We start from the raw sequence: 136,051 nt of genomic DNA, 5'->3' as shown, positions 1-136,051 counted from the left end.
CTTTTAGAGATTCCCTATAAAGAAAACCATGCCACCCACCGACACAGGCAACAATAAAATAAAACGTAGCAAAACTTCAATCTACAAGACGGCAGAAAAAAATAAGAACAATAACAAATTTAAAAATGGGTGTAAAGGGGAAACAGATGGTAAGATGTTAAATTTTAACCTCACTACCTCTGCAGTAGGAGTGCTGATAGCATAGAAGACCACGTGCTGGGATGCCGACCACCAGCTCACACCCACCAAGCTGTTCCACAGGAAAAAGATGAGGCCACCCATTCCCACCACGATTCTCAGCCCCAGACACCCCCGGGGTCAGCTCAGCTCAACGCTGCCCTCCAGGGTCAGAACTGACTCTCGTGGCTGGCAGTGGGTTTGAGTTTGCTATCTGCAGTAGCCACTGTTCAATGCCCTCTGTCTGAGGGCAAAGCCATTCACACATCCCTGGTCCACGGTCCCAGGGAATTCAATGGACGCTCAGTCCCTGGGGAGGCTCAGGGAATTCAATGGACGCTCAGTCCCTGGGGAGGCTCTGCAGATGGATTTTGGGCTTTCACTATTATCCACAGCCTTCTGCAAACCAGGTGCTCAGAATTAAAGCTCTAGCACAACTCCCTTCTCTTGTCTTAGATTTTATTATTTACGATCCTTCAATTCCACAAGCTGGTGTGTCTTAAGATGAGACTTTAAGATCCCTTATGCTGTTTTTCTGATAGTTGGCACCATGTGATTTCTTCACAACCATTGCTATATAGTAGCCATGGCTTCAGCAATCATTCATGGGAGTAAATATTGAGCAGAACCACATCATAAGACATAGTTGTTCTTAGATCGGGGCGGACGATTAAATTCTGCCTGGGTTTGGTAACAGGATTATACTAGCTTCATAGAATGATTTTGGGTGTGTGCCGTCTTTTCCTATCCTCCCGATGGAATACTTTGAGCAGAATTGGTGTCAGCTCTTCTCTGAAAGCTTGGTGGAATTCCTCGGTGAACCTTTGTACTTTCAATTTGCATAGAAAGCTCCTTGTGTTTTCATAAGCCGCTTTCTTTCCTAACCCTTTACTTCCCCGAAACCTTTCAAGCATTCTTCTGTCTCAGCTAGTTTTCTCCCCTAAGGTGAGGCATTTAAATGAGTGTCTCAAGGAGCACCGCTTGAAGCAGAACACAGCAAGATTTTAGATGGAGATTAAATCAGAAGTACTGCACCCTGGCAGCTCTTGGAAACAGAGCCCAGAATACCTGACGGCTGAGTCCTCCTTGCTGTGGGTGACTCAGTACAAAGCCTGCGTTTGGGATCTTAGGGGGCGTGTAGGAGACAAAGTGTGTGTGTATGTGCAGGTACTCTCCCCCTCTTGAACTTGACTTTCCTGTAAGGACACACCTGCAACCAGACACTCTGGTTCTCATTCTGATGTTCTCTTAAATGGGTCTCCTTTTTTGCTGGCTGCCCAAATGTTTCCATCACCCCAGTTAGTCACACCCGGAGCCCAGAGACCCACCCTTCCCCGCTGGCTGTTGGACTCCGTTCTGGTAACCCTCAGCCGGCACACCCTGCCCTGCTCTCCTCCCACAGTGACTGCTGCACACACTGCGCTCACCTGGCTCCTCCCCAGCATCGGCCGGGATTCACACCCGGCCTTGGCTCTTTCACAGCCATGGGCCTGTCGGGGAGAGACGGGAGGGATTCCTTGCTCTATCTCCTGTGAGTTCTTCCTATTTTGGAGGGAGAAACTCCCGCTTTCTTGGCCTCAAGCAATTGCCAGCAATCCCTCTCACTTCTTTGGTTTCCCAATGGCCTGCTCTCTTCAGCAACATCCCTGTGTCTGTCCCCACAAATTTCTTCCTGGTGGTGACAACCACCACTTCATTTCCTGTGTGCTGGCATAAGGGACTTTACTCATCCACTCTGCCATTGGCTCCGCCCTCCCCTTGCTCCCACCCCCAAGTTCTACCTCCCAAGTGCAGAGGCAGCGCTGGGTCTGACTCAGAGACCCCAATAGAAACCTTGATGACCCTGCGCCATCCTCCTCACAGCTGTTAAGGGCGGGCAAACCCTCCTGGCAGTCCCTGTTGCCACCAAGTGTGGCTTTTCTGTTTGGGGACTTTTTCCTTCCCTGTGACTTTGAAGAACTCCTCCATGCGGAATCTTCCAGATCTTATTGCCAGGCACCATGTGTTGGCTCCAACTCATGGGCACTTCAAGCCCAACAGGACAAAACACAGCCAAGTCCTGTGCCATCTTCATAATCAGCTCATGTGTCTGAGCTTGCGGTGATGGTGGCAGGCCAGCTAACGGTGGATTCTCCCGGTGTTTTGCTGGCCCTCTTGGTATCAAGGACTAAATCCTCTTGCTTCCATGGTTTCTCAATGTCCTCAGTGCTTTAAACCCCTCTAAGCCCAGATGAAGGAGCCCTGGGGCGTAATGGTTATGGTTTGGTCTGCTAACCCCAGGTCAGCAGCTTTTAACCCCCAGCTGCCCAACCAGAAATAAACAGACTTTCTAGTCCCATAAAGAGTGACCGTCTTGGAAACCCACAGGGGCAGTTTTACCCTGTTCTATAGGGTCCCTATGAGAGGCACTTGACCTGATGGCAGTGAATTTGATTGATGTCTATTCCCTGCTTGAACTGCCCTCCCCCCACACACACTTCAGTATATTCTGTTTCAACCCTAATTTACGTCAAACGCGTGCTCATTTCCACCTTCTGATTTCTGCTTTGATCCATGGGTATTTCAGAACTGTACACTGAGTTTTCAACCATTTGGAACATTTCCGGTGATTCACTTCTCATGTCACCCCACCGTGGAGAGAGCACCTAGTGGAGAGTCCTTTCAAGGGAGCCCAGATGATGTGGAGCTCAAGCATTCAGCTGCGAACCCAAGGGTGGGTGGTCCGAACCCACCAGCTGCTCCACAGGCGAGAGACGTGGCTGTCTGCTTCCATCAAGAGTTTATTTTTGGGGTAGGGGACTCTTTTAAAATGTGTTAAGTCTCCTTTAGTAACTCGGAACAAGGTCTATCTTGGTGCATGCACAGTCTACTATTGCTGCACGCGATGCTTCACTGACTTCAATGAGGTAAATCGGCTCCTAGAGCAGTACAATAGTTTCATTTGTTTCCAAGTTAATTATGAAAAGTGGTTCCTCCCACTGTGATTGTGGCTATACAGCATCCTCTAGACCGTTCTACAGGGTTTTGGTTTTCCACATTTGGAAGCTCTGTTGTTAGGTGCCTATGTGTTATGATGTCTGCTTGATAAATGGAATTGACCCAGCAACAAGTTGTTGTTGTGTGGGTTTCGTTATAAATTGGTCCTGTTTATACTTAGTAACATTCTGTGCTCTGAGAAGTCCTTTGTTGATGTCCAGCTGCTATCTCACTAATACCAGGACTGGCCACACATGTCTCTTCAGTCCCGGGTCTGTGATGCAATCTCTAGAGAGTGAAAGGAAATCCACTCTCCGGATTCTGAGCACAGCAGCATGCTGCCAGGACAGCCTCTGTTGCCATCTGTCCCCCCCCCCCCCCCCCCCCCGCATCAGCTTCTAATGGACATCTCTTTTTCTCTAACTTCAGAGGCCATGAACTCTTCTTCGAGGATTGGACAGTTCTGACTTAAGTGCATTTGGAGGTTCACAAAGTAAATTACCCTAGAGCTTTAGTAAGCCGGGTTTGCACACAAAAATGTTTTTGCAGCTTTGAGCACAGGGCAGAAAAAAAACCACACAACAGTTTTACTGGCATGTAGATAGTTCACATAACACACAATTCAATAGTCCAGTCACACCAAGAAGAGTTGTACAATCATCACCACAATCAAGCTCAGAACATTTCTGTGATTTCTTGTACTCATCATTGATAGCTCCCCACCCGCCACCCTTCCACCTTCCCCTGCCACACTCCCAAGGGCAATGAATCCTGCCTAGAGAGACTGGTCTATACTGGATTTCACAGCCAGAGAAGCATTAGAAAAATCAACTTAGCAACAACAGTAAAGGAAAACAGCTAAAAGCCTTAATCCAAAAGAAAGCAGAAAACAGGGCCCCTTTAAAATGGGTCACAAGGGAGATCAAGTGATAAGGTGCCAAATGTTAATCTAACTGCATCTGCAGCCATCCACTTTCCAGTGCATTCAGCGCAGGGATGGTTTTAATGAAAGCTAATACATTCCTGCCCAAATAGGCACACTCGTTTTAAAAGGTCATTTTGGTGTCCTCCCCACCCCAAGAGTGCCACCCTGGGCACTTTGCACCCCACAGCCCCTAGCGATGCGACTGTCGTAGGGCCAGCAGGGACTCCCCCTGCCCCGGGGTCCCCAAATCCCCCTCCCTGGGACCCCAGGAGGCCAGAGGCTCTGTGGCTGGGACAATGCAGCCCAGCTCTGCGCACACCCCTCTCCAGCTCCCAGGGGGTGCTCCTGAGCCATCTTCCGGTTTCAGAGGCCCAGCCCCTGACCGTGAGTACCGCAGCCCACAGATTTGTGTAGAGACTGGAGTGGCCTCCCGGGGCCCCCAAGAGCCATGTGTTTGCAGTGGGCTCAGCCCTGAAACATCGACACAGCTGAGCGAGAAGACGAGGGTTGGGGGCCTCCCCAGGAGCTGGGAGGGAGAACTTGAGTCCCAGCACCCGGATTGGCCCGCCTCCCCTCGACCCCCAGCCAGCTGGGAGGAGTCCTTCCCACTGGCCACCTCCGAGAGGGACTGTGCACTTGCGAGGAGACCAGGGGAGCCGGCTGCAACCATGTCCAGGTCCCTCCTCCCCCTTCTCCTGAGCACTTTACTGGGTGCGTGTTGCCTCTCTCCTGGGGAAGCTCAACCTGACTGCTGGCTCCGGGGGCGCCCCTCCACTGCCCAGTGTGAGCCATGGTCGCCGGCCCCTAGGCCACGCGCCCTGGCTCTCCCAAAACTGCCCCAGGACGGACTCTGTCCTCTCTAAGTGACTCCCGCCCCCCCTTGCCCTCAGGCGTTGGCGCGCAGATGATCCGCCAGTGGCCAGCGGTCCAGGTGCGGCCAGTGGGCAGCCCCCTGTCTCTGCAGTGCTTTGTGACCGGCACGTCGAACCCCAACTTGTACTGGTATTGGCAGCCCGCGGGCGGCGCCCCCCAGTTGCTTTTCTTCTCCATCGGCGTGAATGACTTGCAGCCCCATGGCCCAGGACACCTCTCAGCTTCCCGGCCCCAGGACGGCGAGTTCTACCTGAGCGCCGACGCGCTCCAGTTGGGGGATGCCGGCGTTTACCTCTGCGCCTGGGGGCGCACACTGCGCGGGCCGCGTTCCCGGCTGTGCAAAAACCCCTTCCCGCAGGGGCCTCGCTGCCACACGGCGGGGTCGCTGGTCACCATCCTGCCTGGCAGCCTGGCGAGAACAGGGCCTCAGAGCCCCGCCGAGCGTCTGAGTGCCCAGCCAGGGCTGCGGGTGGGCGTCCTGTCCGCTAAGTCCGCGACCCCATGAGCGCGCCCCCAGTTCCGCGGGGCGGGATCTCCGCGTGCCCAGCGATCTGTGACTCCGCGCTGGCGAGCACGCGTCCCGGGCAGCCCGAGCAGAACGCCCACGACCTTGGGTCCCCGGGGCGCCGTGGAGCTTTGCGAGCATCGGAGCCCCACACTCTGGGACATCCCCCTAGCCCGCCCGCCCGATGTTGAAGGGGTTTCAGGCCGTGCTCTTTCCTGCTCTGGTACCCTGATCCCTCTCTCCGTGACAGGGACTAGAGGGACCCGGATAGCTGAGACTGGGGATGGGAGAGTGTCCGGTGGGGAAGGCGCGGCGGCTGGCGAAGGCGGCTGGGGAGGGCCCTGGTTGCCTTGGCAACTGAGCGCCCTGCTCCCTTGCAAACTCTCCACCCCCCAGCACACACACACCCAGCCCCCGTTCTTTTCTAAGGTCCCTTCTTCCCCAGCAGGGAGCACGCGCGGGTTTTCAATACAGGCTTTCTTAACCTGGCGCGGTGGGGTCGCGCGTCCCTGCTGGTTTCACCTGCAGGGGGAGTGCACCGGGAGGTAGAGGGAGCGGGGAAAGCCCAGGGGCACCTGCAGCTCCTGGGGACCTAGCTGCTCTGGTGCGGGCTAGGTGAGGAGGGTGGTCTCAGGAGGTGCTGCTGTGTCCCTGGCTGGCCTGGTCACCGCAGGGGGCTCGAGTCTGCTTGGATAGTAGCTCTGACCTCAGCGAGAAGCCCCTGTGGGTGGTTGCCTTGACGACGGAGCCTGCTGGCCCTGGGCTTCCTTTTCCTCACGTGTAAGACTAGTGGACTCAGCCCTTCGCTTCCATTCCCACTGCGGTCGAGTGGACGGGAAGAAGGGCCTCAGCGGACTCCCCACGCGGCCGCCTTTATGGGAGGGACTGCCACGTCCTCTCCAGCTGAGCAGCTAGCTGGTGGGTTCCCACAGCCCACCTTCTCAGTCAGCAGCCAGGAGCTTAAACCACGGGCCTCCAGGGATCCTTCTCCCTGGACTTCCCCCCCACCCACCCAAACAAACTCACTGCGACTCTATAGGACAGGGCAGAGCCGCCTCTGTGGGTTTCCCGACTGTAACTATTTACAGGAATAGAGAGCCCTGTCTTTCTTCTGAAGGACTGGCTGGTAGTTTTGAACTGCTGACCATGCAGTAAGCAGCCCAGGGCATGACCAGCGCCTACATTTCAACAGTGGTTCTGTTCTTCCCTTTCAGCTTTCAAGACAAATTTTGGTGACTGCTTACCCAGATGTGACAATTGCTTTTTTAAAAATTTAAGATGAGAAAGAGTGTAGTGCATATTAATATGCTTGGATGGAAAATGCATAAACCCACGCCCTCCACGTGTCCCTTGCAGACATTGATCACCCATTGGTCTTTTGCAGTCTCCTCAGGGCCCTCCTCCACATGACAATATCCCAAGCAGCCCTGCTCCTCCAATGGATAGGGCAGGAGCGTGGGGCCGTCTTCGCTCCCGTAGGACACCTGGAAGAGTTCTGAGAAATGTCACAAAGCAGATAGAATGCTGTCTCTCTGCTGCTGCTCACGTTAGGTGCTGCCTGGGCAGTGCTGACTCACTGCAGCCTGATGGACAACAGAAGGGGGCACTGTCTGGTCAGTACCTGCTTCACAATCATTCCTACGTCCAAGCCGGGTGGCAGCCCCATGTCAGTCCATCTTGTGGAGGGAGGAACATCTTTTCTGCTGACCTGCTGCTTAACCAAATGTGATGATCTTTTCAGGGACTGGTCCCTCCTCATAAGATGTCCAAAGTAGGTGCGATGGAGCCTCTCCGTCCCAGAATGCTGTCTAGGCTTTTAGGAGGCTGGTCTCTGTATCATGCACTTGACTGCTAACCAAGTGTGGAGGGTTGAGTCCACCCAGAGGCACTGTTGAAGAAAGCCTAAGCACATCTGCTTAAAAACAAACAAACAAGCAAACAAACAAAACCAAGCTCCTCAGCTTTGAAAGCTTCTTGGAGCACCACCGTTCTACTCAGATGCATGGGGATGCCAGGAAAATTCCTGCTTGTTGGTTGGTTTCTCACACATCTGAAGTGAGCTTATAGTCCCCTGTAGACCCCAAGACCACTCAGTTTTACTGTTCCTTTGAGTTTTAGCCACTCAGACCGAAATTTCCTCCGAGGGGTGAGGAATCGTGATGGTTTTTGTTTTGCTGTTTCCATGCTGTGAGCTCTCTTCTCTCTCTCTCTCTCTCTCTCTCTCTCTCTCTCTCTCTCTCTCTCTCTCTCTCTCTCTCTCTCTCCCATTATTGTGCTTTGTTTTAAAAGAAGCTCATGCCATATAGTTACACAACCCAGTTCACCAAATGGAATCAGCAATGACATCCCTTAAACACCCCCTGACCCCATCAGTGGGGTTCTCTCTCTCTCTCTCCCTCCTCCCTCCCCCTGTAATTTCCCACCCCTCCCCTCTTTCTGTTCCTGTCTGCTGGGCCTCCTCACCCATAGTCCTCAAAGTCTTACCTCTCGTGTGAAAACCACCTTTCTTGATTGTTGTTTTCCTCATGCTGGTCATGCTGTCTAAGGTGCATCTGTGTAAGACGGGCGGAGTTGGCTAAACGTAATGTTCTCTAGTTTGGACCGTGTCTTGCGGTATCTAAGAGAGTTGTCGCTTTAATTTGATTTTATTAATATTATCCTATCATTCCTTCATTCAATTGCATCCAGCAGAATGTATAATTGCTATCCCAATCAGCTCCCATGCAGTTTTTTTTCCTACGCGGACTCCTTGACATTGTCTCCCCTTCACTGCCCTCCTCCACCTCCGAACAACCCCCCCCCTGCCCGCCCCCATTCTACTTGCTGCCTCTGTAGGTTCCCACTGTGTGTGGTTGGTGCCCTAGGACTCACTGAATGAATGCCCCAGGATTTGTTCATTCATTCCTTTATCAGCGGATGGGTTGGTTGTTTGCTTGTTTTTTGCTATTGTGGAAATCGCTGTAATTAAACCAGGTGTGCACATGGGTTGGCTTTGTTGTTAAAGTTGGATCAGTCCCAGAGCTGCCTATGGCAGGGGTGGTGGTGGTGGTGGCAAGGTCAGCTTGTGTGAGTGAGTGGGGGGAGGGCTGTGAGGCCTGGGGCTGGAGTGGCTGTGCTCATCCTCAGTGGTCAGTGCCCCCTGTTTCCCCAGAGTCTAGGACCCCAACACCCTGGCCACCCCTGATCCCAGGATGAAGGGTAGCAGCTTGGGGGGCGGGTGGGGGTGGGATAGGTCCTACTGAGTTGTGCCACCTCTAGCAGGAAGTGGGTGTCTGGTTATGAGTGGAAGGAAATGGGACATGTGTGTAGGGGTACAGGAGAGAGTTAGGGGCTGTGCCTTCGGGGAGGGACCTGAGGCCACCTGGACCCAATCGGTTGGTTGGGCAGCTGCTTTTCACCCATCTGCCCCAAGGTGCCCCTTGGAGCCCGGGTAACACCTCCAGCATCGCTCATATGGGAGGGCTGCTGCTACCTCCTCACCCCACCCCACCCCGTGCCGTGCCCTGGCACACCTCTGTGTGGTGGGTTGAGGATTGCAGGTGGGGCTGAGGCAGCTAACCTGGGACCCTCTCCTGGAGGTGCCCCTTTGAGGTGGGTAGCACTTCCAGCAGGGGTCACGTGGGGATGGGAGCTGCAGGTGGGGCCCCTAACCCTAGGGGCCCTCTCCCCACCCACTGAAGCTTTGTCTTCACCTTGGGGTGCTTCCTGGGCTTGGGGAGAAAGAGCATGGGGTGCAGGGGGCAGGAAGTGGCAGGTGGGTGGGGGAAGAAGGCCTCTCAAATGTCAGACCGCATCCTGTTGTGACTGGAAAGGAGGCAGGTGGCCGCAGTGCAGTTGGTGGGAGCTGATGGTGGCAGCAGATAGAGGCCCCCAGAGGGGGTGGGGTAGGGTGGGGGTGCAGACAGCTCCCCACTGCCCTGCTTACCTCCTGACTTCTAAGCAGCCTCTTTCCCTCCCTCTGAGTGAGGAAACCCTTCCTTCCTGGGGGCCAGCGCTGGTCCGCTGTGCCCTGGGAGTCCACATCGGGGTGTGCCTGGTGGGGGGTGGACAGGGCTGGGGTCCTCCACGCTCTGAGTCCATGGCTCAGAGCAGAGCAGAGCAGAGCAGAGCAGAATGGCTCCTAGGGCCCCTTTGATCCTGTCCTCTTACCCCCAAGAGGTCATGCGTGTCAGAGAGGTAAAGGGGGTTGCCCAGGGCCACACAGCAGGGACAGAGGAGGCCTCATGCCCTCTTCCCACCAGCTGTCCACCTTCCAGCAGCTTCCTACCTTCCAGTAAGAGCCCAGGGCTCTCCCCCAGCTGTAGGCCCCAAGCTACTGAGCACTGTATGACTCAGGTTTAAGTAGAAATTCTGACTCAGCAGCGCTGCAGGACAGAGTCAAAGTCCAATTCCCCTAGAGTTTCCAGGCTGTGAGCCTTTGCAGGAGCTGAGTAGCCTCAGCTTTCTCCAGTAAACACCGATTTTTCTGTCTCCAGCCCAGCACTTTAACCACTGCACCACCAGGGCCCCTTTTCAGTGATAAAGGAAGCTCAGGAGGCCCCTCTGAGGTGGCCTGGGACTGGGATCCTCAGATGGAACCCTGAGAGGAGCAGAGGACAGGCAAGGAACACAAGCTGCCCCTGGCACTCTGAGCCCAGGAGGAGGCTGGTGGGAGAGGGGTGTCCCAGGGACCCTGGAGTCCCAGACTTCAGAACCAGGAGCTGAATGGCCACCGGGCCCCATGCAGCTGAAGGGAGAGCAGAGAGGACACAGTTCTGATGTGGGTGAGGTCAAAGGGGGTCGCTGGGCAGGAGCCTGGACCAGGAGCCTGGACCCCTGGAGGAAATAGCGGAGGAGGCAGGCTTGTGAACCACCAGTAGCAACCACAACAGAAACGCAAGCCCCTCCAACTCATAATTATGATGATGGAGTCAATATTTACTGGCAATACGATGCTGATAAGGAACCCTGGTGGCCCAGCTGGTTAAGCACTGGACTGAAAATGAACAGAGCAGAGGTTCAACCCCCCAGCTTCCCTTCAGGAGGAAAATGAGGCAGTCTGCTTCTGTCAAGATTTACAGGGGGGAAGAATAACAGAAATGTGGGTGAAGGGAGACAATGGACATGTAAGATATGAAATAACAATAACGTATAATTGATCAAGGATGCATGAGGGTGGAAGGATGGGGGAGGGAGGGGGAAAGGGGGAGCTGATTCCAAGGGCTCAAGTAGAAAGAAAATGTTTTGGAAATGTTGATGATAACATATGTACAAGTGTACTTAATATAATTGAATGATGGATTGTTTTAAGATTTGTAAGAGTGCCCCTTCCCACAATAAAATTATTTTAAGTTGTTGTTTTGTTTTCTTTTGCTGTTTTGTTTTTCTCTGTCTTATTTTTTGTGCATATTATTATATCTGCAGGTCTGTCCAGATAAAATAGATGGGACAAACAATCTGGAGGAGAAAACAACGGGACCGATGGTTCCAGGGGGACATGGGAGGTGGGGAAAAGAAGTGGGTGTTAACAAGCCCAGGGACAAGGGAACAATAAGTGATCCAAAATCAATGGTGAGGAGGGTGTAGGAGGCCTGGTAGGGCTTGATCAAGGGCAATGTAGCTGAGAGGAAGTACTGAAACCCAAATGAAGGCTGAGCATGATAGTGGAACAAGAGGAAAGTAAAAGGAAATAGAGGCAACAGGCATTTATAGAGGTCTAAATACAGGCATGTCCATATGTAAATATATTTATATATGACGATGGGGAAATCGATGTGCATATATTTATAGGTTTAGTATTAAGGTAGTAGATGGACATTGGGCCTCTACTCAAGTACTGCCTCAATGCAAGAACACTTTGTTCTATTAAACTGGCATTCCATGATGCTCACCTTCCAGAAAGGATCGCTGAAGACAAAGCGGGTGCACAAGCAAATGTGAAGAAAGATGATGGTGGCAGGCTATCAAAAGATATAGAGTCTGGGGTCTAAAAGGCTTGAAGATAAACAAGTGGCCATATAGCTGAGGCACAACAAAGCCCAGATGGGAGAAGCACACCAGTCTGTGTGATCATGAGGTGTCAATGGGATCAGGTATCAGGCATCAAAGAACAAAAAATCCTATCACTAAGAATGAGGGGAAGTGCAGAGTGGGGACCCAAAGTCCATCTGTAGACAACTGGACATCCCCTTACAGAAGGGTCACGGGGAGGAGACGAGCCAGTCAGAGTGCAGTGTAGCACCGATGAAACATGCAGCTTTCCTCTAATTTTTTAATGCTTCCTTCCCCCCAATATCATGATCTCAATTCTACCTTACAAATCTGGCTAGACCAGAGGATGTACACTGGTACAGATAAGAACTGGAAACACGGGGAATCCAGGGCAGATAAATCCCTCAGGACCAATAATGACTGTAGCAATACCAGGAGGGTGGACGGAAGGTGGGGGAGAAAAGGCGAACAGATCACAAGGATCTACCTATAGCTTCCTCCCTGGGGAACAGACAACGAAAAAGCATGTGAAAAGACACATCAGACAGTGTAAGACATGGAAAAATAATAATAAATTATCAAGGGTTTGTATGAGGGAGGGAGGAGAAAAATGAGGAGCTGATACTAAGGGCTCAAGTAGAAAATGTTTTGAGAATGATGATGGCAACAAATGTGCAAATGTGCTTGACACAATGGATGGATGTATGGATTGTGATGAGTGGTACTAGCCCCAAAAAATGATTAAAAAAAGAAAGATATAGATTTAAGAAAGAAAATGTCAAATAGGGGAGATGAATTGTACCACCATTATGGAAATAAGTATGACTCTTAAACAAATACAAACACAATTATCTTGTGTTTCTTCCATCTGTCTACCGGGTACATTCCCTAAAGAAATACAGAACAACACCATCAGACAGATGCACACCTGTGTTTATTGAAGCACTGTTCATAATGGCAAAAGATGAAAATAATAATAAAACTTCAATGATAATAAAAATGATTTTAAAAGAAAAAGAGGTACACCTTGGGAGCCTCCTAGGGTACCTCTCCTCACTCCTAGAGGGTCGTCAAGAGCGAGACTGGACGGACGCCGTGGCATGGGTTTGGTTTGGTTGACCTGCTGTGAGTGTCCTGTACTGTGTGGGTTCAATCCCAGGAGGCTCCTTCTGACATCAGCAGAGGGCTGAGCCCATTCTACAGAAAGGAGGGCAGAGTCCACGGGGTGACCTCATGGTTGTGTCCAAGGTCAGCACGGCAGGTGGCTGCAGATCCAAGACCCAGGGTGACCCCTTCTGCTGCCCACTGCATTGCAAATTCTTCTTCCAAGTGTTTTATTGATCTATGGTTCACCTATCATTCAATTCAGTAGTTCGATCATAGTAAGAAGAGTTGTCAATCACCACCACAATCGATTTTAGAACATTTTCCTCTTGCTTGTACTCAGTGCTGATGGCACCCAATCCCCCCACCCCCGCCCCCCTCCACTGCTACACCCTAGGAAACTGTTGACCCAGTTACTGTCTCTACAGGTTTACATGTCCTAGGTTTCATACTCAGGAAAACATATAAAACCAAATAAAACAAACAAAAGTCTGCAAAACACCCCACAACAATGGCAAAATAAAATCAAGAAAAAATTCAGTGGAAAAGAAGGCAGAGCACAGTAAAAACTGGAATGAATTTAAAATGGGTCCAAAGGGAGCTCAACTGATGACGCGTTACATTGTAACAGCTACATCTGCCCTGAGGCGCTTACAACGGTCCCTGTCTGATCTCTAGGCGGCCCGGTCCCTAGACCATGGCCTGGGGGCATGGATTCACAGAAGCTAAATCCATGGGAGACCCTGAGAGGTATTTTATCTTTCTTTATCACCCACAGCCTTCCACAAGTGGGGTGTTCAGAATTTAAGATCTCATGCTGTTTCCTTCTCTGTGTTTGGACTTTATGACTTTCATTCCTTGGATCCCTAGGCTGCTGTGCTTCCTTTGTATGGATTTACCTAGTGCCTCATGTTGACGGCTGCTTATTTAAAGACGAGCCTTTAAGACCCCACACGCCATGCTTTCTGATGGTCGGCCACCATCTACTTTCACCACACGGTGTTAGAGCAGCCACATCATCAGCGATCTCTTCCGAGAGCAAGCTTCAAGCACGGCCACATCCTAAGAAACTAATTGTTTTTGATTAGGGCTACGGATAAGCACAAGCTCAGCATCCAGCCCTCTATCTATGCTTTATATATGTGACTGGGTCACTTTAGAGGCACGTGATCATTCCATGATAGAGAACATTATAAAAAATCCATGTGGGGCATACGGAAATGCTCATTCCCGCATCCTTAGTTTGGCCAAGGGTATGAAATGGAAAACTCATGGATGGTTGACCAGTATGGATCAAAACCTCAGTAACTGGACTTTATGGACACAAACAACGAGCGCTAGAGATAGGGTGAAACTTCGGTAACACTCATTCACAAAGGGCCAGCCCTGCTTGCTTGACAAACACATGTCATGTTCAAGCAAACAGATCCTGAAACTAGTCAGTATACAGTCATCCAAAGCCGCCCTTCATGGGGCACCTTCAAAGCCAGGGGTCTGACCCACAGTCCAAGGACCTTCGAATTGCAAACCCCGGGATAGCAGTTACCTGGTTTTCACACCAGGGCGTTGGTCCAAGGGAGTATTTCAGTTACTCAAGTCTGAGTTGAAGGTACAATGCAGTTGGCTTAGTGGGGTTTCTAAGTGGGATCTGCCTGCAATCAGGTGACAAGTGTCCAGTTAGGACCACAATGTTGGGCATATTCTCACTTTGGGGTCTACCTAAGTAAAGTTGATCATTTTCCCCCATCCCTCCAGTGGCATGCTGCCCCACTCAGTTTACCCACCAACAGAGGTGCAATCGCCTTCTCTGAGACAGACAGCCATGCCTCCCTGCCCCCACCTCTTGACTTGAATGTCTAGTAAGGTTCACTCTTCACTCCTTTAGGCGTGCCTGCTTGTGGGGGGCACCATAGAACAATGCTCTATGGCAGGAGCTGGTTGGTCTTATCCCTGTCTGCCCTTCATGAGAAAATGACCCCAGCCGAGGTGGGTGGGGGGCTCCCCTCTCAAACTGGTTTTTAAAATCAACAGCCACATCTAGTTGATGGGCACTAGGCAGGTACGCTCCCTCATGGCCTGGGAGACCCGGTTAGATGACATGGCCAGACAACAGCTGTCTGCCTTTGTCTCGCTGTCTCTCTACACAGCAGTGGTCTTACACAATATCGGTCCTTTTGTGATTGACCTGCGTTGCTCAGCAGAACGAGGACTGGGTCGCCGCAGGGGGTGAAGTGTTTTGTGGGTTCGTCACTGTTTTCAGGAATGTACCGTGTTCCATGGTGTGTGTCCCAGAGTTTCCTTACCCAGTCGTCTGCTGACGGCCTGTGGGCTGGGCACAGCTCCTTGCTATTGTGAACGGTGCAGTGTGGGCGTGGGAGAGCACACAGCTGTTGGCGCTCTGCCTCTCACTTCTTTGGGGTATTGCCCAGAGAGATATTTCTGGGTTGTTTGGGATTTCTATCCCCAGTTGTTTTAGATAGTGCCACATAGCTTTCCACATGACACGATGTGTGGTTTGGGCATGCTTATGACAGTATGCACTTTCAACAAGCCCACCAGCAGGGTGTGAAATTGCCAATCTCTCTGGGCCTCTCCTGCATTTGTGGGTTTGGGTTTGTGAATTCTTGGCTGCAGACAGCACTGACTGCCTCAGCAGGCTTCTCCAGGGGTTGACCAGCCCCACCCCCACACACCCCAGGAGGGCTTCTTAGCAAGACCTGCATTCTCACTTGGTGGCTCAGGCAGAAGTGGCCTGCTCAGGGCTGGGGTGGGCGGTCTCTGTCCCTGGAAGGGGTCAGGAAACTTCCATCCCTGCTTCCCTAGCATCCCGGGGGCCTAGCACCTGAGACCCAGGCAGGGGCACTGAGGGTAGGGTTCCATTGAGGGTGTGGACAGCTCACACCAAACCTCCCTGAGGCTGTCAAGGAACCTGTGTGTGTGGTGAGGACCGGGCCCACAGCAGTCCTGGGATGTCGGCTCTCCTCCACGGAGACCAGGCTGCAAGGTCCAGGAGGACAGCTGAGATGCCATGCAGAGGGAGCTGATGTCCCCTCTCAGGGTCCATTGCAGGTGGACTCCTGATGTCCTCATGGGGGACAGTCCTAGGCTGCTTCTGTTGCTGTTCACTCAGTTCTGAGCCATGCCTCCCCCACAGCCCCGAGGAGTCCTGGTGCTCCTGTTTCAAGGATAATGACCAGGAGGAGGAGGAGGAGGAGGAGGAGGAGGAGGAGGAGGAGGAAGGTGAGGAGCTGGGCTGCAGGGGTTGGTGTGCAGAGAACAAGCTGCTCTCTGGAGGGGACAGCCCAGGCCCAGTGGGTCACCCACGTCTCAGGGAGAGGCAGCAAGAAGGGGGTGGGAAGAAGCCCAGGGCCTTCTGAGCAGCAAAGAGCTCAGGAAGTAAGACCCCGGTCAGGAGGAGGAAGGCCAGGCCTCGGATGAGGCCTGGTAGAGTCCACAGTTAGGGGTCCCGGGGTCTGGAGGTCACACTTCTGGAGGCACTGGGGGCCTTCCATGGTGATGGTGATGGGAAGGGATTCAGGTGGTTGGTGGGCTTCATGGCCTTTTAAATCGGAGTCAGGCATCGGGGGGAGGAGCCAAACTCACTCCTGCCCAGTCCACTGTGTTGCGTAGGGACCCGATGGCCCAGAGCAGAACCACCCTTTTTGTGTTTGTGAGGCGATGCATCTTCACACGAGCTGAGAGCTTAGTCTTTCTCCTGGGGAGGGTTTGAACTACTGACCTGCTGTATAACCCACCAGGGCACCTGGGCTCCATAGGCACGGAGGACAGAGAGGTTGCTGTCTCGGGCCTGGCAGGCATGCCCTTAGTGATGAAGATCAAGATAAGGGCAGGGGAGGAGCAGGACCAGATTGCCACAGGCCAGGGTGACACTGAGGGCTCATGTTGAGGACAGAGGTGTGCCTGACCCAAGCTGTGGTCTTTTCAATCACCTCATCTGCATGAGAATGGTGGGCATGGAAGAAGGAAGACCCGAAGAAGGATCAGTGCATTTGAGAGATGGTGCCTGGCAAAGAATATCCGGACCACACAGACTGCCAGAAGGACGGACAGATCTATCTTGGAAGAAGTACAGCCATTGTGTTCCTTAGAGGCAGTGTGGGGAGACTTGGTCTGACGTGTTGTCAGGAGAGACCAGACCCTGGAGAAGGACATCGTGCTTGGTGAAGTGGAGGGGCAACAAAAGAGGAAGGAGCCTTTGGGCCAGGTGGAGGGACATGGAGGTTCTCAGGATGGTTCGTGCAGGGCCAGGCAATGTTCTGACGTGTTGCACGTCAGGGCCTGTGAGTTGGATTGGGCTCCACGGCCCCTAACAACAGGAGTGAAAGAATTGACTTGGGGTTTGGCACACCCCATGACCTCCGCACCCTCAAATAAATGTGCATGTTCGGCTGCACACTGGATCTGTGGCCCAGCCCTCGCCCCTGCAGAAAAGGGGAACTGGGAAAGACCTCTCATGGGCCACCTCTCTGAGCTCCTCTCTGGTTCTGAAGCCCCTGGACCCCCTTCTTCCTCCGACTTGGCCGCTCACACACTTCTCACAGAGAGGAAGCCTAGTGTCCCCAGGTACCAGCAGTCCTTCCACCCTACCACCAGCTAGATAACTCTCAAGTCAGGGGTCTCGGGTGGGGGCTTTCTGGGACAATGTGAAGACTCCTCAAAGCAGGAGACAGTGACCAAGCACAAGCACCCCTTATCCCAGTGCCAGCTGGGCACTACCCCCCCCATGCCACTTGGAATAAGTTTCGGACAGCCAGAGAATGCAGGCCCCCTGCCCCCAACACTTCCCAGCCTGGTCCCTGCGTCCCGTGGGAGGTGGGGTCTGAGGGCTGGTGAGGGTCTAAGGGTCTCTGTGGGGACAAGTTTGCTTCATGTCTGCTCTCTCTGACTCACACCCACCCAAGGATTTCTTCCAGGGGCAAGGCTGGCCCCTCTCTTGGGGATAGAAGAGGCAGATGACCGAGGGTCACAGGTACAGTCCCCATTGGCGCACAGAAGATCCCTTGGAGCCCCCATGGGGAGTGACCATGTTGGCAGGACATCGGGGTAACTCTAGCCCTCCTCTTGGCCATGTCCACCCGTGCTCCCTTACGCACTGTCACCTGTTCCTGTTCACCCGCCTGAGGGAGAGCACTCCTCCCATACCAGTTCCAGTATGGGGAGTGGCATTCTGAGAGAGCTGAAAAGATAAGGGGGGGTGTCTAGCCAAGGTCAGGAAGGTGGGGGCATGGACCCAAGACAATGGTATTTCTTCCATCTCTGTCATGCACCACCATCATTGGCCCCCTCAGACAGGAGCCCCCTCAACCCCCAGGCACTGCTGCAAACACACCAGCATCGGTCAGCAGGTGCCACACCCCCTGTCCAGGAGTCCCCTCCAAGACCTGTGCCCCTTGTCCCCAGCATCTGTTCTTGTCCCCGGGACACCAACTGTCCCTGCATTATCTCCCCCACCCCCAGCTGCCATCATTCACCAGCCACGGAGCCCTGGTGTGGCATCAGCTCCCTGCCCACAGCCTCTGCTCTGCAGGCCTGACTGGGCTCAGCGGTCCCGGGACCACTGGGCTTTTCTAACCGTCACTCAGCAGGTGGGCCCACAGTGTGACCCATGCAGAGATGTGCTACACCACCCGGCCTCCCGTCCATCTGTGTATGTGTGTGTGTGTGTGTCTGAGTGTGTCAGTGTGTGTATCTGTGTGTCTATTTGTGTGTTTGTGGTATGTGTATACTTATATACATGTCTCTGTGTGTTTGTGTGTGTCTGTGTGTGACTATGTGTCTCTGTGTGTGTTGGTGTATATGTGTGTGCACACGCGTGTGCAAGAGAGAGTGAGAGAGAGAAAGTGTGTTGGGGTATGTTGGTGTCGCTGTGTCAGTCAATGTGTGTATGTTTGTGCATGCACCAGCTTGTGTCCAGATATGCACAGTCTGAGGGATGATGGGGATGGGGGGAAGACACACAGGGCTATCTGGAAGCCAGTCTGTCCCTGAGCAGGAGCAGGCAGGATAAAGGGATGGCCAGCTGCACTAGCAATGATCCCAGCCTTCACTGGGGAGGAGTCCAGGGAATTGGGTGCTCACCTGGGCACTCACATGGGCCCACCCTCCCTCTTCTCATTATGAGGCCCCAACCACCTCCCCCCATGCCCTCAGCCCTACCCTGAGAGCTGGGTCTGAGGTGGGCGGAGGAGCTGGGCAGTGCCCACAGAGGCTCTGAGACATGTCCAAGCTGTGTGCCGTTTTTATTGGTTCATCGGGTCTGGATTCCAGGTTTGCATCTTGAGGGGCAGCAGGGAGTGGGCAGGTGTCCATGCACAAAGGGAGGGGTGGAGAGCGGGCTCTTGGGTCCCGGGTGTGACAGGTGGGTGTCTGATGTACCCTGGTCCTGCTTTCTGGGTCAGAACTCTTTCCTCTTCACCTGCCGAGGGGAAGACAGGGTCAGAGCCTGGATGCCAGAGCTGGGGTGCGCCTGGGGTGCTCTGCTAGCAGCCCTGGCTGCCCCATCAGGAGCCACCCTCAAGATGACCAAAGAAAGCTCTGAGGGCCCCTGTGCCCAGTGCACAGCCTCACCCCTCCTCCCGCTGGCCCCTGCCCCCTTCCCGCTTACCATGGCCACCAGGACCAGGGTGCTGACCAGCACGGCGTACAGGGCAGCCTTCCCCAGCAGGACCTCGTAGAGAACAGTGGCCGACAGGATCCCTTGCTTGTAGGACACTGTGAGGGGCAGCCTGTGAGAAGGTGGCCCTGGCCCCACCCTACCCAGTGCTCTGGGCCCCCCCAGACATTGTCCAGATGTGGGAGATGTTGGGTGAGGGGGGCTCACTTACCTGAGGTGAGGCCACAGTCTGAAAGAGAAAGGGAGGGGAAAAGCGGGTGAGGGGAGAGTGGTGGGGGAGGGGTGATGCATGTCCTCAGGAGGACAGCCTGTCAGCCTGTAGATGGACAGACGGCCTGGCCTCCTCCTGGACAGCCCTTCTCAGTGTCCCTGTGTCCCTAGGATTAGGAACTCATGTGACCGCAGGACATGAGGGCCAGTGTGCTGGGTCAGCACCCCTGCCTTCTCTAAATTCAGTCCCTCCCTGTCTCCATGTCACCCCCATTATGCAGCTTGTTCCCCTGCACCCTATCACCCCCACACTAAGCTGGCCCCTTCTCTCAGGCTGACTGGCTTGTCCCCCTGCGCCTTCATCAAATCCCACCCCAAGCTGGCTCCCCTGCCCCTCCCCAGGATGGCCGGGCTGGCCTCACCTGCACGGCCCCAGGCCTCAGCGCTGATGTTCTGGGTCACAGGCTTGGGGCTGTTCGGGCCCCACGGGTCCTCATCTGAGAGCCCGTAGAAGTGCACCTGGCAGTGGAAGTGGTTGCGCGGGTTGTGCCAGAAGGTGGCCGACACCCGCAGGCGGCTGCTCAGGCAGTAAGTGGACGCTGGATTGCTGGGATGCTCCTTCAGGGGCTGGGGGTCCGTGCTGACCCCGCTGCGGGTCTCCTGGCCATTGACCAACCAGCGCAGCTCCACGTGGTCGGGGTAGAAGCCGGTGGCCAGGCACACGAGCGTGGCCTTCTGGGTGCGGGCGACCTCTGCCTTGGAGGGCTCAAACAGGGCCACCTTGGGTGGGGCCACCTTGTCCAGGTTCTCTGGGGAAGGGTTGGGGGAGGGCTGCTCAGAGGCTGTACATGTGTGCACGTGTGTGAGTGTGCAAGTTTGTAGTGTGTTCATGTGTGTGGGAGTGTGTGTACACGTGTGCATGTTGGTAGTGTGTGCCTATGTGTGGGAGTGTGTATTGTGTATGCATGTGTGCAAAGTTGTAGTGTGTGTTTGTGTATATGTGCATGCATGCATGTGAGCGTGTGTGTACTGTGCATGTGCTCACATGGGCGCATGTGTGTCAGAGGGAGCAGTGTGTCCATGCGTGTGTATGTACTGTCTGCATGTGTGTACATGTGTGTGCATGTGTGCAGTGGTCCGCGTGGCCTGGGATGATGTGTACCCTCACCCATCCTGAGTACACGGGCCCCAAAGGGACACACTGTATCCAGCTCCACGTATCCCCAAGACAGCCTCTGTGCAGCTCTGCCCCTGGTTCCAGCCTGTCCTCGCTCAGCTCACTCTGTGGAGGCCTCTTCTAGTGTCAAACACAGGGACACTACCACCCTCTTGGTCCCTATGTCTCCAGACATTCTGTTTTTCCCTCAATGAGCCCCTAGCTGCCCCAATGTCTCACACTGCCTTTGTCCCCACTGCCCTTTTTGGGTTGCCTCAGGGCCCAGGCACCCTCCCTGACGTCCACTCCACACCCTCAGGGGCTCCTCTCTTGGAAGGTTCCCTCCTCGTGGCTAACTCTCTGCCCAGTAATTCCCTGCTCCCAGCATCATTTTCAGCTCGAGAGTCATTCAGCCCGGTCCTCACGGTCACCCAGTCTCCCTTGGACTAAGGGACAATGCTATCTGAAGGGCTACATCCCAGTTCTCTGGGATTGACCTTGTCCAGAGCCAGCCTAGTGGGCCTCTGACCCCTGGAATTCCATGAACCTGACCCTGAGGGTCTTGCTCAGTTCCAAGCCCTGTGGCCACCATCTTGGATTTCTTGGTAATGTTTCAGCAAGGGTCCCCATGCTCACACACTTTACTGGGTCCTCACACATTGGGCTAGAAATTGAAAGGTCAGTAGTTCAAAACCACCATCCTTTCTACTCCTGTAAAGAGTTAGTCTCAGAAGCTCACAGGGGTCATTCCACCCTACCCCATGGGGTCGCCAGGGGTCAGGATCACCACGTGGCAATAAGTTTGTTTATCTCCTCTCCTGCCAGCCCCCTGTCCTCCCTAATTACAACTGTGTCTACAGATCTTTATGGGGTGACCCCAGCTGTCCACCTGCATCTGAAGCCGTTGGCTCCAGCCCTCTTTCTGCTCCGACCCATTCTGCTCCGACCTGGTCATTTATCTCCGGCATCAAGGACTGGAATCTGTGTTTTCCAGTCTCGAAGGGCAGCATCAAATGAGACCCATCCCCTCCCTCCCGGACAACTCAGTCCTGGCTATAAAATGTGAAAGACAAAGACGCCCTTGGTCCCAAGGGCTTCTTCCCTGGTGCTCACTGACTAGTCTGGGGTGGGGGACAAGTGGAGGCACAGTCCCACTGTACCCCACAGTCTCACTGTACCTCACAGCCTCCTTGTACCCCATAGCCTCACTGTATCCCACACCCCCACTGTACCCCACAGACTCATTGTACAGCCCTGCTGTACCCTGAAGCCCCACTGTACCCCACAGCTTCACTGTACCCCACACCCACATACCCACAGTCTCACTGTACCCCACAACCAACTTCTACTCCTCTGTTACCCTTCTGTCCACTTTGGGGCTGAGTGTGGGGAGGCACCTGTGTGCACAGAGGGCCCCTGCTGTGTAGACTCTCTGTGGACTGGATTCCACCGTCACCACAGCATTTTCCCAGTTCTGTTGGGACAAGGCTTTGGCAGAGGAGGGGAACGAGTGGCTACAGCAATGCAATAGAAAAACCTACCAAAAACCTCTGGACTGTGGAGCTGATGCTGACTCCCAGAGAGCCTATAGGACAGGGTGGAGCTGCCCCTGTGAGTTTCCCAGGCGAACTCTTTATGGACACAGAAAGTCCTATCTTTCTCCTGTGGAGCGGCTGGTGGTTCCCACTGCTGACCTTGCGGTTAGCAGCCAAGGGACAGTCCAGTGTACACAGCCATGGTAAGTGGCTGAGCAGGTGGGTACACTTTATAGTTGAACGGACTGGGGTTCACGGACTGGCCCAGGTCACCCCAGGTCACTGAGTGGGAGGAAGTAGGGGTTGGGAGCAGTCTTGGCATCCAGCCCCCTCTGCCCCCTTCAGCCTAGTGACCTTAGAGGGGGCTGGCTGCCCTTGCTGTCCCCAGGGCCTGTCCTAGTGCTGGGCTCTTGGCTGAAGTCCTTCCCTAGCTAGTGACCCCATCATGGGTGATGGGTGCTCATACCTGCACCTCACAAGCTGCTTGACCTCCTTCACCGCCCCTCCCCCACTCAATAACGCCTATCCTTAGCTGCGGGTGGGGCTGGCTGGGCTGACCCTCTCTACAGAACTTTAGATCCCCTGCTGCCTCTTCCTTCAGACCAGCACCTCTCCTACACACCTCCCAGCCGCCAAAGACCTCCGGAAAAAAGACCCAAAGCTGCCCATCCAGACGGGAGCACAGCTCTCCCCCACCCCCACCCCCCCTAGTCCTTCCAGGAGCGGGAAGTGCGAGAGGAAGTGACCACAGCACTTGGGCGAGTCTCCAGCCCGCTTCCCGCTACTGAGGGCTAATCCCAAGGGGACAGAATGGGGACAGGAAGTAAGGGGTGGGGAGCTGGCCAGGGGGTGGACACAAGTCCCAATCTTACCTGTGACCGTGAGCCTAGTGCCGGGGCCGAAGTGCTGCTCATAGGAGCACAGGCACTCAGCCCGCGGTGCAAACCGCACCCCCTCCCTCTGCAGCACCCCCGCCCCACGGCCTTGCCCCATCCTCTCCTGGGACCCCATTCCAGGTACCCCGGGTCAGGGCAGGGAGGGATCTCCGTGTCCAGACAGGGAGGCGCTCCCACCTTGTTGCACCCATCCCGGGCCCCAATGGACTCCCAAGCCCAGCCTCCAGCTTCCCTAGGCCGCCCCCCTAACACCCCGCAGCCCAGCCCGGGGTCCCCGCTCACCCAGCACTGTCAGCTTGGTGCCGGAGCCAAACGTTTGCGTCTCTGCTCACAGCCTGCCCGTCTGGAGCAAAAACCAGCTGGGCTGCGGGGGCCCGGACAGCCGCCGTCCTCCCCGCGCCACTGAGCCCCCGTCCGCCCGGCCCCGGGTCCCACTCACCCAGCACGGTCAGCCGGGTGCCCCCGCCGAAGTACTGAGTGTCTTGGCTCACAGCCGCGGGGCGCGTGACAAAAATGGGGCGCTTACGAGCCGCAGGGATCCAGAGCCTGTGGCTCCCAAAGCCTGGAGCCCCCTCCCTTGCTCCCACCTGGGACCTGAGCCCTGTTCCACCACGCGCAGCCCACCCACCCGCCAAGGGCCCCCATCGCCGCCCGGAGGCCCTCCTTACCCAGCACGGTCAGCCGCGTCCCCTCCCCAAAGTCTAGCGCGGAGGTGCTCGCACAGCCCCAGGGCCCGGGGCGCAAACCCTAATGGGGGCTCTGGAAGCCCGGAAGGACCCGGCTCCAGGCTGGGGTTCAGAGTCCAGGGCTCCTCGGGCTGAGCAACCGCCTCACCTGCACTGCTCCCAACTGCCCACCCCCACCGCCGTCTTACCCAGTACGGTCAGCCGGGTCCCCTGTCCAAAGAACTGCTCGTTGTAGTCGCACAGTGAAAAGGGGTGCCAAGAATTCCCAGCCCCCAATCTCCTGCAGACAAAGCCTGCCTTCCACTCGGCCAGGCGCCCAGCCACCAGCAAGCGCTGAGCGCAGTGACCACAGTCCTGAGTGGTCATTCTTATGTGGGGGGAGGGGACTCTGTTTTGCCTGGGACAAGGTGTTGGACCTGACCAGAGGAGCCATGTGGGTGCTGAGGACATGGGTGGGCAGGACCAGGCTCCAGGATGACCCTGCCTCTCACCCGTGACCTGACCTGAAACCCCTCCTGCCTTGGTTTCCTTGCCTGGAAAACTGGGCATCATCTTTACCTCCCTTGCTTTGGCTGTGGCATCAGGAGGGACCTGACCCTGGAAAAGGACTTCATCCTGCGTGGTGATGCCGAAGGTCAAGGTCATGCATTGACCCCATGACTGACTGCAGGAGTGGGGCCATGATCCTGAGGAAGGTGCAGGGCAGGGCGGTGTTTGCTTTGTGAACATGGGGTCCCCATGGCTCTCAGAGCAACAGCAGCCTCTTCCTCCCAGGGGTTATGAGTTTGTGTCCACACAGCCTATTGGAGTTCTTGTCTGGGGAGGGGGGTTCCTGTGCCTCAGCAGGGAAAGCTCCATGCCCCCCAAGTCTGTAACTGCTCCCTCAGCGCTGGTAGGATCTTCTTCCTGTTGTGCCCCCTGCCCCCAGTCAGGGCTTTGATTTCTTTATTATTTAAGCCAATCGTCCCAATCACACCTGTTATGATTGACTTTCGCCAGTTCAGGAGTCAATGGTGGTCTTGGTCAATGAGGGGACGGCGGGCCCCTCATCCCTGGAGCACAGCTCAGGCCTGTGCTAGGCAGCCTTTTTGTAAAGCTTTCTCCTTGATCTGAATCACCGTGCCCCCCCCCAGTCCCACAATGTTACACCCAGGGACAAAAATCCCCCTTATCCCACCTCTTCCTGCCACCTCGGGGGCAGGAAGCACAGGTGGTCGGGGCTGGTGTGAGTGCGGGCCCAGAGGCGACATGGGTGAATTTCAGGGGCAGAGAGGCCCCTCCTACAGACACCCCCAGAGGAGACCACCCATCAGGGAGTCTTCCTGCTGGGGAGGGGCCCCTAGCCTGGGCCCCCCTGTGCAGTGTGGCATTTATAGAGAGATAAGTAGGAGGGTCGAGGGGGCAGGGCTGCTTGGCAGCAAACCCACAGAGCAGGTGGCAGGGGCCTCTGGCCAAGGATAAGCTCCCCAAAGGTCTGTGAGCCCTCGCCTTGTGCTGAGCAAACTCTGGGCTCTCAGTTATGCCTGCCCCTCCCCCCCCCAGCGAATTTGATGGGGTCCTACTGTTTACCCAGCCCTAGGCCAGCTCTGGGGACCATTAGCCTTTCTTTGGGCTGTCCACTGCCTCTTCAGTCTCACTCGGGGGTTCATCCTGGTCTTGCATGGGCCACTGGGACAAGGCTTCCTGGGACAGATTGCTTGTCGCCTCTTGTGGACACCCTCTGGAGTTGGGGACTAACCCCCTCCTCCACCCCCCACCCCCATGTGTTTGTTGCTTAGTCTGCTTTTCGGGGCTGTTCCGGGTTTACAAAAAACCTGCAGAGAGAGCACAGGCCCATGGATACCCTGGTGTCCCCTGGGGGCCTTCTCCTGTGACAGTCATAGCTTCTCTTCCAGGGGCTCCTGTGTTCTATGGGCCCGGTGGCTACATCACTATGAACTGGCATCTTGGGCTCACAGGAGGGGCTGCTCTTTGTGTTTAGACTTACAGCCTTAGAAACTGTACTCAGGGTCGCTATGAGTCGTAATGGACTCACTGGTTGTGGGTTTGGATTCTGACAAATGTACCATGCCTGTATCTTCCATTACTGTGGAATGTTGCCCCCCGGTTATCCCACTGTCCAGTCGGTACTGACCCATCCAACCCCATGATCAACAGAACCAAACACTGCTGGGTCCTGGGCTGCCCTGTCTTGTTGCAGCCACTGTGGCAATCCATCTTGGCCAGGGCCTAGCTCTGCCCCTCTACTTTACCAAGGATGGCATCCTTTTCCAGGGACTGGTCAGTCTCCCCGGACAGCATGTCCGATCTATGAGATACGGTCTCCCCGTCCATGCTTCTAAGGAGCATGCTGACTGTACTTCCCCCAAACAGATCGCTTTGGGCTGTTGGAGTCCCTGTGGCCCTTTGGATGTTCTCCCCCAGCACCACGATTCAAATGGTGTATGTCCCTACAACTGTCTCTTTCTATTTTTATGAATCATTTCGTTGAGGGGCTCTTACAAATCTTATGACAGTCCATCACTCAATTGCATTAAGCACTGTTGTGCATGGGTTTCCATCAACATTTCCAAAACATCTCTTTCTACTTGAGCCCTTGGTATCAGCTCCTCTTCCCGCCCCCACCCCCTTCCACTCCTCCACCCTTGTGCTTCCTTGGTCAATGGTATATTATTGTTATTTCATGTATGGCACTATCTGTTTGCTCCCTTCACCCACCTCTCTGTTATTTTCCCCCTGGGGGAGAGCTATATATCCAACCTTATGATGGGTACCCCCCTTCCTCCCCCTTACCCTTACTCCTCCCCACATTCCCCTAACCACACGGTATCACTGCTCCCACTACTATTCATGAGGGTTTATCTGTCCTGAATTCCATGGTTGGGGAGCTCTTGTCTGTGCCAATGTGCATACTCTGGCCTAGCCGGCTTTGTCAGGTAGAACTGGATCATGGCAGTATATGTCGCATTGCATGCATGCTCGGCAGTTCTTCGAGCGCTCTGGGGTCCTGGGAATAGAAGGGCAGGGGATCCTGATGGGGCTGCTTTTGTACAATCAATCACTCTTCCATCCATCCTAAGATGATTAACTGAGTCTGTGTGCTGGTCCAGCTGCTGCACCATAGTGTCAGGCAGGTAGAGTTCATGCCCCTCAGGGTGAGAAAGGTCATGAAGGTGGTGTAAGGGGCAGACAGAGCAGGGCATAGTCCTTGGGGGGAGGGCACCTGAACTGGACCTGGAGGAGAGGCAGGCACTCCTCAGGAAGATGGGGTGGCGTCACCCCAGGAGAAGCTGTCATTAAGGAGTCAGTGGTGGGTTGCACTCTCTCAGGGGTTCTGCATGTGTCCAGAGGCCTGGTGTGCATGCCCGTGACAATGACCAGGCGGTGAAGGGGTGCAGAAACAGGGCTGGTTGTCTGCAAGAGGGGGATTCACTTTCTACATCCCCAAGAATGGCTGGGGCCTCTAACACCCAGCCGAGTCTCTAGGGAGAGATACATCAGCCAGTCTGTCATTAAATGGGTCACATAGCTGCCCTGGAGAACAACCATCCCAGGGGCTCCTACAGTTCTTATAGCAATCCCCACATCCATTGTGTCCAGCACATTTGTACGTAGGCTGCCATCACCATTTCCAAAACATTTCCTTTCTACTTGAGCCCTTGGTATCAGCTCCTCATATTTTCCCCTCCCTTCCCCATCCTCCCTCCCTCATGAGCGTGGATCTGCTTTCTGCTCCGGGCAGAAAAACCTGCTTGGGGCACCATGAGGACAAGGGTCCTTGGGGGATGCTAGCTTTGCTCACCTGGGGGGACATGCTGGCCTGGCAGGGACACACCTGTGTCAGGTGTGTTTGTTCACTTGGGCGGGGGCAGGGGGGCACAGCAGTGCCAGCTCTCCTTCAGAGCACCTTCAGGCCCAGGAAACAACAACTCCTATCTGGCACTCTGCTCTCTACCTGGCTCCAGAGCAGCCCCCCCCCTCCCCCAGCACCCTGTCTGTCTCACAGTTCACCAGTCCCAGGGGCAGGAGGAGGGCCATCAGATGTGAGGGGCTTCCTGGACCACTAGCTCCTGCCGCTCCCCCAGTGGGGTGAGAGAGGGCAGCAGGACATCAGACTCTCGGAGTCAGCCAAACAGGACATGTTTATTGTGTGGGTCCCAGGGTTCAGGCCCTGGTGGGGGGTCATGGGGACGGAGTGTGCAGGTTGCTTGCACGTGGCGTGGTGGGTCTGGGGGAGCTGGGCGCGCTGGCAGGAGCCTGCTGGTCAGAAGAAGGCTGGCTGCTGTGTGGGCCTTCCCCTTCCCTTCCCCTTCCGCCCTTAGGGAAGCTTTAGGGGTTCTTCTTCTTGACCTGAGGAAGCAGAAGTTTGGGGTGGCAGGAGCCAGCTGAAGTGAGGGGGAGAGGATGTAGGGAGTGCTGACAGCATCCATTTGGTGTCTGGAGCCTAACAGCACCCCCCATGATAACCACTGAGAGTGACCTCTGGGCTTTGCAAGCACCTAGATGTTGACCCCCCCCCCCTACTGCCCGCCTCTGACCCGCTTACCATGGCCACCAGGACCAGGGTGCTGACCAGCACGGCGTACAGGGCAGCCTTTCCCAGTAGGACCTCGTAAAGGACAGTGGCCGACAGGATCCCTTGCTTGTAGGACACTGCGAGGGGCAGCCTGTGAGCAGGTGGTCCTGGTCCCACCCTACCCAGTGCTCTGGGCCCCCCAGACATTGTCCAGATGTGGGAGATATGGGGTGAAGGGGGCTCACTTACCTGAGGTGAGGCCGCAGTCTGAAAGAGAAGAGAGGGACACGTGGGTGAGGGCAGAGAGGTGAGGAGGCGATTGGCAGATTGGGCCCGGCCTCCTCCTTGAGAGCTGTTCCCAGTGTCCCTGAGCCTCTAGGGCACAAGGGCCAGTGGGCTGGGTCAGCACCCCTCCCTTTTCTGAATTATGTCTCCCTGTCACCATTCCCCCCCCATCCCTCAGCCTGTCCCCCTGGTTCCTCACTCTCACCCCCAGGATGACTGGCTTGTCCCCCTGTGCCTTCATCAAATCCCACCTCAAGCTGGCTCCCCCGCCCCTCCCCAGGATGGCCGGGCTGGCCTCACCTGCGCGGCCCCAGGCCTCAGCGCTGATGTTCTGGGTCACAGGCTTGGGGCTGTTCGGGCCCCACGGGTCCTCATCCGAGAGCCCGTAGAAGTGCACCTGGCAGTGGAAGTGGTTGCGCGGGTTGTGCCAGAAGGTGGCCGACACCCGCAGGCGGCTGCTCAGGCAGTAAGTGGACGCTGGATCGCTGGGATGCTCCTTCAGGGGCTGGGGGTCCGTGCTGACCCCGCTGCGGGTCTCCTGGCCATTGACCAACCAGCGCAGCTCCACGTGGTCGGGGTAGAAGCCGGTGGCCAGGCACACGAGCGTGGCCTTCTGGGTGCGGGCGACCTCTGCCTTGGAGGGCTCAAACAGGGCCACCTTGGGTGGGGCCACCTTGTCCAGGTTCTCTGGGGAAGGGTTGGGGGAGGGCTGCTCAGAGGCTGTACATGTGTGTACGTGCACGTGTATGAGTGTGCAAGTTTGTAGTGTGTTCATGTGTGTGGGAGTGTGTACATGAGTGCAAGTTTGTGGTGTGTGCATGTATGCATGTGAGAGTGTGTGTGCTATATATGTGTGCACGCATGAGAGGGAACAGTGTGCACGTGTGTGTGCGCATGCATGTGTCTGAGTGTTTGCACTGTGTGTGTGCACATGCGTGATAGAGACAGCAGCGGCCCAGCTCTGTGCAGTGATGCAGCTGCTGCCCTCTCTGTCTGGATTCACTGACCCACTTCTCCTGGCCCCAGGACACACTGCCCACCTTCCCCCTACCCACCATCTCCGCGGGGGCCTGGGAAGTCCTGCTTCCTCTCTGGGCCTGCAGGCTTCTCTACAGAGGGGGCCTGTCCCCTCCTTCTACTCACCATGTGACCCCCCAGGCACTGTAGGAACACTGAGCAGCAGAGGACCCCCTGGACCTCTGTCCCAGGTGTGCCATCTGTCCAGTTTAGACTGAGCCCGGCTGCCTGAGTGACACTTTCTCCAATGCCCCTGCCCACGACCTCTACACAGTTTACCATGTGGGCCAGCCCCCAGAGCTTCCCCACCACTGCCCATCGTATGTGCCCGTTTGCTACTGCTCTGGAGTATGTGGGGAATGTAGGTGCCCACCCAAGATGGCAGTGGAAGGGGTGGGGGACTGGTGCTGGCCTTGGGAAGGAGTGGAAGGCCAGGCGATTCCCAGCCCCCACGGCCATCAAGCCCACCAATTCAATGGACTTTGGGATTCCTGGGAATGCTTGCTCTCGGGAGGAGGGCACAGGCCTGCGGGCCGCAAAGACCTGCACCCTCATTCCCACATGCTGCCCTTTCCCTCTGCCCGTGACTCAGCTCTGAGTGGCCACAGGGATGCGCTTGGGGAGCAGTAATGTGGTGACACCAGCTTATTCAGGTTCAGGGAAATGTCCTGCTGGGAGAGCAGAGGCCCCCGGTCAGTAATGGACAGAGGCTGGGAGGTGGCCCATCCCCAGAGGTGGCCCGTGGGGGCACACTGAGCCAAGCACTCCAGCTGAAAGGTTAGCCATTCAAGCCCCCCAGGAACATCTCTGCATGGGGGTCCCATTCATCCTGACTCAAGAACCCTTCACAGCCACCCCATCTCAGCCAGGCTCCTGGGAACCCCTTACCACCCATCAATACCCCAAAGTGAGGCCCCCGCTGCCTGAGGACAGGAGTCCTCAGAGCCCAGGCACCTGGATCCAGGATGCTTGTCACGTCTGAGCCCCCACCTGCCCAAAAGGAACAAAGCCTGGGTCAGACCCTTCCATAGCCCCTCAGCATCTCCCACCTTGCCCACATCTACAGCCTCCAGCCTGCCCACTTCCTCTCAGCCCCTGGGAGCCCTTTGCCATCTCCCCACCACCGCAGCCTCCCTGCCAACTGTCTGAGCCCGGCCCCTGAGGTCTGGGAAACATGTAGCCTGTTTGCTGCTCAGTGGGGTTCGGCATCTGATTGTAAGGGGGTCTTCGATGGCTCCTTCCACATCCAGAGAGGCCCGAGTGCCCCAGACCCACCTGCACCACAGGCAACAGTCTTCTACCCTCAGAGAACCACACACTTCTCCTTGTCACCAAGCGGCTCCCCCTACCACCTCCTGGTCCCACCGCTCACCCCAGGAAGACAAGAATGGGTGACAAAGGAGGAATCACTGAGCAGGAGGGTCTCAGAGGCGAGTTCAGGGGGACAAAAGGGGCAACCATCCGAAAGAAGCGAGGGTGCCAGGCGGCATAAGAGGAAAGAATGGAGAAAAAATCAGCCTCAAAGCAGGACGAGGGAAGGGGACCCTGACCTCCCCCCTTAGACCTGGCACCTCTCCGGGACGGATCATAGTGCCCCACAGCACCCCGGGCAGGAGGGAGCCCATACCTGTCACAGTGAGCGTGGTGCCCTGCCCAAAGTGCAGCGGTGAGTTATTAGCACAGCCCAGCGTGGCCGTGGTGAAACCCCAGGGATGCCTTGAGAGCTGGACTCAGGGTCTAGACCAGGAGGAAGGGCTGAGCACTCCGGGGCCCTCCAAACAGAGGGGTGGAGGGACAGAGGGTGGACGGGACGGAAGGTGGGAGAGACGGAGGGATGGAGGGTGGGAGAAACAGAGGGATGGAGGGGCAGAATGAGAAGCCCCAGAGGAAAGTCTCAGCCTGGCAGAGGACAGGCCAGGGATGCTGAGGTCTCCTACAGTAAAGGTTTGGGAGAAGCCACACTTCTGCCACCAGGGGACCCCAGGACAAGTGGAGGTCTGCTCCGCACTCTTCCCCCAGAGGCCAAGACCCAGCTCCACAGACCCTGCCACCCTCTCGAGTCCAGTCTCACCCAGGACAGAGAGCTAAGTCCCCTCTCCAAAGAACTGCTGTGCCTGGTTCCCACACAGCATGGTGCCCAGGGGCAAACCCAGCCCAGTGGGAGGCTTCCGTCCACAGTCCTGGACTCACCGCAAGACCTCCTCACACCCAGTGCCCACCCAGTCTGCTGTCCCTTGGCCCCCAGGTCTCCCCATTTTGGACTCCCACCGGACCGCGCGGACTCCTGAAAGTAGCAGTCACTTACCCAGGACAGAGAGCTTGGTTCCAAGGCCAAAATACAGCTTTTCGTTAGTTGCACAATATCAAAGCTGAGCAAGCAAACGCCCCCTGCTGCCTTCCCCCCTGCCTGCCCCCGGCTGCCGGCTCCCCACTCAGCCAGCTAGCCTCGCCCTTGGTTTTAGCAGGCATTTGAGTCTGGGGTGCTAAGAGGACATCTGAGGGACCTTCAGCGGGTGGGCAGAGGCCAGATTTGGCCTGGAACTTGTCCCCCTGCATCCCGCTCTGCTCTGCCGGGCTGGTCCTCATCTACCTTGTCCGATACCCTTGGGGGGCAGAGAAGGACCAGGTGCCCAGCCTGGTCAAGCCACCTGCTGCCAGTGGGGGCCCCAGTCAGCTTGGCCATCTGCAGGCTTACTGGGATCGAGCCCCTGGGCCATCTGCACAAAGACCGGATTTCAGGCCTGCACCAAGGTGGCCCATTGCCCCTGCTACCCCGTCGCCCCCAGCATCCCCCTTACTTACCAATGACACTGAGCCGGGTGCCCTCCCCGAAATAGACCGTGTTTCCAGAGCACAGCACCCCAGGTCCACCTCAAAACCCTCTGTCTCCGGAGCCCGTGGGGGGTGGCTGGACTGAGGCAGGTGGGGGTCTTCATGCCCCCCCCTCCAGGAAGCCATCACTACCCTCAAACCCTGCCCAGCATCTCAAACTCCCGACAAGAGGACCAGCCGGCCTTCTCGGTGCAGACCAGGAAGGTGGTTAGTAAAAAGCCTCCTTTTACTGTCCCCTGTCCCCTGTCCCCTGGTCCCTGTTGTGCCATCTTCAACCCCCTCCTTGCCCGGCCTCAGGGGCTCAGCTGGGGCCCACGCAGTCCCACAGGATGGGCTCTGCCCCCAGACTCCACAAGCGCCCAGGCCTTACCGACAACGGTTAGCTTGGTCCCTGCTCCGAAGGTGAGATCATAGTTAGCACACCAGAAACGGGCCTCTCTGAATTGGCCCCGAGGGGCCCCATCCCTGGGGAACTCACCTAGGACCGTGAGCCGGGTGCCTGCTCCAAAGAACTGCTCGGTGTTCGCACAGAGCGCTGGCCAAGGAGGAAAGCCCACCGGGGGGCCAGCGGGGCGGACGGCAAGGCTCAAAGCCCAGGACCCTCTGTGCGGTGTGCACGCATGCTCCCAAGAAAGAGCCTTTTCTTGAAGGTGCTTAGCCTGCTCCTCACATTGTCCCTGGGCTTGGAGAGAGGCTAGAGTCTGTCTGTCCAAGGCCCAGGGCCCACTCTAGACTGGGCAGTACCCAGGCCTCTGTCCTGAGACAGTCCTCGTGCGATGTGGTGGCTGGATCCGTGACGACCTCTGTTGGGATTCAATAGCCCTCTGGCTTCTCCTCCCGGCCCCACGCTCCCGCTCCTGTGCAACCATCCCGCCCCTCTGTACCAGCGGGATGGGGTGGAGGGGTCCCTGCGCCCAGCTCCTGTGATGTCCAGGCACCCCTCCTCAGGCTGCAGCCTGCTCTCCCTGGGGGTCTGACTCACACTCGGGGCTGTGCAGTGCACGGCCAGCTGGCGGCCACCACACCAGCAGCCCAGGGCCGAAGGGGCAGGCTCAGGGTTTTTGTAAAGGCCCCTGGTAGGGTTGAATCACCGTGGCCCCCTGTCCCCACAATGTTACAACTTTGTACAAAAAGGGCTCCTCCCCTGGGTCTGCCCCCAGAATCGGAGGGACTGCCCCACAGCTGCTCCTTTGAGGGGCCAGATGGATTAGAGAGGCAGAGGTGGGGTGTGGGTGCAGACTGCAGGGGGACCTCTGCCCCTTAGACCTGGTGTCTGCAGCCTGACTGCCAAGGGGCTGGCTTTTCTCATGAGGCCCCACCCCCTGCACTGGGGTCTCCTGCTCTCTGTCAACCCCTGCAGTCTGCTGGGGAACCACCTCAGCCCTGCTTCAGGCTGAGGGGTCCTGTCCACACTTCAGGGCCACACTCCTGGAACCCAGATTCCATCTGCCTGTCTTAACCTAACCCTCCAGGGTCACGGGAGCTGAGTGCTCACCAGCCCAGCCAACCAGGACCAGGCAGCGTGGGTGTGAACTGGGTCTGGTCAGGGTGGGTGTGAGCTGGTCTGGTCTGGTGGGTGTATCAGGGTGAATGTGAGCTGAGCTGGTCAGGGCAGGTGTGCTTCAGATACAAGTGTGTGTTGGAGCAGCGTGTCCCCAGTGCCCTTGCTCACTGCCCCCACAGTCTTTGCTGGACACTGTCCTCCCTCATTGAGCTGAAGGTAACTGGACAGTCATGTCACCTTCCCTTCTCCCTCCCTCAAGGACAGAAAATCTACAAGTTAAAGGTGGAGGGTTTTCTTTCCTTGCACAAGGTGACCTTGGGATGGAGACCTTGGTGAACATCCTTGAGACCATCCCACCAGGGACACCTATCCCACCAGAGGGCATTCACTCCACCAGAGGCGCCCATCCACCACGGGCATTCACTACAGTAGGGGCTGTCCATCCCACCAGGGGGCATCCACTCCACCAAGGGACTCCCCTGCCACCAGGGGGCATCCACTACAGCAGGGGCTGCCCATCAAATTAGGTGGTGTCCATCCCACCAGGGGACATCCACTCCACCAGGGGGCACCCATCTCATCAGGGTGCCCTTGCTTGTGAACTTGCTTCCAGGCCCGTGAAGTCCCAGCGCCCCTGCACGTGTGCTGTGTGCACCTCCTGGGGGGTTTCCACTGAGCTTGTCCCCTGACAGGGGCTGTACGGGTGAAGTTGCGCCTGGGGGAGGTGCAGGGAAGGTGTTGGGTGGTGTCGGGGCCCTGGGAGGGAGGACATATAGGAGCAGAATCTCTACCCACAGTGTTAGGGCCCCTGGAGCCCCAGCACCCTAAGGCGCCCCCCTCTGTCCTTGCTCTGTAGCATCTGAAGCCCAGGGAGTGGGCAGCCTGATGCGGAAGCTGGGGCGCCAGTGTAGCCGGTTCCTTTGTGGATGCAGGGCCCTGTTCCAGGAACAGCAAAGCAGAACTAAACCAGCTGCCTGGAGTCCGCTCAGCTCAGGGTGCACTCAGCAAGCCTGGCCTCCCAGCGGCTGATATTTTGAAAACCCATAGCTGGGACTTTCTTCAGAGGTCCTCTACGTAGCCGAGGGAAAACTGGCCCCTTCTTTCTGAGCCCTTACCCCGGAGAGGCTGGATCTCAGGGGAGGCTTCATCTCTGTGCCCTGCACCAAGAGGCGGAAGCCAGGCTGCTCAGAACTGTCCCCTGCAAGGCTGACCCCGGGACACTGTGCACAGAAAGACAGCCCATTGAGGCAGACCTGCCTGAGGTCCAGCATGTTTGGATGCATTTATTTGATGATGATTTTAAAAACAACTTCTTATGAATCTGGTGGAGGTAGGAAGAGCAGATCGGTTTTCCATTCAATGATTCATACCCATTTTGTTTCATGTCCTCGATTGCAGTCTGCACACGAACACACCCTCCAGTCCACCTCCTCTGGTGCTTCTGGTTTCTAGTCATCTTTCTTCTCTAAGCCTTCTGAATGTGCCATTGGGTCTATGCTGCTGTCTTGCTCCCACAGGGCTGACGATTCTAAGGGGCGTGTGCCTCCTCACCGCCCACTATAGACCTGTCTAGCATTATGCTGAACATCGCACATGTAAATGACACATGTGTCCACAGAATTATTTCTCTTCTTTCTGTGTTGCATATCCTACAAGTCAAAGGTACAAAAGACAAACAACAACAAAAGCACATCCTGGAACATCGCATAAAGAAGGAGGTGAGGGGGTCTTCCCTACAGCTTGTGAAAGTATTTTCCAAAACATCAATGACTCAAATAATTCAGCGCTGGGTGTTGAGTAACCAAACAATGGAGGAGCTCAGAAAGCCCCCAAGAGACCCGTGACACACAGAAAGCTGTGAGTGTGCTGCAGGACTGGGCGGAGGCTCCTCTGTTGTGCGTAGGGTCACAGTGAGTTGAGCAGACTCAATGACACCTGATAACAACAACGGAGGGGTTGGCAATGGGATGAGGATGGATGTTTAAACAAACAAACAAACAAACAAACAAACACACAAAACCCTGAAACCCAGGTGGGCCTGGAAGAAGGCAGAGTTGGATAAGAGTCTAGCATCCACAGGCCTGTAGCTCTCTAATAGGTGAAGCATTTGCATGCTGAGAAACGCAATCATAAATGTACTAGAAGAAAATATAGAAAGTTCCTTTATCACCACAGGGTGCTGAAGGCTTTTTAAGCTATGACTTTATTTATTTTTAATTATTGGGGGCTCGTACAACTCTTATCACAATCCATCCATCCATCCATTGTGTCAAGCACAGTCGTACATTTGTTGCCCTAATCATCCTCAAAACATTTGCTTTCTACTTGAGTCCTTCGTATCAGCTCCTCATTTCTCCCCTCCCTTTCCTACCCTCCTCCCTCATGAACCCTTGATAATTTATGAATTATTATTTTGTCATGTCTTAGACTGACCAAGGTCTCCCTTCACACACTTTTCTGTTATCCATCCCCCAGGGAGGGGGTTATATGTAGCTAATTGCTATCGGTTCCTCATTTCTCCCCCCACCTTCCCTTTACCTCCTGGTATCACTACTCTCATTATTGGTCCTGAGGGTTTTGTCTGTCCTGCATTCCCCATGTTTCCAGCTCTTATCTGTACCAGTGTACATCTTCTGGTCTAGCCAGATTAGTAAGAATTGGGATCATAAGAGTGGTAGGGAGGAAGCATTAAAGAGCTAGAGGAATGTTGGATGTTTCATCTGTGCTATACTGCACACTGACTGGCTCATCTCCTCCCTGCGACCAACCCTTCTGTAAGGGGATGAAACTATGACTTTAAATCCATAAGAAAAAGAAGATAATCCAGAATAAATGAAGATGACATAGCTGCACTAACAAAATAGACGCCAAATGAACAGAGAAATGACAGACAATCTGGGGAAGACATTTGCAATTCTCATCTCAAGGGCCACTCTCCTTAACACATTGCACTCCTAGAGTCCAAGAGGACAGTAATCCAAGAGCTCAATGGAAATGGACAAAGGGTAGACGCTCTGAGAACGAAGAGACCCTGGTGGTGCTTAATCACAGAAGAGGAAACACATCTCACACGGTAAGTGCAAAAGCAGCTTTCCATCAACTTGACTCTCGAGATTTCAACATAAGGACCGTCTATCCTAATGGCAAGGGTGAGTGAAGCAAGCACCCTTACACCTTGGTTGGCGTGTGCAAGCCTAAAACCCACTGCCACCGAATTGATTCTGTCTCATGGGACTAGGAAAAGGTTCGCAGAGAGATGCCAACACCCACGTGATGTCTTTGGTGTGAGGGCAGGGACGAAAAGGAGAATGAAAGATATTCTGCTTGTGCAGCCTATTGGCAGGGACAGAGAAGGGGCTCTGGTGCCGTGAACTACAACAAGCATGGCTTTTGACACCAGGGGAGCTGCCTTCCCTTCTGCATCAGACACAACACCATCCGCTTCAAACATCGTCTGTTCTTTTTCGTCATGCTCTCCTGTTTCACTCGTCCCCCTGTTTATGACATTTGCTAGGTGCCCTGGCCTCCCTTCCGAGCTTGGTGACCACATGGACGGTGGAAGGGGACGCGCCAGGCCCTGCACCACCTGAAGAATGGTTACCAGGTCTGAGCCCGTTGTTGCAGTCAAGATGTCGACCCTTTCACATCCCCATAATGTACCTTCGAAGTAAAAGTTTCAGATCAACGTCAGTATATGTTACATCTCAATGTGAAGAAAACAAAATCTCAGTCTTCACAACTGGACCAACAGACAACGTCACCATAGAGGGAGAAGAGATTGATCTCGCCAAGGATTTTACTTTGGTTGGATCCACAGTCCTTGTTCAAGGAAGCAGCAGTCTAGAAACGAAGTGACTTCCGTCCACCTACAGACAGCAAAGGGCCCCAAAACACTCAGTCGGGGAAGAGACAGTCTCTCACAAATGGTGCTGGCAGTGGTGGACATGTAGGTTGGGTTATGTGCCAACGTGCCCTATCTGGGAAGGTAGAGGTGGAGTCCAACCTGTCAGTCATGTCTCCATGCAGGGTGGCCCATCTGTGGAGGATTTCTCTCTCTCACTCCCTCTTCAACTTCCTTCCTGCTCTATGCAAAGCAGAATGCCGGGTCCTCAAAAACTTGCTGTGTCAGTCCAGGTTGGCTAGGGAAACAAATCCAGGGGTCTGCATATATGTATAAGAAAATGCTTTACATGGAAGAGTAATTGTATATTGAGACTACATCCCAGCCCAACCCCGATCAAGTCCATAAGTCCGATATTAGCCCTTATGCCAGATAGTAGTCCATAACCTTCTCTTCAGACTCATGTTGCCACTCACAGTGACGCAGAATGCAGGAAGATCACAGGCCGGTGGGTCAAAACTCTTGTGGATCCAGTGGCAGGGGAAGCATCACAGGGCTGTCTCTCCAGTCTTTACTCATGGCTCATTCAGTTCTCAGTGGAACTCCACATGGCAGATGAAAGGAGAGAGCGAGAGAGAGAGAGAGAGAGAGACTTGCAGAATCAAGAGATAGAACATTCCCAGAAGCCTCATGAGAAGCTCATGCCCACAAGGAGGTATCATTAGGCTGTGACCTCATTGACACGCTAGACTCCACCCCTTCACTCTTAATATCCTCAAGTTGATATGCAATTATGTAATTACCACACTTGGGACTCGAAATGCCATATGACCTGGCAATCACCCCAATTGGTTGTGTCACAGATCAATAAGAGCAGTGACCCGAACAGATACATGCACACCCATGTTTATCACAATGGTGTTCGCAATAGATGAAGAAGCTGGAAGCAACCTCGATGTCCCTAGGTGGAAGACTTGGTGAATAAGCTCTGGTATGTACGTGCAGGTGAATACTCTGTAATGTTAAAGAATAAGAATGGATCTGCAAAGCACCTCCTAACACCGATGAACCAGGAGGACCTGATGCTGAGTGAAATCAGTGAATCACAAAAGGACAAAAATTGTATGAGACCACTGCTGTGAAAAATCAACCAAAGGTTTCCACACAGACAGCAGCAGTCTTGGATGGCTGCCTGGGCTGGGAGAAGGAGTCCTGGAAGCGCAGTGGGTTCCACACTGGTTCACTAACTGCAAGGCCAGCGGTACAAAACTCACGATTCACTCGGAGGGAGGAAGATGGCACTTTCTGCTCCTGTCAAGATTTACAGCCTCAGAAACCCACAGGGGCAGTTCTACCCTACCCTATAGAGTCACTGTGTGCTGGAATCAATGTCATTGGAAATGAACCTGAATAGTTTTCTTTTCTTTAGGGTTTTTTTTTGTAGGGTGGGTAGGGGATGGGAGAGGGTGGAAGTCACGGGCTAGCAGGTAGACACATGTTCATTTGGGGGAAGGAAAAGGCAAGGTTCAACAAGAGGGAGGCCAGCAAAAAATGATGGAGACAGCCAAGACCCTGGGAAGTGTGCAAGGGTTCAAGGCAGCAGAAGTACGTGTGGTGGTATCGACAGCCCTGCCATGATGGTGGCTTACAAGTAGGTGCGTGCATAGACATGCAGGCTGAACAGGCATGAGACAGAGTGGACGAGCGCCCACCACAGTCTCACTCTCTATAAATATGTTGGGCAGAGGAGATAAACGGAAAAAGAAATCAAATGATGTGTTCGGCCAGTCTGCTGTACAAGAGCTCTTTACAGCGTGGAAAAGCAGAGACATCACTTTGAAGACGAAGGCGCCTGATCCAGCCATGGCGACAGGCACCTAAAATCAGACAGAGCCCGCTAGATGGCATAATTGCCTAAGACAATACTTCTTGGCAGCATTTGCTCCAGGAGTTCTGGAAAAAGTGTAAGAGGTTGGGGTTGAGAAAGGAGCGTGCTGGTGCTGTGGGTTATATAGACATCGGGCCCCTAGCCAGTCCCCACCCCTGAGGTAGGCTGTTTAATCCGTGAGCCGATCCTCAGGAGAAAGAGGGGGCTTTCTGGTCCAGTCAAGATTTATAGCCTCGGAAACGCAAAAAGGGCAGTTCTGCTCTGTTCTATTGGGTCAGTGCGAGTAGAGACGGGAGGGCAGTGGATTGAGTTGAGCTGAGTTTGGGGCTGAGGACTAGTTTCCACCACATTGGTTGACTTGCGTGTCCCTGGATCTGGACGCCTCGCCCTTCAGCTGACTTATCGTGGATACACTGGAGAGGAGATGTCTGCCATCTTGTCCCCCCAACAGCCGTGTTAAAGCTAAGAGAAAACAAAATTCCCGTGAACATGCTCAGACTCAGAACTGTGCACCCTAAAGGCACTCAGCTTGCTTTATCCATTCAGCTCCAGAGAGCACCTTCTTGTCTGAGAACCTCCACTGAGTCTCCCTGCCCACGCAACCCCCTAAGCGTGCTGCTTGGGCGCCATCTTTGCAACTCAAGCCCCCACGTGCTCCTTTGCGTGGCCAACCAAGCAGACATTTCCGTCAGTCGACTTCCCTCTTGACCCAACCCGGTTTCACGCCAGGCTCGCAATTTCTCACTTGTTCCACGGCAGAAATTCTTTCACTGGCCTTTTAACATCACTGGTGGCATTTTCTTTCTTATTCTTTATTTTAGTTTTATCTCTATATGATGACAATTATTTTCCCTTCTGTTTCAGTTTTTGATCATTTCTGTTGGGTTTCCCAGTTTGTAAATCACAGAAGGAGTGGGTGTGAAGAGACAGTAACGGATGCCATGGTTTATTGAGGGTGCACGGTGGGGAGGTGTGAGGGAGCTGGGGAGCAAATCATGTATGCGGAAGGTGGGGGAGCACTAGGACTGAGTGTCATGATGTAGCTACAACTCTCCTTAAAAGCGACTTAATGATGGATGTGTATGACATGTGATATTATATCAATAAGGCTATTGAAAAATGTCGTTCACTTTCAACCATGTTGTAAACCTGGAAGCCAAGTAAGACCAGAGAGACTATGGTAATGCCATGATATGTTCAATCTCCTCACATGCCTGTGGGTGAGGAAGACCGTGGAGGAAGGATATATCTGAATGGGCTGCTGATGAAGAATACTGTGGTAGTTACATCATCTGGTGTCAATTTGAGATTTCAGAGTGAAGGGGTGAAGTCTAGCCTGTCAATCAGGTAGTAGCTTGATGACCACATTTGGAGGTACTAAGAGGATAAATAGCTCACTGAGGCAGGACCAGGCGCACTCCCTGTGGGTCATCCCTGTGGAGAAGCCGCATGGAGAGAGGCTGATGGAGCCAGACCTCAGGAGCCGGAGAAGCCACACGGAGACCCCTGTCAGTACTAAGATGCTGACAATGCCACTGGATCCACAAGACTTCCCAACAACTGGCCTGTGATCTTCCTGCAGTCAATGTCATTGCTTGTGTTTCATGAGTCTGAAGAGGACTTTATAGATTGGTATCAGACATCTGGCCTAATATCGGACTTATGGACTTGATCTGGACTGGGCTGGGGGATGTTTTCTCAACACTCAACTGGTCTTGTATATAAAGCTCTTTCTTACACACATATTTGAGTGCCTCTGGATGTGTTTCTGTAGTCAGCCTAGACTAACACAAATATGAAAGTACCATGGACTGCCCGAAGAACTATTCAATGCGTCATGAAGGAACTGTAGCTGGAATTCTCCTTAGAAAGATGACAAGACTCCATCTCACGTACTTTGGACATATTGTCAGGAGGGACCACTCCCCTCAGAAGGGCATCATGCTTGGTCAAGTAAAGGGGCAGCAAAAGAGAGGAAGGCCCTCATCGAGATGGACTGACACTGCAGCTGTCACTACAGGCTCAAACGGGCAGTGGTGGTCAGATGGGCGCAGGGCCAGGCCATGTTTTGTTCTGCTGTACACGGGTGGCTGTGAATTGGAGCTGACCTGAAGGTGCTACCCATGAAAGCAAACGTTTCCTTTCAGGGATCAACAAGAGGCCTGTCTGACTCACACAGAAGGCTAGCCTTCACATAGAAGTCACAATTGACCCCACTACATTGGTTTCTGTACCTGGTTCTCTTTGTGCAACCAGGTCAGTGTTCCTGTGTTGAGCCACACTCAACGTGACCAGCAGGAGGCAGCCCTTGCTCACATTGTACGCAGCTGGAAGGTGAGAGGGGCAGGTGCCTGGACTTTGGGGAGGAAGGAGGGGAGCTTGTTCCTGACTCAGGTGTGAGTAGGCATGAGTAAGTGTGGCTTAGGGGTGAGTAGCTGTGACTTATATGTGAGCAGGCATGAGTAGGTATGGCTCAGGGATTAGCAGGCTTGAGTAGGCATGGCTCAGGTGTGAGTAGGCATGACTCAGGTGTGAGTAGGTATGGCTCAGGTGTGAATAGGCATGAGTAGGCTTGACTAGGAGTGAGTAGGTGTAAGTAGGGTGATTGAAGTGTGAGTAAGTATGGCTCAGGTGTGAGTAGGGTGACTAAGGTGTGAGTAGGTATGGCTTAACTGTGAGTAGGTGTGACTCAGATGTGAGTAGGTGTGGTGGCTCAGGTGTGAGTAGGCATGGCTCAGGTGTGAGTGGGTGTGGCTCAGGTGTGAACAGGCATGAGCAGGTGTGAGTAGGCTTGAGTGGGTGTGACTCAAGTGTGAGTAGGCATGTGTAGGTGTGAGTAGGCATGACTCAGGTGCGAGCAAGAGAGCAAACACAAACAGCAAAGCACTGTGGAATATGCTCCCATTTCTGCCTGAAATCTCACAATTCTCCCCAAGAAGAAGCCCAAAGCCATGCATGTAGTCTGGCCAAAGCCATATATGATGAAGGAATAAGCTGGGCCGGGGGCCCAGATGTCCAGTGGAATTGCATTCTGGGCCCTAGGTAGACCCACCCAGTGTCAAAACCCACCCCATTCAGAGTGATGCGTGGGTCCCAAACCCATCCCAAGCCAGGAACTCCAGGAAGCCCACTCTGCTTACCATTAACATGGGATGGTACTAACACCTCCCTACGGGCTGTTGAGGGAGAAAGACTGAGCTTTCTACGTCTCTAAGCAGTTACAGCTTCAGAAATCCATAGGGGGTGCTATGAGTCAGCATTGACTCAATGGCAGAGTGTTTGGTTTTTATGGGGTTGTTCAGGAGCCTGGGGGGGGGGGCATAGTGGTTACACAGCAGGCTGCTTTCTCTGAGGGAGAAAGACGGGGATTTCTACTCCCATAAAGAGTTACAGTCTCAGAAACACCCAGGACAGTTCTTCCCTGTCCTATGGGTCACCATCAATCGGCATGGACTTGATGGCAGTGAGTTTGTTTCATGGGGCTTTTGCCACTGGCCGTCTGTCAGTGTGTTGTACTATAGTGGCTTGTGTGTCACAGGAAGCTCTGTCATTGGTATTTCAAACACCAGCTGGTCATGCAAAGGGAATGGATTGAGCAGAGCTTCTGGGTGATTAAGAGAATGGGAAGGAGAAGTAGGTTGTCCACTGCCCAGGGTTCATCACTGAAAAATGTGTGACCGCCAGTAGCACAATTTCACATGCAGTGCTGGAAGATGAAGGTTGGAGGACACTCAAAATACCCCTCTGGGAGAGCTGCCCCCCTCACCCCCCTAATAGAGCTGACTGTAATGAGTTGGATGGTATAAAACTTCTGGGACTTTTATTTCCTGATGAGTTTCACTCAAAGCGAGAATATGTAACCAGGAAAATGGGAAGTCTTCCACAATGAAATTGAAGGCATGGATATTGATATCCTAGGCACAAGTGAGTTGAAGTTGACTGATACCGACCATTTTGAACCTGGATACAATATGGCTCACTCACTATGTCAGGATTGATGAATTCAAAAGGGATGGCATCACCTTCATCATCTTAAAAAAAATCCAAGGTCTATCTTGAAGCACAATGCTGTCTGTAGTAGGATCATATCTATGCCCTTACAAGGATGTCCAGGTAAGAGAACTATTATTCAAATTTCTGAACCCTCTAAAGCACAGGATGAAGGAATTGAAGAATCCTACCAAATTCTTCAGTCTGAAATTAACCCAAAATGTAATCAGGATGCATTTATAATTACGGGTAAGTGGAATTTGAAAGGTGGAAACAAAGAGGAAGGATCAGTAGTTGGAAAACGAGGCCTTCGTGATAGAAGGGGTGCGGAAGATTACATGATAAAATGTTGCAAGACCAATGACTTCTTCATTGCAAGTACCATTCTTTGATAACATAAATGGCAATTATACACGTGGACCTTGGTAGATGGGATGACCAGGAATCAAACTGAACACACCTGTGGGAAGAGAAGTTTGATATCAGCAGCCAAAAGTAGTACAAGGGCTGACTGTGACACAGACCACAGTCATGCAAGTTGCTCATTCACAAGTTCAGGTTAAAGATGAAGAAAACGAAAGAAGAAGAAGAAGAAGAAGAAGAAAACGAAACCAAGGTCATGAAAGTCAAATCTGACCTTGAGCATATCCTCCTTGAATTTAGGAAGCATCTCAAGAACAGATTTGAAACATTGAAATCTAATGACAAGTTGTGGGATAACATCAAGAACTCCATACATGAAGAAAGCGCAAGGTTATTTTCCAAAGCAAACAAACAAACAAACAAGAAGGAAAGAAAAGACCAACGTGAATGTCAAAGAAACCCTGAAACTTGTTGTTAAATCGAGTTTCTAATGTGAACGAGAGAATTGATGGCAGACAAGTGGAAGAGAAAGTTTTCCAGGGCAGCTGGAGCAGGCAAAGTAACGTTTTATTACGAAATGTGCGAAGACCTGGAGCTGGAAAGCCACAAAGAAGGACATGCTCAGCACATCTCAAGCTGAGAAATATGAAGAAACATACCTAAGCCTCAAGCTGAAATACTGAAGGACTGTACAGGCAAAACAACGAACACTGAAGGAAGCATCAAAAGAAGGTGGAAGGAATGCCCAGAGCTCCTGTAACAAAGAATTCGTTAGTACTCAACCAGTTAAGAAAGGTAGCATCTAATCAAGACCTAATGACAGGGAAGGAAGAAGTCCGAATGGCACTAAAGGCATTAATGAAAAATAAGCTGCCAGGAACCAGTGTTTCAACAAGCTGATGCCCTTACTCACCTATGCCGAGAAATGTGGCCTACCGACTGCGTTCTTGTTGTTAGGTACCGTCGCGTGGTCTCTAACTCATAGGGATCCCATGGACAATAGAAGGAAACAGTGATCAATCATGAATCGCAATTGTTGTTATGTTGGAGCCCGTTGTGGCAGGCACAGTGCCAATTCATCTCCTTGAGAGTCTCTCTCTTTTGTGCTGACTGACTGTAAGAGGTCCATATTTATGCCCACTTTAAAGAAAGGTGACCCAACAGAAAAGAGAAATGATTGAGCTCAACCATAGATATCACACCCAAGTAAAATTTTGTTCAAGATAGTTAAATAATGGTCAAAGTTGCACATCAACAGGGAGCTGCCAGAAATTCAGGCCGGATTCAGACGAGGACATGGCGTGAGGACTACCGTTGCTGGGCTCAGACGGGTTTGGGCTGAAAGGAGAGGCTATCAGAAAGATGCTTACTTGTATTTTATTGACTATGAAAAGGCACCCAATGGTGTGGATCATAATAGACTCTGGATAATATCCAAACGAATAGGAAATCCAGAAGGATAATCTATGCTCCTGGAGGACTTGTACATGGAAGGAGAGACAGTTATTTCAATAAAAATAGGGACCACCGCATGGTTCAAAATCAAGAAAGGTGCACATCAGATCTGTATCCTCTCACCATCCTTAGTCGATCTGCCTTGTTGTTGTTGGTAGGTGCCATCGACTCTCTGACCCACAATGACCTCACCCATGTACAACCGAATGAAACACTGTATGGTCAGTCAATCTGGATACTGAACAAATAAGCCAAGGAGCAGGACGAGGTGAAGAGGAACGTGATATTGGGATTGGGAGGAGTCTTACAACCTGTGGTATATAGCTGACACAGCCTTGCTTTTTGATAGCAGAGAAGACTTGAGGCACTTGCGAATGAAAATCAAAGACGGAAGCCTGCAGTATGGATTGCAATTCAATGTAAAGAAGGTAGTAATCCTCCCAACGATGCTAACAGATCACATCACGATAAATGGAGCAATGCTGATGTTGCCCGGGATTTCATTCTTCTTGGATGCACAATCAGCAGTCATTGAAGCAGTGCTCAGGAGATCATACGGACAAAGCAAAAGAGAAAACCCACGAGAATCTATCGGTCAATGCAGAAAAGGCATTTGCAATATTCATCACCAACAGTCAGCAAAGCAGGAAGAGAAGGGGAACTCCCAACACCACAAAGCCCATGGATGAAAGGCCGAATGGCTAACATGTGGCTCAAGGGGAAGAATGGAAAACATTTTCCTAGAGGAACCAGACAAAGGTACCCCTTATCTCCACTCGTTTTCAACATTATGTTGGGAGTCCTAGCCAGAGACAGTAGACAACAGAAAGAAACCAAAGGAATCCAAGTGGGCAAAGAAGAATTGGAACTCTTACGGTTCACAGGTGATTTGATTCTGTACATAGAAAATCCAAAGACCCAACAAAAATCTTGGAAACACTAGAGAGATTTGGCAATGTGTCAGGGTACATGATTAACTTACAAAAATCAATCTTACCAAAAAATCAATCTGATTTTTACAAAAAATCAATCTGATCTAATGAAGAGATCATGGAAAAGAAATAAAGAACACAATGCCATTTACAAGAGCCATACAAAAGATCAAAACAATTAGGAATTAACTTAACCAGAGAAACAAAAGACTTGCACAAGGAAAACTACAGTAAGCTACTACACGAAACCAAAACACAATGGAAGAATCATCTATGTTCATAAATATTGTTGTTGTTATGTGCCTTTGAGTGGACCCATAATGAATGAAACATGGCCTGGTCCTACACTATCCTCACAATTGTTCCTTTGCTTGAGCCCATTGGGGCAACCTGTGTCATTACATCTCATTAAAGTTCAGGGCCCCTCAACTTTACGAAGCATGATGTTCTCCACCAGGGACTGGGCTCTTCAGACAACATGTCCTATGTATGTAAGACAAAGTCTCACCATCCTTGCCTCTAAGGAGTACCCTGGCTGTACTTCGTCCAAGACAGAACTGTGAGTCCTTTCGGAAGTCCACGTGTTCTTTTCCAGCATCACAACTCAGTTGCATCGATTCTTCAGTCTTCCTTATTCAATGTCTAACTTTCACACACATCTGAGGCAATTGAAAAATTGGGTCAGGTACACCTTAGTCCTCAAAGCAACCTCCTTGCTTTTCAATACTCGAAAGAGTTCCTGTGCAGCAGATTTACCTAATGCAATACGTCTTCTGATCTCCTGACTGCTTCTTCCATGAGCATTGATTGTGGATCCAAGAAAGACAAAATCCTTGACAACTTCAATCTTTTTTCTGCTCATAGATAGGAAGACTTAATATAGCGAAAATGTCAAAATTCCTCACTTCCCAACTTCAGAAAATGATTACACAGTCACAGCAGTTAAACCAGCATGGTACTAGAACAATGATCCCTATGTAGACCAATGGAGCCGGGCAGAGAGATCCCAGAAGTAAACTCATGCACAGTCAGACAATTGATCCTTGATGAAGTTTTTTTAAAAAAGGAAAAAAGCTACAGTCTCTTCAACAAATGGTGCCGGCAAAATTGGATCTCTATCTTGAGAAGATTGATAACTCACCCCGTGCACAAAAACGAACTCAAGATGGATCATAGAGCTGAATGTAAACCTCAGAGCTACAAAGATCATCAATGAGAAAACCGGGCTCTATTAAGGACTCTTATCCCACGTGCTCCTGTTTAAGCAGGGTGGCGGGGAGCTGTTTCCAGAGAAATGAAGTGCAGCCTGGCTTCAAGTGCTTCAGACACCTCCATCCATGGGCGCCTGTCACCCTCTTGTCTCCCCACCCGCCTCTGACCATGGGCACCTCTCATCCCCAAGTGCCTCCGCACCAGCAGGACAGCGACTAAGAAGACCAAAGGAAGCTTGGTGCATTTATGCTATGGCACCAGCGGAGCATCTTGAAAGTACCGTGGGCTGCCAGAGAGCAAAGGGATCTCTCTCAGAAGAAAGACCGCTGGAATGCTCCTTAGAAGGAAGATGGCAGGACTCCATCTGACGTACTTTGGACATATTCTTAGGAAAGACCATCCTTGGAAAAGGATATTGTGCCCTTTCCCCACAGTAGAGGGTCAGCAGAGCAGAGGAAGACCTTGAAGTAGAGGCACTGACACGGTGGCTACAGCAACGGGCCGGCCCAGAGCAAGGAACAAGAGGAAGGCGAAGGGCCAGCAGAGCTTCCTTCTGTTGCACGTGGCGTCCCTGTGAGTTATAACTGACCGGCCACTGTGTAGCAATAACTACAAGAAGCTGGCACAGTGGCACTGGGTGTTAAGCACCGGGTGACGCACTGGACTGTCTGCAGTTCAGGCCCGCCAGCCACTCCATAGGAGAAGGATGCAGTAGTGAGCTTCCAGAAAGACCGACTGCCTCCGAAAGCCTATGGAGCAGCTTCTAAGGCAGCGGTTCTCAACCTCCCTCACGCCACGACCCTTTCATACAGTTCCTCATGTTGTGGTGACCCCCAACCATACAATTATTTTCGCTGTAATTTCGCTACTGCTAGGAATCATAATGTAAATATCTGATAGGCAGGATGTATTAGGTGACCCCTGTGGTATGGTTGTTCAACCCCCTCAGGGGCCTCAATCCACCGGTCAAGACCTTCTGTGCTACGGCTTGGGGTTTCAGTGAGAAGGACGAGTCCACAGGGGAAAACAAGTCCTCTTAGCTCCTGGTGGTGTCACAGTTGCTGGCTGTTGTACCCTGACCAGGGGCGGCCCATGTCACGTGGGAGTCTGGGGCTCTCACTGGCTGATTTTCCACGTAGCCAAGCCTTTCTTGGTGGTCTCTTTTCATCTTATTCTGGTCCCGGTCAGGCGGGTCCACCTGGAGGAACCCTGCTGGTGTTTGAAACCCTGGGAGCATAGCTTCTGGCCACCACAGTCCTACAGACTGACCGGATGGGGTGGGGGCGGGGGTGGGGGGCTGCTTTTAGGTCGGTTCTTATAGTTCCTGGTGAGTAGGGTTGGGGAACAGATGTGCTAACACAAGTCGGGGCCTTGGAACTGTGCCCCTGTTTATGTCACAAGTGCATGCACACCCGAGTCTCTCAGCAGGCAGGATGGCTGCCAGGAGGGGGCATGGGTTTGGCAGAGCAGGTGTGGATGGGGGTCAGCAAGGGGCCAAGGTGTCTGGGCTCACCTTTCCTCAGGTGTGTTTTCTGGAGAATGAGAGGTTCCCCCAGGGTTGGAGGTGCATGGGGAAACCTGGGGCATGAGAGGTGCCCATGGTCAGAGGCAGATGGAGAGATGGGTGTGACAGGTGGCCGTGGTAGGAGGTGTCTGAAGCACTTGAAGCCAGTACACATTTTATTTCTCTGGAGACAGCACTCCCTGACCTCCAAAACTGCTTAAACAGGGACACATGGGGGCCCTGGGGTCCTGGTAACACTTGGGGAGCTGGGAGAGCATCCCATCTGACCTCCACCTGTGTAGGACAACCCCAGAGTGTGGGGTAGGAAACAGCCGCAGACAGGGACTTAAAGCAGGGTCCGTTTATTGATTGCTACAGGGTCAGGGGCAAGGGCAGGGGCAGGGGCAGGGGCCTCAGTTGGCAGCCATGGTCTCCTGGATCCAATCCACGAAGTTGCAGACTTTGGTGTACACTCCGGGCCTGCCCTTCTGCGCGCAGCCGTAGCCCCAGGACACCACGCCCTGCAGCTCGCCGTTGCAGACCACGGGGCCACCAGAGTCACCCTGGGGGAGAGGCCGAGTGTTCAGGAGGTGGGAGCGGGGGTGGCGGCACCCAGGTTGAGTCTGCGTGGGGTCAGGGTGGGGGCGGGGCTCCCAGTGTGACTGTCCACAGGGCCCACAGTCTGATGGTGCACAAGGGGCAGGGCCCACAGTCTGATGCCCTAGGAGTGGGGCCGGCACGCAGCCCTGATCCCCCGCCACTGCCGGCTGTGCGGCGGGGTGCTCCTGGCTCTCACCTGGCAAGAGTCCTTGCCACCCTCCAGGAAGCCAGCGCAGACCATGCTGTCAGTGATCTCACCGGGGTAGGAAGCCTCACACTCCTCGTGGCTCAGCAGTGGGGCATCCAGGCACTGCAGCAGCTCGGGGTAGTTCACTGTGGGGGCCGCGCAGAGGGGAGACAGGGGCGTCAGGGCTGTGCTTCAGGGCGGACACCTTCCCAGAGCCCACCCAACCCCTGGCCCCGGGGACACCTCCCATCCGCAGGGGGAGCCTATAGCCCCCGGTGCCCAGCGCCGGGCATCCTGCAGGCATGGGACCAGGCACGTGGTGGGGCCCCACTCACCGCCGGAGCTGAGGGTGTTGCCCCAGCCAGAGATGAGGCACACGGTGCCAGCGGGTGCGCAGGCTGAGGGCAGGGACACGGCAGCCACCCGGGCGTTGATGGTGGCTTTGGAGGACAGCTTGATCAGCATGATGTCATTGTCCAGGGTCCAACTGCTGTAGCGAGGGTGGCGGATGACCTTGGCAGAGTCGATGAACTGCTCATCACCTTCCAGGACATCGATGTTGTGCTCACCCAGCCTCACCTGGATGCGGCTGCCATGGAAGGAGACCTGGGTGAGGCAGCTCCCCTGGGCCCCAGCTTGGCCATGGGCCCCTGGCAGCACAGAATGGCCAGGGCTTGTCCAATCCAGGCAGGGGTGATGGGGGGAGGGGGCAGTGGTGGGCAGCAGTGAAGGCCTCTAGGTAGGACATGTTCCTCACCTCTCCCTCCAGCACCTGTCCCACTACCCCTTCCCCCCTGCAGCCCACTCAGCCCTCGGGACCTACTGAGGCAGCAGGCTTCACTCTGGGGGACAGAGGCTCCCCAAGCCCATGGGAAAATGGACCCAAGAGAGAAGGTGCTTTCCCACAAAGGGGCTGATGTCCTCTGGAGGTTGTCTGTCCATTCTGACTCCCATGACCCCATGTGTGTGTGGAGTAGACTCGACCCTCAGCGTTGGGGGACTGTGATCTTTCAGAAGCGGATCTCCAAGGTCTGACTTCCGTGTTATCTCTGGGAAGATTCAAACCTCCAACCTTATGACCAGTTGCCTCTCCAGCAAGTGGCCCTCCCACCGGTCAGGGGCTCCCGCAGCAGGAACTGGGGACATGGAGGGAATGCAGCCCCCGGGACACCCATGGCGTAGGGCTTAGAGATTGGGGGCCGGGGGGAAGCATAATCTGAGTCTTCCTGCATCCCAGGGGATTCTGACATCATGGGAGTCTGAGCCCCACAGCCGGACCAGCCAGGGTGAGCGTGAAGCCACCCACAGCCAGGCTCTGCTGTGCAACATTCTGAAGTGGTTGCTGGCTGAGGGCACAGGCATCGGGTTTTCAGATGCTGCTGAGATGGTTCTGGGTAGCCCCTGGGCAGGTCCTCCCCTGCACTCGCCACACCCAGAGAGAACCCTGCCCTGGGGTGGCGTGGTGGGGACATGCTGGGCTGCTAACCAGAGTAAACAGGTTAAGTATCAACTCAGGGGCAGTGAGTTTTGGTTTAGGACAGCAAAATGGTTCCGTGTTGGGCTACTGTTAACTACAAGGTCAGCAGTTCGAAACCACCAGTCGCTCTGTGGGAGAAAGCTGCAGCTAGCTGTCTATTCTTGTCAAGAGTTTCTGCGGCTGAAACTCACAGGGGCAATTCTACCCTGTCCTACAGTGTTACTATGCATTGCAATTGATTTGAAGATGGTGAGCTTTATGGTTGGTATGGTTAAGGTCGAGCGGCCCTGGTGGTGCAGCAGGCTAAGCACTGGGCTGCTAAAAGCAAGGCCAGCAGTTCAGAGCTACCAGGTGCTCCTCAGGAGATGGGTGAGGTGCTTCTCTCAAGATTCCTCTTGGAAACCCCAGGAAGCTGCTCCACTTTGCTCGAGAGGGTCATTGGGAGGGCAAAGGGCTTTGGGACAGGGCCTGGGTACTGGCTCTGGGCCCATTGACATCCTTGTCCCCTATCCCTCCCATGCTGGGCACTTACGACTTGTAGCAGTGAGCTGCGGACACCACCCACTGGTCATTGATGAGGGAGCCGCCGCAGAAGTGGTAGCCGGCATTGAGGGACACCTGGTAGGGCACGGATTTCTCCCTGCAGGTGTAGCCCCCGACGATCTTGTCATCATCGTCATTGCTTGTGGGGAAAGCAACTTTGGAGGAGAGAGAGGGAGAGGTGTCAGGGGGATGCGGAGCCCAGGCCAGTGGCTGAGCATACCACTGGAGATCCGGAGCAGCACAGAGAAGTGGGGAGGAAACATTGCAAGTCTGCATTCCAATGAGCCCCTGGGTCTCTGTGGTCAGCAGGGGCCCAGACCTTGACTTCCTCAGAAGCACTGGGAGAAGACTCCACCCCTAAAAATCCCCAGGCCTGCTGGCCTTGGCTCCAGCCACATGGTGAGCCCACACCTCTCCTGGCATACTCTCCTGGCTTCAGGACCATCCAGAAAGCCTCCTGGCCTGGTGGTCCCTGCTTGACTAAGGTTGGGGTGTGGGCAGGATGGTCACTGGCCCCCAGGCCCATCTGGCAGCACAAAGGTGGTCATGCAGCCGGTTAGCAAACAGGAATTGCCATCCTGGATTGCCATCCAGGGACCCCCGTGTCCCTGGGAAGTCTCAAGTTCCCTGGAAGATTAAAGACCCCTGCCCAGCTCAACCAAGCAAATCCAGTCAGAGAATCCAGGGCAGGCGCTGGGCATCCATATTTTGCACCCCACTCCCCTCACTAAGCCCCCATAGCCATTTCCACGGCACTGCCAGGACTAAAGGAGTCCTGGTGGTGTCAGGATTATGTGTTGGGCTGCAATCCACACGGTTGGCAGTTCGAAACCACCAGCAGCTCCTATGGAGAAAGATGAGGCTTTCTACTCCTGTCAACAGTTGTAGTCTTAGGAACCCACGATGGGGTCGCTATGAGTCAGCACTGACTCCATGGTAGTGAGAGCCAGGACTAAGGGGGCTCTGGTAGCACAGTGGTTACCCATTAGGGTGCTAACTGCAAAGGCAGCAGCTCAAAGCCACCAGCCGCTCTGCAGGAGAAAGACGAGGTTGTTACAGTCTCAGAAACTCATAGGGATGGTTCTGCCCCTGTGCCCTGTCCTGTCTGGTTGCTGAGTTTGGTTCGGGTTTGGTCAGGACCAAGGACAGCAGCAGTGGGGACGCCTCCGTCTTCCTGCCTTTAGCCTTTCCAACGGGGTCACTCCAAGACCACCGCCTCCTGCCCACCCTCAGGATCCCCCATCTAAGCCTGGATGCTGATGGATGCTGGGGAGGGGGACACAGACTGGGAGAAGGTGGGGACCCCAGGAGCAGGGGCAGAGGTGATGCGCAGCAGGTGTGAGCAGGACCAGCACGCCAGCTCACAGGCTGCTCAGGAGGGCAGCAGGCCAGGTGGGCCAGGGTCTACCCGGAGAGGCTGCAGGGTGAACCTGACTGTGGACACTCACCGGCAGCACCCAGCAGGGCGAGGATGACGAATGGAGTCATGGTGGCAGAGGTGGCAGAGGTGTGAGTGAAGGTGCTGGAGAGCTCGGCTTATATTGGCCAGGTGAGTGGCCATTGCCAGGGGTGGCAGCCAGGTGAGTGGTCAGTGACAGGGGTGGGGCAACCCTCCCCCAGGACAAATACCCACAGCTTGTCCCTTCCCAGGGTGTTGCATCAGCACTGAGGGACATGCAGGTGACCAGGATGCCGGATGCAGGGAGATATGTGCAGGTGACCAGGATGCTGGATGCAGGGAGAGACAGCTGCTCCTGGCAAAGAGTCCTGCTCCCACCACAGGGCCAAGAAGAGGGCTCGGCTGGATGACCAAACCCTTACAGCTTGCTGACCTCCTTAAGTGGACAGCCGGTCCAGCAGCCGGGCTGCTCAGTGTCCATGTCCCATGAGAGGACTTGTGTCTCAGCTAACCTCACACCTGCAGGCGTGGAACCTCCTCCTGGGTCTGCTCCACCGGTTGGAAGGTGGGCCCCAAGGTTTCAGGAACCAGAGTCCCAGCTCTGGGAAGGGGGGACTGGGCACTCAGGCAACTGGAAGGGGGCTAGGGGTGCTGGGAGCAAAGAGGGCAAAGATGATGTAGAAGATACTGACACCCTTCCTCTTCCTCACTGCAGGGCACAGGTTTTGAAAGTGAGGAGGTGGGCACACATATACACACACAGGTGTGCACACTCGTTCACACACCCACACATTACATGCACACATACACGTGCAGGTGAGCACACAGCCACACGCACACTTAATACACGTACTCAGATGTTTTCCTGGGGACTTTAAGAAGCTCCTTGCACACCTAGTCATTTGATTCTGTGCTCGATTTTTCCCAAACCACAAGCAAGCAAGCAAACAAACAAAAACTTAGTCATTGAGTCCAGGACAGGGTAGAACTGCCCCTGTGGTTTTCTGAGACTGCAACCCTTTAGGGGAGTAGAAAGCCTCATCTTCCTCTCTGTGGAGCAGCTAGTGGTTTCGAACTGCTGACCTTGTGGTTAGCTACCCAACACGGCACCCCTGCATCATTAGGGCTCCCATGTGCCGAGCTGTCAGGTAGAAGGATTCTGGGAATCAGGGTCATCACCGGGGACTGGCCTGTGTTCATGGTGAGAGGGGCTTGAGCTGACTTGGGGCAGACAGAGAAGAGGAGCTATGTAGAGTGGGAGCAGCTCATGCACACAGAAGCTCACACACGTACACATGTGTACACACTAACACCCACACAAATGCACACACGTTTGCACACCCACAGCCATATGCACATACATGTACACATGATCTCACACACTACACGTACACACACGTACAGGCACATGTATGGATACACCACAGGCACACATTCATGCACACATCTTTGTCCACACATGCATACATATCCTCACACACTGGCACTCGCACACATCATACATGCACAGACACATGCATGTGCTCACACACAAGTGCACAGACATGTTCCTGCAACACACAGAGGTTCACCATGCACGTGTGTGCGCACACTAACATTCACACACACACACACACACACACACACACACACACACCAGTGATACCCCGAGCTCCAGTGCCTAGCTTGTCACAGAGACTCTCATTGTCATTGTAGAAAGCAGTAGACTGAGATCAGGGAGGCTCACTCTTACTCAGCGTAGTGGCACTGACCCCAGGCCTGGGGACACAGACCCTGTCTCATTGGGAATAGTCGCAGGTGGCATCAGGGAGGGCTGCTGGGGACCAGCCAGTGGCCTCAGGGAAAACAGTACAGTCTTCTCCCTCCTGGCAGAGTTTATATTTCACCTGGCACCTGGCTGGGGCCCTGGGTCCATGGTGTGGTGGTGCCCTTTGGGGCTCCTGTGGCTCTGGACAGGCCGTGGCGCAGGGGCCCCAGGAGCTGTGCGGGCCTGTCCCCTCCCATGGGGTCTTCTCTTCCTAGGAAGCTGTGCTGTCCTGCTACATCCTGTAGACATCAGTGTGCACTGGACAAGGGGCCCATGAGAAGTGACCCTTGAAGAAGAGGGGCCTGTGCCAGTTGTGTGCACTGGTGTGTTTGTGTGTTGTGTGCCGTGGTGGGATTTACAGGTGTGAGCTCCTCTTCCTGCTTCAGCAGAGGGAAGAAGAGGAATTGTCCCACAATGGACAATTGTCCCACAATGTTGCCTCAGACAGATGGGCTCCTGTCGCACCATGGTGACCACCTTTATGTGTGTGTCCAGCCACTTCTTGTCCCATCCCCGGGGTGGCTCTCTTCAAGCTGCTCAAATGACGCATAGAGCCCGCTTGGCAGCGAGAGGAGAGAGTCAGCCCAGAGCCCTGCATGGCCATTGTTCCTGAGCAGCTGTCACTTGTTCCTGGTGCTCTGGGCTCAGGAAGGGACAGCTCATGGATTTTGTACACAGACTGAACCTCACAAGCCAGGTTTGGTGGTCGGTCTAATCAATGGTGTGGGCTCCCCCATGCTTGGCACGGGAGGCAGTCTACAATTGGATGCCAGGCAGCTGGTCAGCCCACTTGGCCAGGAGAGTCTTCAAGGCTGCAGGCTGAGTGTTGAGTTTGCATGGGCCACACGGTTCCAATCAGACAACTGGCCTTCTCAAGGGCACTGACCGTGAGCAAGGTCTGGCCTCTCCTGGACTAGACACCTGCTCTCGTTCCCACCTGGGGGCAGGCAGCAGAGGGCAGTGAGGTTGGCACATGCTGCTGGGCAGCTTCCTTACTCAAACAGCTTGAAGCTTCCCTTCCCTGCCTGGTCGCAGCAATCTGCTTTGGTTCTTTCAGGCTCTGGCCACACACACAAACTCAACACCTCAGGAGTGTTTTCTGCAGGGAAGTCCACCACCGCGGAGTTGAACCTTCTCTTCGAAAATGGCTTTCTTCACTCACATCCCTCCTGGATTCTCATGATGCTCCAGGGGTCGTGCTAGGCTCCCAGGAGACGGCAGTGAGGAAGAAAGACAAGGTCCAACCTTACATAGCATCAATGTGTGTGACTGTGTGGGAAAGCCCGGGGCATAGTGGGCTGATAACCTCAAGGTCGACAGTCAGAATCCACCCACCACCCTGAGGGAGAAAGACGAGACGATCTGTTCCCCAAAGATGACAGGCTCAGAAATCTCAGGGGACAGCTCTACTCTGTCCTGCAGGGTCCCTATGGATCAGAATCGGCTCCATGGCAGTGGCATGCATGCGTGTGCGTGCATGTGTCTTGAAAGAACTTTTGCCAGACTTTCTGAGAAGCGACTCCGTCTCATGTACTGTGGACGTGTTACTAGGCAGGGCCATCCCTGGAAGGGGACACCCACGTGGAGGGTCGGAGAAACATTCCATAAATTGAGTGGATCACATGGCTGCCCTAATGTCCTCAAACATGTGACAATACTTCTAGGGCAGGATGGCGTGGGGATCGATGGGGCTTCCTTCTGTTATCACACAGAACAGAGCGGGTGGCGCCCATCCGCCGCAGCCACTGCCCGTGTGTGTGTGTGTGTGTGTGTGTGTGTCCCCTGACAGAGCTGGAAGACAGACACCTGGGTTGTACTGTCACATGACAGCCTTAACTCGTTGGCAGGAGAGCTGAGCCAACCTTCTGAGACCTTCCTCTGTGGCTGCTGTGTCTTTGTTATCAGGTGCCATCGAGTCGGTCCCGACCCCGTAGCGACTGTGTGCATGGCAGCACAGCACACTGCCCAGTTCTGGCTGTGCTCACATCCTTCCTGTGCCGGGGCCACAGGGGCAGCTGCAGTGTCAGTACGTCATCTGCCTTTGAGCGTCAGCTGCTGTAAGGCAGTTGCCCTGGGGCATCAGGGGCTCCGAGTTGTCTTGCTCAAGTGCAGATTCCCCCCCACCCCCCGGAAGTAGTGAAGCCATTGGGCCCCAGGGACCTCTTCCTGTCTGCGCTGGCACCCACCCCTGTGCTCTTCCAATCCCCCCGGGGTTCTCTCCCCACCCCCACCACACCCTCCCAGGCACACAGGCAGCTCCTCTGGTGGTCTCCTTGGGAGCCCCGCGTTCCTCTGACGGACTGAGTGTGGCTGGACGGGGTGGGGGGGCATGGTTCTTGGCCAGCCCTCAGGGCTGTGCCCGGCACTGTGTGTCAGTGCTGCACAGGTAGAAGCCACTGTCCGCGGGGCTCCCCTGGCGCACAGTGAGGTTGGAGAATGTCAGGATTGGGCGGCTGATGGGGAACTTGTCCTTGCTGAACCCGCTCTCATACGTGGCGTCCGAGCCCTGGTTGGCCGTCGCCATCACTTCCAATCCCCGCCCGGGGAGCTGGCGGTACCAGAAGATGACGGAGACTTGAACATCAACCCGACACTGGATGGTCACTGATGCCCCCTGGGGACAGATGGCCCTGCTTGGCTCTTGAGAGACACGGGGCCCGGATGCAGAGCCTAGATGGGGAGAGAACAGGAGAAGCACGGAGGGAGGGTTAGACTCTCCCCACCCAACACCCTCTATCCCCTGACGGGGACCCTTCCCACCCCTCAGTTCGGCAATGCCTGGATCCCCGCACCCACAGCCAGTGAGGCTCACACCTCCTCCCAGGAGAAGTAACAGGAGACCCAGCATGCTCGGGGACTGGCTCCTGTCTGTGCTGCCCTGAGAGGAGGCACCAGGGAGTCCAGTCCACATGTGTCTTCCACCCACTTCCTGTCCCTTTCCTGCACTGAGTTAGGAAGGAGTCAGTGGCTGTGTGCTGTGGACCTGGTGGTAGTTGGGTTTGCTCCTCGGCTCTACCTGGTGGTGAGCTTCTGCAGAGCAGGCGAGGTGACCGGCCTGAGCCTGGGCTGTGCACAGGCTCCTCACTGAGGCTGCATCTGTGCCTGCCCACCACTTACCCACCACCCTCCTCCTTGTCCTCGGGAGCGCCAGCCGCGTGGGGTCATGCGTGGCAGGAGGATGCAGTGGTGGCTTGGAAAAGCTAAAGGCAGCCTCTGGGAATAGAAACTGGCCTCTGATTTAAGATTCCAGCTTCAGCATCCCACAGCACGCTAGCAATGCAGTCTATGCGGAACAACTCGCTGGTTCTCCCGGGAGACAGACAGACAGACAGACACACACACAAACACACACACACACACACACACACACACACACACACACACACATACACACACACACCAGCAGGCGCTCCTCCCCAATTGCGGACCTTTCCCACATCACGGGCCTGTTTCGTGGTGAAGTCCGACGGGTTGCGGACAACACAGCTGCCTGGTCCGGTTGGGCACCAGTCTCACCATGGTCCTTAAGTCTGAGCCCAGAGCTGCAGCTACTGTGTCCGTCCATCTTGCCGAAGGCCTTCTCTGGGGAGGCTGGTGCAGGACCGGGCTGTGTTTTGTTCTGTGGTGCTTACGGTCGCTGTGGGCCACAGCCGACTTGGTGGCACCTAACAACAACCACCCCACCCAGCACAAAGTCCTTCTCCAGGGACTGATCCCTCACAACAGCAAGTCCAGAGCACGCGAGAGGAAGGCTTGCCGTCCTTGCCTCTAAGGAGCTCTCTGGCCCTCCTTCTTCCAGGACAGTCTTATAGGAGCTTTCAGAAGAATCCATCTGCTTCTGCATCACCACCTTCCCTGTCCCCCTTGCCCACCAGTCAGGTCACTTGTCACCTCCTCCTGACACCAGATGTGTGGCCACCAGTGAGAATCCAGCATCTCCAGAGATGGTGGGAGAGAGCCAGGCACTGCAGGACAGGCCTGAAGGACACTGCTGCCACCACGACAGTCACCTGTCCCCCGGGGACAAAGGCTACACAGCAAAGAGGCAAGAGCAAGTAGGAGCTGTCAGCACTGATACTGCCCCGTGTCCCCTGTATGTCGCCGAGGGGGCCATGGGGGGCACTTGCTGTGACAGACACTGGGGTGCTGTTCCCAGTCTACACAGCCCCTCCTTCCCTGTTTGCTCCAGGTCAGCTCAAGTCCTCTCTCACAGGAACACAGGCCAGCACCCGTTGATGGCCCTGCTTCCCAGAATCCCTCCACCTAAAAGCTCAGCACATGGGAGCCATGGTGGTGTGGTAGGTGCTGTGTTGGGCAGCTAACCACAAGGTCAGCAGTTCAAAGCCACCAGCTGCTCCACAGGAGTAGCAATGAGGCTTTCTACTCCTCTAAAGGGTTGCAGTCTCAGAAACACATGAGGGCAGTTGTACCCAGCCCCCTAGGGTCGCTGTCAGACAGAATCAACTCCACGGTAGTGAGGTTTTTTGTACATTTTGGGGAAAATCGGTGATTTGGGGAAAATCCAAGTGATTAGTGCACAAGGGGCTTCAAAACATTCCTGGGAAGGATAGGTAACTCTGCAGAGAGTACACTTTGGGGCACGGCAGGGAAGGTTGGGAGGTAAGGGGGGATCAGCAATAAAGAGAATGTTCTAGACTCAACGGTGGCGATGATGGTACAGCTCTTCTTAAAGTGGATGAACTACTGAATTGTCTGATATGTGAATGATAGGACAACAAAGCTGCTGGGAAAAACCCAAAAATCCAAACAGTGCCTGGGAAAATGGAGTGACCGGTAAGGGGATTTCCCCATGAACTTGTGAAGCCCCTGCCCATCCTACCCTCTCTCGGCCTTGCCTGAGCCACAGTTTTGCAAGCCCCTGCAGCTTGGGGCATTCATTTCTGTTTATGTTTCTGCAGATTTAAAAAAATCCCAAAATGAAACAGACTGTTAGAATAAACCAGCCTCCAACAATCTCAGGGGGTTCGTAGGTGCACTTGTATGGTAATAATATGTAAAGATCATAGTAAAGCTGTAGAAGATAGGAGGGGTAGGGGGGAAGATAAAATAAAGGAGTCAGACACATTTCATGGTAGCATGCTCACCTCCTGGATGGCCATGATCTCAGCAGCCAGGTCTGCAGAGAGAGTGGGAGGAGGGGAGAGTGAATCTTACTGTCTTGGGATATTTGTAGGTATCCATAGACATGCATGTCCAGTAGTTACATGCATCACAAGGTGGGTGGGAACCACAGTAAAGCTAAGCTCACAGGTGAGGAAACCCAATACCTGCCTTGGGGAAAGGCCTGAGCGGGGATGGGTGCCCCAGCGGGAGGAGATGACAAGAATGTCTGCTTCTATAGGGAGATAGAATCAATCATACGCTCGCTTTAAGGCAGGTTAGCTGTGAGGCGAGAATCTGTGGGAGCGATCTTTAAAGCAGGATCATGTACTTGGACTTGATCTCTAACTTACCAAAGTGGAGGCTTGCCTACTGTGGAATAATAGCTTTCCAGATTCCCTCTTTTATAAGTTGGGGGAAAGTCCTAGTCATATTTCCTTCAGTGTTAGTTTCCCACAACAGATAAACCGTCCCTTCTGATATTTGCTGGGAGGATAGAGCATCTGTCTGAAACAAGGGGAGGCTTCCTCCCATTGGTGACGAACATAACACACAGCCCGCTGCCACCGAGCTGATGCCACTGGGCAGAGATGCTGCACGCATGCAAAGGGCAGCCCCAGCAGGCGCCCATAGCTTTCTCCTGTGGAGCTGCTGACCTGCTGGCTGAGCATTTTAGCCACTGTGCCACCAGGTCCCCTGGTTTAGAGCTAAACCCCAAACCGGACCAAGCCTGCTGAGTCGATTCCTTCCTACAGTGACCCCCAGGACCAAGCAGAACTGCCCCCTGGGGTTCGAGGAACCGTCTTTGGAGAAGCAGACCACTGCCTCATCTTCCTCAGGTCAGGCCACTGACCTGCCGCTTAGTGTCCGAGCCCTTAACCGCTCCTGAGCAGAGCTAGAGCCTCCTGGCTTCTCCTAACTGTCGGCATCATCTCTTACTCCTTCGCTGCCCAGAACTGCCCTCTAAAACACCACTGACCTTCTGCGTCCCCCCAGGTGGAATTTTTGCCAATTCGACCATCAAGGGAATAGAATTCAGTTCTAACAACTGTCCTCTTGAATCAGCACTTGGACCGTAACGTTTATCTCAAGGAAGAGTTGAGAAGTCCTGGTTAGTGCTGCGCTGCTACCCTCAAGGCTGGTGGTTTGAATCCACCAGCTGCTCCTGGGGAGCGAGATGAGGCTGTGGGCTCTCGGGATGAGCCCCACATGGGGTTGCTGTGTGGCAGAATGGGTGGTGGGTGGAGAGTTCAGAAAGTGCTGGCAGAGACCGGTCAATAACACGCCTCCGGAGGAGGGTCCAGCATGACCCAAGCCCACAGCTGCTGGCCTAACGGTTGGCCATTTAAGAGGAAAGATGGAGTGCAAAAGTCCCAGCCAGGGAGACCTGAGGAGCCCACTTCTCCTTCGACCTGAGGGGGCAGCTGTGATTTGGAATCTACTTGAAGGCCCTAAACTTTAGATAGTACGTGTGTGTGTGTGTGTGTGTGTGTGTGTGTGTGTGTGTGTGTGTGGTGTCACTAAAATGCCATCCCCTCCAGCCTGCTGCCTTCTTGGCCTATTTGGGACCATGCTTGGGACGGGGCCGGTTTGCGTGCGCTTAGCTCCTGACTTGGCAGGGTGGTTAGCAGGGCCCTCCCTGCTCGGCTGGGTGCGATGTGGGCCCCAGGATGGATGTCCCTTTCTGTGCAGGGAGGATGTGGCCTTGTGTTGCTGCGGTGTGACTGTTGACTCACAGAGAGATGCCTGGCTTGGCTGGCGGACTCCAGGGTCAGGGGGAAGCTCTCCAGCCTCTTCCTGGAGATCCCGCACCCATCATGAATATTGCCCAGTCCAAGGGAGTAGCAGGCCATGCGCACCACCAGCGCTGGGTCCTGCCGGTATCAGAACATTCTGTTAGGTTGCATAGACTGCACACACTGCAAGGAGAGTTCGCTCCTGGCCTTCTGATCGAACACCTGATCGCTCCTGGCCTTCTGATCAAGGGTCTGAACTCCTAGAGCATCCAAGAGACCTGAGGGAGGGAGGGAGAGGTGAGATGGGAGAGGAAGCACAAGTTCGCCCAGGGACCAGGGCACAGGGCTTTGGGCAAACTCCCAGTATGTACCCCTCCCAGGAAACAGAGGGCCTAGTCCCATGGCAGCGTTGGGTGGGGTGGAGTGATCTCAGTTTCTCAGGTGCTTCCTGAAGCCCCTCTCCTCATGGGAGAGTCACTGTGGTTGTGGGAGTGTGGGGGAGTGTGTGTGTGTGTGTGTGTGTGTGTGTGTGAGAGAGAGAGAGAGAGAGAGAGAGAGAGAGCACCAGAGCCTGCTTTTTGTTGTCCAGACTGAGGGAGAGGAGGGGCATCCACTGCAGGAAGGTGCTGGGCTGGCTGTGGGTTGGGTGGGGAAAGAGGAGTCAGGGCCAGTGAGCATGACCCTCCCTCCCCCTTCCCCTGGGGCAGGCTGGGCGTGTGTGTGTGTGTGTGTGTGTGTGTGTGTGTGTTGAGGGAGGGGGCTGGGCAGGACTATTTGCTCAGCAAGGAGAACAGGAGATGTTAGATCTGTAATAACCTTCCTTGGGCGCTGTCCCCCCAACGCCCCCAGCCAGGAGCAGACCAGGGCTGAGGGGCGGTTCCGGTGGACTCCGCTGGTTGAAGGTCACCTGGCTGCGGGCTGCAGAAGGGCGCAGGCTGCCCCGATGCTGAACTGGACGAGCAGCCCTCCCTGAACTGGACGAGCAGCCCTCCCCGCGCACAGAAGCGACTCCCTTTGCTCCTCTTGTGGAACTAGGGCCATCTGGTTGGAGGCCCGCCCCGCCCCTGAGGGGAGCGTCCAGGGGCGGCGCCCGAGCCAGGCGCCCTTTGTGCGTAGGGAGCGGCTGTCCACGCGACGCTGTGGTCAGGCTGCTGGCACAGAGGTACAGCGCGGTCTGGTTGGGGAGGGCGGACTCCAGGGTCAGCAAGAAGTGCTCCTTCTCCTCCCGGGATGCCTTGTAGCCGTCGGGGGCCTCGCCCTTCTGCATGCTCTCCACTCCGATGGAGTAGTGGAGGAGTCGCAGGCCCTGGCCCGGGTCCTGCCGGTACCAGTACGTGGACTCGTGGTCCAGGTCCTGCGTGCAGACCACCTTCAGCATCTCCCCGCGCCGGACGATGCGCTGTCTCGGGGTCTGGGTCACCCTGGCCTCCTTGGGGCCTGGTGGGGGACAGGGCGGGGAAGTCAAGGCCGGGTGGGGAGATGCCGTAGCCCCCTTGGCACGTAAGCCCGCCCTCACTCACCTGATGGCAGGAGGCAGAGGAGCATGCCGGCCAGCAGCGCCCTGGGCATGGCGGGGTCTCAGCCTTAGGGCTTCTTCAGGTCTGTCTCCACAGCTGCAGGAGGGACCACCGAGCGCCTTGAGGGCGGGGCTACAAGGTGGCACCGCCCCCCACTCAGCCCTCACCCACCTGGACCAAGTCCTAGGTTCTTCTGAGCTCGGGTCTGTGTTCCCCTCCACGTGTGTGTGGTGGATGCCTTCGAAAGCCCCAGAGGTAGATTTTCTTTATTATCCCTGCGGACAGGCAACACTCTGTACCCCCACGCTGATGACCTGGTGTTTCCCTGCGGGACAGACTGTCAGCACCCCCTCCATGAATGGTGTCCCACTAGCCCATAGCCCTGGGCTTGCCTTGCCCGCTAATCTGACGCTGGTGGTACCAGCCCCGCAGCAGCGCGGAGTAAGAAAGGCTTGGCGACTGACTTGAGGAGGAGGGAATATGTGATCCACGGGGGATGGGAAGAGGTGGGGCAGGCCAGCAGGGGGAAGGAGTTGTCACAGGTGTAGAGTGGGCATCTGGTCTGTGAACTCCCACGGTAAAGTCAAAAACAAAAAGCAATACCCTCTCCCCCCAACCCGTGTGGAGCCATTCCACCCGTGTACCTGGGCCTGAATCCGGCGGCCGCTGGTGGGTGAGTTGTTTTGCTTCCTCTTGTTTTTCAACTCTTTCTTGCAGCTGATGTCCGACCTGTGCGCTTATGCACACACATGCTCATCCCACCCCAGTCCATCCCTGTGACTGGGTCACTGCTGTCCGGTCTGTCCTTTGCTGACCCCCCGGTGCCGACTGCCCTGCATTCCACCCCTTGGATCCCGTCCACCAGCAGTGACCACAGCTGCAGTTTGGACAGGCTGCTGTGTCCGACACAGGGACTAGGGGGAGGACAGGGTCCCTGCGTGGAGGAGCCCACCTGCCTTTTCCAGAGTGCAGCCCTGCATGGGCTGGGGGGCACAGCCTGCTCATCTCTCCCCTCTGCTCCCCTGGCTGCCTCACTATTTGCTCTCAGTCCCCTCCTCAGGGGTCTCTCTGAGAAGCTGCCTCTTCTCTTGCCCACGCCGCTTCCGGCAAGTTCTTGACAAAACCCTCCTGCCCCCACCCCCACCCCAGAGGAGCCCCTCATCCCTGCAGAGCTTATGTCCCTTCCCTGCACAGTTCTGCCCTCTGCGTCAGCACAGAGGTGGACAGCAGGCCTCGCCCCAGCACCGAGTCCTGCTTTCTTTATCCCAGGAGCATAGTGGGTCTGCGGGCCGGGCCATGCATTTCCCTCCTTCTTCCACTGGCCTGGGAGGAAGTCAGTACCCCGACCTTTACCCTGAGCTTGCTTCTCATTCAGACGAATTTTCACCCAAACTTCTCTGAAATTTCATGCTTGCATCAAGGGCTATGGGCAGCTCTGGGGGGCGGGGCAGTGGTTAGGCACTGGGGTGCGAGGGGACGGTTTTGTGGTTCAAACGTACAAGCTGCGGCAGGTGAGAAACGTGGCCACTGGCTTCCTGGAAGATGAAGATGACAGCTCTGTTCTTGGCTGCCCTCCCAGGTGCTGATTCTCAACCGATTTTGGTTTTTCACAAAGGAAGAGGGCAGTGCCACCTGGTTGAGTATCGCGGGGTTGCAGAATTTTCTGGTTGCCCCAGAGTGCACGGACTGTCTAATGGGAACCCTTGTGAGCTAGTGGGGTGGTGCAATGGACTCCTAAACTGGAAGGTCAAGAGTTTGAAGCCACCAGCTGCTCCGAGGGGTAAAGATGAGGGTTCCTACGTTTGTAAAGCTTCTGGGATCGACCCCAAGAGTGAGGGAAGGTCCTGTGTATCAGAGTAGAACAGAGCCCTGCAGGGCTTTCAGTGGCTGGTTTCACCAAAGCAGGTCTTGAGCTCATGTTTCCTGAGGAGCCTCTGGGTGATTGGAACCCGCCACCTTTCAGTTAGCAGCCGTTGAGCACATTAGCAGTTTGCACTCGCAAATCGGGATAAAGCCCCCACCTAAAAGATGTCCCAGGAAAAAGTCCCAGTCCTAATCCCTGCATTGGTGACTACACATGGTGAGCCAGCAAAGGAGCATTAAGGTGGCAGGTACGATACTTGCTTCCTGATGGCCTTGAGGTGGAGGGAGTCACTCAGTTATCCAGGTGGGTCCTGGGAGCTCTGGTGGCATAGTGGCTATGCACTGGGCTGTGATCTGTAAGGTTGGCAGTTTGAAAGCACCAGCAGCTCCAAGGGACAAAGATGGGACTTTTTACTTCTGTTACAGCCTCAGACACTCCTGGGCAATTCTACCCTGTCCTACAGGGTTGCTGTGAGTTGACATTGGCTCATTCGCAAGGAGTGCTTGGAGATTGGCACCTGGACTCCCAGAACCTTTGCTGGCTGTGCTCAGAGGGAGCTGTGACTGGGGAAGAAGAGTCAAAGCGACATTTGGTCACTTGTTTGAAGAGAGAGGAGGGGACTCACCTCAGAAATCCCCCAAAGTCATGTGGCCCTTCCAGCACCCCTGTGCCAGAGCCATGAACCGCTGCCTGGGGTTTCTGATTGTGTCCGGCTGTTGTAAGTCACTAAGTGTGTGTGTGTGTGTGTGTGTGTGTGTGTGTGTGAGAGTGTGTGTCTGTGTGAGTGTGTATGTGTGGAAGTGTGAGGGTCTGTGTGTAAGAGTGTGTGCGTGCCTGTGCCTGTGTATGAGTGTGTGTGTAAGCGTGTGTGTGCCGGTGTGTTGTGAGCATGTAGGTATATGTGTGAGTGTGTACATGTGACTGTGTGTGAGTGTGTGACTGTATGTGTGTGTGTATAAGTGTACGTGTGTCTGTGTGTGAGTGTGTGTGTGACTGTGTGGTATGTATAAGTGTACGTGTGAGGGTGTGTGCGTGCATGTGCATAGGTGGAGGGAGTTCTCTCTCTCTTTTTTTACTTGATTGAGCAGAATTCAATTCCTTCACCATTCCCTGTATCTGTATGGAAAAGGTTGTCTTGAAAGATGTCCCTATTGCTTTAATGTCCTCGGGAGTGGGTGGCCCTTGGGGACAAAGACCTAGATGGCAGTAGGTGAGCACGCAGGGTCCAAGCCCCAGGGGGTGGGTCGGGTCCCCCCCGCCCCAGTCCGGCCCTTTTTGTACAGAGAGGCTGTGGCTGCAGGTGGCTGTGGTGTCACTGCTAGCACAGAGGTACACAGACGACTGGTTGGGGCTGGCCACCTCCAGGGTCAGGGGGAAAGCACGCATATCTTTTCGAGAGACACGGTAGCCCTGAGGGATATCCCCCTCTTCAAAGCTGCCCTCCCCAGTCGAGTAATAGATCAGCCGCAGGCCATGCCCTGGGTCCTGCCGATACCAGTACATCACGAAATGATCCGTATCCTGAGAACAGTTCAGAGTCAACGCCTTTCCCCTGCCCAAGATCCTGTGTCCTGGAGACTGAGTGACCGTGGCGTCCTCGAGTCCTGGGAGGGACAAAGGTGACCCATTAGAGGCTGAGCCCAGGACGGAGGCATGGGAAAATGGATGTTACCGGCCTGAAGAGCACCTGGGGGCCTGTGGCAGGGGCCCCTCACCAGCTCCCAGGAGACACAGGATCACACAGCAGAGGGGCCTGGACCCCATGGCAGATCCGATCAGGGCTGCTGTCCACACAGGTTCCCGCAGCTTTCTCTACTTCCTGTCTAGAGAGACGGCACCCTCCTCCCTCGCTGCGTCAGGCTGGAGGGGCGGTCACAGAATGCAGTGGGTTCATGTATCCAGCTCACAGGACCACCTGTGCTGTCCCTTGGAAGGCACAGCATGGGGTTTCCTGCCTCTGGGAATTTTCCAGAGACAGCCGTCACAGATACCTGATAGGAGGGTTCTTCACCTCTGGGGTTTTTAACAGATTGCTGTGGGAAGGGTTGGCAGTGTCCCTATTTTTTATTCATCGACCCCCAACTTCCAATGCCACTCTAAAGTCTTGTCACCTTTTTAGTACATCTAAGGCCAGTCACAGGCATGTGAAGGTGGGACCTCACCTGAGGAAGACCACAAGAGGATTTTGAATCGTGGTGCTGGCAAAGAATATTGAAAATATGGACTGCCAACAGAACAAACAAGTCCGTCTGGGAAGAAGTGCAGCCAGAGCGCATCTTAGAGGCAAGAATGGCCAGGCTTTGTCTCGTGCACTTTGGATATGTTATCAGGAGAGACCAGTCTCCAGGGGGAGGGCAGCTTGCTTGGTAGAGGGGCAGTGAAATGGAGGAAGACCCTTGATAAGATGGATGGACACGGTGGCTGCGGCAGTGGGCACAGTCATAACAATTGTGAGGATGATACAGGACTGCCGGTGCTGTGTTCTGCGATCCATTGGGTCCCTTTGAGTCAGAACTACCTTGACAGCACACAGCAACAGCAACGACAACAACACGTCCAGTCTAATATTTAGAAAAGTGATGGGCATTGTCGTGGATGTCACTCTACTTGGGTGCACCTTCAGTGCTTATGGAAACAGCAGTCAAGACGCCAAAGGTCGGATTGCACTGGGCAAACCTTTGCAAAAGGCTTACTTCCAGTGCTACAGAGCGAAGATGCTCCTGTGAGGGGTGGGGCGTGCCGACTCAAACCATGGTATTTTCCGTCACCTTGCATGCACGTGGAAGCTGGACAGGAGAAGAGGAAGATGCACTTGAATTGTGATGTTGAAGAAGAATATGAAACATACAATGGATCACCAGCAGAACCAACAGATCTGTCTTGGAAGAAGGACACCAGAGTGCTCCTTAAAAGCAAGGCTGGGGAGACTGTGTCTCATGGACTCTTGGACATGCTCTCAGGAGGGACCAGTCTCTGGATGGACCCAGGAGGGGCTGCGAAGAGGGGCTCCAACATAATGACCATTGTGTGGCTGGTGCGGGACCAGGCGGCGCTTGTTCTGCTGCATATGGATCTCAATGAGCGGGACCAACTCAACAGTATCCAACAACAGCAGCAAATAAACACTCAGCCACCAACCCCCCCCACCACCACCAGGCATTAATCTCCGTGAATGGTAGCGAAGCTCTACCTGCTGGACCTGTGAGGTCAGTGTCCTTTTGACACTTGCTGTCCTCTCTGTCTGGACTGCAATTTACTAAGGGAATGGCAAGGTATGCTGGAGAGAGTACACACTCTCACCCACCCCCATGAAAAACTAGTAGGAGTCTAGAGCCGTCGTTCTCAACCTCCCTAATGCCACCACCCTGTAATACAGTTCCTCATGTTGTGGTGACCCCCAACCATAACATTATTGTCGTTGCTACTTCATCACTGTCATTTTGCTACTGTTATGAATCGGGCGACCTCTGTGAAAGTGTCGTCCGACCCCCAAAGGGTCACAGGTTGAGAATCGCTGCTCTAGAGGGATCTGATGCAGTCACTGTGTGCCCAGAGGTGTACAGAAATCTGCATGGTGCTGGGTTTAGCTAGACTCACCTTCCTTTCCAGGGACAGTTGCTGAACCAAATAGCTTAGTTCTTACTGCTACACCAGGCTCAGCATCATGGGATGAGGACTTGGGAGTCATGGGGTGGGGGGTAGGACTGGGATGGGGGGTGGAGGAAACTGTGCCTGGGTGAGAGCAGGGGCCTTTAGGGCCCATGGGTGAAGGGCCCAGCTTATGATGAGGAAGGAGCCCGCAGACAGGCCGCTGAGAAAGCCACTCATGCCTTCCGTGTCTGAGCTAACACAGGCTCCTCTTCAGGGGCCATTGGCCCTGTCCATGTTGTCTGTGCGGGCCTCACTGGAGGTTTGGGAAGAGGCTGAAGCCGTGCAGACTCTGGGGCTGACCACTCCCTGGCTTGTTGTGGGGGGGTGTCATGGCCCCGGGGCCCAGCAGTTTGGGAGGTCTGTGGTTTGCTGATGTGCGAGGGAGGCTCCCTCGGCTGCGCTAGCCCTTCTGGTGTGGCCTGCAGGTGTGTGCGTGGTGCTGTGGAAGAACTGCTGGCGCAGAAGTAGAGAGCACTCTCCTTGGGGCTGGCTGAATCCAGCACCAGAGGGAAACGCTCCTGGGTGCTCCTGGAGACGGTCCAGCGGGAGGCGAGATCCTCTTTCTCCCAGGAGTTGATGCCATAAGAGTAATGGATCAGCTGCAGCTCCTTCCCCGGGTCTTGCCGATACCAGAACATTCTGTCATGGCCCATGTGTTGAGAACATTCCAGGGTGATCTTCTTTCCTGCCCCCGTGATGTAGTGTCTCGGAGTTTGGGAGACGTCAGCACTCACAGGGCCTGGGAGAGAAGGAGGCACAGGTTGGATGCAGAACCTAAGAGGACATTCGATGCGGAAGCAAACCCAGTGTGAGAGACTATATTCCTGAGACCCCTGTATCCAGGCCCACCTGCCACCAGGAGGGGAAGGACCATCCAGCAGATGAAACTGACAGCCATGGAGGAGCAGGGTAGACTGGTATCACCCAGGTCGGGGGGAGGGAGGATGGGCTTGATGACGCTGTTGCGTGGTGACGAGGTTTCTGCCAGCTTCCTGGACCCTGTGGCCATCCTGCAGAAGAAAGGTCTCTTCACGGTTCTCCCCCCAGCAAGGGTTATAATGTTGTTCCCTCTTCGCTCCCCAGAACCGACTGGCTGTCTGCATATGTATTGGCAGTTAAGGGCCAGCTGCTTTAGGATCTGGGAGGTTGGGAAGGAAGTGATGTTGGCGATGGGTTCTGGAGGGCCCGCGGAAACGGCTTCTGCACGTGGAGGGGCCACGTTTCCCAGGGAAGGGTCCCGCACAGAGAGGCGGGTCAGAGGAGGAGGGAGCAGGTGTGTAGGAGCTAGTGAGGACTGCTCATTCAGGAAATCTTCTGGTCTCTGCTGGCGGAGTTCACTGTAAATGACATCCGGTTCTATCTTCCATAGATGACTGCATGATAGACCAGTACTTCAGCTAGGTTTGCCGGTGTAAATGACTCACCACCCACCTGCCAGCTTTTCCTGCTGTGATGCTGGAAGCGATTCGTTGGGCTGTGATCCGCATGGTCGGGAGTTCAAAACCACTGACAGTTCTGAGGGAGAAAGACTGGGCCTTCTACTCCTATAAACAGTTAGAGCCTTGGAAACCCACAGGGGGTCGCTGTGAGTCAGCATTGCCTCGATGGCAGTGCATTGGGTTTCTGGACTCAGGTCAATAGGACAGATTGGGAAGAAGAGCCTGGTGATTGACCCTCAAAGTTAGCCAATGAACACCCATAGGCCACAACAGCACTGTCAACTGGCTTTGGCTCCACCAGGACATTGTGTTTGGGGAGGTCAGGGGCCGGTGAGGGGGAGGGAGGCCCTTCCTGAGACAGCTTAGCACAGTCGCTGCAGTGAAGATCTTGAAGATACTGGAGGTGGTGAGGGTGACTCAGACCCGGGCCGGAGTTCCTTCTTGTGTACGTGAGCTCACCCTGAGTGGGAGTCAACCTGCTGATGTCAGCTCACCTTATCTAATAGCAAGTCAACTCATCCATCTAATAAGTCAGCTCACCTTATCTAATAATAAGTCAACTCGTCTGTCTAACAATAGTGAGTGTTGCTATTTCTTTCAGGTCTCCTAAGTCAACTTCCCAGAGTGGTGACAGTCACCGAGACAGTCCCACTGTGACAAAGCCTTTGGCCCTCTCAATGTGACCTTTCCAACCGCAGTGAGTTTGCCTCCAAAACCTGGAACGTGGCCACAGAAACCAAAGCCAAGCTGCAGAGTCCCTGGGCAATTGCTTGGGTTTTGAACTTGGCTTTGAGATCTACCAGCTGTGGGTCCATAGGCCCATGACTTCAGTAGGATATGCCTTTGCTTCTCCAGTATAACGGGGCAGCACCGTCCTGTACTCCCCAAGGATTCCATGAACATGAAATAAAATGGTTCAACTGACAGCACGTGTGAAGGTTCAGGAGACTGGCTCTTGAACACTCACTTCTCAAGAAAACATGCTGTATCGTGAGTACATTGCAAGATGTGCAAACAACCATCTCAGTCTCAGTTTTCTGACTTGGTACTCAGACTTCACCGGCATGGACCTGGTCATTTAAAGCTCACCCTCTTTTAACTGTGGCTCATGTCCTAACAGGAAGTTCAAGTCTGTGACTTGTCCCAGAGATTTCTTGACACTGCAGAAACGAACACATAAAAGGTGCTACTCTCTTTCCACCCCCGGTTTCTTCCCCAAATAGATCCTTTATTTTGCTTGAGAGTCACAGAAATGAACGCCAGCATCACTCCCACCCGCTTTGTTCCCTTGCCCTCGTTCCCGTGTTTCTACGGTTGGCACTCAATACAATCCTTGCTCCTTGCTGTGCCAAGGACATGGGACATTGGCTTTTGAGGACTGTCTCTTTCTCTTTTTTAAAAAACATTTTATTAGGGGCTCATACAACTTTTATCACAATCCATACATATACATACATCAATACATATACATACATCAATTGCATAAAGCACATCTGTACATACTTTGCCCTAATCATTTTCGAAGCATTTGCTTTCCACTTAAGCCCTTTGCATCAGGTCCTCTTTCCCCCCCCCACCCCCCTCCCTCATGAGCCCTTGATAATTTCTAGATTATTATTTTGTCATATCTTGCCCCATCCGGCGTCTCCCTTCACCCCTTTATCTGTTGTCCGTCCCCCAGGGAGGAGGTCACATGTAGATCCTTGTAATCAGTTCCCCCTTTCCAACCCACTCTCCCTCTACCCTCCCAGTATCGCCCCTCACACCCCTGGTCCTGAAGGGATCATCCACCCTGGATGCCCTGTGCCTCCAGCTCCTATCTGCACCAGCGTACAACCTCTGCTCGATCCAGACTTGCAAGGTAGGATTCGGATCATGGTAGTTGGCGGGCAGGAAACATTTAGGAACTGGAGGAAAGCTGTATTCTTCATCGGTGCTACGTCGCACCCTGGGACTGTCTCTTTCTCCATGGCATCTGCGCCTTCTTGCTAGCTCATGTTTTTGTAGTACTCATAGCTTATCAAATCCAGGGATACTGCTAAAACTTGCCATATTAGGGGGTCCTTTACCACAAAGGCACAACGTTAGTGATAGTTGGTCTTCTCTCTCATCATCGAACCTGCCTTCAACTTAAAACGAGATGTTGGAGAAGAAAAACGTAAACAAAATTACACTGCTGTCTCCTGGGTTGGGGGAGTGGGGTGGAGTGCAAAGGGCTAATAGACCCTCTGGAATTTGAGAAGAGTCTTTTGATGCATTTTCAAGGAATAAGGAGAGGGATTCTCTGTTGTTCTGAGTGTGGGAGGATTTAAGGATGCGTAAGGACTTGATGGAAGTCCCCAGCTGTCACTGGAGGCAAACTCTGTGCCTCACAGAGAAAGTGAGCAAAGGAAGAAGGGGGAGTTCGAGAGGCCGCTCTTGGGTTGGGAGTGATGGGGCAAAGCTCAGGTGCTGCTCACATGAAGGGTACATGAAAGCAGAAGGGGATCCTCCATCCCCGGGGGCCCAGCCCAAGAACCACTCACGCATAACTAGGAACCAGCCACCCTCTTGCCTCCAGTCCAGATAGACTCCCTTCCCAGGGAAACTTAGGTCCGATTATGGGGCTGCAAAGAAGGTGAGTATAAAGCCTGGCCTCTCACTTCACCTGGGCATGATTCTGCAGGACCATTTCAGATTCAGAGCTCCCTGCAGGGTCCGCCAAGGCCTTGTTGAGAATGTCATGCTTCCCAACTTCTAGATCTGCCCAGGACACTTCCCTCCTTTCCTCTTCACGCTTGTTGATGGAAAGTACATTTTCTGATCCATTTCTGGCATGCTAATCTCCACCTCAAAGTGTGCTTTGAAAGGAACCCAGCCTTTGGTGACATGGGAGATAGAAATGTTAGACAGAAAAAGCTTATCGTGAGGGCTAGTGGAAAGAAAGGGACCCAGTTGGTGTTTCCCTGAATTAGGCTGAAGCTCAGTGTGTGGACCTGGAGAGGTGTGTTGATGGGGTGGGAAGGCCATGCTTTCAGTAGTCGATTCTTGAAGATTGAATCGACACATATACATCAAAGCGTTTAGTAGTCCATTGAATTTACCCGTGAGGAATATACGGAAAAAGAAATTGTCACATTTCTGAATGAGACAGTTAAGGAGAAAAATTTCTACTGAGAAAAAGACGTTATCAGAGGGAAACCTACTGGACAATCCCAATAGACAATTATAGGGATGAAGTTAACAGTGCATAAGTTACCCTGTCGATCACTGATGTGTTTGAGCTGGGGTTTCGGCAAAGAATATGGAATACATGTGATTTACTGAAAGGAGAGCAAAGTGGGCAACTGGTCTTAGAAGAAATGCAACCAGAGCCTTCCTTGGCAGGGGGAGGTAAGATGCGGACTCATTTACGATGGAGATGATCATGTTTTTGTTTGTCAGGAGGTTCATTGGCATAGAATTCACACATCACACAATTCAACAGTTTAATCACATCAAGCAGAGCAGTGCAACCCACAGCAAGGTTTTGAACCCTTTCTTCATTCTTGTATGCGTCGTCATTAGCTCCTCACTTCCCCCACCTTTCCCTGCCCTACCCCCAAGGAACCATTGATCCAGTTACTGTCTCTGTAGATCGACCTCTCCTGGTTTTCATAAACGGAAAAGCAGTAAACAAAACACCTAAAAAGCATAACAAAATAAAACAGAAAAAACCTCAATGGAAAAAGAAAGCAGAAAATATTAGTGAGTAGAACAAATTTAAATGAATTATAAGGAGATCAAATGATAGGGTGCTAAATTGTCACCTAGCTGTATCTGCAACAATCCACTTTTCAATGCAGTCTGCATGTGAGCAAGACTGTTGACATCCCTGGTCCAGGATCATAGGGGATTCTTCAGTGCTTAATACACATATATTTCCCACTCACTTAAAACAAAACTGAAAAATGGGAACAGCTTTAAAATGGGAGATCAAATTATAAGATAATGCTTTTTGAGGTCAGTACTGCCTACCATAATCAACTTGATAATGCTCTGTGATAACAAGACTATCCACATCCCTCAACTATGATTGGAGGGTATTCATCTGAGGCTTAGTCCGTGTGTGGATCCCTCAATGGATTTTGGGCTTCCACTGTCATCTATAGCCTTCTGCAAACCAGGTGCTCACAGCTAAGCTCTGACACTATTTCTTCCTTTAGATTTAGTTTGTATTATTTACAATGCTTGGATCACACATGCTGGTGTGTTTCTTCCATGTGGATTTAATTGACACCCCACTTGGATGGTTGCTTGTTTGAAAACAAGACTTTAAGTCCCAGATCCCAGACACTATTCTTTCTGATGGCCAGGTACCATCTAGTTTCTTTACCATACTTTGCTATAGCACCCCTATCTTCAGTGACCTCTTCATGAGGGGGAGCGCCAAGCGGGTCATGAAAAGGACATCATGTTTCCGAGAGTAGAGGATCGGTGTAAGTGAGGGAAACCCTCCATGAGGTCACCAACACAATGGTAGCAACAACAGGCGGAAGCATACACGTCTGTGAAGATGGCGAAGGACCAGCGAACATCACACTCTGCGGCACATGGGGTCATCACTAGTCAGAGCCAGTGAACATCACACTCTGCTGTCCATGGGGTCAGCACTAGTCAGAGCCAGCTCGACGGCAACTACCAACAGCAATGGCTGGAGATGAGTCTGCTGAGGAAGTGCACATAGCAACCAGGAAACACAGCTTTAGAGAAGGCTCTTCTTTACAGGGTAGCAGATGAGACTGAGCTCATGAAGGAGACAAGAACAGCTGCATTCTTTTCACCTGTGGACACGTAAGAAAAGAAACAGGCTGAGTCCTTTATCTGGACACTCTCCAAGTCCCATGGCTTCTTTGGTTGAAAACAGGAGACGTGTGGGGTAAGAAGACAAAACACGTGAGAAAGGCCTTCATGTTAGTGTTAGGTGAGCTTTTAAACCATGCTGTGGCAGCCCAGGAGAGGCCAGTCCCTAAAAGGACATCGTGCTTGGTAGAGGGACAACAACACAGACGAAGGTCCTTCCCAAGATGCATTGACCGTGGCTGCAACAATGGGCTCAAGGCTAAGGATGATGGCACTGTATTCGTTGCCTTACAGAAACAAATCCACAGAAACCCATATGTATAAGACAGAGTTTAATATAAAGGGTAAGTGTACATCCAGAAAACATCCCAACCCAGTGCTGCCCAAGCCCACAAGTACAACATTAACCTATAAGTCCTACGCCTATCCACAAAGCCCTCCTCCATCTCACAAAACACACACAACGATGCTGACTGCAGAAGGAAAGCTGAATCAGTGAACGTGTAAGCATCTCAGCACTGGCAGAGGTCTCTATACAGCTGCTCCAGCACCCAGGGCTGCATCGGGGCAGGACCATGCGGCTTCTCCTTGGGGATGTCTTGTAGGAAGTGAGCCTTGCCAGCTGAAGTAGGGAACTGGCCAAGGCAGCTGCACCCTAGTCTGACTATCACAAAGCAAGAGACCTGAAAACTAGAGAGGTGAGGCTCACCAAGCCATTTATCTCCCTGCCCTTCAATTTAACCCCACATGTGTTTATCAGCCAGGTTGGCACAGTAAACTGATTCAGGGAGTATAGTGAAGAAGTGGGTTGTCTGTCATTTGTTGTCTATCATGCTGCTGTGAGTCGGAACCAAGGTCAGTGACACACAACAGCAACAATGCAGCCTTGATGGGGTTTGTTTGTATCTGAACCTCATTGGCTCTTAGGAACATCTTCACTTCAGGTGGAACAAGCAGGAACAACATAAGGATTTCGTCCAATGCCTGGAGAGCAGGGGCATCACCAACCTTCTCGCTTTGGGGAGAGAGACACCATTTCTGAAATTCAATGAAATTCAATCCAGGCAATGAAACAAGTTCATCTCACAAGTACTTCCAAAATGCTTCTTGGACTTGAGAATGGCTAGTGGCCTAGTGGTTATGCATTCGACTGCTAATCATGAAAACAGCAGTTCAAAACCCACCAGCTGCTTGGTGGGAGAAAGATGAGGCATTCTACTCCCATAAAGAATTACTGTCTTAGAAACCTAAAGTGCTGCTATATGAGTCAGTTAAATTCTTCTCCCCCCCCCCACCCCCAGTGTTTCCCTTATGTACTTTGAATATGTTATCAGGAGGGACTGGTCCCTGGAGAAGGGCACCATGCTTGGTGAAGTAGAGGGTCAGAGAAAAAAATGTTAAGGCCATCAACAAGATGGATTTACATAGCAGCTACATTAGGTTCAGACATAAGATAGCAACAATTGCGAGGAGAGTGCAGGACAAGGCCGTGTGTCCTTCTGTTGTATGTAGGAGGTTATCTATGAGTCCCAATCGACTGCATGCCATCAAACAACAACACCACATCACAACATCTGCTCCTTAGATTACGATCAGTGTCTGCTGAGAACCAAGCGTGGGCAGTCGATGAAGATAACATTCATAAATCATGGGCTCTCATATTTGAGGCAGACTTCATAGCAAGTGGCTTCATTTAGAGTGGAATTTTAGCACTTGAGCTGCTCAGTTTGTCACCATTGTGAAGGCAACCAAGAAGAGAGCTACAAGTAAAAATGAGGTTGCGTGACTTGGCACCAGGGAAGGGCTGACACGACACAGGGACTATCTGAGGCGGATGGGGCAGAGTGGGTAGAGACCTGTGACAAAGGAATTACGGGAAACCACATTGTTCCAGAACTCCTGTTGAAAATCATGAGGTGCTGTCAAATGTTCTGGTTCACTCTCCAGGAAGGTCCCTACTGGCCAACCCCAAAAGACTGGATAGGCATAGTCCACGCGAGAAGAGTTTCAGCCAGTCCAGCCTAAGGCTTCAGAGCCATCCTAGGCCTTGGGAGGCTGGTCTGCAGTGTTCATGAGCTCAGACAGAACCCTGTCCTGGCTGGGGTCCCCAGAAACTAAGGAGCCACACTGGGGCGCATGGGATGTCAGTCTTCCTGAAGAAGCAACCTCCACGTGTCCCCTTTCTGTGTTCAGAACAGGTGGCTGTGGTGCACTGTGCATAAAACTGGAGGCACAGAAGTAAAGAGCTGTTTGGCTGGGGGTGGCAGCCCCCAGGGACAGTTGGAATTCAGCCATTTTTTCCCGGGATACACTGTACCCTTCAGCAGCCTCTCCTTTGATATTGTAATTGATGTCTATTGAGTAATAGATTAGGTTTAGTCCCAGCCCTGAGTCTTGGCGATACCAGTACATATAGTCATGACCTTTGTCCTGAGAACATTCCAGGGTAATGCTCCTTCCTATCTGCACAATCCTAATCCTTGGGGTCTGGATGATGCCATTATCCATGGAACCTGTTTGGAAAAGAAGACAGAAAGTAGAGATGAAATTCTGGAGAAGCCCTGATCCTGGGGCCTCAGGGAAGAACTGGGACAGGACCTGAAGCACTCGAAGTGGGGCTCCCCATCTACTTTCCCAGCTCACCTGTTCCCAAGAAGCACAGGACCACCCCACAGAGGATCCTGGAGTCCATGGCAGGAGGAGGGAGGGAGGAGTGTCCAGCTCTGAGTGTTGGGGGAAATGGGCATGAGAATATAAAACTGGAAGGATTCAATCTGCAGAGCCAATTTGAGTGGCCTAAGATAAAACCTAGCTCCTCCCCATTCCCACTGGGCCTCACCTTCACTTCTTCAGGCCTATAGTCTACATAGGTGATGCTATGCTGGTTTATTATTGGGCGTTTTTCCAGTGCACAGGAAACTCTCCTCCTCTTTCCTTTGCCTTGTTCTGCTGGACTCATCACTGCCACCTACTGGAGCTCTTTCTCTTCCTGAAACCCAATGCAACCCCAACCACCCCACCCCACCCCACCCCAACACAACCCCAAACACCCCAACACAACCCCAAACACCCCAACACAACACAACCCCAAACCCCAACACAACCCAAAACATCCCAATCCAACCCAACACAACTCAACCCCAAACACCCCACCCCAACTCAACCCAACTCAACTCAACTCCAAACAACCCAAAATGCCTGAACACAATCCAAAGCACCCCAATCAAGCGAAACCCATTGCAGAGTCAATTCAGACTCACAGCAATACCACAAGATGAGGTAGAACTGCCCTCCTGGGTTTCCACGGCTGTCATCTTCTTGGACACAGCCTGCCAGGTCCTCCTCCTGAGGAGTGTCTTGGAGTGTAAACCACTGATCCTTTGGTTCACAGCAGATTGCTATCCTCATGGAGCCACCAGGACTTCTTGTTTCCTTCCCCCTGGGCTTCACTAGTTCAGATGTTCCAGGCCTCATCATTACCCCCAAAGAAACATCTGGAGCATTCAGGGAAAGGAGTGGAGGCTCATGGGAAAGTGGTGAAACCCTGGTGCTTCTCCTGCTATGTTTATTCTAACAGAGGTCCAGGTGAGCTGGGCATAGTGGGCATGTGCCATGAAAACCTTAAATGTCCAGAACTCCTGTTTATTTGTGTGTTTTCCAAGAAGGGCAGCAGCATCCATTTAGATCCAAACTACGTTGTTCTTTAAGGGCACATGCTGTCCTGCCTGGTCAGTGTCCTCTGAACACATTGGCCCTTTCTAAGCGGGTACTCATTTAAGCTGGGCATGCATTTCAAAGAAATACTGAACACCTCCACTTGTGTTTCCTAGGAATGGATCACAACTCATTAAAGATGTAGTTTTGGCCTAATTGTGAGATATAGATACAGCCATTTTGATTCTAAGTCAGCCATATTTAAGTCTCCATCACTTGTCTGTCAGTCTGTCCTACTGTGGTGCCTTGTGTGTTGCTGTGATGCCGTCAGCTAGGCCACTGGAGTTTCCAATGCCAGCAGGGTCACCCCAAGTGAATGGGTTACAGCAGAGTCTCCAGACCAAGACTGGATTATGAAGAAGGATTTGGCTACTCAATCCATGCTCACTCGGTGCTGGCTAAGATGAGTGAAGAGCCCGTGGATTGCTGAAAGGACAGACAAGACTGTGTCGGATGAAGCACAGCCATGCTGCTCCATAGAGGCCAGGATGGCGAGACTTCGTCTCACATACTTTGGACATGTTGTCAGGAGACACTGACCAGCCCCTGGAGAAGGACATCGTGCCTGGTAAAGCAGAGGGGCAGTGGAAAAGAGGAAGGTCCTCAAGGAGAGGGATCGGCACCATGGCTACAACAATGAACTCAAGTCGGGAACAATTGTGAGGATGGCACAGGATCGGGAAGCATTTCATTACATTGGGCATACGGCCACTATGGCTCAGAACCGCCCCAATGACACCTAAGAACCCAACACCATATTCAAGTGTCCTCAGTTTTGCTTAGTGCTTTGTAAGACTTGGCATAATCGCTCAACTATGTGCGTCAGCTCTCCCCCTAGCGCTCCACCAGGAGTTTGGAATGCTTGCTGCAGTTCAGATCTGCTCCAGGTGGACTTGCTCTTCCGGTTTCCCTGGTTACCAGAGCAGATCTGGGAAGACATCACAGTGGAGGTCAGAGTGTTAATCCCAAAGTTCTCTTTGGGTGTTCACGATGTCCTCTGATGGCCTGGTGATCTGTCCTGTACCTTGACAATTGTAGCCCATTCACATGTGACACCTGTCTGGTGTTGTTGGGAAAATGATACGAATGCTGCCTGTACACCAAAATGAGTGTGGCGTCCACCAAATGGAGCTTGTTGCTGTTGGGTGCCCCATGAACTTGGCATCCTAACAAACAGGCCTTCTCTTTCTCTGCTCCGTGACAGTGATGATTAGTTTGGTTCCTTCATATTCGGTGCGACATAACCATGCACGTGACAAACCACAAACAACCAGATGTGACCCGTTGGCCAAAAAGATGAGCACATAGATTTGGACCCCAGGAGGTCTGTGCCTGCTCTCTCCCATGGTGTGTCATGGCATCCCATACGCACCTTTCCTGCTGCATATGCAGTGGGGACAGCATTCTATCTCATGGGTTTGTTTTTTTTTATGAACACTTCAGCCATATATAAAGTAGACACACTCATTTAAGGAACCCCCATTGGTCCATTACCTGGTTTCCATAATGACCAGCTCATGGCCCAGCTACCTTCTCTCTCACCCACTGCCTCCCCATCGCTGGTGTCATTTTTGAATAGCTGCTGGTTTATGTACAACTACTCTGGCAAGTTTCCAGGACCCTTGGTGGTGTAGTGGACTACACACGAAGCTGCTAACCACAAGGTCGGTGGTTCGAGCCCACCAGGAGCTCCTCAGCGGGACGGGGTGTAAGTTTTTTCTTTTTTATGGAATCTAAGATAGGTAAATCTATAGAGACAGCAACTGGATAGACAGTTTCTTGGGATTGTGGCAGGGGAACTTTGGGAGAAGGATGAGAGAGGGGACTAGCCATAATGGAAAACTTCTAAAATTGTGATGATGATGACTTCTTTTTACTGTTTAAACCATTGACGTGTGATGTCAGAATTATATGTCCATAAAAGTGTGGTGTGTGTGTGTGTGTGTGACAGAGAGAGAGAGAGAGAGAGAGAGAGAGAGAGAGAGAGAGAGAAGGCAATGCCACAATAAATAACTAAAAGATAAGGAGGCAGCTCTAGTCCTACCTATAGGGTCACTCTGAGTTGGGATTGACTCGATGGAGTGAGCTCAGCAGCATATTCCACTCCATGGGCTGTGTGTAGTGAGTACCGCGCTGTCTTACATGTTGCTGGAATGCTGGGAGCGATGCCACTGGTATTTAAAATACCACCAGAGCCAGCCCGCAATGGACAGCTTTCGGCAGAGGCTCCAGACTACGCCAGACTGGGATGAGTAGCCAGGCGTTGAACTTCTGAAAACCAGGCAATAACCACCCTGTGGGTCATGGTAGAGCCTCGTCCGGTGGATTCAACCAAGATGACATTCACAAAGCAGCGTGTCAGCAGCGTCTCATTCTGGGCTCAGACCTGGCTCAACCGTAACTGGTAGCCGCTGCAGCTCAACCCACAACCCTGACCAGGTGCCTTCTGACCTCTCCTCCGTCTGCTCTCTCTTTCTGGTCAGAGTGATGCACCGAGACACCAGTGCAAATGTCCATCCTCCCAGGAAGCTGCCTTTTCCAGGAAGGGGCTCAATTTGTACAAGATGAGCATGACTACAGAGAGCATTATTGTGGGTCTGTCCCTCCCATGGAAATAGCTTTGCCTCTCTGTGAGAATCTCAACAGAAACATGAGGCTTTGCTGCCCCCTGCTGTAGACTGCGACCATGAACCCCAAAACTAGAGAGGAACGGACGCCTTTGAAAGAACTCTCCATGGTGAAGAATCTTAAATCTACTACGGACTTCAAGAAGAATGAACAAACAAACCTGTGTTGAAAGGACAGTCAGGATGCACTTGGATGCAAGGCTGGCAAGCCACTGTCGCAGGTTCCTTGTACATGTTTTGAAGAGAGACCAGCTCCGGGGAAGGTCATCGTGCTTGGTTAGGCAGAGGGTCAGAAAAAAAAGGAGACTCACATGAGATGGATTGACACAGTGGCTCCAACAGGGAGCTGAAACGCAGCAACAATTGTGAGGATGGATGGTGTCGCCTCAGTCACTTTACTTCCTGCAGTTAGAGAGCGCTTTAAGGTTGTGTCACCTGCAGATACAAATGGTTAATGAGCCTTCCTCCAACCTTGACCAGTTAGATGAAATGATTGGAGATGCAGGCTCTGGTGTCTGTTTCTTTGGGGAGTTTAAAGAAGAAGGAAGCAGTCTAGTAGGGGTGATTGACTGGAAGTTATAAGGGATAGATATTCGTATAAATACATAATATATATTCCAAATATGTATATATATTCTATATAAGTGGCCAGAGTCTCATGGATATGGCAGAAAGTTACATTGATTCCCTTTCTCCCTTTCATGTCAACCCAGCCTTCCTCTCCAGCGTCAGCTCCCTCTTCTGAGCAACAGCCTATCAGGGCTTGCACTCGTATATCCCTGGGATCAGGCATCCGCTGCTCCAAAGGCTGAGTTTTGCCCCTTGTCCCAGCTCTCTTCTATGGGCCTCCTTTCCAGGCATCGAGCGTCTTCTCTGTTTTCTTTCTGTGTTTCCGAAAGCGCCTTTTCCTTTTCTATGCTTCTGCAGTGAGTGTTCTCCTGAACCAGCATTCCCCACCACACCCTTCCTGGAGCTTTGGCTGATGTTCCACGCACCCACCAACTTCAGCTCCATTAGCCTTCTCTGCTGCATCTGGTCAGAATCAGACATGTCTTCTCTTGAGCCCCCAAGAGCTTCTGATAACCATGTTTCCCTTTTCGATTAGATTCACTTCCCAACTAGACTGTGAACTGCTTGCAGACTGGCTCGGTTTCTGTTTGGCTTTGTGTCGGGGTGTTTGGAGATGCAGGGGACACAGCACAAGCCAGAGGACAATGGTAGATAAGAGGAAACACAGTGATACAAAGATCGAAGGCACAAGCGGCACAGCATGTCCCTGGTCACTTGTCACAGAGCTTGCTTAAGAGTCCTGGGATGCAGGAGGGAGGCGCAGTGGAGGTGATTGTTTTCTGTTGCCGTGCAGGGCTGGGGGATGCAGGGCTGGGGGATGCAGGGCTGGGGGATGCAGGGCTGGGGGAGCGGAGGTTTGTGTGCGGTGGGGAAGCAGCTGTGTCAATGCCGTTTGGTTGCATGCGCCTGTCTCACCGAGAGAGGAAAGCACCCTGTCTGCTCCTAAGCGACCCTGTAGCCCTCAGTCAAGTCTCCTGGCTGCACATCCTTTCCCACCACCCATCCGCCTCAGCCTGCTCTGGGATGAGGCCTTGTCATCCATGTTCTGCCTGCTCTGCGGGGGAACACTCTGCCTGGCCCTGGGCAGCTGGAGCTCGGGAGTCTGGTAGACCAGGGCTCCTGTGGGTCCTGAGGCGAGGACATCCAGCCTGCTGAGGGTGCTCAGGAGGGAGCCCGGGGCTGCTGGGCTGGAGGGCTGGCCTGTGAGGCCTTGGGCTCACCTGCTTTCTCAGACTCACTCACCTGCTCCCAGGAAACAGAGGGCCCCTGAGCAAGGGATGCAGGTACCCATAGCAGAAGCCTTTGAGGGCCCAAGAGCAGAGGCTAGGATCTGCCTTGCAGATGGGAGACCAGGTATACTGAGAGATGGTCACTTTGTTCTGCCCACAGGAATGCCTTTGATTTCTTCTCTTCCTTTCTTCTTCTTCTCCTCCTCCTCCTCCTCCTCCTCCTCCTCCTCCTCCTCCTCCTCCTCCATGTTATTGAAGAGAAGCTTTAGGGATCTAGAAAAAAATGCATAGACCACACAGAGCGTTCTGCCGGCAGACACAGCTCTCCCTGTTTTCAGCACCCTGCATCCCTGTGGAATGTTTGTTACAACGGAAGAACCAAGGCCGATGCCTAATCATGCGTGAAGTCCTGCCAAGCTTCCCTCTTTGCTCTTTAAGGTGCGCTGGTGGTACTGTGGGTTCGATGTTGGTTTACGCACAGCGAGGTCGGCAGTTCAAACCCACCGGGGGAGAAAGATGAGGCTGTCTGCTCCCATAAAGATTAACAGCACAGGTTCCCAGACTTACTTGGCCTACCTCCACCTTTTCAGGAAAAGATTACTCATATGGTAGCCCATAGTCCTGGATAAAGTGTAGGATCTGTTTTCACACACCCCATCCCCACATTTGTTCATCCCAGGGGCCGGCAGAGAGTGGTGTTGCCCACTTTGGAAAACACCGTACAGCCTCAAGCGTCCATGGGAGCCGCTCTGCTCTGCCCTGTCGGGTTGTTGTGAGTTGGCATGATCTTGACAACACAGGGGTTGGGCTCGTCTTTCTCTGCTCTTCGGGCTGTGCATCTCTGTGGGGGTTGACAGATGCTCAGTGCCCGGTGCCCACCAGTACAGTCCCACACAGAGTAGCTTCCCTGCCCTAAAAATGGCCTGGCTTCCACCTCCTCCTCCCCTCAGCCCACCCCTGATAGTCACCGGCGACGTTTGATGGGTCTGCCTTTTCCAGACTGCCATGCGGGTGGAACCACACCGTATGCAGCCCCGCCGGGTGGCTTTCTTCACAGCCCTGTGCATGTGTGGTTTCTATGTGGGTCGCTAGTCTCTTCCTATCACAGGACCATACTCCATTGTTCAGGTGGACCAGAAGAACCAATCCCCGTCCAGGCTAAAGTCAGCCAGAGCACCCTGAGTGCCTGGCATGGGCTGTAAGGAGGACTAAGGAAAAGAAGCTACAGTGTACAGGGCCCAGCGTGGGGAAGCAGGGCCCTACAATGGGGGCGCCTCAAATGCAGGAAGCAGCCAGGGTGGTTGACCGGCTGTGTAGTTGGAGCCAAACCTTCCCTGTCCTCGGGGTGTATTATGAGGCTGGAATGCAATGGGCTGTCCGCTCTGGGTCGAGGGACTAGAGCAAGCACCGTCGGGGTCTGCCGGTTGCCAGCTGTGTCACCAGGCGGCAACTCACGTCACAACTCTCGGACTGGGTTTTCTCATGTGTTAAAATGGGGACAGTGAGTCTCCACTGCACCAGACGTATGTTCTGGGCCTATGCAAGGGAACCCTGGGAAAGCATCTTAATATGTAACAAGCACACCTCCTTTCTGTGTTTGCTCTTGTGATTTTCTGGACTCAAGTCTCCTTGGGTGCCTTTATCCACTTGGGTTTAGGAAGTCAAAAATACATCTGGGAAAGTCAGATATCTGTTTTCCATACGACCATGCTAGTGACTTGAAGGAGGAAGACTCTCAAGGAGATGGACCGGCACAGTGGCAGCAACAACGGGCCCAGGCATGACAGCAGCTGTGGGGACATGCAGGACTGACCGGGCGGTGCTTCCTTCTGGTGTACACGGCGTCCCCATGAGTCTGAACCCATTTGCCGGCACTTCATGACCACAAGGGAACTAGAGGAAGCATTTCCTGGCATCGAGTCGCCATTTAAAAAAGACAACATTGAGTAAAAACTCATTGTCTATCACAGGTCCTTTCCAAGAGATTCAGTAAATAAAAGTGGGATAAGAGATGGCGTGTCCATTCACAGTGCTGCTATTGTAGTAAACTAAGCATTTTAATTAACAAAAAAAGAACAAAGGATCAACCCATGAAGTTATCAACATGCACGAGGTATATTTGTGGTGATTCCATGGACTCAACTGGCACTGCCCGCTGCTGGGCTGGAGGAAAGACAGCAGACACTGTGTGTGTGTGTGTGTGTGTGTGTGTGTGTGTGTGTGTGTGTGTGTAGGAAGGAGAGGTTGGGGAGACAGGGGGTGATGAAGGAAGGATGAGGGGAAGAAGAAGAGAAAGGAAATATGGACATTCTTCAGGGGGACTGTCATAAGGGTGTCTAGAGGGGGCGTAGAACCTGCTGAAACACTATTTGTTGACAAGGCTGTCTTTACGGTGAGTCTCAGCACCAGGTTCTCCACCACATGCTCCAGGTAGAAGGTCTCAATTCCTCTGTCTGTAGTCTGGGGAATCCTAAGGTGCCATCTCTTAATTATGTTCAAATTTCAAAGTAGAATGTAACCCACTGTTATTGAGTCAGTTGTGACTCACTGTGGCCCAACAAGACAGGGTGGAACTGCCCCCATGTGTTTCCATGACTCTAACTCTTTACAGGAGTAGGAAGCTGCAGTTTTCTCCTTGGATCAGCTGGTGGTTGCAAATGACCTTGCCCTTAGCAGCCCAGTGCGTAACCATTATGACAGCACTGGACCAATAGGCAACGTCATGATGAAAGGAGAACACAATCTCAATCAACAGTCACGAGATCAAATGGTGCATTGTGTTGGGTAAATCTGCTTCACAAGACCTCTTTAGAGTGTTGAAAAGCAAGGATACTACTTGGAGGATTAAGGTCTGCCTGACCTAAGCCACGGTCCTTTCAATCACCTCACATGCATGTGAAAGTTGGTTATTGAATAAGGAAATCCAAAGAAGAATAGATCCATTTGACTTATAGTTTTGGTGAAGAATATTGAAAGTATCATGGACTGCCAAAAACAACAAGCAGATCTGTCTTGGAAGAAGTACAGCCAGAATACTCCTCAGAGACAAGGATGGTGAGACTTCATCTCAGGTCCTTTGGACAGGTGATCAGGAGAGACCAATCCTTGGAGAAGGCCATCATGCTTGGTAAAGTATCAGGCGGTGAAAGAGAGGAAGGCCTTTGTTAAGTTGAGAGGACTTAGTGGCTGCATCGATGGGCTCAAGCGCAAGAGCTGTGGTGGGAAGGGAGCAGGACCCGCTGAGCCTCATTCTGTTTTATGTAGGAGGCTGCGAATTGGAGCCAACTTGATGGCACCCAACAACAACAACAACAACAACAAGTAGAATAGACTTGATGACAACAGAAATCAATTGTTTAAAGGGGCAATTATTAAAAATTAAAATGTATGACAAATGCTATGTGTATACATTTAAACTTTAATAAATGAGAGTGTGGTGAACCTGAAAATAGGCATCATTTGTTACTAGTCTTGACAGTAAGTGATATCTATTTATTGCCAGGTAATGGGGAAATATCTCTAGTTTTCATACCAACTGGAAAGTTATATGTTGTTGTTGCTTTTAGGTGACATCCAACCCACAGTGACTGTGCACACAGGAGGACACACTGCACGGTCCTGTGCCTTCCTCACAATGGGTCCTAAGCCTGAGCCCAGTGATGCAGCCACTGTGTCCACCCAGCTCACTGAGGACCTCCCTCTTGTTTTGCTGCCCCTCCACTTATCCAAACCTGATGTCCTTCTCCAGGGACTGATCTCTCTTGACGACATGTCCAAAGTGTGTAGCTGAATCTTGCCATCCTTGCCTCGAAGGAGCACTCTGACCTTGCTTTTTCAATGCAGATTGGCTTGTCCTTTTAGCAGCCGTGGTTCTTCCAATATTCTTCTCCAACACCACAGCACCGCGATTCAGATGCGTCTCTCCATCTTTGGTGTTCCCTAGTCAGTGTTCAACTTTCAAGTGCATAAGACGCAATGGAGAAGACCATGGCTTGGGTCAGGCACACATTAGAACTCAAAGTAATATCTTTGCTTTTCAATACTGTAAAGAGTTCTTGGGCAGAAGCTTTACCTGGTGCAATGGAAAAATATATGAGGGGTATAAAATTATAAAAAGTATAAAAGGATATCTTTTAGGGGTATTTTCCATTAATGTCTTTGACACAGGCACTAATGATATTGGATGTATTATTGATGATACTTGGGAGGAAACATTATCTTTCCATTAGAGATTAGTAAAAATAAAGCTGTATTAAATTATAAAATCAATATAAATATATAAAATTAATATAATATATAAATTAATATAATATTAATAAATAATATATAATTAAAATTCATGAACCCTTATTCCATTTATATTCTCTATTACATCCATTGATCCCAGGTTAAAACTTCTTGCTTTAGAAGGTGTATTGGGTTGGGTTCTTTAAGAAGCAAAACCGGCGATTATCTGTATATAAAGAGAGGCTATTATAAAGAAAAACGGCTCACAGGGTTGTAGAAACAGGTACGTCTAGTTGAGCTTAAGCTGGTGGGTGGAAACTTTTCTTGATTTATGCAGCAGCCAGGACTGACAAACCGGGAAGCAGGAAGGTGCAGCAGAGAGCTTACTGACTGATGGACATTAGCTCAAGTTTGTGGCTGCAGAGTCGAATGAGTCCCAGGTTGGCAGGCAGACTCTGATGGCTCCCAGGGTTGGCAGGCAATATGGTGAGCCAGAATTTGATGAGACAAAATTCAGAATCCACACCACCAAGAGGTATGAATCTCTCCACAGCATGTGCTTCCATAGGAAGTAGCCCACACCCCTAAGGGGGTATCAGGGTTATGACCTGAGTAACTGCTTGGCTCACAGAGACCCCATCATGGAGTTGATTACGATATGTTATATTACACGATGGGGGAGGCCACAACTGCCAAACTCCTGGAAAGCCTGGCCCAGGCCAGTGGACACAAAACCTGACTATCACAGAAAGGAATATGCTTGGTGTTGGAGAAATCATGGGCATGGAGTTTGAGAAAGTTCCAGAAACACTTGCCCACATGTGTGATTTTTTTCAGGTTGTCAAAGATGTCCTGATTTGTTTAAAAGAGAATAAAAAAATGTAACCACTTCCTTACTCGGATTTGCATACCTGGATTGTGAGAATGCCAGCGAGTTAACATGGTTGTTTCCTAGTCCTCGGGGAGAAGCTGTCTCCCTACCCACCACCTTCACTATGAGCCTCCTCCATCATTGCCCATGCTACCACCATCACCACCACCACCACCACCACCACCATCACCATTATCATGAGAAAACTGTCTGTGTGGTCTCAGAGGGGTATATTTTAGACTACGAATGGCAGGAAGTGGTATGCGATACACATGTTCTATTGCATGAAATATCAGGGTTTTATGTTAAGAAATGCTGTGATCAGAAACAATATGTCTTGGCTCTCATTAAGAGATCACTGAAGATATGGGGCTACATCTAAGTGTGGTGAAGAAAACAGAGGGTTTCCCAGCTATCAGAAAGAAGAATCATGCCTGTGGTCATAAGGGTTTGTCGTAAAACAAGCAGCCACCTAAATGGGGCATCAGCTAAGTCCTCATGGAAGAAGCACACCAGCTTATGTGATCCAAGGATTGCTAACACATTCAAGACCAGAGGATGGAAATGTATTAGAGCTTAAAGTTTGAGCACCCATTTTGCTAAGGCTATGGGTGACGGTGAAAGCCCCAAACCCATTTGCAGGGGCCCCATGTGGATTAAACCGCTGGCGTGTCCCCTGACTATGGACCGGGGATGGGGATGGCCTTATTATAAGACAGAGGGCACTGCAGGGTGGATGACAGCAAACGCAGTTAGGTTACAATGTGACACTTAGTCAGTTTATCATCCTTTTGATCCAATGTATTTTTTTGTTCCATTTTTGAATATTTTCTGTTTTCTTTTCAATTGCGGTTTTCCTCTGTTTTATTTTGTCATTGGGTTGTTTTTTGTTTCACTTTTGTATCTTTTTCCTTATATGAAGTCCAAGATAAGCAAATCTCTCTAATGATATGCAATTTTAATATATATTACTAATATGGGTAATATATATTCATTTCCTAGGGCATGGCAAGGGAGGCTGACAGGAGACAGGGAGCTAACAGTGAGACCCACACCATCTGTACTTTGAACTAGCCCTTCACAGCAGCGCATGTTACCAATTCTGAGGTAAACCAGCTCTCGATGAGTGGTACTGCAGGCACTGTTCTCATCGACAGAATTTTAGAATATTTAACAAAATTGAAAATGTTTGTCTTCATTGAGCCCTAGCGGCACAGCAGCACGGTGGTACACCTGGCTGCTAACTGCAAGACTGGTAGTTCTAACTCACCAGATGCTCTGTGGGAGCGAGAGGAGGCTGCTTGCTTCAGTCGAGAGTTAGTGTCAGATAACTTAGGGGTGTTCTCTTCTGTCCTATAGGATCGCTATGGCTCAGAACCAACTCAATGGCAGTGGTCACGCATGGAAGTGAGATTGAGGAACCTGAATACTGGACACTTACTTTTAGTGTGATAATCTATCCATCATGTACTCCGTCTTTAATAGGACACTGAAAATAGGTATCTGTTGGCAACTGGACATCCCCTTACAGAAGGGTCACAGGGAGGAGACGACCCAGTCAGGGTGCAGTGTAGCACTATGAAACATGCAACTTTCCTCTAGTTCTTTAATTATCCACCCCCTCCCCACTATCATGACCCCAATTCTATCTTACAAATCTGGCTAGACCAGATCATGTACTCGGGTACCGATAAGAGCTGGAAACACAGGGAATCCAGGACAGATAAACCCCTCAGGACTAATAATGAGAGTAGCCATACCAGGAGGTCAAGGAGAAGGTGTGGGGAGAAAGGGGGAACCAATCACACTGATCTATATATAACCCCCTCTCAGGGGGATGGACAACAGAAAAGTGGGTGAAGGGAGACACTGGTCAGTGTAAGACAAGAATTTTTTTTATTATAAATTCTCAAGGGTTCATGAGGGAGGGAGGGGAAAAATGAGAAGCTGATACCAAGGGCTTAAGTAGAAAGCAAATGTTTTGAGAATAATAATAGCAACAAATGTACAAATGTGCTTGACACGATGGATGGATGGATGGATGGATGGACTGTGAGAAGAGTTGTACGAGCCACAAAAAAAATGATTTTTTTAAAAAAAAGGAGAAAATACCAAACACCGAAAATAAAATTGGTTGCCTAGAAGGTGCACAAGAAATAGGGTGAAGGGAACAGCTATGTGTATATACATATTTAATAATGTGTATCTGATCACTAAGCTTAATCAGAGTAGATGAATATATCACATATGTTAAAATTCATCTGCATATATTGGTTGTGGGGTGGATTCTGGAAAGGCAAATGCATCTGGCATTTTCAAAAGTGACATTAACTTGGCCCCTCTCCACTTGCGTTCTCTTTCTTGGTTGCCTGTATCCATCCTGTTCACCTAATTTCTTCTCTGATGTAGTTGGGGCTGCCATGAGTTGTAATCACCCCCATAATGACTTGCTTCCTTGCTTGGATTTAGTTTTCTGCTCACTGAGTTTCATTTACAGAGTTTTCCTTTGGCGTGTGGTCTTCAAGTCAGGTTTCAGTTTTTTCCCACAACCTCATGCCCCACCGGTTTCCTGAGCAGGGCCAGGATGAGTTTGTGTGCCAGGACCACCTGACACTGCAACACTGTGGACTGACTGCTGGCACAGAAGTACACGGCTGAGTCCCCAGGCTCCACAGGCTCAATCTCCATGTAACAGACTGAGTCTTGGGGACACTGGGCTGAAAAACGATTATCAGGCATTCCTGATGAATCAAGAGGGTTTTCATTCTGAAAGTAAATGAGAAACTTGAGTTCTTCTCCAGATTTCTGACGATACCAGTAAACATAAGTATGTCCTTTGATGGGGACACACTCCATCCTGGCTTTCTGTTTCGCTCCTCTGACCAGTCGTCCTGGAGTCTGGGTGACCTCAGTGTCCTTGGAGGCTGAGGAGGAAGGAGACAGAAGCTGGAGAGCAGCCAGGAGGAGCCGAGGCTGCAGCTCCAGGAGGAAGTCCCGAGGCTGGAGTGCAGCCAGGCCAACAGCACTGACCTGCTCCCAGGAAGGCCAGGGCTGCCAGGCAGAGGAGTGCGGGGCCCATGGCTGTCAGGGAGGCAGGGCTGGTGGCCTCTCGGCTCTGGGTCCTCCTCCTCCCCAGCCACCTCCTTGTGACAAAGTCACTTCCACCGGTCTTCATAATTGATGTGGGCTTGAGACACAGTCATCTCAGGGTGAGGGAGGGGCTATATTTTAGCGGTGAAATTACTATGAGATACAGCTTGCTGCCCCCTTTTCTTCCACAACTCTAGTGTCTTGTTATATATTTGCAAACTGCCTACACACAATGTTGATTGATTTCTTTTCCAACTTGTTTATCTGCCTCTTCCGCTTCTACTCTCCATTCTGTTTCAAGTACTAATTCTATAGCTCTCCATAATCCCTTCCATCATACTCCTAAAGTCGTATAGGGTCTGCCTTATATTGTAAGACTAAATCTTTCATAACACAGTATAAAGCAATATGAGTATAGGCTACCCTTACACAATGGCCACAGTGAATGGATGCCCTTGGTTGAACGAATCAGTTTAAGAGACAGATCTTTGTGAGACGTTTAAAGTCCCTGAACTCTGTTCAAGTAATTGGCTAGGAGCTGAGTCGTGATGGCAAGGTCAGCAGTCCCAATTTACCAGCCTCCCCACTGAGGAAAGACAAGACTTTCTTCCTGCAAAGGTTCACAGCCTTGGAAATCATGGGGACGAGTTTGACCTTGCTGTGCGGTGTCATTGTGAGTTAAACTTAACCCAGTAGCACTGGGAGGGTGCCACGCTTTCAGATTTCACCCATCCTTTTCCCTCCAGGTGACCATAAGCTAAAGCTGAGATTTGCCCTGTCTTGCTTTTCATTGAGTTTTAGCATGTGCACAAGAATCTAAGAAATGTATTTGCGTTAGTTGTGTATGTTTTGGGAATTTATCTAAATTCAACCCTCTGTTCATAATTCTTTTGTGACTTCTTAAAAACTAATATTTTATCTGTGATACCGGTTCATGTTGTTACATGTATTTTATTGATTGATTCTATGGCTTTCTTTAATTTTTATTGAGACATAATTCATCTACATAAAATTCAATGTTTCAAATATATTAAGAAGAGTAGTATTACCATCACCACTTATTATCTCCCTATTTCCCCCCCAATACTCCCTGACATAACTCTAAGGAGCTACTAATCAAGTTATCATCTCCATAGTTACCTGTCCTGGATTTCGTACAAATAAGATCATATAAAAAAACTCAGCAACAACAGAATAAAACACAGATACACTTCAATCCAAAACTGAAAGAAAATAAAAACTAGAACACATTATAGAGGGATCAAAAAGGGAAACAAAGGATAAGATGTTGAATTTTCACCTAACTACATCTGCAAAAGTCTACTTCCTACGGCACTCTGTCTGGGGGCAAGATTATTCCCACCACTCATCAATGGCCGAGGGAGATCAGTGGAGTCTTACTCCGCCGGGAGGCTCTGCAAATGCATGTTGTGCTTTCACTGTCAGCGACAGCCTTCTGCAACCCAAGAGCCCAGGATGTAAGCTGCACTATAATTTCTCTCCTCTGATCTTGGACTTTTTTATTTACTGTCGAGGTGTGTGTGGGGGGTCCCCAACACTCAAACACATCCTCAGGAGTGACTTTGCGATTGTAGAAAATATTAAAGACAGGCAGACAGCAAGGCCCAGGGGCTCTTTGTCCCATGTCAGGACTGAGAGAGTGAATGTGTTTTCCAATGGGTATATACGACGGGGCTTACAGACCTTTCATAAGGTGTGCGCATCATACAGTGAACATATACATAGTCAACGGGTAATATCATAAGTGGGTAACACAATAAACAAGCAATGAAGTGAATCATGGTCTTGACCTACTGCTAGTTGACCTGAAACCCCCACCCCTGCCCAACCCCTCCCCCTCCCTACATTTATGGTGGGTTGGCTATAGAACCTGATTGCTCTTATCTACAGATAACCTGGAGCATAGTGAATAGCCATATGCAAATGTGAGACATCTTATATGGTAGTCCTTCTTGACAGCTCCTTTATGGAGGGTGATTGGAGGGACTTTGCCCAGTCGTGAGAAGGTATGTTACGATTTATTTATATCTCATAGCCGTGATGGTCTTCCCCCACTGGAGCTGGCTTTCCCATCTCGTAATTATGAGCATCAATGGTTTAGCTGCATTACATTCTCATCTAGTCCCTCAGTTGACCACAACTTATAATCCTTGGATCACAGGTCTGGTGTGGTTTCATCTGGGTGGATTTACTAACTAATATCATTGCATATATTTTAGATAACTCATTTTCACTAATAATTACATTCAATGATGTTAGTTTTCTGGAATTGTACCCTCCAAGCTTATATTAATGCCCGCTTAGCATCTGGTTTTGGCTCCTACAAAGAGCCCCACAATCTTGTACCTGTTCTACACATCTAAGAGCAGGACAGTCCTTTACCTGAAGGTGAAGACTGAGTCTTGGAGCCAACAGGTCAGCATGACATAACAACAACAGCAACAACAAAATGTTTCCTCAAGTAACACACACAAGTCATTCCAGGGCATTGGGTGTAAGAGTCCCCATTTAGGGTTATCATTGAAATTTTAGACCATTTTAATGTTGCCAGTTTGCATATCTATATTCATAGAACCCTGTAAAGCATGAGCTCAATGGTAATGGTTTTTGTGGTTTTTGTAGTAGGATAAAACTCTAGTTTATGGAAGTCTACGCTGCAGTCTGCTGACTACTGGGGAGACTGGGCATCATTTTAACTCTATAGGCCACGAGTGCTTTCTTTGGGTGGTAGACCTGGGTTTTGTGTGCACGTACGTCACTGAACACTTGGTGGCTCAAGCTGAGCCAGTGGAACCTCAAAGGAAGACCTGACCATCTTGTAAAAGAACAAGCATGGACACACTCTGGGGTGTACATCTGCTCTGACATGCGCACACACACACACACACACACACACGCACGCACACACAGTTCTTGTGAGATGGAGAGACGTCCACAGCTCCTGGTTTGTCCGCTTGTACTTCCCGCCACAGACAGCATACACCATGTTTGTGATTGCCACAGTCACTTTCTGGACTGAATTTGGCTCTGAAATGTCCATGTAGGTGTTTTCATCAACAAAGATCGAGAAAGTCAATAAGATTTCAAGGAAATCAGACATTCTCTTGATATAGAACTGAACCATTGTGGTAGTAATACACGTTATATAATTGTCAATTTAAGGATTAAGTGTGTAGGGGTGGAGCCTAACCTGTCAATCAGGTCATAGCCAATGAGGCTTCTGTGTGGATATAGCCTTCCCCTTAGGATTCTGGGAATTCCGGAAATTCCTCCTTGGAGATAGGAGACTCACTCCCTGGGAGACATAGCAGCTGACAAGACACATAGATCCACCCTGATGCAGCCCTGGGTGCTGCCAGCACTGAGATGTTTCCAATGCCACTGGCTCCAAAGACTCTCTACCCACTGGCCTGTGATCTTCTACATTCAGCGTCATTGCATGTGTTTCATGAGTCTGAAGAGGACTTTATAGATTGGTATGGTACATATGAGCTAATATCGGACTTATGAACTTGATCTGGGCTGGGATGTTTTCTCAATGTTCAATTGCTCTTGCATATAAATCTATTTCTTATTCACATCTGTCTGTCCATGGATTTGTTTCTCTAGTCTACCCAGACTAACATAACCATCTAACCAATATATCATTTCCAGCACTGAGTTGGAAGTGAGTACACACTTGGTCATTCTCACAGGGATGCATTATCTGAGATAATGGACATTGAAATCATAGATTTACTAGTCCTTAAATAAAGCTGATAGAAAACCAATGTCTAAAACATTTCAACACTTTGAGACAATTGTAATAGAAGATATATTCATGGTGAAACTTTAGTGGGGATCTTTGGCTTAAAAACTGATGCTGCCCTCTTCTGGAAGAAAGACTGAATCTCTCTCTCTCTCTCTCTCTCTCTCTCTCAGAGGGAGAGTCCAGTAGCTAGGAGAGGAGCCAAAGGAGGGTAGGGTGGAGCCAACAAGGAACAAGGTCAGAGAAGGTGGGTGCAGCTAGGAGGCCTGGCAGAGGGGAAGGGATTGCTTTGCAGTCAGGATTCAGAGTGATGGCAAGGGGGAGGAGCAGAGGGGTGGGCAGGACCTGGAGAAAGAATGTTTGCTGACAAGGTTGTCTCCATGATGAAAGTGCTCCATCATATCTGTGAGGCTGAGAGTCTCATTCCTAACATCGAGGTCTCAGCCTAGTTTGTCATGGCTCCTGTTATCAATTGAGGAATATGAAGGACCCTTCTGTGTTAATCCAGGTAGACTAGAGAAACAAATCTAGGGAAACTCATATGTGTGTAAGAGAGAGTTTTATATCAAAGTATAATGACATATTAAGAAAACATCCGAGCCCATTCCAGGTCAAGTTCATACTGATATTAGCCCATATGTCCAATACCAACACATGCAATGGCATTGAGTGGTGGAAGATCACAGGCCAGTGGGCAGAACCAGTGGCGATGGAAGCATCTCATCACTGGTGGGGATCTTCACGTGGCACCTCCAGCTCCAAGATTCTGACTGCCATCAACATGGCTCCAAGTGGCTTGTCAATAGGAATGTCTTGCAGGGAGTGTATGTCTGGCCTCCACTGAGCTATTTATTTCCTTTGTGCCTCCAAATGAGGTCATCAAGCTACGACCTCATTGACAGGCTAGACTGTCCCCACTCCTTCACAAGTTGACATGATTATGTAACTGCCACACCTTATTTGAAGAATGAAAAAATTACTTGTCCTTGGATGGTGCTGTAGATAAGATTTCATGGAACAGATCTGTTTTCCATTCAAGCATTCCTACACTTTCTGATTTTCAACATTTATTGTAGCTCTCCCAGTCTTCCCACTTCCTCTCTGTTTATCATTTCCATCCATCCATCTTCCCTATCCCTCCTGCCTTTACAGCTTTCTCCATGGCAAAATGATGCTTTTAAAAAACATGGAATGGCTGCTGAGTCTAGGGATTCCCTAGCTCTCTGATGTGATTGTTTATCTCATTGTCCTGTCTTTGACCGAAAGATAATCAACTAGCTTGATCTCATCTTCAGGCCTGAGGAGTACCTAGGGCTAATGTTTGGAGGTTCCACCAGTGTCTATCACTCCAGTTATCCTGGTCTTTGCAAATTTATTTTAAGCTTTGTTTCATATATCCCCCCACTTCATTATTGGATAAGGTCATGTGTGGTAGTTATGTAATTTCATGTCAACTTGCAGATATAGTCAATGTAGGGATGGTATTCAACTTGTCAATGAGGTCACAGCCTGTGCGAGAAGCCTTCTCATGACCAGGGCCCTGGGAAGCCCCCTCCTCTCATGACCTTCACCTTCCTGCTGGTAGATCCTGGTTGCTGCCAGAGTTCTGGAGATGTGTCCACTGCCAGTGGATCCACATGACTTTGCACCCACCGGCCTGTGATATTCCTGCATTCCGGATCATTGCACGTGGCCGAGCGAGTCTGAAGAGGGGCTTATGGAATTAGACTGGTCTGGGATATTTGCTTGATATACAATTACTTTTTGAAATAAAATTCATTCTTAAACATATATAAACGTCACTGGATTTGTTTCTCTAGTCAACCCCACCTAACACACGATCCAACAATGGCTGCAGCTGTACATTGACAGGTAACTACCAGAAAGGCCGGATTCAGAAGACATCATGGAACAAGGGATGTATCATTACTGATGACAGATGGATCTTGGCTGAAAGCAGAGACAACTACAAAGATATTCGCTGGTGTTTATTGACCGTGCAAAGGCATTAGACTGTGTGGATCATAACAAACGGCGGCTAGCCTTGGGAAGGATGGGGTTCCAGAACACTTGATTGCACTCTTGCAGGACCTGTGCATGGACCAACAGGTAGTTGTGTAAACAGAGCTAGTGACTGGTGCTCGGTTCAAAATCCAGAAAGGCCATCCTGCTGATCTTGCCATTAGAGGCAGCTAAGCCTTTGGACGTCTTTGAATGATTGCACTTACATACTGATTGATTTCCTGCTTCTAACCAGGAAATCGTACATCAGGGTTGCACCCTCTCATCATACTTCTTCAATCTGGATGCTGAGCAAGTCATCAGAGAACCTGCATTATATAAAGAAGAATGTGGTATCAAGCTCAGAAACATGCAGATGACACAGCCTTACTTGCTGAAAATCAGAAGTTGAAGCACTTGCTGATGAAGATCAGGGATTTCTGCCTTCAGTGTGGATTGTATCTCAGTGTAAGGAAGATCAAAATCCTCACAACTGGACCAATATGTAAATGGAGAACTAGACCAATGAAGAAGAGATTGTCATCAAGGGTTTTGTCTTGCTTGGATCTATCATCAATGCTCATGGAAGCAGCAGTCAAGAGATCAAAAGATACATTGCATTGGGTAAATCTGCTGCATAAGACCTCTTTAAAGCCCTGAAAAGCATCATTTATTAAAGAGCCCATCTGCATTCCATTGAATGCTCTTTGGACCTTTGTCAACAATCAGTTGTCTCTATGCAAATGCTTTTCTTTCTGTTTTTCTGTCCTCATCCATTGCTCTGTGTGTCTATCATTATGCCAGCACCAGGCTGTTCTGATAACGTTGGCTATATACTAAGTTTTGAAGTCAGCAAGAGCAAGACCACCTACTCTGTTCTTCTTTTTGAGCAGTTCTTTGCCTCTCCTGGGCTTCTTCTCTCTCCATATGAAATTAATAATTAGCTTTTCCATTTCTTTAATGAATGATGCTGGAATTTGGAAAGGGATTCATTGAATCTGTAGATTACTTTGGGCAGTACTGACATTTTTCACAATACTGAGTCAGCCAATCCACAATCACAGAGTATTCTTTCATTTGTGTAGATCCCTTTTGGTTTCTTGTAATGTCTCATAGTTTTCTTTGTACAGGTCTCTTGTTTTTGGTTTTGGTTAGGTTTATTCCCAGGTAGACAGCCCTATCAGAAGGAGGAAGGATAATGTAGAAGAGGGAAAGGAGAGTAAACACTCCTGGGGGAACACAAATGCATATCCTCTGGTAAGAAAAGAGGGAGGACTGACTTCCAGGTGTGGGGAAGACTGACTGAAAATGCTTGTGGGGACACTTGCTCGGGAAGTGCCTTTGGTGGTATTCACCGATTGATAACATTGAACCAGGCTTCTGAGTGCATCCTGGGGACCCAGGCTGGATGCCAAGGTGTGCTGGGACACCGAATCCTAGATTTCAAGGCACACAGCTTACTACAGAGGCTGTGCCAATGGGATCCTATTTGGGAAGTCCACTGGGTGAATTGGCCTCTACCTCTGACACACCTGTAATTTGAGCTCTTAAGTCCGAAAATACATGGTGTCAGAGGAAGCAGAAGACAGCTGTACTAAATGTGGTGAGCTGTTGGTAGGCAGACAAGTGAAGTCTTGCTACATCAGTGCCCTATGTACTGTATTAAGATATGTATGATTCCGGCAAACCTGAGATGGCCACTCTTAGTTTTATTTGTTTTCTCATATTAGGGTGTATCACAGAGGTGCTGGGTCATTGGGGGTTACCCTCTTGAAGTTGTGATATAGGTTTTTCAGTGTTTCAGTATATGAAAACTTGGATTGATGAACCGATAGTAATCGCACGTAGAACAAGGGTTTTGTGGGGGTAGAGGTTCCGTTGGTGGGGCGGGGGGTGGGGGTTAAAATGGAGACAATGTCAAGTTGTCCAGGAAGAGAAAGTATGCTTGGAAACCAATTATGAAAACAATGGTTCAGTTCTGCTTGACATGATTGACTTATGTAATTTAATGACATTTGTATTAAATCCCAAATAGTAATAAATTAAAAGAAGAAGAAGAACAACAACAAAAAAACATAGATCCAGGAATGCATTTTGGGCTTCCGATAAATCTGAGCTCCAACTTAAGAACAATTAGTTCTTACCTACCTTGTGGGTCTGCTCCAGACTTACCCCAAGGGTGGCACAGCTGGGCGTGATCAAACTACGGCATGCTATGACATATATACGCAATCCAAATTAATAATAAGTAACTAAACAAAGTGTTGAAAAGCAAAGATTTTACTTTGAGGACTATGGTGCACCTGAACCAAACCAAAGCCAACCCAACTCACTGACTCCAGTTGATGCCGACTCATCACGACCCTATCGGACAGGGTAGAACTGCCCCTGTGGGTTTCTGAGATTATAACTTTCCACAGGAGCAGAAAGTCTCATCTCTCTCCCAAGGAGAGGCTGGTGGTTTCCAACTGCTGACCTTGCAGTTGGTCCGCAGCCCAGTGAGTAACTGCTATGTCAACAGGGCCAAGCTTTGGCATTTTCAATTGCTTCACGTGCCTGTGAGAGTTGGACATTGAATGAGAAAGGCCAAAGAAGTAGGGGTACATTTAAATGGTGGTGCTGGCAATGCATAGTCAAACTACCACACAGATTGTCAAAAGGACAAGTGGGTTTATCTTGGAAGAAGTACAGCCAGAATGTTCCTTAGGGGCAAGGATGGCAAGACTGTTTCATGTACTTTGGACATGTTGTCTAGATAGACCATTCCCTGAAGATGGACACCATGCTTGGTAAAGTGGAGGGGCAGAGAAAAAGAGGAAGGCCCTCTACAAGATGGATGGACACAGTGGCTGCAACAATGGGCTCCCACATAAAAACAATTGCACGGATGGCCCAGGACCTGACGGTGTTTCATTCTGTTGTACAGAGGGTCGCTGTGAGTTGGAACCCACGCAACCACATCTAACAACAACAACAACAACATCCAGATCCTTTCAGAGCGGTAGCTCCCAGTAACTGGGCACCACTGAGTTTTTCTGGTTTCAGGGTCGAGTAAGCTAAGGCTGAAATCTTCTCTCAGGACTACTTATTTCCATGTGTCTTTTATTTTCTTCAGTCAGAAAAATGCTTTAGACTACTAAATAAACATATATACATATAGCAGGGGTTAATCTGGGAAGACTGGAGAAACAAATCCATAGAAACTCATATGTGAATAAGAAAGAGTTATTTTTAACAATTTATTAGGGGCTCCTACAACTCTTATCACAGTCCATACATATACATACATCAATTGTATAAAGCACATCCATACATTCCCTGCCCCAATCATTCTCAAAGCATTTGCTCTCCACTTAAGCCCTTTGCATCAGGTCCTCTTTTTTTTCCCCTCCCTCCCCGCTCCCCTCTCCCTCATGTGCCCTTGGTAATTTATACATCGTTATTTTGTCATATCTTTCCCTATCTGGAGTCTCCCTTCCCCCCCTTCTCTGCCGTCCCTCTCCCAGGGAGGAGGTCACATGTGGGTCCTTGTAATCAGTTCCCCCTTTCCAATCCACTCGCCCTCCACTCTCCCAAGAAAGAGTTTTATATAAAGAGTAATTGTACATTAAGAAAGCATCCCACCCCAGTCCAGTCCAAGGCCATAAGTCCGATATTAGCCCATATGTCCAATACCATTCTATAAAGTCTTCTTCAGATTCACAAAACACATACAATGACACTGAATGCTGGATGATCACAGGCCAGAGGGTAGAAAGTCTTTGGATCTAGTGGCGTTGTAAGCAGCTCTGTGCTGGCAGAGGTCTCCACGTGGCTTCTGTAGTTCTTAGGGCATGGTGTCTGTCAGACACAAGTGCCATGTGTCTTGTCAGTAGAGAGACTCCAAGGAAGTGAGCAGAGATAGAGTGTGTCTTCCTCCTCCAAAGAGGAAATTATAGGAGTTCCCAGAATTCTCAGGAAAAGGCCACGCCCACACAGAGCCCTCATTGGTTATGATCCGATTGACAGACTAGACTCCACTCCTTCACTCTTAATCCTCTCAAGTCCCAAATTGACACCAGATTATGTAGCTACCACATAGCACTAAAAGAGAAATTGATGATTCTGAGGCACAGTTATCAAAAGGTATTTTTAAAACAAAGGAATATTAACACATTCACATCTTCAAAATTCATCTTATAAAATATTCCAGGGCTTGCCCCAAAATGTCATGATTTCTTAGCAGTTACCAGTGTAACATATTGATGTAATGGAATGTAATAATATAAAAATATTCATGCCTTTCTTATCCATTGTAATATGTTACAAAATATGTTTCGTTTCCATTAGCGATTTTGTCACAGGCTCCATCAATACTGCTGCTGCATATTATCTACATTTGCTACAGAAGGAAATGATATATTTCAGCTACAAAGTTGTGAAAGGATAGACCTCAAAGTCAAGACTTCCTGAGTTCCATCTGTGGCCCGTCGGGGGGTCCATGGATCCTGGGTTAAAACTTCCTGCCTCGGAGTAGGATGTGCATCATCCTGGAGGTCGCAGACACAGAGCGTGAGGAAGGGCCTGTGACCTCACTAAATGCATTGCTTTCATGTGACATTTTCTCAGGTTGTCAAAGGTATCCTGATTTGAAAACATAAAGGAAAGAAAATTAAGCCACATGTCCAGACTCATTGATATGTACAAATCATGACACCGACATGAACCTAACATGTTTCCATTTCTGCAATCTCTCTCTCCATATATCATCTTCATCATCAGTCACATCTGTCATTATCCATATTCCATCATCGTCACCATGACCTGCAGATTCTAGGGTCCTCCTGCACTTTCCTCCCCTGACGTTTATTGGGCATCTTTCCACTGACAGTAACCATGGGGGACTGGGTGTGTGTGTGTGTTGGGGGGGGGCGCTGCTGTGTAACTGTTTCAAATGGAAGAAATGGGCTGTGCTGAAAATTACTCTTTTTTACACAGTCTTATATGAAGTGATATAGCCTACATGTACGATTTTGCAAAACGTTTTTCTCTTTGGGCTTATTTTAATTTTTTTTAACTTGGAGATAAACCCTGGGTTTCTGTGCATCGTTTGCCAGGAGTCCTGGTGGTGGAGTGGTTATGTGTTGGGTTGCTAACCACAAGGTCACAGTTCATAATGACCAGCCACTCCGCGGGAGGAAGACCGGCGTTTTGCCCACATCAAGGGTTTTGGTGTTGGAAACGCACAGGGCGGCTCTCCTTTGTGCTGTGGAGTCCTGCTGAGTTGGTCTCAAGTTCACGGCAGTGAGTGTGGTTTGGGTTTGGCACATCCTTTGGAAGTTGTCTTTACCATGGTGATTCTATGTTCCCATAAACATTGCATGTCCAGCTGGACTATTGTATTGGACAGGGTTCTCTAGAGAGAAAAACCAGATTTCTAGTAATTATTTATAAATATATTTATAAAGATAGATATATAATTCAATAAATGAACCGTTAAATTATATACAGATAGATAATACAAGAAATTAACAGTTAAATTATATAGCAGTGAGACACTAGCAGTCCTTTAAGGCTTGAGAGCTGCCAGTTGCCAGTCCCCTTCTGTAGAGAGAGCTGGGCTATATATATCCAGGCAGCAAACAACAAGGCAGGTCCCCAACTGTCATCAACTGTCGGTCCCCAGCTCCAGAGATGAACATTCCAGGGATCCAGAAACAGGACAGATTGCCTTGGAACACATATGTACCACTATTCATGTAAGCATATAGTGAGTCAACCGTAGTAATTAATCAGTAATCTGATGATGCCATTCATTGATTGTCTCCATGGAAATGCTAGTTGGATGCTTTTCTAGAATTTAAAACAAAAATGTGTGGAAGGAATAAAATCATTTTTGGAAATGGGGAAGAATTCACAGCCAGCCAGCCAAGGAGTTAGAATCTTCCTGAACTGCAGAGAAAACATGGGAGTCTAAAAACGGGTAGTAAACAATGGCATTGTGCCCAACTGCATGGAGGACATGGAAAGAAGCATGTCTAAGTTACAAGTTTGTAAAGTTACCTTTTCTTTACCTCCACAAGCTTTATTTATCACATTCAGAAGTTGTTAGTAATCATTCAGTAAAGCATTTGGCCAGGGGATAATTTTCTGTCACATAAGCAATCTGCCTCCTGAACGAGTAGTTTATTCTTTACTTTCTTAAACATCTCCAAAAGATTAGCAGAAACCCAGCAGAAAAGCTCAAAGAAGCAGAAAAGAAGTTAGTGGAAATCTAATTTGGGAGCCAGGATGTGAACTAAGAGTTTATACCTACCCACTCCTGTCTAGTCAATTCCAACTCAAACCAATCCTATATAGGATTTCTGAGGCCTTTAAATCTCTGTAGGAGCAGGCAGCATCGTTTTCTTCTCAGGGAGTAGCTGATAGGTTTGAACCGCCAACCTTGCTGTTAGCAGTCCAGCACTTACCCAACAGTGCCACTAGGGGTTATCAAAACTCAATTACTCTCTCATCTACCATCTTCCTTCTGTCTTGTATATCCATCCATCCATCCATCCATCCATCCATCCATCCATCCATCCATCCATCCATCCACTCATCCACCCATCCATCCACTCATCCACCCATCCATCCACTCATCCATCCATCCATCCATCCATCCATCCATCCATCCATCCATCCATCCATCCATCCATCCATCCATCCATCCATCCATCCAGATTGTAAAGCTATGTGCAGGTTCTAACATAATCTCACACTATCAGCTCTGTCTCCTGCAGACCAAGGCACCTCCTCTGGGACCAGTTGTGCTAATATTCTTTTAGCCATTGCTTGAAACTAGCTTTGGCGCCCTCAGAGAATTTAACTCAGTGTCCGTTTTACTTTTCCTCTTTTATAACCACTCAGACCAGTGTTTAGGTCTGATGAGTAAAGAATCCGGAAGGGTTGTTTTTTGTTTGTTTGTTTTAAAGGCTGTGCCCCTTCTCTCTCTCATCATTCACCTGCTTGTCTGTGGAATGTCACATGTCCGGAGAAAAACATATGATGCGTAGTTGCACATGCCATCTCATCAAAACAGTGACGGAATCCCGTTACCCACTCACCTGAATATGGGGTTCCCTTTTGTTCTTCTTCTCCCCCAAGTCCCCGCCCACTTTCCCCCAGGAGCTGGCTTCATCGTACTCTAAAATCTTGTCCTTTGGTGGGAAACATTTGGATATTTCCTTTGTAACAATGGCATCATTAGACAATTACCTTCATGAGCTTGCCTACACTCTTTACCCTGAGCCTACCGTCTTCCCCTTGTGTCCATGGCATGCGCTGTCTGACAGACTGGTCCTTGTTTGGTAAGGATGCATAATATTCCAGTACTAGACCTTGTCTGTCCATTCTTCAGCAGAAGGGGTTTTTGATTGTTTCTATGGTTGTTGCTACTCTAGCAATTACTCAATAAACATGGGTGTGCAAATGTCGATTTTTTTGTGTGTGTTTCATTTCTTTAGAGTGTCTACCAAGTACAAAGATCGTGGCATCAGAAGGCCGTTGTATCTGCGTTTATTTAGGGACGCTCCGTGCTGCTTCCGACGGTGGCTGGGCCACTCTGCAGCTCCGCTGCCAATGCACGGGCAGTTCAATTTCCCCACAGCATCTCCAGAACATCCCATTTCTGTGCTTTTGAATTTTGCTGCATGTCTGTGTGAGGTGGTGTCTCATGGTTGCTTTAATAAGTATTTCTCTTGTGGTTAATGGACACAAACACTTCATATGATCAATGGCCACATGGAGAGCATCTTTAGTGAAATGTCTATTAATGTATTGTGCCCATTGTTTTACTGGGGCACCTGTATTTTTCTTATTAAGGGGTTGTCGTTTTCTATACATATTTGAAATTAATCCTTTATCTGATATAAAATTGCCAAATATTTCCCAGTATGCAAGCTCTCTTTTTGAGTCCTGACATTCTCAACAGGCACCAAGTAATTTTGGCCTTTCTTTATGAAGCAGTAACACTTCAGCAAAATGACTGAATCATGTAGAAATGAACATCTTAGCTCAATTCAAAATGGAGTTTTAATTTTAGGTTCGAAATCATGCAGGTCATTCCTGTCAGTACTTGAGTTTTTATTTATTTATCTTCATTAAGATTCATATCCACACGATCACTGGTAACACTGGCAAATGTTGTTCTCAGTTACCATCTCAAATAACGACCACCAGCTCCACCAATGTTTGCGTACGATTTTATTTTAGAAAATGAATAGGAGTACTCAGGTGGATAACATAAATAAATATATACATTCAGCTCTCTGCTTGCCTGCACCTCTGAGGAAGTGGTGGTTGGTGTAGCTTCCATTCCGGTTTTAGGGAGTCATGAGGGGTGACAGAGGCCATGGTCAGGGTGGGCACTTTGGCTCTAGACGTGGCCCAGGTGGAGGGTTCAGGCCCTTTGTGCCTCGTATCCCATTTGATCTCTCTATGAAAGGCCTTCCCCCGGGTCAAGCCAGAATCTGATGGAGCATCCTTCAGTGAGTCTTGCTGAAGAGGACCAGGACTTGCTCCCAATTCTGCTGAACACGCTTCTATCCTTTCTCTGGTGACAATGCGGGTGACAATTTCATTGTGGCCCCAGGGATATTTGAAGTGCAAAGTGAAGAAGTACAACCAGGGTGGTGGTGGGGGGGCTTGTGTGAGCAGGGGGCGATGACTACAGGACACAGTGTGGCTGATCGGTGGTAATCCTGAAGGGTCTGCCAATGTTGAAAGCCGTTGTCCCCTGGGAACCAGAAAGGCTACGAGCACAGGATCCTTCTGTGGTGTTGACCACGCTGACCGATGACACTGGCTTTCAGATCTGCTCTTCCAATGCTACAGTGAAGATTCTCACGGCAACAGTGTCACCCCATCTCCAAACACTGGACCCAGAACCCCACTTGGGCACCAGGCTGTTGTAGAGCGCCTTAGCAGCTATCTGGCATGCCTCTGGTTTGAGGAAAAGCTTCCCAGGCCGTAGTTCAAGTTCTCGTTTGACTGCTACAGGACTTGAGAATTCACGAGTTTGAACTTTCAGGCCATGGATTCTTGACCTACTGGGGCGCTATGCTGTGATGAATGATCCCAACAGACAGCCTTTGGTCCTCCGTGGGGCACACAGGAACTGCTCACAGAATCTGGCTACAGGATGATTCGTGACTGGTTTGGTGAGGGTCGCTGACGCTGTGAGAGCGCCAACTTCAGAGCACACACTGCCTTGGCCCTGGTACAGCAGGCGTGGTCTGCTCTCAGCTCAGACTGGTTGGAGTCTTCTTACCAGGAGGCTTCAGGAAGACCCTGGGCCAGGAAGGCGATGCCACTTATCTTGCTTCTGAAATATCTGCCTGGGATGGAGTGATCGTGAGACCTTCAGAGAATCCTTATAAGAAGCCAGCAGAGAAAAAGGAAGGAGAGAGGTGACTCCTGAAGAACTGCCTCAGGAGGGGAGCAGGAAGGTATGGGGACTCGGAGCAATCTTCTCCTTTGATCCTCAAGGGGACAGTTTGGAGCCTAAGCTAACTGCTACCCGGCATTATTGCATGGTGGCATTTCTGTGGTAATGGGGAGACGGCAGGACGGACAACATGTTGAAGGAAGTGTCAGCCTACTAGGTTCTGAGACTGAGCAGCCAGAACTCTGCTATCGATCACGGTCATTCAGTCCACAGGGAAGCAGGATACACACGTTTCCTACTAACTCTGGAATCCCTTGGAAATACTCAACCAGACCGCCATTGTTGAAATGTTACGGTAGTTAAATAATCTGTTGTCAACTTGAGACTGAAGACTGAAGGGGTGGAGTTTAGCCAGTCAATCAGGTCACAGCTTGATGACCTCATTTGGAGGTGCTAAGGAGATAAATAGCTTGCTGGAGGTGGGACACAGGCTTACTCCCTGTGAGACATTCCTGTTGACAAGACACATGGAATTATGCTGATGGCAGTCAGAGCCCTGGAGCTGGAGGAGCCACATGGAGACCCCTGCCAATGCTAAGATGTTTCCACTGCCACTGAATCCACAAGACTTTCCACCCACTGGCCTGTGATCTTCCTGCACTCAGTGTCATTGCATGTGTTGTATGAGTCTGAGGAGGAATTTATAGACTAGTGTCAGACATATGGGCTAATATCAGACTTATGGACTTGGTCTGGACTGGGAGAAATGTTTGCTTAATGTAAAATTACTCTCTATAAAGCTCTTTCCTATACACATATGAGTGTCTATGAATTTGTTTCTCTAGTCTACCTTAACCCAGTCATGAGCTGTTAATGTATCTGAATATTTTTTAAGAACAACTATTATAGTACTTTGCAGTAAATATACAATTGGGGAAGTTTGATTATGGATTGGATAGTCTATAAAGTGATAAATTACTCTCCTTCTTTTTAGGTGAAATAAAGATTCTACGGATAGAAAAGACAATTCCCACGTGTCTTTTGGAAAGGAACAGTGATGACACAGCAGCAAAGCGACGCACAGTCTTGATAACGGTTTGAGTCTACTGACCGCACAGGAAGCTATTACACTAGTCTCTCAAAATTGAGGAGCCCTGCAGTGCAGAGGTTCCATGTGGCGCTGCTAAGCACAAGGTCAGCAGTTGGAAACCACCAGCCGTTCTCTGCAGGATAGAGATGAGGTTTTCTACTCCCTTAAAGAGTTATAGTATCAAAACCCCGCAAGGTAAGCTCTACCACGTCCTATGGGGTTGATCCATTGGAATCAATCAACTCGATGGCAGTGGAATTGCTTTGGTTTTATTTCTTGATGGCATAGTGTTAATCTCAAGGTGAGCTGTTCCGCTCCACCAGCCACTCCGAAGCAGAAAGACGAGGCGTTCTACCTTTGAACAAAGTTAGCCTTGGAAACCCACACGGTTAGTTCTGCTCTGTCCGATGTGTCCGCTATGAACTGAAATGGATGTCATAGTGGCAGGCTTGGTTTAGAGTTTTGGTCTCTTTAAACGAGAGCATAAAGGAAAGTCTTAGAATACAATATTCCCCAAGACAAATGTGGAGTTCATGGACTCAGCCTCAACATTCACCCTCAACGTGCTGGCTGGTCCAAGGAATCTGGATTTTCCACCTGGATCCCAAGTACCCAGAACACAAGTATCGGAGACGCTCAGAGCAGCCCACCCAGTTTCTGTGTCAGGGCCACTGTGAGAAGCACATAGACACTCTTGAAGAGTCTTTGGTCTGACTGAAAGTCGCCTGACTGAAGGTCAAGTGCTGGGCCAAGTGCTAAGAATGAGCGATAGACAGTGGATGGCAGCCACCTACTGTTATTTCTGAAGGCACTGTGCTCCAGGCAAACAGCACAGAATGCCATGTTTCCATAAAGTCTACTGGAAATCCATAGACTAAGTGTTTCAGGAGAGGCCCCCAGTACCTTCCTCTCGCGCGTCATTGCACACATTGAGGGCTTGAGCCCCTTTCTCGTTCCTTCAGCTCCTTTCAGGGCTGTATCATCAGCTCTCTGAACGTCCCTCTCTGCTCACCTACAGGCTCCCTTACAGAACTGCCTTTGGTGCTGCTCCTTTGAACTTCGGTCTGCCATTTCCCACAAGCCTCAGCCCCCACTGTTTCCTGAGGGGGGCCAGGACGACTTTGTGGCCCAGGATCAGCTGACACTGCAGCACTGTGGTCTGACTGCTGGCACAGAAGTATACAGCTGAGTCTCCAGGCTCTGTGGGCTCGATCTCCATGTTGCAGGGCAAGTTCTTGGAACAATTAGCTGAAAACCGATGAGCAGGCATTCCCGATGAATCAACAGCTTTTTCATTCACAAGGTAAACCAAAAACTTGAGCTCTTCTCCCGGTTTCTGGCGATACCAATAAACATAAGAATGTCCTTTGATGGGGACACACTCCATCCTGGCTTTCTGTTTCGCTCCTCTGACCAGCTGTCCTGGAGTCTGAGTGACCTCAGTGTCCTTGGAGGCTGAGGAGGAAGGAGACAGAAGCTGGAGAGCAGCCAGGAGGAGCTGAGGCTGCAGCTCCAGGAGGAAGTCCCGAGGCTGGAGTGCAGCCAGGCCAACAGCACTGACCTGCTCCCAGGAAGGCCAGGGCTGCCAGGCAGAGGAGTGCGGGGCCCATGGCTATCAGGGAGGCAGGGCTGGTGGCCTCTCCTCTAAGTGTCTCCACTCCCATCTCGTCAGCCACCTCCTTGTGACGTGTGCCCTCCCCCTCCCCTCCGGCCCCCCGTCTTCACGGCTGTGGGAGGCACAGTCATCTCACAGGGCGAGGGAGGGGCTGTATTTTAGCAGGTGAAGCAACTCACCTTACAGTCTCTGCTTTTCTTTTGCTCCCTAACTCTGCTTTCCCCTCTATGTCCATCTCTTTCTAAATCCCCTACACAATCCCCCTCAGGTAATAAACCCCACAGCTTGCTGCGTGTCCGTCGTGGCAGTAACCACCCTCCTCAACTCAAATGGTAGCTCCTTGACTTGGAAAAACGCAAGGTTGAGTGACAGACAGTACTAAATAGTCAGGACCCTTGCTCAGGGGACGCGGAGAGCAGACAGCACAGATGGGCTGGCCTGAACCATGCGTCCCGAGAGGGTGGTCTGAGGAGCGGTCAGCCCCATGTGCCTCTTCCGAGTTCTTGCGTCTTGTTTTCGCTTCCTCTGCGTCATCTTAACCCAGAGGTCGTATTTGCCACTCGCTGCTGCCGGCTTTTCATTTAGAGTTGCTCCAGTGTGGGAAACTCCTCACACTGAGGGAAGTATGGCCGGGACTACATGCCCTAACCGACAGAGGAATCTGGGAAGCTGCATTACAAATGAAGTCCAAGCACATTTTCCTGCATTAATGTCATTCCCACAGATTGTCCCCTAGCAGCATGCTGCCTTAAAGTGAGCGCATGGTTGATTGTCTCCCTGTACAAGCAGTCTTTGTTTCTCTCCTCCCACTGAGACACCCACCCTCCTCGTGCTTTCCCCTCACGCAGTATTGGGTTTCCTCAATTGTGAGCTCAGGGGCTTTACTGTGACTGCCACCCACCTTGTGACATATGTACCATCTCCTGAATATGCATGATGATGGCTACCTACAAACATCCCAACACAGTAAAGATCCACCCCCCCACCCCCCGCACCTCCCCCTGCTCTCTGTGTGGAGCTGGCTACTGAGATCCTGGCTGTCCTAGAGTGGAGCATGCTATCATGAAACGTGTCCGACTTCTTTATTTTATCTTCTCTCCTACCTCTCCTATTCCCTACCATTTTACTATGATCTTTATATGTTATCGTGGTACAATCACGCTATGGAACCCCCATGATTGTCAGAGGCTGACACTCAAGTGTATCATCCATTCTCTTTTAAATTTTAAAAAATCATTTTATTGGGTGCTCATACAACTCTTATCACAATCCATACATACATACATTGTGTCAAGCAAATTTGTACATTTGTTGCCATCATCATTCTCAAAACATTTGGTTTCTACTTGAGCCCCTGGTATCAGCTCCTCATTTTCTCCCCTACCTCCCCATTCCCCCTTCCCTCATGAACCCTTGATAATTTATAAATTATTATTTTGTCATATCCCACACTGTCTGACATCTCCCTTCACCCACTTTTCTGTTGTACGTCCCCCAGGGAGGAGGCTACATGTAGATCCTTGCAATTGGTTCCCCCTTTCCACTCCACACTCCCTCAACTCTCCCAGTATCGCCACTCTCATCACTGGTCCTGAAGGGATCATCTGTCCTGGCTTCCCTGTGTTTCCAGTTCCACATCCTCTGGTTTAGCTGAATTTGTAAGGTAGAATTGGGATCATGATAATTGGGGGGAGGAAGCATTTAAGAACTAGAGGAAAGTTGTATGTTTCATCATTGCTACACTGCACCCTGACTGGCTCATGTCCTCCCTGTGACCCTTCTGTAAGTTGCATATAGATATGTCTTGGGTCCCCAATCTGTACTCCCATTCATTCACAGTGATTTGATTTTTTGTTCTTTGATACCTGATCCCTGATCCCTTTGACATCTCGTGGTCACACAGGCTGGGTGCGCCATCCATTCTGACAGGCATGACTCGCTCTGTTTTCAGTCTTTGCTACTACCACTTCCACCGCTATCCTGGGTGTCTCTGCACAGCCATGAGCAGTGCCGCCCCATACGGGCAAGGCAAAGATTGAGTCTTTACTCCAGGTCACCAGGTCAACTTGGCATCATAAAATCACCAGAATGTCTTCCAAACGAAAGGAGGCCAACAAGTAGAGTTACCCTCAGGGGGCCTTTGAAAATGCTTCACTTACAGGACTGCAGTTCATATCTAGCGTCCGTTTAAGGGTGTCAGTCTGTCAGGCTGAAATTGTGTCTCCCCGTCCTTCCCTTGATGTCTTTCTAATGACCCACGAGGTTTCACAGGGCGGGTAACAGCTGGATGCAAAGGGGACCAAATCCCTATTGCGAGACCAATAAACAGCCCATGTTCAACAGGGAAAAGATCCAAGTCAAGGATCGCATGTGACCGGCGTCCACGATCAATACTCGCAGCAGCTGCTTTCAGGAATGCCACCAGCCTGTTGCACTAGACACATCCGCTACCAAAGGTGCCTTGAGAGCCTTCAGGAGGAAGAGCTCACGTGTGCTTGTCAGTCACGGCATTAGCCCCTCTCCTGTGTGGGGGATGGTGGTGGAGACTGACCAAGTGACTGAAGAAGAATCGACAAACTTGAATCATGCCAGTGAAGTACGCTGAATATACTCTTGATGCCAGGAAAAGGAGGAATTCTGTCCGGGAAGGGTACAATCCCAAGGTCCTCGAGAAGCAGGATAGCAAGACCTTCTCACGTACATTGAACTTGGCATCAGGTGGGGAGCAACCAGGTGGTGGAGGAGAACACCCACCTTGGTCAAGCAGAGGATCATCAAAGCATGGACGTCCTCGATGAGAAGGGTTGACAGAGCGTCTGCCACAGGGGGCTCCAGCGTAGAGAAGCTGGTGAGGGTGGCACAGGGCCGGGCAGTGTTTAGTGTCTTGTACATCGGGTCACTGTGAGTCAGAACTGACTGAGACTGAAGCAGGCTAGCAAAAGAAACCCCATTTTTGGTAGCTGCTGAATGACCTGCCTCTTTTCCCCTCCCATCTTGGAAAGTCCCACTAGAGATTGACTTTAGAATGGACTCTCATGTTCCCAGGTTCAGGACAGTACAATTAGTTTAGACTATTCTTCAATATATCATTTGTTTTAATATTGTTCCTTTTGATGTTGTAATCTGAATGATCTAGTTAATCTTGTTATGGGAATCAGGAGGTTATAGTCAATTTTGGCATCGTTTCTTTTATGATAAGGAATGTACCTTGTAATGCATGCTTACTCGTCTTGAAGTTACCAGAATGTTATATTCAATGTAGTGCCCTGTAACACTCCCTAACGCTAAAGAATAGTAACATTAGTTTTGCTTTCTTCTTCGGTTCATGCTTGCTTAAGTCCTAAACAAAGGATAAAGGAGTTTTTTGCCTTTACAGATGCACTCAAATGTCGACTCGGGACTGCAATCAAAGAATTGCTTTTGATTCTAGCAGTCTGGTTGTAACCAAATGCAGACTCTTCTAAATTATTGGGACATTACACTGGCTGTCATTTATTTGACCCCATCACAGGACACCTAACAGCAATCGTGGTTGCTGTGCCGACGTTAAAGGTGCGCAGCCGGTAATCGAAAGGTTGAAGGTATGAAGCCACCCAGAGGAACTTTGGAAGAATGGGCTGTTCACCTACTTATTAAAAACCAGCTTTTGCAAAACCAATGGAGTGACTGTACGCTGACATCCTTGGGGTCAACACGAGGCAGCAACTGCTTTGCTTGTAACACACGCTAAGCACATAGTCAGCATCTGGTTTAGAGAAGCTCCAAGATTTCCTGTCTTGAGGGATAAACCACAAAGATTTGGTAAGCCAGACGTTCCCTTGACACAGAACCTTGCTAGCGAACCCCATGTGTCCTCTCCCACTATTGAACAGAGACTTACAAATTTGGCCATACCCACTGCTTAGCTTCAGTCCTTCCTAGGCGTCTTACAGAGCCCCAAATGGACTTACATATCACGTCATCTTAAAGGATGCTGTTGTTTTGGAAGGACAGTATTTTAAAAAAATCTCAGGTCATCTGTCCTAAAAGGTCTCTTCCTGGTGAAACCCATGGAGCCGTCACCTAGACAAGAATGCTGCCATCTCCTGGGAGAGAGGGGGACCACGTGTTTGTGACTTCAGGAGGCCCTGAGAGGACACAGGTGAGTGGGGTGGGGGCAGAGCAGGAATGACTGGGGTGGGGGAGGCAGGGAGTAAGCAGGAGGAGGTCCAGGGGTGAGGTCAGCATTCAGAGAGAGCGCCATGAGAAGATGCAAAGGGCTGCATTGACCTTGGAGAAAGAGCACTTGCTTCCGTGGTGAGTCCAAGATACAGGTTCTTCTGTACGTCTGTGATGTTGAGGGTCAAGCCCCTCCAACCTTATTGTCATGGACTGCTTTGCTGCTCTGAGGAATCCTAAGGACCTTTCTCAGAAAAATGTCTTAAAAGTGGAGAGAGAGAGAGAGAGAGAGAGAGAGAGAGAGAGAGAGAGAGAGAGAATGATAATATAGACTTTAGTGTCATTGGTGGCATTTTAGGAAAACTACTGTTATCTATGATCCTCATATTCATTACTAAGCTATCTTCATATTTAATGAAGTCATCTTTGTTACGTTTGCACAATGAACATGTTTGAGGGAGAGCGAGAGCGAGAGCGAGAGCGAGAGAGCGAGAGAGCGAGAGAGCGAGAGAGCGAGAGAGAGAGAGAGAGAGAGAGAGCGAGAGCCCAGGAGTTAGTATTAGAAAATCTTATACTAATCACATTTCAGGGTGTCCAAGAGAAGGTGCCCACTCCAAGCCTCCTCTTGTTGTCATAATATTGCTCCTCCTGTGTCTATGTAGTCAACCTGAATGCTGGAGAAATGATCAGAGAAGCTAAATGTTTTGTGAAGAAGGCATGGTATTACCATGGAAGAAAGGCTCGTGAACATCCTGTGATAGACTGATAACACAATCTTGCGGAACGTCTTCACAGCTGCTGTGGGTGTGAGGCTTAATCATGCTGCAGTGTAAGAGAGGGTCTTGAATTAGCAGGCAAAGCAACTAGTGCAAAAGCAAGCTGTGTTCCATGTTCTTCCACGGCGCTGGTCGTTCACTATTGCACGTTATTTATTGATTTATATTGCACCGTGCTCATCTGTCTTCCCCCCTCTACTCTTCACACCACATGGGGTTATACACCACACAGACAGTTCCCTGTATTCCACGCACAGTTTTTATCACACGCCCGGAACCACATGGTTCCACTTTACATCAAATGATTCACTGCCACCTTCATATTTAATACAGTCTCTTTGTTACATTTGCACATTGAACACAGAAAAATAATGGCATTGATACCTTTCCCTGGGCCAATCTACTCAAGAGAGTGAATACTATGATTGGAAGCTTTAACCCCCTGGGCTACTCATTCAAATTTCATGTGTCTTTTCCCACTTACGCTAGGTAGCCATTACCTGAAGTTTATCTTTTGTCAATTGTTTATATTTCATTTACTTTTTATCACTTACACAAGTCAGCAAAGTAGATTTTATTCAGCTGTGTGTATTTTGGGTTTTTACCTAAGTTGGGTCATTCTGTTTATATTTTCCTATGACGTGTTCTGTTGGGTAATTCAGTCTATGATCTCTGAATCTGTAAATTATCTCTGATTTGTGACTTTTAGATCGCTTATTTTCTCTAGTATTCAGGGTTCCAGTTTTCAGGAGGGTGCCCTCCACTGATACAGCACTGCCCACTTGTGCCCTGTTTTGGTTCCTACAGACAGCACCGCACTCGTGTCCCCGTCCTACACACCCAAGTGCAAGAAAGCCAGTTACCTGGTGAAGCCAGCATCACAGACACAGTCGGTCAACCTGGACCATACATGAGAAAGTGTTTTCTAAAGTAAGCAACACAAAGAAGTCATCCCACAGCTGCCTATGTAAGGCTTGGCCAGTGTCCCCTGTTTAGGATCCCAGCAGATACTGTCTACTCTTGTAATTCTGCCCATTTATTAATCTAAACCTATAGGAACTCTGTAAGGAATCTACCCAATGACCAAGGGTTTAGTGGTTGAAACTGTCGGTCATCATAATTCTGCTTTGTGTCATATGTAATTTCTCTATCCAAGCAATAGTGCTGTTAATTTAAGGGTGTTTGTGTTGGACAGGGTTCTCTAGAGAGACAAACCAGATTGCTAGTAATTACATATAAATATATTTATAAAGATAGATAATACAAGAAATGAACCGTTAAATTATATACAGATAGATAATACAAGAAATTAACAGTTAAATTATGTAGCAGTGAGACACTAGCAGTCCTTTAAGGCTTGAGAGCCGCCAGTTGCCAGTACCTTTCTGTAAAGAGAGCTGGGCTACATATACCCAGGCAGCAAACAGCAAGGCAGGTCACCAACTGTCACTAACTGTCGGTCCCCAGCTCTAGAGACGAACATTCCAATCCTGTGGGATTGGGGGGACTTCAACTTACAGCGACACAGTCCACAGGCTAGGCATCCCACAGGTAGTGTACCCCTTTAAATTGAGGCACAGAACAAGAAAGGTGAGGCTCACTGAGCCATTTATCCCTCTGCACTTCAATTACTCCTACTTGTGTTTATCGGCCAGGCTGGCACAATAAACTATCGCAGTGTTTTATTGGGAATTGAGTGAAGGTTTATGTAGCAGATCATCAGTTTTACATTCGACACTTCATGCGCCTTCTGATTCAACCCGCCCTTGCAATTCCCTCAATATACCGTTGTTGATCCCACCCACTTCCTCTCTGTGCTTCCTGCTCCGTTCTTATAGCTTTCTGACCTTCTTAACATTGACTTTGGGGAAAGGATGCCCTTTTGATCTTAAATGTTGATTATTCTAACACAGGGGGACTTCCGTTCCAGACCCGAAGGGTGGGTAGTCTTGGGGGTTTATCAGTCTCTATCTGACCCGTAATCCTAGCCTCATTTTGAATTCTGTTCCATGTTTCCCTCACTGCATCCAGGACCATCTAATGGGGTGCTCTTCAGAGCACTAGGTAGGGGGAAGGTGGGTGCCATCTGGTCTTCTGGTCTCAGGGTTGTGCAGACTGATGTTTGTGGGATCCATTAGTCCCCGGGGCTGATTGTTTGAGTGTGTCGTTTGACTGTCATCTCTCGTCTTTCTTTCCAGACAGGGAAGGGCAGATAGTTGCACCTCAGGTGACTGCTCATGAGCTTTTAAGACGCTACTCACCCGATTAGGATGCAGAACATTTTCTTGGTGGATTGTGTTATTCCAATTGACCGTGGTCCCTACAAAGACTGACCTGATCCCCCAAACCATGGCACGTATGCCTTCATGATGCTTGGTTGGGTAAGAAGTTCTCACAACTCTTTCCCCTGTCTGCTTTATCACATTCATGAATATATTTGAAGCAAAAGTAAATATTCATATGCAAATGTCCTATGAATCTATCTATATATTCATGGACATACCCCCAATACTCCCGCTCTCCCTTCCACACTCATTCTGCTTGCATACTTACCCAACCATCAACTCGTATGATCACCACTGTTGCAGGGCTATGTATTAATATTTTTTGTCTCTGTTGCCTTTAACTCTTACAAACCCCCTGATGTCTTGCCCTGCCTCCATCATTTTGTGCCAACTGCCCTTATATATTATATTTCCCCTGCCCGTCCACCTAAGCGAACACTCTATCCTCTCTATCCTCTGTGTGGTAGTTACATAATCTGGTGCCAATTTGAGGATTAAGAGTGTAGGGGGGGGGAGTCTAGGCTGTCCATCAGGATATAGTCAATGAGGTCTCTGTGTGGGCATGGCCTTCCCATAAGGACTCTGGGAATTTCTGGATTTTCATCCTTGGAAGCAGAAGACACACTCTCTCTTTGCTCACTCCTTGGAGACTTTCTATTGACAAAGGCTGGCTTCCTGTGTGACATCCCTGAGGAGAAGCCACATGGACCTATCCTGATGCAGCCCTGGCTGCTGGAGGAACCACATGGAGACCCATGCCAGTGCTGAGAATCTTCTACCACCACTGACTTTGCACCCACTGGTCGGTGATCTTCTGCATTCAGCGTCATTGCATGTGTTTCGTGAGTCTAAAGAGGACTTTATAGATTGGTATCAGACATATGGGCTAATATAGGACTTATGGACTTGATCTGGACTGGGCTGGGATGTTTTCTCAGTATTTAACTGCTCTTGTATATAACATTCTTTCTTATACACATATGCGTGTTTGTGAATTTGTTTCTCTAGCCTACCTGGACAGACACACTGTCACTTTCTCTTTCTCCAGTTCCCTCCCACCCCTGCTATCCATCAAAGAATGTTTCTTTTTGCCTAAAATTCTTTTCTGGACATTTTACAATCGTGGCCTCATTTCCAATATTTGTCCTTTTGTAATTAACTACATCCATGTCTTCCAAGTTCATGCATGTCATGCAGCGTTCTACAAATTGATCATGATTCCTCAATGTCATGTAATACTCTTGTTGTGGATACGTACCAAAGTTTATTTTTTCTATGTTAGTACCATTGATCATTCTTTTATTTTGTATTTGCAATTTTAAGTTTTTGTGAGATGTTCTTCCATAGCCCCAGCCTATAAAATTATTTTTCATATTATGTACTGAACATTTACCATTTTGAATTTTTCATTTAAGCATTTTATCTGCATAGAATATATTTTGCATTATCTGCAATTGCTGGTTTAACCACATAGTCCAGAATAACATATTACATTATTCCCTCAAATACCTGCAGTGGCAGCTATGTTGTTCATTAATTTTGAATATATACACACCTATAGATTTTACCTTGTAATATTTTCCATTGATAAACTTAGTTTTTACTGTTTTATTATTCAAAGGCATAAAACATTCAATAATATGCAGGGTAAGTCACTGCATATTGTGTATCTTCAAGATTATTTCACCGATCCTGCTCATCCTTTAATTTCAAAAACATTTCTCTTCTCCGATTTCATGAAATGCGATAATTTGATGTTTCCATTCGTGCTTCATGAAGTACATAATGTAGACAACTGGAGTGATTTACTGGTGGGCATGTTCTTCATGGACATGATCGGTCTCTCCGTTTATTTTTAACTTTTAAATCACTGTCTGCGCATTAAAATGCATTTTTATCCACTGAGGTCAGACTTACCTTCCAGCTGGTTTGCTCTAGATGCTCTGTAATGCACATTGCTATTTCTAAAGGTCACCTCTCTCTTTAAAAATACACATGTCTCTCCGGCATAGACTGTATTTGAATGTGAACAAAAACAGAGAAGCCTCTTTGCATTGTTCCCAGCTTTAAAAGAGATTGGGTTTAGTCCTTGACCCTTAGAAGGCTGGTGGGTGGGGGATTACACCCTAGCAATATCTTATCCATCTAATGGCGTTCACTCACATTCCTCGTTCTTAAAGATTTCCAATTTTTGAGTGCTTTTGCTCATGTTGTGCTTTGAGGCATCTGTCGATGAAGTGATGCTGACCCTCCTTTCAGCTCTCAGGGTCACAAGCTACACGAACTGATTCGCTAAAGTTCATGTAAATTTACGTTATGATAAGAACACCAGGATTGGGTGATGACTTGTATTTTTCCCCACCTGGCTCCTATCGATCTGAATATTGGGATAAGCAGTTAGTGTGTGAATGAATCTCGGTCCCATAAACACCCAGTGGCGACACGGGGGGGTTGGATGCCCACTTTGGTGGCCTTGTTAATGGCATGATCACATAGGAAGAGTGAAGTCCTGGCACAAGCAAACCAACCATGGGCGGGGGGAGGGAGGGGGCGGTGGGCAATGCAGGATGTGGAAGTAAAACTGAAGAACCACAGAAAGTAAAATAAGACTGAAAATTAAATGAATTAAAATGTAAAGCCAAGTCATCTAAAGACCCCAAAGAGTCCGTTGCCACAAACCTCAAGGCCAGCTGATGCGGTCAAGGGCCTGAGCAGTGCCTGGACCCTCCCAGCGCGTTCGCGATCAACACCGCCAGCTGGCAATGACATCCACCTCCGTCTACTTTGCGTCCACTGTTCGTTGCCTCTTTTTCAGAGTCACCGAAACAAGCACTTTTCTGACTTCCTTGCCCTGCCCGGGGTGTCTGTGCCAGCCTCTCTCCTCAACACCTCTTATCAGAATTTCCTGTTGCTGTGTGTTCTTTCTGCTCAGGTGTCTGTTCTTCCCCACAGCCTCATGCCACGCTCCCCCCCCCCCCCATCCTGTTTCCTGAGCGGGGCCAGGACGACTTTGTGTGCCAGGACCAGCTGACACTGCAGCACTGTGGACTGACTGCTGGCACAGAAGTACACGGCGGAGTCCTCAGGCTCCGTGGGCTCAATCTCCATGTAACAGACTGAGTCTGGGGGACATTTGGCTAAAAATCGCTTAGCAGGCATTCCCGATGAATCAACATCTGCTCCACTCGAAAAGTAAATGAGAAACTTGAGTTCTTCTCCAGGTTTCTGTTGATACCAAAAAACATGAGTATGTCCTTTGATGGGGACACACTCCATCCTGGCTTTCTGTTTCGCTCCTCTGACCAGTTGTCCTGGAGTCTGGGTGACCTCAGTGTCCTTGGAGGCTGAGGAGGAAGGAGATAGAAGCTGGAGAGCAGCCAGGAGGAGCCGAGGCTGCAGCTCCAGGAGGAAGTCCCGAGGCTGGAGTGCAGCCAGGCCAACAGCACTGACCTGCTCCCAGGAAGGCCAGGGCTGCCAGGCAGAGGAGTGCGGGGCCCATGGCTATCAGGGAGGCAGGGCTGATGGCCTCTCCTCTAAGTATCCCCACTCCCATCACATCAGCACCTCCTCGTGACGCGGTCGCCTTCCCCAGCTGCTGCAGGCGGGAAGCCCAATCATCTCAGGGTGAAGGAGGAAGCTGTGTTTTAATCAAGTGAAATCACGTTATGACTTTCAGCATGTTTCCTTTTTCTTCTCTGAATCTGCTCTTCCTTATACTTTTACATTAGGTCTTCACCGAGGTACAACACACCAACCTCGCATCATAGCACCCAAACGCTTTCCAAGTGAAGGGAGATGAGAAAGCAGGGGTGTTCACAAATGCTCCACCTGCAGGGCTGCAATCGAGGTTTAGCATCCTTTAATTAGGCCAGTCTGCGAAGTTCAAAATGGACCTCACGGTACTTGAAGTCGGTCTCTTTCAAATTACCAGAGAGCTTTGGTGTGGACTAGCGCTCAATGGAAAGAAAACAAAAATCCTTACAACTGGGCCGATCAATAACAGCATGAGAAACAGAAAAGAGTGAACTTGATAAAGATTTCCTCTTACTTGGGTCCAAAATACGTAGACATGGCAGCTGCAGTCAGGAATTCATCAGGCACATTTGATGCAAAAGACCTCTTTAAAGTGTTAAATAGCAAAGATGTCATTTGAGGGCTATGGCGTGCCTGATCCAAGCCGCGGTGTGTTCAGTTGCCTCATGTGTAGGTGGTAGTTAGAAAACAATAAGAGTGACTGAAGACGTATCCATGAATTTTTATATTGCAGAATTGGTAAATATAGTGAATATAATTTGGACTGCCAGAAGAACAAACAAATCTGTCTTGGAAGAGGTACAATCAGAATGTTCCTTAGAAGCCAGAATGGCAAGGCCATCTCCCATACTTCGGATGAGTCGTTAGGAGGGACAGGTCCCTGGACAAGAGCGTCCTGCTTGGTAAAGCAGAGGGTCAGTGAGAAAGAGGAAGACCCTCGGTGAGCCGGGGTGGCACATTGGTTGGTCCAATGGATTCAAACATAGGAAGGTTGTGAGCCGACACAGAACTAGCCAGGTTTTGCGTTCTTCTACACAGGCCACCGTGAGCCAGGACCGACTGGGTGACACCTAACAAGAGTGCCCCCCACCTCCACCTGGGAGTCTCTGTGTGGTACAAATGCTAATTCTGTGCAGCTGCTAACCAAGAGCATAAAGCTTTGAGAACACCTAGAGGAACATTGAAAGAATGGTGTCTTTATCTCCTTCTTAAAAATCAGCCATTAAAAACCTGTAGATGCCTGATACCTGCTCCCTTGGCATCATCAGAACAAAAGTCTTACCATAGTGAATGAGCGGGGGAGTGCGGAGTGGAACCCAAAACCCATTTGTAGGCCACTGGAGATCCCCTTACAGAAGGGACTTGGGGAGGAGACGAGACAGTCAGGTGCAACGTAGCAACGATCAAAAATACAACTTTCCTCTAGTTCCTAAGTGCTTCTTCCACCCCCCTCCCACTGTCATGATCTGAATCCTACCTTGCAAGCCTGACGACCAGAGGAGGTACCCTGGTACAGATGAGAACTGGAAGCACAGGGAAGCCAGGGCGGATGATTCCCTCAGGACCAGTGGAGTGAGTGGTGATACAGGGAGGGCATAGGGATGGTGGGTTGGAAAGGGGGAACCTATTTCAAGGACCTGCATTTCACCTCCTCCCTGGGGGACATACAGCAGAAAAGTGGGGGAAGGGAGACGTGGGACAGAGCCAGATATGACAAAATAATTTATAAATTATCAGGGGTTCATGAGTGAGAGGGGAGTGGGGATGGAGGGGAAAAATGAGGACCTGATGCCAGGGGCTTGGGTGGAGAGCAAAAGTTTTGAGAACGATGAGGGCAATGAATGTACAAATGTGCTTTACACAAATGACGTATGTATGGATTGAGATGGGTGGTGTATGAGTCCCTAATAAAATGATTTTAAAAAAGGAAGTTGGGGAAAGTGGGAAGATGCCATTATATTTTAATTCACTTTTTTCTACACTTAAAAAAATCCCCTCATATTATACTTAACCTTAAATGATACATTGTTTAATGGTATTTTTAAAATATTATATGCTATCTATGTAAAAACAAGAAAGAAAATGTTTTGAAACCGACTATGGTAGCAATTGTACAATGCTGTTTTATGTGATTGATGGAGTGTTATGATATATGTAAGAGCTCCCAATAAAATATTAAAAAACAAAACAAAAACCTGTAGAGTGCAGTTCTTCTCTGACACCCATGGGGTCAAGATAGGTTACGTAGACTCAATGCAAGTATTTTTTTTAAGCACATAAGAAGGTCATAGTGTGTGTTTCCCTAACCATTGCTGTCACTAAAGCAACTCTGCATTTTCTGGTTTCTAGACTTAGTCCCCCAAGATGAAGAAAGTCAATAATAGGTCAAGTAAGATCAGACCTTTCTTTGACCCAGGACTATGCTACCTGACCCATAGAGCATGTTCCTGCATCGCGTTAAAATGTGTATGCTTGGTCATACTCTGTATATTATGGGTCCATCCAGGAATCTTAGAAAATGAACATGAAATTTCAGTTTAAGTAGTGTTTAAGAAATACTAATATTATAGAAGATTACTTTTTCTTTTAAATTCTAGGCTATCTGTAATAAAAGATGTCTTCATGGCGACACCATTTGCTGGAGCCTTGACTTAGAAACTGTTGCTGCCCTGTCTTAGAAGAAAGGTTGAAGGATCTCTATCTATCTATCTATCTATCTATCTATCTATCTATCTATCTATCTATCTATCTATCTATCTATATCTATCATCTATCTATCTATCAATCTATCAATTAATCTATCTATCAATCTATCTAATCTCTATCTTCCTCTCTCTCTATTTCCACAGGGAGAACAAGGTGAGTGGAGGAGGAGGAAAGGGAGAAGTGGAGTGGGGCTTGATTACACGGAGTTGAAAGGAGGCTAGAAGAACTGAGGTCCGGGTGTAGCCGAGAGTCACAGGGATCTGGGTAGAACCGGCTCACCAGCTGGCTTCCGTGGTGGGTGTCAGCTCCAGGTTCTCTGTGAGGGTGAGGGTCTCCTTCCTTAAGAGGAGGTTTCCACACTATTGTCATGGACCATTTTGTCAAAAGGATATCTTAGTGAGGGGACAGAGCAATGAAGTCCCCAGGAATACCAAAAATAGACTGTGGGGCCAGGGCATGGCACCCCATCAGACTCCACCAGAAAACACTCCTAAAGGTCAACAAACACACCTGGAACTATTTATAGGCTTTTCTTTCTTCCTTTCTTGTTCCTGGGTTATTTTGTTGTTGTTTTTGTTGTTTAGTTTTCCTTTGTTGTTTTGTTTTGCTCTGCCTTGTTTTTGTGCTTATTATTGTCTCTGTGTGTCTATCTAGATAAGACAGGTGGTATAAACAATCCAGGGGGGAAAGCAATGGGGCTGATGGTTCCAGGAGGAACATGGGAGAGGGGGAAGCAGGCGGGGGGGGGGGGGGAGAAAATGGGTGTTAACAAACCCAGGGACAAGGGAACCGCAATTGATCTAAAATTGATAGTGAGGAGCATGTAGGATGCCTGGTAAGCCTTGATCAAGGGCAATGTAACTGAGAGGAATTACTGAAACCCGCAGAATGAAGGCTGAACGTGACAGTGGGACGAGAGAAAAGGGAAAGGCAGCAGAGGAAAGAGCTAGGAGGAAAGTAGTGCTTTCTAATCATCTTGTACAGTAGCAGATGTTCCCATTGAGAAGCCGCGGGTCTTAAGCAATGATAAGTCAGCCACTCTTCTCTTTGACAGCGTTTTAGGAAAACTGCTGTTTTTAAGATCTTTGCATTCATTGCTAAACTGTTATGCTTCAGAGACAGCTCAAAAGGAGTAAATATTGGAAACATTTACGTTATTTAAGCATCCTTTTACACCCTTTAAGGGGTTCCACAATCTGTTTGGACATGTATCTGCAGAGACCTCTCCCTGGAATAGAACGTCACGCCTAGTAAAGAGAGCCAGAGAAAAGATGAAGACCTCAAGGAGATGGGCTGACACAGTGGTTCAAAATGAGCCCAATCATGAAGTTCATTTTCAAAGAAAAGAAAGAACACGGGGTCTCTCCTTTGCCGGATATTCTACAACCTGGAGAATACGGGTGCCTCTCGCCTTCTTTTCTCTTCCCTGAAGGTCCGTACCATCCCTCCCTGCCGTCGAGTCAACTTTGACTCAGAGATACCCTATAGGCCAGGGTGGAACCTCCCTGTGTGTGTCTGAGACTGTGACTCTTTACAGGAGTAGAACACCTCGTTGTTCCTCCTAGGAGTGTCTGGTGGTTTTGAACTGCTGACCTTGAGGTTAGCAGCTCAACTCAGAACCCGTTATGGCACCAGGGCTCCCTGCTGTATCTTTAGTTGTTTTATACATCTCTTTCTGTTCATCTGTTGTTTGCTTTACAGAATTTCCCTTTTTGATTTGTGTTCTTAGAAGTCGGGTTTCTGCCATCTCCCACCAACCTCATGCCCCACCTGTTTCCTGAGCGGGGCCAGGACGACTTTGTGTCCCAGGATCAGCTGACACTGCAGCACTGTGGACTGACTGCTGGCAAAGAAGTACACGGCTGAGTCCCCAGGCTCCGCGGGCTCGATCTCCATGTGACAGACTGAGTCTGGGGGACACTGGGCTGAAAACCGATTATCAGGCATTCCCGATGAATCAACAGGTTGTTTGTTCTGAAAGTAAATCAAGAACTTGAGCTCTTCTCCTGGCTTTTGACGATACCAGTAAACAGTAAGATGTCCCTTGATGGGGTCACACTCCATCCTGGCTTTCTGTTTCGCTCCTCTGACCAGCCGTCCTGGAGTCTGGGTGACCTCAGTGTCCTTGGAGGCTGAGGAGGAAGGAGACAGAAGCTGGAGAGCAGCCAGGAGGAAGTCCCGAGGCTGGAGTGCAGCCAGGCCAACAGCACTGACCTGCTCCCAGGAAGGCCAGGGCTGCCAGGCAGAGGAGTGCGTGGCCCATGGCTGTCAGGGAGGCAGGGCTGGTGGCCTCTCCTCTAAGCTTCCTCACTCACATCACGTCAGCACCTCCTTGTGACGTGGTCGTTTCTCCCCAGTCTTCACAGCAGCTGTGGGGCGGAGGCACAACCATTTACAAAGGAGGAGCAGGACCTGAATTTTAGCAGGTGGACCAGCTAATGTCAATTTCAGGCTGCCTCTACCTTTTTCCTCTGATGCTCACACACTCCCTCCCTCCCTCCCTCCCTACCATCCAGTTGATGTCCATCATAGTGACCCTAGAGGACAGGAGAGAACTGCATCCTTGAGTTTCCATGACTGTAAGTGTTTTGAGAAAAGAAAGTCCCACCTTTCTCCCATGGAGTGACTGGTGGCTTTTGAGCTGCTGACCATGTGGATTAGTGTGTATCCACTACACCAGCAGTGTTCCCCTCCCTCCCGGGAGTCTCCTCCTCCCTATAAACTTCAAGCCAGCTACACATTATTGATTGATTCCTCTTTCACATTTTTCATATTTCTCTTCTACTCTTCACTCCGTGTCAGGTAATGAACTGTACACAAAATCTCCCTGCCATCAAGTCAATCTGAACTCGCAGGAAGCCCGTAGGACAGAACCGCACTGCCCGTGAGCGTTTCTGAAACGACAACTCTTTATGGAAGTAGGCAGCCTCGTCTTTCTCCCACAGAGCGGTGGGTGGTTTCTAACTTCTGACCTTGCAGCTAGAAGCCCCAGGAGTACACCAGTCTACCACCAAGGAGCCCAAATGAGTGGGAGTGGATTCTATGGAAGTGGGAGCTTGGTGTATTTCCACCACGGCTTAGATCGCTGTCACATAGAAACTGCTGACAGGGAGAGATTAAATGCTGTATTAGGCTTTATGAAGTAACATGGCTAGTTATTGCCCATATGCCCTGGTGGTGTAGTGGTTACAAGTTGGGCTGCTAATGTCAAGGTCATCGGTTGGAAACCACCAGTCGCCCAGTGGGAGAAGAGGAGGCCTTCTACTCCTGTAAAGAGTGACACTCTCGAAACACACAGCGGCCCTTCTCCCCTGTAGCGTAGGGTGGCCACGAGTCAGAAAGCAGCACATTTACCTTTAGCACTTGCCTGGGGATCTGCAACATGCATTTCACCCAATTGTCGATGTTTGGGGATTTTATGTACGCTTGATGATTCTGTGTATACTTTGTCTGTGATGTGTTCTTTTGGGGGAAAAATCGGTATATGATCTGGGATACTCATTTGCGGTGTTGCATCTGTCGTAGATAATTCATTTTCCCTAGTGCTCAGGAGCCAATTGCATTAGTTTGCTGGGACATACTATCGAATCTTATTTCGATGCCTACTCACCCCCTGACTTTAGCTCCCAGTAACAGCACTGCACCCCTGTACCTGCTCTTCACACTTAAGGGGATGAGGGCAGGGTAGTTGTCTAATCATTTGTCAGTTTGAGAGGATTAAGAGGGAAGGAGTGGAGTCTAGCCTGTCAATCAGGTCATAGCCAACGAGGCCTCTGTGTGGGCATGGCCTTCTCCTAAGGATTATGAGGACTCCTGTATTCCTCCTTGGAGGTGGGAAACACTTTCTCTCAGTGCTCACCCTCTGGGAGACATTGCAGCTGACAAGACACATGGAATTATACTAGTGCCCCCAGCTGGAGAAACCACATGGCAACCCCTGCCAGCGCTGAGATGCTTCCACTGCCACTGGATCCACAAGACTTCCCACCCACTGGCCTGTGATCTTCCTGCATTTGGCATCATTGCATGTGTTTCGTGAGCCCGAAGAGAACTTTATAGATTGGCATCAGACATATGGGCTAATATCAAACTTATGAACTTGATCTGGACTGGGCTGGGACGTTTTCTCAATATTCAACTGCTCTTGTATATAAAGCTCTTTCTTATACACATATGAGTGTCAATGAATTTGGTTCTCTAGTCTATCCAGACTAGCCCAAGGACCCTTTACCCGAAGGTGAAGGTTGAGTCTTAGCGTCAACAGGTCAACTTGGCATAATAATAATAGAATGCTTCGTGAAGTCACACAAATACATTGTCCCAGTAGCAGCTCAAGTGCTCCTCACTTAGGGCTGCTGTCGACGTTTTAGACCCTTGTAGTTTATCAGCCTGTTCGCCGAAACTCACAGGAGCTCTATGAGGAATCTGCCCCGCCGCAGGGGACTTGGTGGTTCCGACGGAAGCTCATGATAATGTGGCGCTGCATCTTTCTGATTACTGGAGAGACTGAACATACATTTATATTTTGGCTACTAGCGCTTTTAATGCACAAGGAGCCCTTCTGGTGAAGTGGTTATAGGTTGGGCTGCTAACTGCAAGGGAGAGAGATGGGGCTTTTTTCTCCTGTAACTCAAGCTCATGGGCTCGAGGTTAGCTGAAGCCCTATCCCAACTCATGTCACTGCAGGCTGATGATGCAGAATGTTGAAGTGGGAAGCAGGGAGCTCACAGACTGGTGGGTGCAGAGTCATGTGGATCCAAGGTTGGTGGAAATGTGGCAGGGTGCCGGCAGCTCTCGGGGTGGGGAGGCCCTCATAGGACTGCCTCTGGAGGCAGGCAGAGTTCCAGCTAGTAAGAAGGTGAAGGAGCAAAGAGAGAAGAGGAGGGGTCCCCAGTGTCTGTCTTATAAGAAGGCCACACCTCCCAGGAGGCATCATCAGGCTGTGACCTGATTGACAGGTTGGACTCCGCCCCCTACACAGGGCAGGTTGACAAAGAATCTATTTTCCCCAGGTTGCTATGAGTTGGGACAGACTAGATGGCTGAGCATTTTTGGGTTTTAAGTGCTTCTGGTTGTGGACCCTGGAAGGTGTGCACACCATCAATGTGCCCGCAAATTAACCAAAAGGTTGGAAGTTCAAGTTCATTCAGTGGGATCTAGAAAAAAAAAGACCTGGGGATTTACTTGTAAACATCAGCCACTGAAAACTCTGTGGGTGGGCTTCTGCTCTGACACACAGAGGATTGCCGTGAGGTGACATTGGTTCCGTGGTATTTACTTTTATTTTATGTTGCCCTTCACACGGAATCAGTATGATGTTTGGGCTTGCTATAATCATTTTCAGGACTGGGTTTAGTTCTGAGAATCCCAAATTGCTGTTCGACTCCACAAAGATTTAGGAAGTCAGTAAGATCTCATGGGAAAGCAGACATTCCCTTGATGCAGGACCGTACCAGCTAGCCAACGTCTCATTTCCCGGCACTGAGTTGAAATTGATACACTTAGTCATACTCATTGTGCCAAATGAGTCCTTCTCAACAGTGTTAGAAAACTAAAAAAAGCGAACACAGATTAAGTAATTCTTAAAGAGTGCTTTTATATTCGAAGACCAATAGTTGATGCCAACTCATAGTGATCCTATAGGACAGGGTAGAACTGCCCCTGTGGGTTTCTGAAACTAACTCTTTATGGGAGTAGAAAGCCTCATTTTCTCCCAATGAGTGGCTGGTGGTTTCAAACTGCTGACCTTGTAGTGAACAGGCTGACATGTAACTGCTTTACCACTGGGGCTCTTCATGGCAACACAAGGGGATAGTCATTAGTTTGCAATGCAGTTTTCAAGACATAGTTTTAAAACATATGATACATTCATGTACGTACATCTAGAACATGTCTTTCATACACTATATCACGATGTGCCTAAAATGTCACGATTCCTTAGTAGCAGTAAGAGTAATGTGTATTTACTTAATGGAATATAATATGCAAATATCTGTGACTTTCACGCTGATTGTTACATGATATAAAAATATCTGCATAACAAAACTCCAGAAGTGCCCCTCAGCCTGCCTTCTGCTAATGAAAACACAGGACACCAGGCACCATATCAAAGCGGAGACTAAGGGAAAGGCAAAAAGCGGGCCCTCAGGGGGTGCCGTTAAAATGCAAATAGAAGCACATGGTGTGAAAGACACAGGCATCTTGCCAGCAGATGAAGATTTTATCAGAAGACGCCCTGTCATCAGAGACAGCATTCCTGAATCATGGACCGGGCAATGTTGTGCCTTCTGTTGTGGACAGGGCAGCTGTGCGGGGAGACCGACCGACGGGGTGGCACGTCACAACAGCAGCAAGAACATGAGCGGGAATGCACTCTACGGCCGCGGATGTCGGGGATGTTTCCTTAAAAATGAAGATGTTTCAGGTAGCATGTGAGCTCTGCACAAAGAAAGCTGGAGGAAACATGGGTTTAGAGTGTGTTGGCGGTCACATGACCGTTTGTAATTATGAATGACGGCTTACCCTGTTCTGTACCAACGAGACGCATGTGCCCCAGATTCAGTGAGTGCAGGTATGTCCATGTGTGCGAGGATGCGCTATTTCAATGAGAGCAGGCAACCCGTGACATGAATATGCCACTTGTCAACCATCTCAGAGTAACAGTGGAGTTATGTTTGCCAAAAAATTAAAAACAAAACTTCTTTTTAAAAATGTTTTAAAATTTATTTTTTAATCATTTTATTAGGGGTTCATACAACTCTTTTTACAGTCTGTACATACATTATTTGTGTCCAGCACATTTGTACGTACGTTGCCATCATCGTTCTCAAAACACCTGCTTTCTACTTGAGCCCTTGGTATCAACTCCTCATTTTCCCCTCCCTGCCTGCTCCCCTCTCCCCTTGAACCCTTAATAATTTATAAATAATTATTATTTTATCGTATCTTGCACCATTCGACGTCTCCCTCATCCAGTTCTCCGTTGTCTCTCCTCCAGGGAGGAGGTTACATGTAGACCTTATCGTCTGTTTCTCCTTTCTCCCTCACCCTCCCTCCACCTTCCCAATATCGCCACTCTCATCACTGTTCCTGAAGGGATCATCTGTCCTGGATTCCCTATGTTTCCAGTTGCTATCTGTGCCAGTGTACAGCTCCCGGTCCAGCCGGTTATATAAGGTAGAATTGGGATCATGATAGTGGGGGAGAGGAAGCATTCAAGAACTAGAGGAAAGTTGTATGTTTCATATTGCTACACTACACTCTGACTGTTTCATCACCTCCCCACAGCCCTTCTGCAAGGGGATGTCCAATTTCCTCCATATAGGCCCTGGGTCCCCACTCTGCACTCCCGCTCATTCACAATGCTATGAGTTCTTTTTTTTTTTTTTTGGTCTTTGATGCCTGATACCTGATCCCTTCGATGCCTTGTCATCTCACAGGCTGGTGTGCATTTTCCATGTGGGCTTTGTTGTTTTTCAGTTGGATGGCCCCTTGTTTATCTTCCAGCCTATGGGACTCCAGATTCTATATATCTTGACAACTGGGCACCATCAGCTTTCTTCACCGCACTTGCCCATGCATCTGCTTTGTCTTCGGCATTCGCGTCGGGGTAGGCTGGTGTGCTTCTTCCTTGTGGGCTTTGTTGTTTCTCAGCTAGATGGCCACTTGATTGTCTTCAAGCCTTTAAGACCCCTGATGCTGTATCATTTGTTAGCCGGGCACCATCAGCTTTGTTTGCAACTTTTGCTTATGCACCCACTTTGTCCTCAGGGATCAAGCCGGGACAGACCGGTGTGCTTCTTTCATGTGGGTTTTGTTGTCTCTCAGCTAGATGGCTGCTTGTCTATCTTCAGGTCTTTAAGATTTCAGGTGCTATATCTTTTGGTAGCCGGGTACTATCAGCGTTCTTCACCACATTTGCCTGTGCACCCATTGTCATCAACTGAACAAGGTATAAGAACCAAAGACCATGGGTGTAAGAATCACAGCCCATGGGCAGAGCGAGGCTGGGGGAGGAATGTGACAAAGGGCTTGTAAATCTGGAAATTTAACACGTTTAACATCAGTAAGTTTGCGTACTGTGTTCTAAGGTGGTTTCATTCTGAGAGTTAGCAAATAAATAATTCTGTCAGAGACTGGGGTTTAGAGACCTCTGGGCCTGCTGATGTAAGTTCTTTATTGAGCACCATTTCTTAATATCACACAATTTTTATTCTTTCATTCTGAGTACGAATGGCCAGCTTTTGTAAGTCATCCTCTCACAGCCCAAGTTTATGAAGTCCGTCTCCCACATTATGTACTCAACACGCATCATTTTGAATTTCCCATTTGACCATTGAATCCATTTAGAATTTGTTTGCTTATGCTGTAAATTATAGTTCAATTCCTTAATTTTGTGTGTGTGTGGGGGAGGGTAACTTCTTGTTCCAGACTAACATATTACAGCATTTCCTCACATACCTACAGTATCAAGTTGTGCTATATTTTAATTTTCTACACGTGTGCCCACAGTTTCTACTTCACTTTATTTTCCATTGTTGTATTTATTTTTCACTCTTCTAATTCAGAATTATAAAAAATTGAGATACTAGCTAGGGTCAACTCTAAAATCAAACTCCCTGCCCTCAAGTTGATTCAGACTCATAGCAACAGTGCAGAACTTCCCAGTGGGTCTCTGAGATTGTAACTCCTCACAGGAGTGGAAAGCCCATTCATTCTTCCTTGGAGCAGTCAGTGGTTTCGAACTTCTGACCTTGTGATTAGCAACTCAACAGGTGACCACTACGCCACAATATGTAGGGTAAGTCACTTCATATTGCGCTTCCTCAAGATGACCTTGCCTGTCATTGTTGCCCTTTGTTTTCACATACATTTTTGTCAAATTTCACCAGAAACTCTCTTTCTGGTTTTTATGCCACATTGAATATATAAATAATATTGTCCAGAATTGGTATATTTCACTACTGGGTATGCTTCTCTGGCTTAATAGTTTTATTGATATGGGATTCACACATAATAGTTAAATCGCTTTGAAAAAGAGTTGCATATACATTGTCACAGTCAGCTTTAGTGCACACTCCTCCTGCTTTCTCTAATTGCTCCCCAAATCCCCTCACTTCCCATGCCCTGTGTGTTAGTCCAGGTTGACCAGAGAAACAAATTTAGGGAGACTCCCATGTGCATAAGACAGGGTTCTATATAAAAGAGCAATTGTATATTGAGAAAACATCCCAGCCCAGTCCAGATCAAGTCCATAAGTCCGATATTACCCCATATGTCTGATACCAGTCTGTAAATTCCTCGTCAGACTCATGCAACATGTTTAATGACGCTGAATATAGGAAGATCACAGGCCAGTGGGTGGAAAGCCTTGTGGATCCAGTGCCGGTAGAAGCATCTCAGCGCTGGCAGGGGTCTCCACATGGCTCCTCCAGCTCCAGGGCTCTGGCTGCATCAGGGTAGCTCCATCAGGCTGGTCCTCAGTAATGTCTCCCAGGGAGGCAACATATATCTGGCCTCCAGTGATCTATTTATCTCCATTGAGCCTCCAAATGATGTCATCAAGCTGCAATCTGATTGACAGGCTAGGCTCCACCCCTTCAAACATTGACAGGAGATATGTCACTGCCATCCCCTGTCCCTGACAAACCACCGCATCGGTTGTTGTCTCTTTGCATACACTACTTTTGTGCTTCATAAGCTTGGAAAACTATCAGAAAAAATACCAAACCAAACCAAAATGAAACAAAACTAAATAATTATATAAAGACTAAAAGTAAGGAGCAAGGGGGAAAAAAAGACCACTAGAAATATTAAAATAAGCCAGAGAGGAAATTTCTGTCATGGAATAAGTGAGAACTATTTAAACTTAGAGCAAATTTAGTTTGGGTCCAGAGGGAGGTCAACTGACCAAGTATCAGATTTGCGTATGCTTCTTCATGATGTGCTTCAAATCCTCCCCACATTCAGCCAGCAAGGTTGTATCATTTGCATATGGCAGTTTGTTAATAAGCCTTCCTCCAATCCTGATGCTGCATTTTCCTTCATGTAATCCAGTTTCTCTGTTGATTTGCTCAGCATAAAGATAGAATGAGCATGGCGAAGAGAGGATACAACCCTGATGCATACATTGCCTGTTGAAAAGAAGGAATCATTCAGCACATAAGTGCATATCACCCAAAGAACCCCAAAGAGTCGGGTGCCTCTGACGGCTGGTCAGCAGGATGATGGCCAGGGGCTGATCACTGCCTCGGACCCTCTCAGCTGGTTCAGCATTGGCATGCCCACGCCTTTATGACAGTCATAAAATCCAGAAAAGCAAATTCAATGCCTGTGAGCCAATGTCGATTCAAAGTGATCCTATAAGACAGGGAAGAACTGCCCCTGTGAATTTCTGAGACTTTAATTCTTCTCAGGAATAGAAAGCCCCATTTTTCTCCCACAGAGCGGCTGGTTGTTTCGAACAGAAGAACTTGCAGCCCAACACATACTTACAACACCACTAAGGCTCCTTTAGAGATTTCCATTTCTTCAATGACCTTTTTGGCTACATTAATCCATTACCTTAATAATAAATACATAATCCATACATTAATAAAGAATGGCCCTTCTTTTTCCATCATCGCTTCCATTCTCTGGACCTCTGTAACACCAACTGGTTGAAACATTTCCTTCGGTTCAATCAAGCTTCCGTTACAGAATTTTCCTTCTGAGCTCTGCTGATTGATGTTGGGCTTATCTTTTTTTCCCACCAAGTTCAAACCCCACTGTTTCCTGAGCGGGGCCAGGACGACTTTGTGTCCCAGGATCAGCTGACACTGCAACACTGTGGTCTGACTGCTGGCACAGAAGTACATGGCTGAGTCCCCAGGCTCCGTGGGTTCGATCTCCATGTGACAGGCTGAGTCTGGGGGACATTTGGCTGTAAACCGCTTCTCAGGCATTCCTGATGTATCAAGAGCATCTTCATTCCGAAAGTAAATCAAATATTTAAGCTCTTCTCCCAGCTTCTGATGATACCAATATATATAATTATGTCCCTTGATGGGGTCACACTCCATCCTGGCTTTCTGTTTCGCTCCTCTGACCAGCCATCCTGGAGTCTGGGTGACCTCAGTGTCCTTGGAGGCTGAGGAGGAAGGAGACAGAAGCTGGAGAGCAGCCAGGAGGAGCCGAGGCTGCAGCTCCAGGAGGAAGTCCCGAGGCTGGAGTGCAGCCAGGCCAACAGCACTGACCTGCTCCCAGGAAGGCCAGGGCTGCCAGGCAGAGGAGTGCGGGGCCCATGGCTGTCAGGGAGGCAGGGCTGGTGGCCTCTCCTCTAAGTGTCTCCACTCCCATCTCGTCAGCCACCTCCTTGTGACGTGGTCGCCTCCCCCCAGTCTTCACAGCTGCTGCAGGCGGGAGGCACAGTCATCTCACAGGGTTAGTGTGCGTGTAGGAGGGAGAAATTGGCTTCGTTTTAGCAGGTGAAGGGACGAAGGTGAGATTCTGCCTGCCTTCAATTTGATTCCTTTTTAAAAACTCATTTTATTGGGGGCTTGTACAACTCTTATCCCAATCCATGCATCCATCCATCCATCCATCCATCCATCCATCCATCCATCCATCCACCGTGTCAAGCACATTTGTACATTTGTTACCATTATCATTTTGAAAACATTTTCTACTTGAGCCCTTGATATCAACTTCTCATTTTATACCTCTAATTAGTCTTTTTAGTAAAACCATCCCAACACGAGGTTTTTGCTTTGAGTTTTTGGCCATCTGCCTCTTCCACTTGTCTTCATTATTCTATCACTGGTAATACATGCCAAAGTTTGGCACATATGGGTCATAACAGAACTGCACTCGGCAATCCACAGAGCAGCTCATTTACATGCCAAGCTAGGTACTGGACTGTAACAAGCAACAGCTGTTACCCACGTGCCATGATACAGAGATGCAGAAATATGAAAACCCGTCTCTAGAGAATCAGTTTGAGACAGATTAATGCTGAGAAGTTTCATAGTATTCTATGTTTTTCTGTGAGATCCCACCCTACTTTCCGTTATATCAAATAAAAACAAGCTTCAGCCAGATTTGTCATATGCTTGCCCTTTATTTAGAGAGGCTAAATGAGAGTCTTTCATTCATGAAAGTCTCTAAAATGCACACTGTTCTACGTTTTTTGACTTTGCCTAAATGGGACCATTTCTTCATATTTCTCGGTGGCATGTTATCTTTTCAGTCAACATGTCTATGACATTAATGTGTGGCAGCGTCTATTCTTTTGAAGAATTTGTTTACACCCCCACCTAGCATTCCATTGTATTTGTTTCCTAGACCGCATTATCCACTCTTATAAGCATGGTCCTATTCCCTGCAATTCCAGCCGCCCCTCCAGGTTTTTGCGACTATAGCCTGTGATCTACAGATGGCTGGCCAAATGTGATTTACTGATGACCAAATGTAGTTGGATCCATAGCCCAAACCCCTGGGAACATATCATCCTGACCTCATGCTGTTGGTGCCCCTCGTCCGGACAAGGTGTCTTTGTCTTGTCTCTTCCTGCTTAAGACTTAACAACTGTTCTCCTTGCCTGAAAACAACAGCAACGACACAAACCCACCGTGGATGCAGCAGTCAGAAAGCAAATGTCAGACCGGACCGGGAAACGAAGCTACAGGAGACCCCGTGAAGGCTTTAAAGGGCAAAGCTGTTACTCTGAAGACGAAGGTGTTTCTTTCCCAAGCCCTTCCTATCCATGCAAAAGCCAGACAGGAAATATGGAAGACTGAAGAAGAATCCGTGCATCTGCAGGATGGTGTTGGTAGGAATATAGAACCCACGACGGCCTCCCACAGCAAGCAAGTCTGTCTTGGAAGAAGGACAGCCAGAATGCTCCTTAGAAATGAGGACAGGGTGATTTTGTCTCCAGGTTCAGTCCCTGGAGAAGGACATCATGCAGGTAAAGTAGACCATTATTGACAAAGAAGACCCTCATCCTACACCTCCCCACCTCCCATCCCTGATAAACCATGGCATCAGATCGTGTCTCTATGCATCTATGTTCATTAACTGGGAAACCTAGCAGAAACCAGAAAACAATGAAACAGAAAGAAATAATAATATAAAGATAAAAATAAAGAAAGAGTAAGAAAGAAAAAACTACCACAGAGGGGGGCAGGAACCAAAACCAGAGAGGAGATTTCTGTCGTGGAACAAGTGAGATATATTTAAATCTAGAGAAAACTCGG

General features: G+C 50.4%; 2 protein-coding genes, 1 pseudogene and 2 gene segments (V, D, J or C); 2 read left to right on the top strand and 3 right to left on the bottom strand.

Annotated features, from left to right (window-relative positions):
• Nucleotides 1–4,746: 4,746 nt before the first annotated feature.
• Nucleotides 4,747–5,456, top strand: LOC142456239 (T cell receptor beta variable 30-like). The segment is given in 2 exon segments: nt 4,747–4,789; nt 4,969–5,456. Coding segments are annotated over 2 exon segments (531 nt in total).
• Nucleotides 5,457–18,945: 13,489 nt separating this feature from the next.
• On the bottom strand, nt 18,946–24,013 carry LOC142456238 (T cell receptor beta constant 1-like). The segment is given in 7 exon segments: nt 18,946–18,966; nt 19,156–19,262; nt 19,376–19,393; nt 19,797–20,183; nt 23,401–23,507; nt 23,590–23,662; nt 23,836–24,013. Coding segments are annotated over 7 exon segments (891 nt in total).
• A 3,963-nt stretch (nt 24,014–27,976) lies between these two features.
• LOC142456237 (M1-specific T cell receptor beta chain-like) lies at nt 27,977–69,897 on the bottom strand. Its single transcript, XM_075557424.1, has 10 exons — nt 69,738–69,897; nt 69,364–69,627; nt 66,571–66,841; nt 63,377–63,417; nt 62,988–63,293; nt 32,776–32,832; nt 28,749–29,135; nt 28,413–28,430; nt 28,194–28,300; nt 27,977–27,997 (listed from the first exon to the last, which is right to left on the bottom strand). Exons 1-10 carry the CDS (start codon nt 69,895–69,897, stop codon nt 27,977–27,979), a joined length of 1,632 nt encoding a protein of 543 aa, XP_075413539.1.
• Nucleotides 49,400–53,281, bottom strand: LOC142456612 (anionic trypsin). The gene is made up of 5 exons (XM_075557764.1): nt 53,242–53,281; nt 51,783–51,948; nt 50,109–50,362; nt 49,783–49,919; nt 49,400–49,549 (listed from the first exon to the last, which is right to left on the bottom strand). The coding sequence occupies exons 1-5, from the start codon at nt 53,279–53,281 to the stop codon at nt 49,400–49,402; spliced, it is 747 nt and encodes a 248-aa protein (XP_075413879.1).
• A 35,701-nt stretch (nt 69,898–105,598) lies between the features above and the next one.
• Nucleotides 105,599–106,678, top strand: LOC142456236 (interleukin enhancer-binding factor 2 pseudogene; annotated as a pseudogene).
• The last annotated feature ends 29,373 nt before the right edge of the window (nt 106,679–136,051 follow it).

The sequence above is a fragment of the Tenrec ecaudatus genome, chromosome 9 (genome assembly GCF_050624435.1).
Source record: "Tenrec ecaudatus isolate mTenEca1 chromosome 9, mTenEca1.hap1, whole genome shotgun sequence".
In the NCBI taxonomy this organism is placed as follows: domain Eukaryota; kingdom Metazoa; phylum Chordata; class Mammalia; order Afrosoricida; family Tenrecidae; genus Tenrec; species Tenrec ecaudatus.
The sequence above is the reverse complement of the archived record's forward strand: the minus strand, read 5'-3'. Positions and strand labels throughout refer to the sequence as shown.

Excerpts from the sequence above, each read along its gene's own strand:
- LOC142456237 (XM_075557424.1), bottom strand. The coding sequence starts at position 69,897 with ATGGCCACAGGGTCCAGGAAGCTGGCAGAAACCTCGTCACCACGCAAC. Across the intron at positions 63,418-66,570 it reads AGCCCCAACCAGTCGTCTGT|GGCGCTGCTGGCCGGCATGC; the intron begins GTACCTCTGTGC and ends CGCCATGCCCAG. Across the intron at positions 27,998-28,193 it reads CCCTGGTCCTGGTGGCCATG|GTCAAGAAGAAGAACCCCTA; the intron begins GTAAGCGGGTCA and ends CTGCTTCCTCAG.
- LOC142456612 (XM_075557764.1), bottom strand. The coding sequence starts at position 53,281 with ATGACTCCATTCGTCATCCTCGCCCTGCTGGGTGCTGCCG. Across the intron at positions 51,949-53,241 it reads CGCCCTGCTGGGTGCTGCCG|TTGCTTTCCCCACAAGCAAT; the intron begins GTGAGTGTCCAC and ends TCTCCTCCAAAG. Across the intron at positions 50,363-51,782 it reads GCAGCTCACTGCTACAAGTC|CCGCATCCAGGTGAGGCTGG; the intron begins GTAAGTGCCCAG and ends CTTCCATGGCAG.